At 41.2% G+C, this 144,179-nt stretch overlaps 1 protein-coding gene across 1 annotated transcript; it reads right to left on the bottom strand.

Moving 5' to 3' along the window:
* Positions 1–40,466: 40,466 nt before the first annotated feature.
* Positions 40,467–127,524, bottom strand: msna (moesin a). Its single transcript, XM_059976987.1, has 13 exons — positions 127,183–127,524; positions 90,461–90,544; positions 72,497–72,592; positions 67,524–67,798; positions 64,725–64,808; positions 61,560–61,706; positions 55,717–55,813; positions 54,652–54,815; positions 54,208–54,338; positions 52,647–52,807; positions 51,755–51,847; positions 44,189–44,413; positions 40,467–42,228 (listed from the first exon to the last, which is right to left on the bottom strand). Exons 1-13 carry the CDS (start codon positions 127,192–127,194, stop codon positions 42,064–42,066), a joined length of 1,734 nt encoding a protein of 577 aa, XP_059832970.1. The 5' UTR covers positions 127,195–127,524; the 3' UTR covers positions 40,467–42,063.
* Positions 127,525–144,179: the final 16,655 nt, after the last annotated feature.

Raw genomic sequence — 144,179 nt, 5'->3', positions numbered from 1 at the left:
ATTTTGGAAAGTCAAATCCAGGTAGACTTGCACAATAAGCTGCAGGGCCGTGGGGAGGGTAGTAGAACAGAGGACCTTGGAGTTGAAGTACATGGTTCCCTGAAAGTGGAGTCACAGATAGACATTGTAATAAAGAAGGCTATTGACATGCTGGCTGACATAAGGGCAGGCCATTGACTATAAACGTTGGGAAGCCATGGTGGTATTGTACAGGATGGTGGTGAGGCCGCACTTTGAGTAGTGCTTTATTTGGTTATCCTGCTATAGTGAAGATGTTATTAAACTGGAAAGAGTACAGGATACATTTACAAGAATGCTGTCAGGATTTGAGGGACTCTATTTCTTCAAATGTAGGAAACTGAGAGGTAATTTTACAGAGTAGTATTACATCATAGATTGCACATTTAGTCTTTTCTCCCAGTTGGGGTACAGAGAACCTGTGGGCATTGGTTTAATATGAGAGGGGGAAAATTTAGGAGGAACTCGAGGGGCAACTTTATTTGCATAGAGGTTGGAATCAGATGGAAACAGATGCTGGAGAAAGTGGTTGAGGCAAATACAATAATAACATTTAAAAGACAGTTAGACATATACATGGGTTAGGAAGGTTTAGAAGGTTATGGAATGAATGCTGGCAAATGGCACTAGCTTGAATGGGTCATCTTAGTCAGCATGGACCAGTTGAGCTGAGGGCTTTTTCCATGTTGTATGTCTGCATGACCCGAAATATTTGTGCCTTTGCTTGAGCAGAACTCTTATATTAAGTTTATGTTTAAATTTGGAATCTGGAATACAATTCAGAATGGAAGCTGGTAAAAATATTACCAAACTTTATTAAATGTTTTAGGTTCAAGATAAGCTGCAGGGAGTTGTGAAGGATCAAAGTGAGCTGTAGAGAATTGTAAACTTAGTCAGCTCTGACGTGGGCTCTGGCCTCCCTAGTATCCAGGGTGCCTTCAAGGAGTGATGCTCTGGAAAGGTGGATTTCATGATTGAGGAATTGAGGATCCCCATAACCCAGGACATGCCTTGTTCTCATTGCTATCGTCAGGAAGAAGATACAGGAGCCTGAGGGCACACCCTCAGATATTCAGGAACCGCTCCTTCCCCTCTGCCATTCAATCCAAGAGCATTACCTCACTACTTTTTTTAAATTTTTATGTTTTCACTGTTTAGTTAATTTAACTATGTGTATGTGTATATATATACTGTAATTCACAGTTTTTTGACTATTATTATGTATTGCAATGTACTGCTGCTGCAAAGACATCATATTTCATGACATATGTCAGTAATTTTAAATCTGATTCTGATTCTGAAAAGTGTGGATTGGAACTGGAATTCAGCTCTTGACCCATCAGGCCATTGATAAGTTACAAGCATAACGCCACTCAAGTTTAGAACTTACAGTCACTGCGACTGTTGAATCACTTGGACCTGTGATGCTGTGAGTTAATAAGCAACAATATTTCTTTAAGTCGCATTATGATACAGTAGTTTCAATACTAAACGTTCACCTTCTGCCTCAGGCCCAAGGCTATTTCAGTCTAACAAGTGCTTCCTTTGAAACTAGCTGTGAGATTAATTTTGATCATCTCAGCCTATGCTAACTGCACATAAATCATTACCTAGTTAGAAATCTGTTTGCCAAGGATGCAGCATAATCACTGAGGGACGTTCCACAGGAGGCAATTGTTGGGGATGGAGGCATACAATCCATGCAACTGAAAGAGAAACTAATCATGTGCAAATCAATATGTGCTCTCTGATCATTCTACCAAGTTAATTTACACAAACCCCAAAACAATTATGTCTTTACATAACTGTTCATGTGTGTATTTAACACCAGGTTGAGTAAGTACCTTTCTGTATTAATTACCAGTGAAAAACAAGAGTCCAAGGTTGAATCTTAGTATTGGTTCCTTTCCAAAATAAGACTCTGAAATAATGATAATACTGCTGTAAAGAATTTCCCCTTGGATGATAGCTGGGATACAGCAGCTTTATCTGGATCCAACTTGAACTAAATGGCTTGATGAGTGAATATTTGGGGCATAAACCTTGTGAAGGATGGAATTGAAACTTGCTGCCAAGAGTTGTAACAAGACTGTGACAGCTCCTTTTTATGACTGCCCTTTTGCATGGACAGCAGATACACAGCTTGGTATTTTCACAGTAATGCCATCCATAGATTTCTTCAGACAAATCTGGCAACCCATTCGGGACCTGGAAATGAAAATTATTCTGCTATGAGAACGTTATTTTAATTGTTGCACCCCTTTGAGGCCAAGAATTCACTGTTCAGTTATTTTTTTATCATCTGTTAAGAAATTTAAAACTGAGGGCATAGATTGGCAATTCAGCCCCTCAACTCTACACTTTAAGATTTTAACCTATGTGTTATCCTACTTCCATTTTACCAACATACAGACACTTTTGTGCCTAGTGTCACTTAACAGACATACAATCAATCTATGTATATAAGATGTCTTATGTATTTATATTTATTGTTTTACTTTTATCATTATTGTGTTTTTTTGTGATGCACCAGAACCAGAGTAACATTTAATTTATTCTCCATTACACTTGTGCTCTGGAAATGATGTTAAACTATCTTGAATCTTCGCACATTATTCCCCTTTCACTTGATTCCTTTAGTACCCAATATATTATTATTGCCTTGAACATTGTGAATAGCTGAGACTCTATGGCCCTCTGCTGGTAGAGAATTCCAAAGCGCATCTACTTACTCTGAGAATAAATTTTCCCCCTGTCAATTCCAAATGTTTATATTGTTTGAAAAGAATGATCAATTCATAGAGCACTACAACACAGAAATAGTCATAGATTCATAGAGAACCCTTCAGCCCATCTAGCCTGTGCTGAACTGTTATACTGCCTACTCCCATTGACCTGCACGTAGACCACAACAGTCCATGCCCCTCACCTTCATGGACTTTTCCAACCTTCTCTTAAATACTTCAATAGAATCTATATCTTACCCTCATTCCACACTTGCACCAACTTCTGAGTGAAGTAGTTCCCCCTCTGGTTCCCTTAAATATTTCACCTTTCACCATTAATCTATCAACACTAGTTCTAGTCTCACTCAATGTCAGTGGAAATAGCCCTCTCATATTTACCCCTCATGAATCTCCCCTCATTCTACATTCTGGGGAATAAAGTCCAAACCTATTCAACCTTTCCCAATAACTCACGTCCTCATGTCCTAACAACATGGTAATGTTGCAGCTATATAGGACCCTGGTTGGAACTCACTTGGAGTACTGTGTTCAATTCTGGTCGCCTCGCTACAGGAAGGATGTCAAAACCATAGAAAGGGTGCAAAGGAGATTTACAAGGATGTTGCCTGGATTGGGGAGCATGCCTTATGAGAATAGGTTGAGTGAACTCGGCCTTTTCTCCTTGGAGCGATGGAGGATGAGAGGTGACCTGATAGAGGTGTACAAGATAAAGGTGTTGGTACGTGGCCACCTGGTTAAGGCATTCATTTAGTGATCTGAAGGTCGCTAGTTCGAGCCTTGGCTGAGGCTGCGTGTGTGTCCTTGAGCAAGGCACTTAACCACACATTGCTCTGCGACGACACTGGTGCCAAGCTGTATCGGTCCTAATGTCCTTCCCTTGGACAAAATCGGTGGTGTGGAGGGGGGAGACTTGCAGCATGGGCAACTGCTGATCTTCCATACAAACTTTCCAAGGCACAAATCCATGGTCTATTGAGTTTAACAGAGACCTACACTACAAACAAGATAATGAGAGGCATTGATCATGTGGATAGTCAGAGGCTTTCCTCGGGCTGAAATGGCTAGCATGAGAGGGCACAGTTTTAAGGTGCTTGGAAGCAGGTACAGAGGAGATGTCAGGGATAAGTTTTTTATGCAGACTGGTGAGTGCGTGGAATGGGCTGCTGGCACTGGTAGTGGAGGCAGAAATGATGCAGAGACTCCTGGATAGGTACATGAGCTTAGAAAAATAGAGGGCTATGGGTAAGCCTAGGTAAGGACATGTGCTTTGTGGGCTGAAGGGCCTGTACTGTGCTGTAGTTTTTCTGTGTTTCTATGTAACATCCTTGTCAATTCTCTTGATTGAATAAAAATTCTTGTTGAATCATTTTAGAAACAAATCACGTAATGCAATTGGGCACCTTTTTCTGAATTAAGGGACTAAATAACCTTTCTCATCAAACATTATCTTGCTATCAAATTGTTTTCCAAATATTGTATTGAAGACAGCATCAGATTTGGCTAAAATTTCCCCATGCCTGAGTAATCTGTTAATACGTGTTCTCTGTGATCACGCTTGAAAAAGAACTATTTAAAATAACAGAGTCACAGTCAATGATATAGTCATAATACAGAATATACTTTGGTTGCAAAAATATCTCTTACGTGCTTGTCGGTTCAATGCTTGAATCTATCATGTCCAATTCTTCATCAGTAATCTTATTCAAAGTCTCATAAGTATCCTTGTCCAAGATTAAGTGGCATGTTGAACATGCCAGCACTCCTTCACATACACCTGTGAAAATAACACATGGTAACTTGCTTTCTGTATTCCAGGTAGTCCTCTAACAGAAGTGGACTTCGTTCATTCATGAAATGAAATACCACTGAATGCTGTCTATAGGCTGCTATGAAGCCAGTTTTATTACTCTGTTTCTTATGTGGACATGTTCTTTCAATCTTATTTGATTTATCACTTTACTAGTTGCCACAGGTACCAGAAAGGTTGCCAAACCATTAAGCCTAACTATAGATTTCACAAATATAGACACAAAAATCTGCACATGCTGGAAGCTGGAGCAAAATACAAACTGCAAGCGGAACTCAAACAATCTGCTACCTTTCATTGCCTCCACCTACGACCTCTCAGCTTCTGTTACTACTTCTACCCTTCCCTCATCCATATGCCACTCATCCCTCCTCAGCTGGATCCACCAATCACTTGCCAGCTCTTGCCTCATCCCTTCCTCTCCCCCACTTTACCAGCTGTCTCCCCACTACTCTTTCAGTCCAGATGAAGGGGCTCGCCCCGAAGTATTGACCGTCCATTGCGGAATGATCTGCTGTGTTCGTCCGGCAGTTTGTTATTGCTATAGATTCACTAAAGTTGGATTATACAGCTCTGCTTTGTGGAAAGTGGAGCAGGTCGCACAAAGAATGATCAGGGTGATTGGCAAAATCCTTCAGAGGCAGGAATGGCCTGCATTATGCTAAGATGCTTGCTGACAGTCACATCCAGTCCTCACCATGATGATTTTTCACTAAGCAAAGTGACAGAGTTATAGATCAGTACAGCAAGGAAGTGGCCCAGCTGGCCCAACTGGACCAAACCGAGCACCACATCCTCCCGCCTAGTACCAGTTGTTCATGTCCAGCCCAAAACCTCCAAGCCCCTACCTTTCATGTACCCCTACCCCTAAATGTGTCTTAAAATGTTAGAATTTTACATGCCTTGACCATTTCCTTTGGCAGCTCCTTCCAGGTCTTCACTACTCTCTGTGTAAAGAAGTTACATCTCAGATCTCTCTTAAACCTCTCTCCTTTTATTTGCGCCCTCTAGCTTTGGGCTCCCAAAAGACTATGACCCTCCAGCTTATGGATTCCCCTTATGGTTTAATAAACTTCTCTGAGGTCAACTCTCACTTTGTCATGATGCAGGGAATAAAGATCCAGCTCCTTTCTTTCTTTATTTAGAAATACAGTGCAGAATAGGCACTTCCAGTCCTTTGAGCCGCACCATGCCTAGCATCCTCTGAGAACCCTGATTTAACCCTAACCTAATTGTGGGACAATTTGCGATGTCTGATTAATGCACCCAGTATGTCTTTGGAATGTGGGAGAGGACTGCAGCACCCAGGGAAAGCCATGCATTCCATGCGGAAGGCGCAGAGACCCCTTAGAGGGGACGCTGGGATTGAACTCCAAACTCTGACGCCCTGAGCTGTAATGGCATCATGCTAACCGCTATGTTACTGTGGCACCCCATCATGGCTAACCTCTCCCTACAACTCGGGCCCTCTAGTCCAGGGAACATCCTCATAGCTCTCTTCTGCAATTCTTCCAGCTAGACAATGTCATTCCTTCAGCAGTATTATCAAAACTGTACACAATACTCAAAGTACGGTCTCTCCAGCAACTTGTTTAACTACAAAATAACGTCCCTTTTTCTAAATTTAATGCCCTATCGGATGAAGGTCAGCATGTTAAACACCTTCTTCACCATCCCACCTACTGTATTAGCTGCTTTCAGCAAGCTGTGCACTTGTACTCCCAGTCCCTATTTTCCACAACACTCGAGTGATTTGACATTCATTGTATAAATCCTATGCTGGTCTGACTGTACCACCTCACACTTATCAAAGTTGAAATCCATTTGCCTTTCCTCAGCCCATCTCCCTAACTGATCAAAATTACTTTGCTATTTACTGTAGTCTGCTATCAACAAGGCCCCTAATTTCGTATCATCAGCAAACTTGCTAATTGTGTCATTCATATCCAAATCATTTACATAAATAACATAGGTCCCAGCTCTGACTGAGACACTCCACTGATTACAGGCCTCCAGTCAGAAGATCGACCTTCAACCATCACCTTTCTGCTGCCTATCATTGAGTTAATTCTGAATCCATTTTGCTGGCTTACTTGACTCCCACACAACTTAACCTTCCAGGTCAGCCTGCCATGTGGGACATTGTTATGGGCCTTACAAATGTCTATATAAATACCATCCTCTGCTCTACCTTCAGTTATCACCTTAGTTACCTCTTCAAAAGCTTTAAAAGATTCATCAGATATGACTTCCCACACACAAAACCATGCTGACTATTTGTGATCAGGTCTTGACTAAGTGTTGGTAAATCCTGTCCCTCAGAATTCTGTCCAGTAACTTTGCTATAACTGAAATCATGTTCATCTGCCAGTAGTTCAATGGTCCGTCCTTGCTACCGTCTTGAACAATGTAACACCATTAGTCACCCTCCAATCTAATAGAACTTTGCTAGCAGCTAAAAATGAAGGAAATATCCCTAAAAGAGCTTCTGTGATTCTTCCTTGGCCTCCCATAAGATTTTGAGATGCATTTTGGCAGACCCTATGAATTTTGCCACAATCTACTTCAAGGGTGCGAATACCCAAGATGTCACTACTTATTACCCATCTCTTAGGCATCTATGATGTTCTCCTTAGTAAACACTGAAGAGTAATAGACAATAAAAATCTTAGCTGTCTCTTGGAACTCCACACACTGACAGCCCTGAAGGTCTTTAAAAGAATTTAGTCTCTCCCTAGCTCCCTTTTTATTGATAACATAGTTAAACAGCCTCTTCTGACTATCTTTAGCCTTGTCTACTAAATCCATTTCATACCCTCTTTTTGCTCTTCTGATTTCCCTTTTCCGCCTGGTCTTAATTTGCACCCAGTTGCCTAAATGCCTTGTACACTTCGTTCTTTTTCCTTATCAGAATCTTAATATCTCTAATTAGTCAGAGTTCCCAGAGTTTAAAACATCTACCTTCCACTAAACAGGAACATACTGCCCTGGACTCGTGAAAATTACTCTTATAAAGCATCACACTTTCCAAGTGTTACTTTGCCTTTAAATACAGTCACCCATTCAACCCAATCCAGATCCTGCCAAATGCCCTCAAAGTTGGCCCTGATCCAGTTCAGGGCTTTACTCTGTGGGCCTGTTCTAGCTTTCTCCATAACTATTTAAAAACTAATAGAACGGTGGTCTCTGGACCCAAGGGCTCCCCAATGGCCGTTTCAGTTACTTAGCCCTCACTCCCTAAAAGGTTCAGTATCACTCCTTTCCAAGTAGGTTCCTCTATATATTACATGACCAAGCTGTCCAGGATGCACTGCACATATTTCACTCCATCCAGGCCCTTTACGCTGTGTGTGGTCCAGTCAATAGAGGTGGGAAAAATGAAATCTTCACTAGCACTATCCTACCAGTCTCACAACCACACACGATTTCTCAATATATCTGGCCCTCAAAGTCCTGATGACTACTGGAGGGTCTATAATATTGCCTTACAAAGGAGACCATACCCTTCTTATTATGAAGATGGTTTCTTCTTGTTGTCTCCAATGGGATCCCATCACCAAGCACACCTTTTCCTCCCGCACCCCACCCCCAGTTTCCGCATTCTGCAGGGATCTCTTCCTACATGACTTCCTTGTCCATTTGATCCTCCCCACTGATCTCTCTCCTGGCACTTATCCTTACAAGCAGAACAAGTGCTACACCTGTCCCTACATCTCCTCCCACATTACCATTCAGGGCCCCAAACAGTCTTTCCAGGTGAGGTGACACTGAGGATCATCTTCTGTATCTGCTGCTCCCAGTGTGGCCTCCTGTCTATCAGTGAGACCTGATGCAGTCTGGGAGACCGCTTCGCTGAGCACCTTCACTCTGTCCGCCAGAAAAAGTGGGATCTCCCAGTGGCCACCCATTTTAATTCCACTTCCCATTCCCATTTCTATTTTGACATGTCAGTCCATGATGTCCCCTATTGCCGCAATGAGGCCACACTCAGCTGCAGGAGCAAAACTTCATATTCTGGCTGGGTAGCCTCTAACCTGAAGGTAAAAGACTTTGATTTCTCAAACTTCCAGTAATGATCCCTTCCCCCTTCACCATTCACCATTCCCATTTCCCTCTCTCACCTTACCTCCTTAACTGCCTCTCTCTGGTGCTCCTCGCCCTTCCCTTTCTTCCATGGCCTTCTGTCCTCTCCCATCACATTCCCCCTTCTTCAGCCCTTTATCTCTTTCTTACCTCACCCCTCCCCCTTCCTGGTTTCACCTATCACCTACTATCTTGTATTTCCTCTTCCCCACCTCCACCTTCTAATTTTCACTTCTCATCTCTTTTTTCTTCAGTCCTGATGAAGGGTCTCAGCCCAAATCTTCGACAGTACACTTCGCCATAGATGCTGCCTGGCCTGCAGAGTTCCTCCAGCATTTTGTGTGTGTCTTGCTTGGATTTCCAGCATTTGCAGATTTTCTCTTGTTTGTGATTGGAATACCCTTCTTATTTCTAAGTTCAGTCCAAATGGCCGTGTTAGATGATCCCTCACAAATATCCTCTCTATGCACTGCTGTAATGTCCTTCCTTATCAAAAGGGCAACAACCCTTCCACTTTTATTAATTCTTCTGTCAGGCCTTAAGCATCAGTATCCCAGAACACTAAGCTACCAATAGTTCCCTTCTCTCAGCCATGTTACTGTGATAAGACCATAAGAATTTGGAGCAGAATTTGGCCATTTTTCCTCTCAATCCCATTCTCCTTTCTTTGAGAACTTGTCAACCTCCACTTTAAATAAACCCAATGACTTGGTCCACACAGATTCACCACCCTGTGGTTAAACCAATTCCTCAAAATCTCTTTTTGAAAGGGACATCTTTTATTCTGAGTCTCTCTGGTCCTAGACTCTCACACTACTGGAGACAAATCCTTGCTTTTATGTACTTTTAGGTACTAACCCTTGCAAAATGAATGCTAATATTGTATTTTCTTTCCTTACTGCTGACTCAGTCTGCAAGTTAACCTTTAGCGATTCTACATTCAGACTCCCAAGTCCATTTGCATCTCCAATTTCTAAATTCCCTCTATTTAGAAATTAGTCTACCCCTTTATTCCTACTGAAGTACATCACCATAAACTTCTCTACACTGCATTCCATCTAGCACTGTTTTGCCCTTTCTCCCAACCTGACAGAGTCCTTCTGCAGTCACCCTGCTTCCTCAACACTTCCTGTTCTTCCACCTGTCTTTATATTCTTCACAAGCTTGGCCACAAAGCCATCAACCCCACTATCCAGATAGACCTAAACCAACCCTTGCAGAACATGACTAGTAAAAGCTCCCTTTATTCCCACACTTTGCATTCTGCCAGTTAGCCAATCTTCTATCCTTGTTAGTACCTCTCCTGTAATCCCATGGGCACATATCCTGATTAGCAACCTTATGTGCAGCATCTTGCCAAGGCCTTCTAAAAACTCAAGTAAGAAACATCTATCATTCTCCTTTATCTCTCCTGACTGTTACCTCCTCAAAGAATTCCGAAAGCTTTGTCAGACAATATTTCCCCTTTAAGGAAACCATGCTAAGTTCAGCCTATTTTATCAAGTACTTCCAAGTACCCCAAATATTTATCCTCAATAATGGACTCCAAAATCTTACCAACCATTGAAGTCAGATTAACTGGAATTTAATTTCCAGTCTTTTGCCCCTCTCCTTTCTTACCAGTGCTCAGCAATACCTCTACTTCTCTGGAGGCTGAAGAAATTCAGCATGTTCCCGTCGATATCAATATTTATCGATGTACCATAGCAAGCATTCTGTCAGCTTGCATTATGGCTTTGCATGGTAAGTGCTTTACACATGACCAGAAAAAAACTGCAGAGTTGTGGACACAGCTCAGCACTTCACATGAACCTGCCTCCCATCCAAGGACTCTGTCTACACTTCCCGCTGCCTCAGTAAAGCAGCCAGCGTAATCAAAGACCCACCCACCCTGGACATTCTCCCCTCTCCCATTGAGCAGAAGAAAGCACGTACCACAGGCTCATGGACATGCCTCTATCCCACGGTTATCAGACCCTTGAGTGGACTCCTTGTATGACAAGGTGGACTTTTGCCCTCACAATCTACCTCGTTATGCCCTTGCACTTTATTGTTTACCTTCACTGAACTCTTTTGATAGCTGTTACACTTTATTCTGCATTGCTATTGTTTTACCTTATTCGAGCTCAGTGCACTGTGATCTCTATAAGCAGTATGCAAGACAAGCTTTTCACTGCATCTTGTTACATATGTTGATAATAAACCAAAGTCAATACCAATTCAACAGTGGGGTGACTTGCAATTTTCCAGTCCTCTGGAACCATTCCTGACTCTAGTAATTCTTGAATGATCATTGCTAGTGCCTCCACAATCTCTTTCAGCTACCACTTTCAGAACCCTGTGTGTATTCTATCTGGTCCAGCTGCCTTACTCACATTCAGATCCTTTATCTTCCCAAGCACCTTCTCCTAGTAATAGCCACAACACTTACTTCTGCTAACTGAAGCTCTCAAGTTTCCGGTATGCTGTAGGTGTCTTCCACAGTGAAGGTTGATGCAAAATACTTATTCAGCTTGTCTACCATTTTTTTGTTCCCCATTACAGGGAAGAGCATTACAGAATAGGTACTAGCACGGATAGAAGATTGACTGACTGGCAGGAGGCAAAGAGTGAGAATAAAAAGGCCTTTTCTGTTTAGCTGCCAGAGACTGGTGGTGTACTGCGGGGAATGTTGTTGGGACCACTTCTTTTCACATTATTTGCCAATGATTTGGATGATGCAATTGATTGTTTAGTTACCAAGAATACAGATATGAAGATAGGTGGAGGGACAGGAAGTGTTGAGGAAGCAGAATGTCTGTAGAATGACACAGACAGATTAGGAGAGTGGGCAAAGAAGTGTCAGATGGAATATAGCATAGGGAAATGCATGGTCACGCACTTTGGTAGAAACAATAAAGCTGTAGACTATTTCTGAAAACTGAAGGGGTGGGAGTGTGTTTCAGAAACTAGAGGTGCAAATAGACTTGGGAGTCCTTCTTACAGGATTCCCGAAAGGCTAATTTGCAGGTTAAGTTGGTGGTAAGGAAGGTTAATGCAATATTAGCATTCATTCTGAGAGGACTAGAGTATAAAAGCAAGCAAGCAATGCTGAGGCTTTATAAGACATTGGTCAGACCGCACTTGGAGCATTGTGAACAGTTTTGACCCCCTTATCTAAGAAAGGAGAAAGGATGTACTGGCATTGGAGAGGGTCCAGAGGAAGTTTACAAGATAGAATGGGCATGGAGGGGATGTTTTTTTTCCAATAGTGGGAGAGTCTATGATCAGAGGCCATAGCCGCGGAATAGAAGACCACTCTTTTAGAACAGGGATTAAAAGAAATATCTTTAGCCAGAGGATGGGGAATCTGTGAATTCATTGCCACAGACAGCTGTGGAGGCCAGGTCATTGGGTATATTTAAAATGGAGATTGATAGTCAGGGTGTCAAAGGTTACGAGGGGAAGGTAGGAGAATGGGGTTGAGAGGGATAATAAATTAGCTATGATGGAATAGACTTGATAGGTCAAATGACCTCATTCTGCTCCGATGTCTTATTGTCTTCTGGTTCCTTTCCAATAGACTTTTGCCAGCTCCTCTGTAGTTCCTTTTATTCAGCAGTATAGTAATACACCCAAATTTAGCTTCTCCTTCTCAAACTGCAGGGTGAATTCTATCATATTATAATCACTTGCTTCTAGAGACCTCCATTTTACCTTAAAATCCCTAATCAAATCTGGTTCATTGCACAACACCAAATTGAGAATAGCTTTTTCCCTGGAGGGCTCATCAGCAAACTGCTCTAAAACTCTTCTATTCAGCATCCTACAAATTCCTTCTCCTGGGATCCATTGCTAACCTGATTTTCCAAGTCCATTGGTGTACTAAATTCCCTCCATAACCACCTTAACATTGCCTTTCTTATGTGCCTTTTCTGTCTGCTGTTGTAATTTGTACTCCTCATCCTGGCTGCTATCCCAGTCCCTAACACAATTGCCCAATCCCTAGAGGCAATCTACACCCTTAGTTCATCCATATTAGATGTTAAACTGTGTGCATTGAAACAGATGCAATTTAAAGCAGTATTTTTACTCTAAACATTGCTGTCTGATCCCCAGGCTTACTCTCTTTGGTTGCAGCATATACCCCAGTATGTTTCCCAGCTCTGAAAAGCTGAATTTAACATACTAATACCAAAACATAAGAAGAGAAAATGGCATGAACTACTGTTTTGAAAGCTAAATAAACATTAAATTTAATTCAATGATTGCATGAGATATGAAAACAAGTACTTTACATGATCAACACACACAAAACGCTGGTGGAACACAGCAGGCCAGGCAGCATCTATAGGGAGAAGCGCTGCTGACGTTTCGGGCCGAGACCCTTTGTCAGGACTAACTGAAAGGAAAGATAGTAAGAGATTTGAAAGTAGTGGGGGGAGGGGGAAATGCGAAATGATAGGAAAAGACCGGAGGGGGTGGGATGAAGCTGAGAGCTGGAAAGGTGATTGGCGAAAGTGATACAGAACTGGAGAAGGGAAAGGATCATGGGACAGGAGGCCTCGGGAGAAAGAAAGGAGGGGGGGAGCACCAGAGGGAGATGGAGAACAGGCAAACAACTAAATATGTCAGGGATGGGGTAAGAAGTGGAGGAGGGGCATTAACGGAAGTTAGAGAAGTCAATGTTCATGCCATCAGGTTGGAGGCTACCCAGCTGGTATTTAAGGTGTTGTTCCTCCAACCTGAGTTTGGATTCATTTTGACAGGGAATGGGATCTTTACATGATTGCCATTCTGCATTTTGGACACTCAGCAAATCCATCGATATTTAAGTTATTCTTTACCACCTCAAGCAGCATTTCATTCTCCTTTCCTACTGCAGTTGATTTCTGATTATTCCCATAGATAAAGTGGACTGTGATTTCATCATCTGACCTGTTGGAACGTTACAACAGGAAAGGCAGTCAAGCTCTGGTTGAGTCAAAGCTAAATGTTGTACTCATCAATAACTTAAATGTTCTAAGTGTAGGGAATGTGATACCATGTGGAATATAAAAGAAGCTGTTCTCTCCTCTAGTCCTAGTCTTCCCACATGATGGAGAAATTTGTTGTTGGAATGAAGCTCATGAGAGTATAAGATGCTGAAGAACATCTCTATATATTCATTTCCTTTAACATCAGTGTAGTCTGATGTGGTTTACATGTGGGTTTCAAACCTTATTAACACTAAGCAGTCAAGGTTCTGAGAATGCTGCAATGCCTCTTAAATCATACAGGATCCAGTCAGAACATTTGCACTCAATGAGAGAAGAATTTAAAATGTGGGGATGTCAAGACACTTACAATTTTAGGGTGAAAGGTATTTATGGCTGCAGAGGATAAGGCTGGGTTCATTGGTGATCAAAAAGAGGCCACAGATTAACAGCCTAAAGAGAGATTGCCAACACTACACTCAGATAGGTTACTTCTTAAATGTCTCATCAGCAATTACTTTCATATGGGCTGAAAAGAGGGTCAAGGAAAAAAAGGTTGACTGCAACTAGATCTCACCATGTCCCATTTCAGGTCCGTACACTGCTTCTTCTAACTACTTCGTAGAAGAGGGTTAGCTCCAATGTTTTGTTTTGAATGCTCTGTCTAATAATGAACCCTCAGCTCCTTTCACCAAACCAGACTAATCACTGTTGTAGGAGTTCAATGAGCTGATGCATTTCAGAATCTATGTTATTGATTGTCCGCTTTGGAATGACCTTAAGTTGTGAAAGATATTACCTGAATGCAAGTATTTGTTTATCTGAGTTCAGAGATTAAATAGAAAACCTTAATGTCCTTAATTACATCAAGCTCTCTCACATAATCTCCTTTGGCTTCACGTTAGCATAATACCATTAGAGCACCAGTGACACAGGCTCACTTCTGCTGCGTCAGTAAGCCTGTAAGGAGTTTGTACATTCTCCCCGTGATCGTGTGGGTTTCCTCCTAGTGCTCCGTTTCCTCCCACTTTTCAAAGACGCATGGCTTAGTATGTTAATTGTTGACATGTGAGTAATTGGGTGACATGGGCTCATTGGACCAAAAGGACCTGTTACCAGACAGTATCGTGAAATAAAATGATAAATAAATTCACAAAATTATGGCTTTGGCTTCTTTGCCAATCAGATTTACTGCTAACAAATTTGCAAGTGTCTAGAAGTCATGTCCCACTCAAGATTAACTGTATTTTCAGGATAACTATCCAAATTTGGAATATAGCATAAAAAAAATCCACTTTGGCTGCTCTAAATTGAAATGAAATCTTTTACTGTGGGTCAATGATCACCCATTCCCACTTCTACCTTAAGCATCAAATGTATTTTCTTGTATTTGTCAATGCTAATTTTCTATCCTAAGCTGCTCCATTTCAAAGTGACTCTGCATTTTCTGGAATAAAAGTTCATTCTACAACTTATTTGTGTCATAGATAGGGTGATGCAAATGAATTTACACACACACACAAAATGCTGGAAGGTCTCAGGTCAGGCAGCATCAAGGGAAGTGAATAGACAGTCAACATTTCAGGGCGAGATCCTTCTTCAGGCCTGGAAAGTAAGAAGGAAGATGTCAGAGTAAAAAGGTGGGGGGAGGGGAGGGGATGGAGGATAGCTAGAAGGTGATAGGTGAAGTCAGTTTGGTTGGAAAGTTAAAGGGCTGGAGAGAAAGGAATCTGATAGGAGAAGCCATGTGGAACAAAATGGTGGCAAAGAAAAATTCCCAGAAAGGATGTGTGGTTGTGTGTGGCGAGTCTGGCTGAGTACATGGTCGAAGAGTCGGAGGGCACTGGAGATCACAGACAGGGAGCAGTGAGAGAAGGTCTCACTGAACTCCCAGCAAATAGAAGATTTAAACTTCCTCATGGTAGGCATCCTTTGAAGAGACTTCATAGTGGATCAGCAAACCATAAACACAATAGATTTTGCAGGTGCTGGAAATCCAGAGCAATTCATACAATTTGCTGGAGGAACTCAGCAGGTCAGGCAGCGTCAGTGGAAGTGAACAAACCGTTGACATTTTGAGCCGAGACCCTTTTTTCAGGACTGGGAAGGAAGAGGGAAGACACCGGAATAAAATGGTGGAGGGAGGGGAAGGAGGATAGCTAGAAGGTGATAGGTGAAACCAGGTGGATTGGAAAGGTGAAGGGCTGGAGAGGAAGAAATCCAATAGGAGAAGCCATGTGGAACAAGATGGCGGTGGAGACATTCCAGGATAGATACATGGTGGTGGTAGCGAGACTGGTTGAGTACGCTGTTGTTTTTGTTGCCTAAGAGCTATAGGTTTTCTTGAATTCAGTCCAGCCATCTGGCACAGAATAATAGAAGTGGAAGTAATGTAGAAGTGTTCGTATACCAGTAAATATAGTCATCTGGAGATTACATGGATATGTCTGCATCAGCCACTATACATCACCAGGAAACAAGGGCAGGTAGATTTGCAAGAGGAAGACTAACAATAAGGGTAAGTATTATCAAAGTCAAAGACAAGTTTATTGTCATATTTACAAGTACATGTCTACACAAATAGCATGAAAAATTTAACTGCAACAGCATCACAGGCACATAGCATCGTATAACAACATTCACAAGAAAAACATAGATTAAGTATAAATTATACACAACTTCTACAAGAAAGGACACAAATCGAACAGAAAATAAACGAAGTCTATTGTAGTCTATTGTAGTGCAAAGTCATCAAAACGGTCATGGTGTCACCAAGCTGCAGTGATTAGGGTTTTTACCAGTTGGCTCTAAGGCTGATTGCTTGAAGGGCAGTAGATGTCTTGAACCAAGTGAGGTGCGACTTCCGGCTTCTGAACCTCCTGCCTGATGGCAGCTGTGAAAAAATGGCAAAGGCCTAGATGGAGGAGATTTTTGATGATAGGTGTTGTCCATTTAGAGACAGCACTTCCTGTAGACACTACCAACGGTGGGAGGGAATGTGCCAACAATGTATTGCAAAACTCCCTGCAAGTTCTTACATTCCTCTTCATTTGAATTGCCAGAGTGTTTGATTACACGTCAAACTTCCTTAATTTCTTCAGAGATTAAAAACGCTGTCACACTTTCCTTATGAATGCACCAAAATGCTGGGTTCTGACAGATCATCTGATATGTTAGCACCCTGGACTTTAATGACTCCCTCCACTACTGATTCCCCCAAGACATACTTACACATGTTCACCTTCCTGCAGTCAATATTCAGCTTTTAAATCTTGTTGACATTGAGCAAAAGGTTGCTGTTTTGTTCCCATTCAACCGCATTCAATTGAGCCATCAGAATAAAGACAACTTTTGGGTATTTATCAGTTTGTACCCTGATCAGCTTGATAGCAAAACCATGACTCATAGCCTTCAATGCAAAATGTTCTTTATCAGCAAGAATTATTTTGTAATTATTTTGTCAAATGTATATGAAAGCAAGACTGTCAATGAAAGATGTGAGGTCATTATGTCTTGCAAATATAAACCATCTACACCTTGAGAAAAACAGTTTGGAGAAAAATGCAAGGTTCAATAAATAAATTTCAATAATAAAGATAATTAATAATAAGTTGTGTAGTAACTTTAATCTTTTAATGATTCTGATTTCTCCATGTTGAAATAATGTCATTGGACGTATGAGACACCTCAGTACCCAAATTGTTCATGTATGGACCCATAAAATCCAAGCTGGCAAGTAGAACTTCAGAGAACAATTTAGACTATTTCTTGAGTCACCTGCATGGACGATGCCATGCTTTGACTGAGAAGTCAAAACTAAATACCATTTTGTAATATATGAGGACTTTAAAAAACTCATAGTATTGTTTGTAGATGGAAATAGTGTAACCTCTAAACCTAAGAAATGTCCAAAATCAGGGGTCTAGAGATTGATTCAATTGCTTTAGTAGTTCTAACACAGGCTGCACTGAATGAATGGTTTTTGCCATGGTGACTTCAAACTAAATAACTTAGGTACCATTAACAGCAGAAGAAATTCATAATTTCAATTTTAAAATATTATTGGGTAATAAAATTCTGACTACTTGTCAAACAGTTAGAGTAATATAGCGCAGAAACAGGCCCTTCAGCCCATCTTGTCCATGCCAATCTGGGTATACACCTAAGCTAGTCCCATTTTTTGACGAAGGGTTTCAGCCCAAAATGTCGAAAGCGCTTCTCCCTATAGATGCTGCCTGGTCTGCTGTGTTCCACCAGCATTTTGTGTGTGTTGCTTATTTGCCCAGGTTTGGTCCACATCCCTCTAAACGCTTTCTATCCATGTACTTAGTCAAATAATCCTTGGACTACTGTACCAATGTCCCAAGTTTCTCAATAATCTCCAAAGCACTAATGTTAGATTTGTGTTTCCATCCTTATTAGATTGTCTAGAATGGACGACATCACATTTATTAGAATTAACTTCCTTGCGTCCTTATTCTTTTAACCAATTAAAACCCTCCATGACTCTTGTAACATTGCCCTTTTGACATGCATTTTCTATCTTCCATTGTAACTTATAGACCAGATTCTTACTACTGTTCAGGGATCTATATATACTGTAAGTCCCATCAGGGTCTTTTTACCCTTGTCGTTCCTTAGCTCTAACAACAATGATTCACACCTACAGACCCTATGTCATCTCTTTCTAGTGATTTAAACTCATTTTTTACCAACAGAGCCTCACCACCTGATGCACCATCAATAACTCACTCTGAGACGTGAAGGCGAGATATCAGCTTTTACTGACTGGAAGAAGGAACAAGCAGTGAATGACCACCATACTACACCCTGCCCGGCCTCTCAGTCTCCAGGAACAAGCAGTGAGTGACCACCATACTACATCCTGGAGACTGAGAGGCCGGGCTCAGGCCTCAATCGCCTTTATACCGGGGTCTGTGGGAGGAGCCACAGGAGCAGTCAGCAGGGGGCGTGTCCAGACAGGTATATGTAGTTCACCACACCACCCCTTCTGCATTCCTTCCTGTCCTTTCAATACAATGTGTATCTTTGGACATAAAGACTCCAGGTATAATCTTCTTTCAGCCATGATTCAATGATGCCTACAACATCATGCATGCTAATCTGTAACTGTGCTGCAAGCTCATCAACCTTATTCTTATACATCACACATTCAAATATAACACCTTCAGTCCTGTACTCACCCTTTTAGATTTTGGCTGCCTTTTTACTTCTTAACTCAACCTGTTGACTGCAATTTTGCCCTATCATTAGCCTCTCCTTGCTAGGAGTCTCACTACAGATTGCCTTTGTTTGTAAATCTACTACCTCATCTTCAGAACTAACACCCTGGTTCCCATCCCCCTGCCAAATTAGTTTAAGCCCACTCAAACAGCTCCAGCCAGCCTGCCCGCGAGAACCTCAGGCTCAGGTGTAACCTGGAATAGATCCCAATGATCCATAGATCTGAACCCCTGACCCCTGTAGCAATTCCTCAGCCACACATTCATCTACTAAATCATACTATTCTTACCCTCACTGACACGTGGCACTGGCAGGAATCCAGAGATTACTACCCTGGAGGTCCTGTTTCTCAGCTTTCTACCCTAAAATCTCTCTTGAGGACCTCCTCACCTTGCCAGCTATGTCATTGGTGCCAATATGTACCAAGACCTGGCTCCTCACCCTTGCCCTTGAGAATGCCATGGACCTGATCCAAGACATCCCTGATCCTGGCACCAGGGAGGCAACACACCATCTGGGAATCTCTATCAGGCTCACAGAACCTTGCCTCTGTTCCTCTGACTAGGGAATCTCCTATCAACACTGCATTCCTCTTCACCTCTCTGCTCTTCTGAGCCACAGCACCAGACTCAGTGCCATATGACCTGGTCATTGTGTCTCCCCCCCCCCCCACCCCACCCCCAACTAAGTCGTCCCCCTCAATAGTATCTAAAGTTTTACAATTATTATTGAGGGAATGGCTGCATACTCTGCATTGGCTGTGCATTTCCCTCCTCCTGACAGTCACACGGTTACCTGTCTCCTGCAACCTAGGGGTAGCTACCTCCCAATAGCTCCTGTCTAGCACCTCCTTGTAATCCCATACAAGTCAAAGGTCATGGATCTCCAGTTCCTTAACGCATTTTCTCAGGAGTTGCAGCTCAGTGCATCTGGTGTCGATGTGCTTATCTGGGAGGGTAGAGGTCACATCCCACACAGAGTGCAAAACACTGCCCCTGGAGCCAATCTCACAACACTACTATGCCCTGTAGATGGGGAAGGAACAAATTAGAACAGAAAGAGAGTAACTTACAAGATACTTAATCTCACCCAAGCCTGATGTTGTAAGCCAATGCCACTCTAAAGACTGGCACACTCTAAAAGAATGGCCACTCCACTTGCACTTAAATTATTCTTACTGGCCCTTTCTCTAGCTTTTTCAGTGCACCCCTGATGTGGATTGTCCAACTCAGAGAAAACTGGCTCGAAGCTCTGCTTTTTGGAATCTCGCACGTGGCCCTGACCGAAAGGTAGCTCTTCTTACACGGTGCCTCTTGCCGATTTGTTGAAGGTAAGTTGCAAGGACACCTCAAAGAAGCTGCAGGAGCTAAAGGTGTGAGTAGATAGGAGTAGGTGGGAAATAATGTAGGCCAATGTGAGATTAGTTATTTTGTAAGAAAGAATAGCAGAATGCACTGGGCAGCACAGTGAGACAGGCGAGGCACTGTGGAGAAGCTAGTAGCGCTGATGCCTTATTTGCCAGCAACCAAGGTTCAACTTTGACCTCTTAGATCCTCTGTTTGCTCATTCTCTCTGTGTTCCCCCAGGTGTTCCTCCTGTCACATCCCAGTCATGCGCGTTGGTAAAGTGATCCTTGTGTGTGAGGGAGGGGCAGACTCTGGGAGGAGTTGATAAGAGTACAGGAAACATAAAACGGGCAGGATGAGTGGAGGTTTGATGTAAATCACTGCTACATGATCTCTAAGGACCTGATGAGCCAAAGGGCCTGTTTCCTTGTAAGGTTATGTGACAATATTTTAAAAATCAACTGCAAATGTTGTGGTCAGAGAAATGTAAAATTCCTTGTGTGCGAGTCACAAAAAGTTACAACAAAATTTATAGAAATCACTTAGCGGTAAGCATTAAGGTGAAAAAGGTTCTCATGCTTCCCTGACGTGTATGACGTGTAAACTCTTTTTGGGCTTCCAGCTGGGTATGGGTATCAGTTATAACCAACGTTTTGATGACAAGCTCTGCCACCTTCAAGATGATTGATCTTGGCTTCAAAACATTGGTTATAATCAAGACATGTACCCAGCTGGAAGCCTGAGAAGGGCTTATTTGAAACATTATAGGATAGCTCATGTTGTTTCATTGTTTAAAAAAGGCTCTGAAAGTAATCCGGGAAATTATAGGCCAGTAAGTTTGATGTCAGTAGTAGGTAAATTATTGGAAGGAGTACTAAGAGATAGGATCTACAAGTATTTGGATAGACAGGGACTTATTAGGGAGAATCAACACAGCTTTGTGCATGGTAGGTCGTGTTTAACAAATCTATTAGAGTTTTTCGAGGAGGTTACAAGGAAGGTGGATGAAGGGAAGGCAGTGTATGTTGTCTACATGGACTTCAGTAAGGCCTTTGACAAGGTCCCACATGGGAAGTTAGTTAGGAAGATTCAGTCGCTAGGTATACATGTTGAGATAGTAAATTGGGTTAGACATTGGCTCAATGGGAGAAGTCAGAGAGTGGCAGTGGAGGATTGCTTCTCTGAGTGGAGGCCTGTGACTGGTGGTGTGCCACAGGGATCAGTGCTGGGTCCATTGTTATTTGTCTTCTGTATCAATGATCTGGATGATAATGTGGTAAATTTGATCAGCAAATTTGCTGATGATACAAAGATTGGAGGTGTAGAGGAAGGTTTTCAAAGCTTGCAGAGGGATCTGGACCAGCTGGAAAAATGGGCTGAAAAGTGGCAGATGGAATTTAATACAGACAAGTGTGAGGTATTGCACTTTGGAAGGACAAACCAAGGTAGAACGTACAAGGTAAATGGTAGGGCACTGAGGAGTGCAGTAGAACAGAGGGATCTGGGAATATACAAGTAGATACATAATTCCCTAAAAGTGGTGTCACAGGGAGACAGGGTCATAAAGAGAGCTTTCGGTACATTGGCCTTTATAAATCAAAGTATTGAGAATAAGAGTTGGAATGTTATAGTGAGGCATTGGTGAGGCCGAATTTGGAGTATTGTGTGCAGTTTTGGTCACCAAATTACAGGAAGGATATTAATAAGGTTGAAAGAGTGCAGAGAAGGTTTACAAGAATGTTGCCGGGACTTGAGAAACTGAGTAACAGACAAAGGTTGAATAGGTTAGGACTTTATTCCCTGGAGCGTAGAAGAATGAGGGGAGATTTGATAGAAGTATATAAAATTATGATGGGTATGGATAGAGTGAATGCAAGCAGGCTTTTTCCACTGAGGCAAGGGAAGAAAAAAAACAGAGGACATGGGTTAAGGGTGAAGGGGGAAAAATTTAATGGGAACATTAGAGGGGGCTTCTTCACACAGAGAGTGGTGGGAGTGTGGCATGAACTGCCAGATGAAGTGGTGAATGTGGGTTCAATTTTAACATTTAAGAAAAACTTGGGCAGGTACATGGATGAGAGGTGTATGGAGGTGTATGGTCCAGGCGCAGGTCAGTGGGACTAGGCAGAAAAATAGTTTGGCACAGACAAGAAGGGCCAAAAGGCCTGTTTCTGTGCTGTAATGTTCTATGGTTCTATGATTCTATTAACATGTTTTTATTGAAAAGAAGATGGAGCTGTGGTGAACCACATATACCTGTCTGGACATGCCCCCCCCCCCCCCCCCCGCTGACTGCTCCTGTGGCTCCTCCCACAGACCCCGGTATAAAGGCAATTGGAGGCACTGCTCCTCCCTCAGTCTCCAGGATGTTGTGTGGTGGTCTCTTGCTGCTGACAGTGCTTTCTTCCAGCTAATAAAAGTCTATCTCTCGCCTCACGTCTCACAGAGTTATTGATGGTGCATCAATTTTATTAGCTGGAAGTTTAAAACATGGAAAGTATTTTACATCCGGAAAAATCAGACATTGATCCTCAAGCTCCAGAAACAGCTATTGCCTTTGAACTTTGGCTTGCATGCTTCCAATCATACTTGGAAGAGATTCCCGTGACTGAGCCTGTTATCATGCACAAAATCCTCCTCTCCAAGGTGAGTCCGATAGTATACTCCCTTATCAGGGACCTGCCGACCTACCAAGGGGCACTGGACGCCCTCAAAAGACAGTACCTACGGCCACTGAACACCGTCTACGCAAGGCATCGCTTAGCGACGCGGTGGCAGCGGGCTGGAGAGTCCAGCGCTGAGTTTGTTAGGGCCCTACAGATACTCATGCGGGCCTGCGACTGCAGGGGACTGAGGGCGGAACAGCATGCGGAGCTCCTGGTACAAGATGCCTTCGTTACGGGGATCAGGTCAGTGTAAGTGTGCCAGCGGCTGCTGGTAAACGCCGATCTTACCTTACGCTCGGCAATCGAGCTGGCCGACATGCTGGAGGCTGCTCTGCACAATGCTGTTGCTGTCCAGCCGCGCGATATCCCGCCGGCCCCGTGGACACCGCAGACCCCGCCACCCAGCCAATCGACCTCGGCTGCTGCCACTCGCGAGTCCGTGAACTCCCCGCAACCCTCCAGCGAAGCGACCACAGCTGCTGCCAGTCGCAAGTCCGCGCAGTGTTACTTCTGTGGACTCGAAAAGCACCATCGAAAATGCTGCCCGGCCCGAGAAGCTACCTGCTCCAGCTGCAGAAAGAAGGGCCATTTCACCAAGGTCTGTAAGTCTAAACCACGAGCGGGGTCAAGCAGCATGGCGTGTGAGGCATGGGGGCCGCCATCTTGCCTGCCTACCTCGTGCGAGTCATGGGGTGGCCATCTTGATCACTGCCATCTTGTCTGCCCACCTCGTGCGAGGCATGGGGTGGCCATCTTGATCACCGCCATCTTGCCTGCCTACCTCGTGCGAGTCATGGGGTGGCCATCTTGATCACCGCCATCTTGCCTGCCCACCTCGTGCGAGGCATGGGGCGGCCATCTTTGTTGGCGCCCCACCTCCAACCCACGGGTGCATACCGGGCACCAAGACGGCGATTCAACTCTGGCCTCCGTAACCCTCGACCAAAGCGCCCCACACCAGCTTGCAAGATCAATGATGGACATCCTGGTGGAGGGGCACAGGACTAGCTGCCTGTTTGACATGGGCAGCACTGAGAGTTTTATTCACCTGGACATGGTGCAACGCTGCGGACTTGTGACACAGCTGGTAAGCCAGAGGGTCACCATGGCTTCTGGGTCGCATTCCACAGACATCCGGGGGTTTGTGTAGCGACATTGTGCTACTGGTCATGCCTCAACTGTGTGCCCCTGTGCTATTGGGGCTGGAGTTCCAGAGCCACCTAAAAAGTGTGACTATGGCATATGACAGGCCCCTCCCACCACTCACTGTCAGGAATCCTCAGTTTTGTGGGACTTCGTCATATACCCCGCTACTGACCACACACACACACACACACACACACACACACACACACACACACACACACACACACACACACACACACACACACACACACACACACATACACACACACACCCCGACCTGCACATCCCACCCAACACCATGCCAACAGCCGCGCTATTGACACCACTTGCAGCCTCTCCACCCTCAAGATCCCTCCCCCATTGCTGTTTGCCAACCTGACCCCCGACTGTAAACCTGTGGCAACTAAAAGCAGGAGGTACAGCGCGGGGGACAGGGCCTTCATTCAGTCAGAGGTGCAGCGGCTGCTCAGGGAGGGGATCATTGAGCCAAGCACAAGTCCTTGGAGGGCCCAGGTGGTTGTTGTTTGGACTGGGCAGAAAAATAGGATGGTCGTGGACTATAGTCAAACCATCAATAGGTTCACGCAGCTTGACGCGTACCCCCTACCCCGCATCGCGGATATGGTCAACCAGATAGCTCAGTACAAGGTGTACTCGACAATAGATCTGAAATCCGCTTATCACCAGCTCCCCATCCGCCCAGAGGACCGCCCCTACACCGCCTTCAAGGTGGGCGGCTGGCTCTATCACTTCCTGCGCGTCCCATTCGGTGTCACGAATGGTGTCTCGGTCTTCCAGAGGGAAATGGACCGGATGGTGGACCCAGTGCCTATTGAAGGCCACATTTCCATATCTGGATAACATCACCATATGCGGTCACGACACCAACCTCCAACGATTTTTCCAAGTGGCCAAAGCTCTGAACCTTACCTATAACAGGGATAAGTGTGTGTTCGGAACCACCCGACTCGCTATCCTTGGGTATGTTGTGGAGAACGGGGTCATTGGCCCTGATCCCAACCGTATGCACCCCCTGTTAGAACTCCCTCTTCTCACCACCCTCAGAGACCTCAGACGGTGCCTGGGCTTCTTTTCCTATTAAGCCCAATGGGTCCCCCATTATGCAGACAAGGCCCGCCCCCTGGTCAAGTCCACCGCGCTTCCCCTCTCAGCCGAGGCCCGCGTGGCCTTCAGCCGCATTAAAGGGGACATTGCCAAAGTAACGATGCATGCGGTGGACGAGACCATTCCCTTCCAATTAGAGAGTGACGCCTCCGACTTCGCGCTGGCTGCTACCCTCAATCAGGCAGGCAGGCCAGTAGCATTCTTTTCTCGTACCCTTCAAGGCCCTGAAATTCGGCACTCCGCGGTGGAGAAAGAAGCCCAGGCCATAGTGGAAGCTATTAGGCACTGGAGGCACTATCTCGCCGGCAAAAGATTCACCTTGCTGACCGACCAGCTCTCAGTTGTGTTCATGTTCAGCAACCAACAGCGGGGCAAAATCAAAAATGATAAGATTTTGCGGTGGAGAATAGAACTCTCCACCTACAACTATGACATCCTGTATCAGCCTGGAAGGCTTAATGAGCCCCCTGATGCCCTATCCTGGGGAGCGTGTGCCAGCGCGCAGCTCGACCAGCTATACACCCTCCATGCAGATCTTTGCCACCCGGGGGTCACCCGATTTTACCATTTTGTGAAAGCCCGGAACCCGCCTTACTCCTTTGAGGACATCAGGACGATGACCAGGGACTGCCAAGTCTGCGCTGAGTGCAAACCGCACTTCTACCGTCCTGAAAAAGCACAACTTATTAAGGCCACCCGCCCCTTTGAGCGACTGAGTGTCAACTTTAAAGGCCCCCTTCCCTCCACCGACTGCAATGTCTACTTTCTCAACATAATCGACGAGTACTCGCGGTTCCCCTTTGCCATCCCCTGCCCTGATTCCACTGCCATGTCTGTCATAAAAGCCCTGCGCCAGCTCTTCACTCTGTTCGGATATCCCTGCTATATCCACAGTGATAGAGGATCCTCGTGTATGAGTGACGAGCTGCGCCAGTACCTGCTGGCTAGGGGTATTGCTACTAGTAGGACCACGAGCTATAATCCCCGGGGAAATGGACAGGTGGAGAGGGAGAATATCACAGTGTGGAAGGCCACACTTTTAGCCCTTAAGTCAAAGGGGTTGCTGGTCTCTTGATGGCAGGAGGTCCTCCCCGAGGCACTCCACTCTTATCTGCTCCCTGTTATGTATGTCCACCAATGCCACCCCTCACGAGCGCCTATTCTCTTTTCCCAGGAAGTCTGCCACTGGGACCACCCTACCAGCTTGGCTGACGTCCCCAGGGCCAGTGCAGCTCCGGAAACATGCGAGGAGCAATAAATACTCCGCGCTGGTCGAGAGGGTTCACCTTCTACATGCGAACCCCCAGTATGCCTACGTGGTCTTACCTGATGGGCGGGAGTTCACAGTCTCCGTCCGCGACCTGGTGCCCGCAGGAGCAGCAGACCACTACCCCGAACACTCCACGGTAACTGTGAATCCTGTACCCACCGAGGTGTATACCCACCTGACACTGCACACACCAAGCCCTACACAGACTCCTCATGACACTCCCATACCGGGCGCCTCGCACACGCATGAGGGATCACTGACGCCTAATGCGTTAACACCTCAAGTCAGGCCGGAACCAGCACAACCACTGTCACCGGTGCAATCACCACCGGCACCTGTGCAATCACAACCGGTGCTACGTAGATCACAGCGACAGATTTGACCATCTGATAGACTTAACCTGTAAATATACTTGTAAGAAACTTCGCCCCATGGGGACTCTCTTTTAAAACAAAGGCGGGGTGCATGTGGTGAACTACATATACCTGTCTGGACATGCCCACCCTGCTAACTGCTCCTGTGGCTCCTCCCACAGACCCCTGTATAAAGGTGATTGGAGGCACTGCTCCTCCCTTAGTCTCCAGGATGTTGTGTGGTGGTCTCTTGCAGCTAATAAAAGCCTATCTCTTACCTCACGTCACCGAGAGTTATTGATAGTGCATCAGGAGCACAACAGTTATAAAGTCTTGTTAAAATTGTACAGCGTTTTATTGAAACCCCAGCAGCAGATTTATTCCTGGGAAGTAAAGGCTGAAAAGATCCTCTGGAATTTAGAAGAATGTAGGGAAGAAAGCAAAGTGGAGATATTGAGGGGTTTGTCAAAATGAATGATGTAAATCGCTAGGACTGGAGGGCACCGCTTTGGGACTGAGACTAAATATAAGAGGTATCTCTGCACTAATAGTCATGAATCTTTGTAAATCTTTATTTGGTGCTGGGGATGCTGAATCATCAAGCATGCTTTAAGCAAAGATTGGTTTTAGAATTTGAGGGAATTGAGGGATTAGGTAGAAAACTAAAAGTAAAAAGAAAGATTACAACCTCTTTAAAGTGTGGAGAAAACTGAAGAGTATCTTAAAATTATAAAATTCAGTTTCATGTTACCATCTTAGATATTGTTTATTCTTTCTGAAAGAACAGTTGGAATGATGCCTCACCTATGGTTCCAAAATACAGCAGATAAGCTGACAGGTCTTTTCTGTTGGCTCACAGCAGGCTGCAATACTTCACGGCACTTAACCACTAGTGTCTTGCTGTGAAATAGTGCTCTCCCACGAAGCAATCCACGCAGGAATTGTAGTCTGAAATCACTGCGGTTCATCGTACTGACAAGCGGTGGAAAGTTTGCTGCTGGGGAGTGGATGGCTATGGATCCTTTCCCTAATGATTTGTTTTGAGTGCAAGTGGGCTTATATGACAAATAAGAAAAAGGGGGCAGGCCTATCAGATTTGTCACAAGGTTATAGGTAGTTTTGCAATTGTAGTAATTTTATTTGTTCTTTTTATCACTGTCATTCTGTGTTGCCACCAGAAACAGTTAAACGAAAAAAAATTGTGCGCTGTAAATCTGAAGAGCTGGACATGTGCACTTGATCAGTTTGAAAAGAAAACAAAATATATATTAATGCTCCAAGTAGTGCTCCAAGACGTTCATGTTGAAAAGTCTGTGGTCTGAATAGGGATCTGTATCTAAAACATTTAAATACCTTTTCCTTTCACATTTGTGGCTGATTTGCTTTCAATTCCTCAGTTCAGATTTGAACTGAATAAAAAGTGTGTGCAAAAGTCATGAAGTTATTGTACAAGTGGTTACCATGGATACTATTTTTATTGCCATTGCCCCCAGAGGTAAACCTCAGCTTTGGTAGTGAAGCAGAACTTAACATTCTGTCAAGCCAACATCATAACAAAAGTAATGATCAGGGTCAAGTTTACAGCCAAGCAAGGCCTCGGGCCAGTGCCAGCCCATCTTGCTAAATAGGCTACAAAGAAAATCTCAAGGCTTAAAGGAAGATTTGTTTAGAAATGAAAGAAAGTTTCATTTGGACTTAGTAGGGAAAACTCTAAGACACATTAAACACCAATAACTGAAATGAGAAAAATTTGCTCAATATTTCCATTGAGCCGTCCCGATTAGAACCTTTTAAGAGATCTACTTAAATAGCTTCTCTGCCTTTTCTCTTTTCATGTTCCTTTTGCCTGACTCTGTATTTCAAATGTTTTCTGTCTCTGTGTCAGACTGGTGGAAATTTTAAAGCAGTCTCCTTTGATTTTCAACCCTGAGTATCCCCTCCCTCTACCACTGAACATAGAACAGTAAATAGCGGATAGGCTCTTTAGCTCACAGTGCTGTACTGAACTTTCAACCTACTACATTCATTCTAACCCTTTGATGCAGAATGGGAGATAAAGAGAGGGAGTGGACCTGTTTTAAAGCAGTCCTCAGTAGGTGCCGGCAGTTTTAAGGGTAATTGCAGGTGTCCCAGAGAACTGCAGCACAGTTTAAAGAGGAAATACAGACCAGGAAATATACAGGATGTAACAACTGGCAGAGATATTTATTTGCAGGAAGCTTGCAGACCAGACTGATACTATTGTTTAGCACATCAATTAGCTGATCGATCAATAATTGGGAGATTTGTGTACTTTAGTGAGTTAGCTTTCACAGCATTTTTGGATGTTTGAGATTTATGTTGCCAGAAACTTTTAGACCATCTGTGTGAAAAGGTAGCTGAAAAAAAAATCACATGCTTGTGAAGTCACCAAATGGCAAGAAAAGTTGTATAAAAACAGCAGGTACAATACCTACTTGTGTTTCTTCCTACCTTCTTGGTTGGTGCGGCTGTAACAAAACCCAATTTCCCTTGGGATCAATAAAGTATGTCTGCCTGCCTGTCTGTTTTGATAGGCTAAGCACATGTCACCTTTATGTGTGTGTCAATATCCATGCAATACTGCCTTGTCCCCTGTCACCTTGAACCTCCTTGCCACTGGATTTAAAAACCCACTTTGCTAAGTTTATGTAATTGGTGTGCAATATCTATTCAATGTTGAAAGGAAAAACACAGTTTTTCAGAGACAGAGATAGATAGGTTCTTAATTAGCCAGGACATCAAAGGGAATGGGGAGAAGGCAGGAGAGTGGGGATGACTGGAAGAATTGGATCAGCCCATCATTGAATGGCAGAACAGACTCAATGTGCTACATGGCCTACTGTTCCTATATCTTATGGTCTAATATAAAGAAGGACTCTCTCAAGACAGTGCCAATAGAAACAAACCAGAACACTGCTCCACTGTCCAAGCCCAGAATAGGACATCTTGATATTGATATTATTACCGAGAATGAAACACGCTGGAAAGTGGGTGGCCAGATAAAAGAACCAGCTGGTATGTATTCCTTCTGGAAAAGCAAGCCATAAAAGAAGAAGAAGAAGAATAGCCCTTAACACTGATAATTATTGCGCCACCAAGTGGGACAAGCCATAAAAGAAATGTTACCTTAATGACCTAATGAATTAGCTAGCAGAACAATCTCTGAGATAAATGAAGGCCTCTGAGATGGAGGACAGCAGCACCCCACAGTCATCAGCACATGCAATCTAATCACAGTGGTTAAGACTTTGATCAAGGACTTCCTTGACGTTGAACCAGAATCCCTGGTCAACATCTCAAAGTTGATCCACACAGTATTGAGAAATATGCCTGACACAATCACTATATATATCTGAAATATAATCACTATGTACTAGCTATTTACTATACTATATAATCACTCAGATGTGCTGAATATTACTATGTATTATTTTACTAGACACATTTTACTATGTATTGTTTTACTAGATATCTTGTATTCTCTTAGCTACATACTATGGCAGTTAAAGAATATCTGTTTATCCTTAGCAGCACTAATTACCTGAAATGTACCCCATATATTATACAATAGAATGGCTTATGAAGAGATAACGGTGGCAGACAGGATGGTATGAACAGGAACTGTAATGTGAGGGAGGTTAAGGGAGGCTGACTGAGAAACAACCGTGGCCAGGAATGAGGCCCAAGATGTGAACTGGAAAGAAATACTGGTGGCGCACCGAGAGCTAGGCAAGAGAGTTTGATTAGTTAATGTATAGATGATATGCAACTAAAAAATTGGTTGGGAATGCTGATAAAACCGAAATGCAACTGAGATAAGAAATTACTATAAAGAATGCTGTACACCAGAGCTCGGTGGGCTTTCGGTGACAAGTTCATTGATAGCCTCAGCCTTTGTTTGCAAATAAAGGTTTAAACTTCTCGAAGAATTGTCTGCGTCTCCTGGTCATTTCAAGTAACCATGACAACAGTTAAAGTTAGGGCCAGAAATAATGTGATCCTGTGGCAATCTGTGTTTAGGATAGTGTACAGAAAGCTTGGAACATGGACTTGTCATGATCAACACTCTGCACCACCAAGAATTCAAGTGCAGCAGTTTATGGCAGTACTGTCAACCCAGGCATTGGAACCAGTTAAATTTTGTCATCACTGGTGTGAAAGATTAGTAGGATGTCCACATATCTCCCATGCTGAGACACATGCTGAGCATCACCTACTCCACACAATAATCTCCATCAAACTGGCCACTACATGACAGTGGCAGTACTCCACCCACCCAGAGGTGCAGAGTGCCCTCATTGCCTGGGCTACCCTTAAGTCCAGCATAATTAGCACCTATGAGGAGTCACTTGGCTTCTCTGCCAAAAAAAACCATCAAGACTGGTTTGACAAGGCTCAGCTGGTGACCCAGGAGCTGAATAAACTCAAACTCAAGGCATTCTTAAATTGGAAACTCCATTGTGACTCAAGGCTAAAGAATTAGCTGTACAGGCACCCAAGTCCAACAGAAGGCCTATGAACTAAATAAGGAATAGTGGGTGGGAACAGCCTAGCAGCTGCAGCACATTGTTGATAATCAATACATGTGCATATTCTTTGGTGCTGACAAGGCATCTGTGCCCCAAGCTCCCAAGGGCAAACCTATCCGAACGTTGCTTAAGTGCCAAGCAATGCTGATAGGCTAGGTGAACAAATCAAGATGGAGAGCAGCAGTCAGGCGTGACTCTGCCCTCAAAACGATCGTTCTTGATTTCATCTGTAGACACACTATCTGGTTCAGTCCCACCACTACCCCTGACAGATAAGAAGCTCAACAGGCCACATGCTTGTTGAAATAAAAATCGTTCGTAGATGGTATCCCTGCAGAATTAGTTGGAGAGGAAAGTAGTCACAAATTCACAACCTCATTTAGCATGTCTGGAAGAGCCCATCTCGTAGATGCTTTAACACATCCGTCTTCAAAAAAGGAGAAAAATGCAAATATGAAATGATTTCTTTAGGCTTCTTCTCTGTCGGCTGCCCCGTTATTATTGAGATAAGGCCAATCAATGTAGCATCATCTGCAAATTTAATTAACATATTGGAGCTGTGGGCGGTGACACAGTCACAGAGTACAGAGAGTAAAGGAGGGGGCTTAGGACACAGCCCTGCCTTCACAGCAATGTTCCTTCTAATATTTAGAATATTTAGTAGTCAGTGTGCGCAAAAATCTTATGTTGTGCAAACTTTTTTCCTGTATGAGCACACTGAATGCACACATGGCACAGTTTATGTAGGTTTACAAAATATTTGACATAAAACTGCACAGAATAACAACAAAATAACATACATATTTAAGTCACTCAGTTATTTTTTCTCTCTCCGGTCTTTGGCATTTACCCATTCTTTGTAAACACTACCTAGACTAATAGGACTTCCATCCAATTGACAGCTTGTTGACAGATATGCCTGTGGTTTCATTAACTGGTAACTAGCATTTTGTGTACACGTTAATTTCCTTTGTGCGCTGGTTGAAAAATGTGTGTGTGTGCGCTCAGGTGCACAGCTTAAAGGGAATGTAGCTTCACGGTGCCTTTTTTTGCCTGAAGAAGATTCTTCAGCCTACAGAAATCTTACGGTCTCTGAGCAGCAGGGATCTTTGCCCTGTGGTGAACTATGTGCCTGTCGGGACACGCCCCTGCTGACTGCTCCTGTGGCTCCTCCCACAGGCCCCTGTATAAAGGAGATCTGCGGCCTGACGCTCGGCCTCAGTCTCCAAGACATTGTATGATAGACACTCACTCCTGGTTCCTTCTTCCAGTCAATAAAAGCCGATATCTCGCCTTACGTCTCAGTGTGAGTTATTGACGGTGCATCATGCCCACTTATGCATTTCAGGTGCATCAGCCTTCAGCAAGCACCTCAGAACACTGATGAGATACAATCATCATCAATTTACGTCAAGTCACTTTTATTGTCATTTCGACAGTAACTGCTGGTACAGTACACAGTAAAAATGAAACAGTGTTTTTTCAGGACCATGGTGTTACATGACACAGCACGAAAACTAGATTGAACTACACAAAAAAAACAACACAGAGAAAGCTACACTAAAATTACAGACCTACACAGGACTGAGTAAAGTGCACAAAAACAGTTCAGGCATTACAATAAATAATAAACAGGACATTAGGGCAGTAAGGTGTCAGTCCAGGCTTTGGGTATTGAGGAGTCTGATAGCTTGGGGGAAGAAACTGTTACATATTCTGGTCGTGAGAACCCGAATGCTTCAGAGCCTTTTCCCAGACAGCAGCAGGGAGAAGAGATTGTATGAGGGGTGCATTGTGTCCTTCATAATGCTGTTTCCTTTGCGGATGCTGTGTGTAGTGTAAATGTCTGTGATGGCGGGAAGAGAGACCCCGATGATCTTCTCAGCTGACCTCACTATCCGCTGCAGGGTCTTGCGATCGGAGATCGTGCAATTTCCGAACCAGGCAGTGATGCAGCTGCTCAGGATGCTCTCACTACAACCCCTGTAGAATGTGATGAAGATGGGTGGTGGGAGATGGACTTTCCTCAGCCTCCGCAGGAAGTAGAGACGCTGCTGGGCTTTCTTTGCTATGGAGCTGGTGTTGAGGGATCAGGTGAGATTCTCCTCCAGGTGAACACCAAGAAATTTGGTGCTCTTTACTATCTATACCAAGGAGCAGTCAATGTTCAGCAGGGAGTGGTCGCTCCGTGCCCTCCTGAAGTCAACAACCATCTCTTTTGTTTTGTTGACATTCAGAGACTGGTTGTTGGCTCTGCACCAGTCCGTTAGTCGCTGTACCTACACTCTGTAAGCTGACTCGTCATTCTTGCTGACTAGACCCACCACAGTTGTGTCATTGGCGAATTTGATGTGGTTCGAGCTGTGTGTTGCAGTACAGTCGTGGGTCATCAGAGTGAACTGCAGTAGACTGAGCACGCAGCCCTGGGGGGCCCCCCGTGCTCAGTGTGATGGTGTTGGAGAGTCTGCTCCCGATCCGGTCTGACTGAGGTCTCCCAGTCAGGAAGTCTAGGATCCAGTTGCAGAGTGAGGTGTTCAGGGCCAGTAGGCTCAGCTTTCCAATCAGTTTTTGAGGGATGATTGTGTTGAATGCTGAACTGAAGTCTATGAACAGCATCTGAACGTACGTGTCTTTTTTATCCAGGTGGGTTAGGGCCAGGTGGAGGGTGATGGCAATGGTGTCGTCTGTTGAACGGTTGGGACAGTACGCAAACTGCAGGGGGTCCAGTGAGGGGGGCAGCAGGGTCTTGATGTGCCTCATGATGAGTCTCTGGAAACACTTCATGATGATGGATGTGAGTGCAATGGGACGGTAGTCATTGAGGCAGGTCTCCATAAAACTCTTCCTCTTTACTGAGAGTATAAAGGAGATTTATGAGGTAGTTTTTTTACAGGCAGTGTGTTAGAGGCCTGGAAATAACACTACCAGAGGAAGTGCTTGAAGCAGATGTGACAGATCTGTTTAAACTGCATTTAGACAGGCAAGTGAATTGGCAAGGACTGGAGGGACTATAGACCATGAGCAGGCAGATGAGATTATGATTGGCCTGTTGCTCTGTTGTATTGTGCTATGTTCTAAAACAAGATTCCCTAACAGGTGCTCCTATTGACAGGTAGACAGAAGGAACAACTCAACCAGGTTCTTTGGGCTTTCATGAAAAAATGTAACTTGCCCACTGACTCCCAATATTCCCTGGACCATATCCACTCATACTGGAGAAGCGATGCACTTTTGAGGATCATTGGGAGAACATTAAGGCCCAGTATAAATAGCGTAAGGAGTTTTCCACCTCCTGTTCATCTACCTATCCCATCAAGCAATTTCTGTCCCTCTTGTGGCAGAGACAGTGAATTACACATTAGCCTTGTCAGCCATTTCAGAGCCCAGATGTTGTAAATATTCTTTTCAAATTTATCACTGGAAAATCTAACCTCTAGTTTTATAGAATTTAATGATACAAGCATTTTCATGCATATTTATTTGGACAATGAAGTCAGTATTCTGATTGCTGTATTGTGACGAATGCTCGGCAACCCATTCCTGCTCCCCACAAGATGGTGATACACCACAGAAACCAAAATGTGGACATCAGGCTCCCCACATTTTTATTTATTTCTTTTTATTCAGAGGTACAGTGCAGAACAGGCCCTACCGGCTCAATGAGCCACACCACCCAGCGACCCACCAATTTATCCCCAGCTGGATCACACGGCAATTTACAATGACCAATTTGCCTGCTGGTTGGTTCATCTTTGGACTCTGGGAGGAAACTGGAGCCCCCAGATGAAACCCACATGCAGAAGAGGAATTCTGAATTCTGATACCACCAGCTGTAATACCATCATGCTAGATGCTGCACTACCGTGGTGCCTCAATTAAATGATTCCCCAGTTACCTGAAGGGAACTTGAATTAAAGGTTTAGAAATGATGATATTCAATACAGTTTACTCTGACTCTACAGTCAGTGTACCAAACTATTGAAGTCCGCAGGACTGGTTTTGCTGAGTTTGTGCCTAGCAGGAGAAGCTTTCTAAAATGTACCACTATCAAAAACATATGGATGAAAATTGATATGAGTGATGAATGTGACATGCTGAATGCAGAAAGGAGGATGGTACAGCTGGCCAGTGGCAGGAAGTGACAGGTATTTGGTAGCAAGTCCAAGATTTCCCTTTGAAATATTTAGCATGAGCTCATAGAGACTTTCAAGAAAAAAGTACAGTTAGAACAATTTTCACTACTTAAAAGAAATGGCCTGATCTGCAAAATCTTTCATCATCATTTATAACCATTTTGATATCTATGCAGTTCTGTTAAGATCTTTCTTAAAACCTCTCTGAGCAAGTTGTTAGTCACCTACCCAAATAATTTCTTGATGTGTTGAAGAGAGGGTAATTTGATGGTGGGCTGCAAGAATGTGCTAGACAAAACTTGAAAGATAAAAATATTTGTTTTATGGGCAGAGGACAGGGAAGTGGGATTCACTGAATTCCCTTGCATGGAGTTAGAAGTGGCTCACAGATTAAATAGCATCCATTCAAGCTGCACGTATGCGTGATTCTTTTTGCTGAATTCCTACTGGCTTTTATTAGCAACCAAATAATATTTATGAACAATGGTTTCAGACAATTGAAGTGCAATTAGTTTCAAAGTCATCCCTGACAAACTGGATTTCTATCTCAACTCCAATTTTCATTTCCCCGGGAGAATGTCTCTGCCTGTTCAGTCTTTCTTGATGATATGCCCTCAATAATAAAATTTTCTGTAATGTGATAATGTTCATTTTAAGCTTGAACTGTTGAAGTCGATGGTGTGGCCCAACTAAGATACTATAAGAGTTTAACGTAAATTCTCTGCTTCCTGTTTTATTTAACTAGAAATAAACCTGTTGATATTTTACAACTTTATTAAAATAAAACCTCTCTCAATGTTTGAGATTTGTGTCTCTATACCTAGATCAATGTTCTTTTGAGATTTTTGAGATAATTTTTTTTAAAATCCAAGATAATTGTGTGGAAAATTTTCAAGCAGTCCCCTTGAGATATCAAACTTAATAAAGATGCCACTTTATTTTTGTAACGTAGAACTATGCCTAGGGGAAGGTTCATTGTATCATTTCCTGTTTTGGGAGTAACCAATTTAAAATTGAATTTAAAAGAAACTTTTTTTTCAAACATTATTCATAAGAGTGGATAAATGTGAAATATAGTGTAAGAAGCAAAAGGAAACTGTTGAGAGAGACCATTCTGTCCACCACAGTAACTCTGTGCATTACTTTTGTTTTTCTTTTTCTGTACTTTCCTGAAGGCACAGATTAGTTAGGGCACTGAGATGCGGCAACCTTCCCAGTCTCGTCTGCTGTCCTCAAAGCTCTTCTCATGGTGTAGCATCCCAGCCAATCCCAGAACTCAGCTCACCTTGTCCTCACATCAAAACACAGCATTGCCACTAGGGGACAATGGTAAACTAGCAACTCATTTTCTTCTTCCTAATTCCAATGCCCATCTGATACCAGTAATGGTGCTTTTAGTCACCCCTATTGTCAATCAACTCACCAAACACATGCACAAAAGATCTCAGATACGAGAAGAAGCTTGTGTAAAAGTATGCTACTCCTCATACAATAGACACCAAAAACATGGCCAGTAATTGGTTGAGGCTCCTCTTGCCCCAATTATCCAGTTACGACTTGTCATAAGTCACCTCTTACACTTGATACTTCATTAAGCATGAAGACGAAGAAGTTGGATCTAGCCGACTTTATCAATATGCATGTGCCTTTTCACTGGATCATCTTGAGGACATAAAATTCCGTTATATAAATGTTTTGCCTAATATGGATTTTCCAGATTTTATCCAAGCTCCAATTCAACCCACAGAGGTTGTTGTAAAGTTTGAATAATGTTCTTATCTACCATCCCATGAGCCACTGCACCCAACACATCATCCTCCACAACCTCCGCCATCTCCAAAGGAAAGGGATCATAACCCTAAATGCATCTTTCTCTCTTCCCACCCCCACTGTTTTCTGCAAGGATCCCTCCCTTTACAATTCCCTTGTCTATTAGTCCCTCCCCACTAATCTCCTTCCTGGCACATCCCTGCCAGCTGCTCTAGTGCTACACCTGCCCATTCACCTCCTCCCTTATCTCCATTTAAGGCCCCAAACAGTATTTCCAGGTGTGGAAACACTTCACCTACTGGGGTCACCTGTTGCATCCTGTGCTTCCGACACAGCCTCCTCTACAATGGTGAAACCTGCCATAAACTGGGAGATAGCTTTGTCGAGTGCCTCTGCTCCATCTGCCAAAATTGGAACTTCCTGATGGCTAAACGTTATAATTCCAATTCCCATTCCAACATGTCAGTCCTTGGCTTCCTCTTGTGCCAAGGTGAGGCCACGCTCAGGGTGGAGGAGCAACACCTTATATTCCATCTGGGTAGCCTCCATGGCATATCAATTTCTCCTTCCAGTAAAAAAAATTCCCTCCCCTTCCCATCTTCATCTATTCCACACTTACAGCTCTGATCACTTCCCTCAGATCCCCTTCTCCTATAGTCCACTCTCCTAACAGATCCCTTCTTCTCCAGCCCTTTACCATTCCCACACACTTGGCTTCACCCATCACCTTTAACAAGCATCCTTCTCTTCTCCCCACCTTTTTACTCTGGTGTCTTCCTCCTTCCTTTTCAAAACATTGCTGATCTATTTATTTCCATAAATGCTGCCTGACCTGCAGAGTCCCTTCACAATATTGTGCGTGCTGCTTTGAATTAGGATGTTACATTGGTTGATAGACAGAGTATTTAGAAGTAAAGGGTTCAACAGGAATGCCACAGCTGGATTGTTTCACTCCTCTTCCCCCCAAAGCAGAAGTTTCCAATTTTCTTTTTTTAATGCCATAGACCCATATACTGTTAACTGAAGGGTTTGTGGATCCCAGGATGGGAACCTTTGAGAGAATGTGTAGAAAACAGTGTGCCTATTCATTTGCTATGGTCTCCAGTGATTATCCAAAGTGCACTGAGTAGCATACTGCTGAACCACTACAGCCCAACATTGTGAGTTGCTGCTCTATTTTGATAGCAGGGTCCTAATGCTTACTGTATGACCTCCATGTATTAAGGCAAGGCAGCTAGTGCCCATTCCAGGCAGTAATCCTGCACATGCAGGAAATGCTGTCCTCGAGCTTGAAAGCCTTTGTGACTGAGAGGAAACTGATGGGAGTGAGAGTGAGAGAGTGGGATTTTGATGGTTGCAAGCAAGAGAAAAAAAAAGCCTACCGAACAGCAGTAGCACTAGGCAAAAATTGAATATGTTTATCTTATAAATGCCTGTCCAAACTTAAAGATAAATATTTAGCCTAAATTGTAAACATGATAGCACTGAAGGAAGGTTTAACACCAAGAAAACTAATGCTTCATTAGTTATCAAAGAATGATAACTGCTTCTGAAAGTTCACTGGCTGTTAACTATTTCAAACGTTACATGTTAGAATTCTATAGTTGTTTTAACCATTGTATTCCCAACAGATAATTCAGCATCAAAATGATTATAGTAGCCATCACATTTATTCAGGACCAGTGAAAACTGATCTACAATTTCACCTTCTACCACAAGGCAGCAGTAGCAACCCAATTTTAACTCAAACTTAAGAATATCAAATTTAAAGTGCTACAGAAAAACGGGAAAGATTAGATGAAAAATAGCCAATGTATGACTGGATATTTGTCTGCCAAGTAATTACCTAATATACAACAATGGAACAAGTGCACTTTTGTTTTTGCATCAGGATTGGATGAAGGGTGTCTGTTTAGTTCCTGCCATGAGTGCTGCCTGACCAGGTGAGTCCCTCCAGCACTTTGAGCGTTACTCAAGATTGCCAGCACTTGCCAAACCACCACCACTACAACAGTCCTTTGTGCACTGCAAGTCACTGTCTGATCCACGGAGTCTGCTGCAGAAAGCACCTACCACCTGGGACTTTGTCCCAGTAAACAATTAAACGGCGAAAATGAGCTCAAATGATGATTTACCACTGTGGTAGAACCTTCACTGTGGAAGCAGCAATTCTGCAAAATTAGTCTAGGAAGCCAGTCGAGAAATATGCAAGAGGTTTTGCAACATTCTTCATAAAATATTTAATTCCATTCATGTCAGATACCCTTTTAAAACAATACCCTGGCATGCATGTCATGGGCTATTCTGCTCCATTCTACTATGAGACAAATACAGCTGAAACTTCCTCAAATACCATGAGTCCAGATCACACTCAAAAGATAACTTAAGAGGGCACTTCAGCTTAGTTTCATTCTAGGCACCCAGTGTAAAGGATTCTACAAGCCAAACCATTCAATTGAACTAGTTTAAGTGAAGCATATAACTTGTCATTCTTTGATGATATTTAGGTCTATCTTTCAAAAAGATCTTTGATACACTTCTGTGAAGGGAACTGTGCCAAACTACAAGTTGATAGGGAGGAAAATGCATGCTGGATCCTAACATGACCCCATTGATTACCCAGGCAGCAGGAAGAATGAAGTGCGGTTGCTTAACAGCAAAATGGACATTCTGTCGGCATCACTGATTACACGATATACTTTAGGAAGTTATAAACTGCCTTCCTACTTATCCAGTTTCAAATTAATTTGAATTCTCCGCAAGGCCAAATTACTCGAGGCATGCATGAACTTTGCTGTAGAAAGATCCCACTGGCTACCTGAAATGACTGTACGTTGTTAAAGGCAGTGACCATCTTAAACACAGGTGAGGGAAGGCAGAGTAAGAGTGTAAATTGTGTTCCCTACTCACCATTTACTGCACTAAAGGAATTATACCTCTCAATCAAAGGTGATTGTGGATCCAGAGTTTGGATAATGCTATTAAAAAGAAAATAACACAGTATACCTAATAGAATTTGGAAAAACTGGGGATCTCAAAGATTCCTGGGCATCCCCATGTCCCAACTCCTCTGGGTGACATTTATTTCATTTTAATATACCAAAGGTAGTATTGTTTTGCACATTGCTCCTTAAAATTATCAAAATGTGTCAATATTAGTAGAAATGTCCCCTACGCAATACAAATTCCTTTTTGGATCAATCCCGATCTCTATTAACGATATTTAAGATCAAAAGAGAAAGAAAAAGAAAAATTGTGCAGAAAATGTGAAAATTTATTAGCGCAGAAAGGACAAATTGATAAATTCCCCAAAAACCATATAGTTTGTTACCGAGATCCCTTTGATAATTGCTAAATAGGAAGCATAATTCAGAAATAAAATTTACACTGGCCAATTTTCAATGTATAGAAAATTCAAATCACTGAAGGAGATTAAGCAGCTTTTGTCAATGAGCTGAAAAGCCCTGTTAATATTTACCAAATGGCATTGCCTACTTTACAAAGTCATTGCAATATAAACCAAAACAAAAATCAACACTGGATTCTAAATGAACAGTTGGCTCCTTAACATAATACTGCATATTCTTATAATTATCCTGCAAAATACAAAGGTTACATGGTCTGCAAACCAATAAACCAGTTACAGAGTAAATTCTCTTTTCTTACTTTGCATAGTTATTCCAAAGTAACTACATCAAGTACGTAACACTATTTAGAAAAAAAGCAACCAATAAGGAATGATCTTGGCTGCAAGCACATGTATTGTAACACTGAAAAGACTTTTGGCACTTCTACATATAAAATAAAAAAAGATCAGCACCAAAATGGTAGCTCTTAGCAATAAATTTTCAATTAGAAATAGAAAGCTCAGAATTTTATGCCTTTATAATACTTCAATATACAACTTCAAAGATTTTATTTGCAGTAAATTGTATGTTAAACCCTGATACACACCTTGGAATCCATAAGTCAGTTGAGCTGTAATTTACAATCTGCTAATTTTTTCCCCAAATTAACTCTTCCTATTAACAAAGTGGCATTGCACTTGAGTGGTAGCACCTCCAGGTACCACAGCATTACAAATACATACGGACTCCTACAAATTTAGCAAATGTTTTTACAAGTTTAAAATTTTAGTACAGAACAAGTTTACACAGCTGATTTCTATACAGATTCCTTTAAAAGCCACACAGCAGTTAGCCAAAATATGTGCATGTACAATACCTCAAGGGGAATTACACAAGATAAATATTGCAAATACAGACAACCATTCATATAGTCATTAGGTGGTTTTACATGAATGGAGCTATACTTCCACTTATGAATGAGCTATGCCAGAGTATAATCTAGTTAAGGATTAGAATATTCAGACAACACAAAATAAAAATGAAAACCAGCCACAAATGTGATGACAAAAGAAAAGGTATCAATTTTAAATCCATCCTTTTCACGAGTCCCAGCTTTGTGACAGGAAATTTTTGAATCAACTTCATACCTAATTGGAACAGTTTTTATAGTTTAATTAAATATACAGTTTAGAATATGGTCACTATGGTTCAAAATATTAATTTTAGCTCAAGCACAAAATAACAGTTGGTTTACAAAAACAGATGAACAGAGCATGGCTTTTATAGAAATCTGGCCGGTGTAATCACAAATAGAATAAACAATTTTCCAAACTTCATAATCAAAGACAATTTCTTGTGCTACACAGGAACAATTTAATACATCTCTATTGCCAATTTCCATAAGCTGTATATTAAATAGAAAAGTAAGGGTTTCTCGGTAACTCCTAATGAAACCAAATTCATTCCCTTATAGTGACCTTGCAGGTCACAGGAAATGAGATTTTACATGGATTCAAATTCATCTATTCGCTGCTTGGTGTTGCCTTGTCGAATCTGCCTCAGAGTTTTGTACTTGTCTCGTCCTGCCTTCAAGTTTTCTGCATGTAACACATCATTCCGTGTCTTTTTGGTCTCATCCCGTGCCTGGGCTAGCTCAGATGTTAACGCCTTTAAGGAAAAAAAAAATTGTCAGCCATTAATAAATGCTTCCGGTTAACTTCCAAAATATACACACTCAGTAGCCACTTGGTTAGGTACACCTGCTCATTAATGCAAATGTCGAATAAGACAATCATGTTGCAGCAACTCAATGCATTAAAGCGTGCAGACAGGTTGTTAAGTGTTGTTCAGAGCAGACATCAGAATGAGGAAGAAATGTGACCCAAGCGATTTTGATCATGGAATGATTGTTAGTGCCAGATAGGGTTGTTTGAGTAGCTTAGAAACCGCTGATCTCCTGGGATTCTCATGCACAAGTCTTCAGAGTTTACACACAGAATGGTGAGAAAAACAAAAAAAAAAAAATCCAGTGAGTGACATTTTAGTGGGTGAAAATGGCTTGTTAGTGAAAGGTCACACCATGGTTAGATTGGTTCAAGCCAACAGTGAGGCGATGGCAACTCAGTTAATCATACACTACAACAGGTGTGCAGAAGAGCATCTCTGAACGCATTTCACATTGAACCTTGAAGTGGATGGGCTACAGAAGCAAAAGACTATGAACAATTGGTCACTTTATTAGGTATAGAATGTACCTAATACAGTGGCTACTGACTGTATATTCAATTTGCTTCCCGTGTTTACTAAAGCTACTCTAAGGCGCTATCAGGATAGTACAATGCCAAAGGATGTACAAATCAAGTGCACAACTCAAATCATTGACTTCAAATATCATGTCCCACATGTTAACCAGTTTTGAATGATTATTTCAATGTCTCACTTTCATTAACTATACCTTTCATTGCTCTCCCCTAACCCTTCACTTAATGGGAAGCAAGGCTAAAAGACAAATTCTGGTTTGAATAGGGTTAGTGTAGGTTGAAGTCAGTAGAGCTGATCATTAAGTGAATACGTAAAGAAAATATCCTCTCCATGCTAGACCGTACAACCTTCCCACACAACATCAAGAGTTCTGTATCTAGAAGCTCAATACCGACCCTGCAGAGCAGCGCACTATTGAAATGCCTTTTCCCCCATTTTGGAATGGAAGACAAACTCCACTTCCAGGTCATTTGCATCATCCTTTTACTGTAACACTTCCAATGACCCAAATGCCAACTGTTAACCTACCAACCACCCCTGAGATTTACAACTATTCAATCTCCAATCCTCTGCCACTGATCAGCACCTAATTCACAGCCCCATCGTCCAAGGCACTTGGCCTTTCCCTATCCCAGGGAGTAGGGAATGCTCATCCTCCTTCCCCACATCCTATCCATGCCTCACTCCACCTCCTTTGACAAGGTCCTGATTGCTCCCTCCCACTTCCCCTTCCAGACCCAAGTATGCCTCTGGTGTGCCACCACTAGAGCCCAGCCTCTCTGTCATCAGTCATTTGGCTGCAATAGAATTACCTTCTCTTAGGTAAAAAAAATCCTGACACCTCTTAAATCAGTAGTAATGGACGGTTTCACATGTGCCTGGAATTAAAAGGGATCAAAGGGATCCTACTAACAGGGCCACACCACCTTCTTTCAAGCTAATATTTGGCAGCAAGTACAGACACGTACAGTCCCATACCACCAGAACAGCTATATCAGGTTCTTGAACAGACCTTCACAACACTAATCTTACCTTAGCAATGGAACACAATCGACCACCTCTCACACTACCAGTCTGCTTGCTTTTTTTTTTTAAAAACACCACATCTTGATTTTGCCTGTACAATGTACATCTATTGCAACTTATCTGAATCTACATGCCCAGGATGCTGCTGCACGGTTTACACTTTGTACCTGTACCTCACTGCCTTGTGCATAATACACGACTTGAGAGCCAGCTGGTGGGAGACTTACAAGCTAACTTTAGGTTTGTCATTCAAATTTCCAGGCAGCCTATTGAAAAATAAGTAACGGGAGTAAAACTAACCACAGTGTATCTATCGGTCAGGCTGAGAAAACACGTTTACCTGCAGCTGCTTCTGGACACGCAGGTTCTTCTCTGCCTCGGTCAGCCGCTCCTCCTCACTGCGATCCTGAACGGTCCCCTCCGAGCTGAGCTCAGCACTCGCCTCAGCGTTATTCTCATCGTGTTCATCTGCGCGCTCATCTTCAGCTTGCAGATTGGGAGGGGTTGCTGTAGCTATTTTAAGTTCCTCTTTGGTCTTTTCCAGATCTTGCTGTGCTTGGGCCGCCTGCCAACCAACAAGTTATTATAGTTACAGCCACATAACCATAAATTTCATCTCTACTGAAATAAACATGAAAGCTTCATACACAAATTTCCTGAGAAATAGTGCACATGGCACATTGTGGCTGCATTGTAACTGTTTCAGATTCTGTATGGCAACAGAAGAGATTTTACTGAAAATCTATCCCACAGATTTAACAATACCAGTCTGGGAAGTATTACCCGATTACAAATAGTCAAGTATTCCTCCTGGTGAGCCAAATTGCTGACTACCCTATGGGAATCAAACCAAAATAACACACTTCTGACAGCCTTCAGATTAAAACAGAAACCAATTGGCTCACTTTGCCATCATTAACTAGCCTGTAGCTAGTAACAGACACAGAAGTGTCACAAGAACCAATGCCCACCACAATAATCGCCAACACAAGTTAAATTTGTTGGGAATGCATGGCAGTAAATGGAAAGAGTGGATGGTGAAAGAAGACAAATCTGTGATCCCTTGTGAAATGAAGATTGGTTTCCTTTCAGATTTCCCAGGTTTCTTAATTCCGACGTGCAAGGTAATGCACGGCAGCAACGACTTACTTGTCCATTTTTCAATTTAACTCTTGATTTCCAAACTAAGTGACCCAGATACTTTAAAAAAAACATTAAAATTAGTGTTCAAATGCTTCTTAATGTAAGATATTGAATGTGCCAATGAATGCAGTACTAAAACATTATTTTATTTGGAGATAGAGAGGAATAGGCCCTTCCTGCCTTCTGAGCCACACCATGCCGCAACTCCCAACAACCTCGACTTAACCATGGGGCAATTCACAATGACCAATTAAGCCAGAAGGTACATCTTTGGACTGTGTAAGGAACCTATGTCCCCTCACTGCAGAATGCGTGGGTTTTCTGTGGGTCCTCCAGTTTCCTCCCTGAGGAAACCGGGATTGAACTCTGAATTCCATTTCCTCCCCTCCTGTGCTGTTATAATGTTGTGCGAACTTCTATGCTACCGTGGCTCCTCAAACCACCCAGAATAGGGCCCAGCAACAGACTGCATTTATACAACCTCTGGTCCTTTGTTTGAATGCCCCTGAACTTTACAGTCAAAGAAGTAATTACTGCTGTGGTGGAGGATATTCAATAGCCAATAAGTGTTCAAAAAAATCCTACAAACAGTAATGCGATCAGATAATCAGTATGGTATAATATATTTATAAAATTATGAAAGGCATAGACAGGATAAACAGTTTAAAAAGTTTCCCCAGGGGTAGAAACACCTTATACTTGAGGGCATGCAAGAATAGGAAACTTATTCTTCACTTTTACCACACCCCTATCACTGTGACTAGTCACCTTAACGTACATAATAAACTCACAGCACAATACATAGTCTCTTGTGCCTGAACAGGATCCATATCCCTCTACTCCCTGTGTTTATTCATGTGTCTATGTGAAGAGCCTCTTAAATGTCATTATTGCATCTGCTTTCATCAGCACCCCAGCAACCTGTTCCCTTCTTGCTTATGCTCATCAAAAGATAGAGAAGGCAAACTGATGTTGTTTTTAAATATACATGTTGGTAGATGTCTGGAACAGGATGCCGGGGTGCTGATGAAAGCAGATGCAATAATGACATTTAAGAGGCTCTTCACATAGACACATGAATAAACACAGGGAGTAGAGGGATATGGATCCTGTTCAGGCACAAGAGACTATGTATTGTGCTGTGAGTTTATTATGTACGTTAAGGTGACTAGTCACAGTGATAGAGGTGTGGTAAAAGTGAAGGGAATAAGTTTCCTATTCTTGCTTATTCCATGGCAGCTTGTAGCTTGGGCCATGGTGGTCATATCTTTGCTGACTGCTTAATATCACTTCAGAATTGTATGTTTGCTAATTGTTAATAAAGGATTTGACTCTTTGGAACAGTCATTTCATTGGAGTTGAGGGCAAGTCATGCAAGAGTAACAAGTCCATTTGAGGTTGCAGGCTGGTGGTTTTGTTTTGTTTTGATTTTGCATCAACCTTCCTGCTACTACACTTAGTATAGTTTGGCATGCCGTCCATGCAGACTGGATGGGCTGAATGGCCGGTACCTGTGCTGTACTGCCACAGATGAGCAGTGGACAGTATCCTGACTGGTTGTATCATGGTCTGGCATGGAAAGGCCAATGCACAAGAACAGAAATCCCTACAAAAGGCAGTTCATCACAGGAAAACCCCCTCCCCACCACTGAGCACTTCTACGAAGAGCAATGCCACGCAAATTTTTTTTTTAAAAAAGCAGCATCCATCAGGAACCCCCACCATCCGGGCCATGCTCTCTTCCCACTGCTGCCATGAGAAAGGACATATAGGAGCCTGAGATCCCACACGTTTCAGGTCATTATTATCCTTCAGACATCAGGCTCCTGCACCAACCCTCACTCAACAATGAACTTATTCCACAACCTATGGATTAATTTTCAAGGACTCTATATTCATGTTCTCAGTACTATTTTTTTAAATTGTTTTTTATTTGCATAGTTTATCTTTTGCACTTTGATCGATTGTCAGTATTTCTGTATGTAGTTTTCATTGATTCTGTTGCATTTCCTTGTTCTACTGTGAAAGCCTACAAGAAATTTAATCTCAGGGTAGTAGATTGTGACAGAGATGCACTTTGATTATAAATACACTTTGAACTAATCTTAAATTATGTGCAAATACTGACCAGACCACTGGGAGTACATTTACTGCACATCTTGGGCAAAAAAAAACCATGCAATCTTTTATAATCCCAAGACGCAGAATGGGGTCTTGACTTAACATCTCATTTGAAAGTGAGCAACTTCATCCAGCACCAGGTTCCACTCTAAACTGGTACTGCAGTAGTTAAAATGGGACTTACAGCTGGATTCTTTGGTTCCTGTTAAGAATATGATCCTAAGAACGGTGGAGACAATGAATGGCAGAGACCCAGAGAACACCAAAGAACAGGCGTTCTTTCGCTACTTTGAAGGTGGAGAAGAATGTATACAGGATACTAGTCCGCCTCAGATGGAGCTGCATACAAAGCTCTGATGGTTGACATCTTCTGGATAGACCCTGAATTCATTTATTTCACTTCCTTTTTATGTCTTTTATGTTTGTTTTTTGTCTTGAATGTGACTCTGGAACTGTTGGATCCTGTAATTTGCAGTTCGGAGATCGTTTGGGTGTTTCAGCACTCGGCAGTCTCTGAGGGGATTCCGGGAGACAGAGGCAGTGTATGCGAACTCTATTTCGCTGATTAAAGCTTCCACTGTTCACCAATTAAAACGATAAAGGGAGATTTGAAACAGAGGCAAATGCTAAAGGTGAGCACTGGCTGCCTGACTTGATCGCTGGGGGCGAAATCACTCTGCTGCCAGGAGAGGGGAGAGTTTGCTACTACGCCCGGAGAATGTTACCCAGGTTTTCTGTATTTTGTATCTGGATTTAGAATTTAGACTCTCGTTTTTTTTAATATTTTGTCTTTTTCACCCTATCGTTCTCATTTTCTTTGTGTTCGGGGGTTGGGGGGGGGGTCAAGTGGTATTTGGGAATCGATGTGCCTGTTTGGTCTTTGTTTGTTTTTGCGTGAGGAGGGGGAGGATTTGGGGGCTGCCATTCGTTTCTTTCTTGTGTAAAGGGGGTTTCTTTTTTTTTCTTTGTTATTGTTGGGAAAGGGTTTCCTTTTGTTAACTAGCAGGAATGCTAATTTACTGATAACGAGAATGGTATTCCTTTGTAAACCAAATGGGGATTAATGTTCTTTCTTCTGAGTCTGTAAGCTTTTGTTGACGGGCTTTTGGGAGATCGGCGCGAGGGGGTCGAGAGAGAGGACGCAATGCTCTAAGCTGGGCGAGGATCGGACCCCAAAGAGGGGTCCGAGGCCGGGAGATTCTCTGAGGACGGGGGGGGGGGGGGGGGGATGAAGCTAGATGTGCTTGGTTGACCACTCGGAGGGTCCTGAGCTGTTTGGAGAGTCGAGGAGTTCGGAGGGTCCTGAGCTGCGAGTCGAGCAGTTCGGAGGGGAGCGAATGGTGGCCAGAAGACTTCAGTAATTGAGCTCCAACGGCTGTGCACGAAGTGGTTTGGACTTTGATAAGTTTGGCGCCTTTTCTTTAATTTTCTCTTCATATATACTGTATCGTTATTAATCACTTAGTTATAGTAACCTTTATAAATTGTACTCATTTAATCGCATATGGTGTACTGTCTGTTTTTGGGCGAGGCGGGGACATCACACAGCATCCACACCAGCTGATTATCCAGTTTGGCGGGGCCGAAGGCTGCTCCCCCTAGACGAGAACGAGTGTGAGTGAGCCTGAGGTGACCCGGGGGTTACACTTGGTTTCGTGGCTATCCGGAGAATAATTTCACAGTTGTATACTTTGATAATTAATGAACCTCTGAATAGAGTAGGGACGCCATGCTACAATTCCACAGAACATTGATTCGGTTACAGCTGGAGAGCAGGGGGACAGTTGAGGGGACAAAGGATGCTGATTGTGATGGAGAGTCCCACATGCAAAGAGTCAATGGCCGTCTGCACGTAGTTATACATAGAGGACAGACAGGCCGATTTACGTATTTCCTCATAACAGTAAAGTGGGAAACTAGAGGGCATAAGTTTAAAATATAGGGGTAAGAGGGGATCCTCAGAACCCCAGATACCATGGTTGACTGCAGATGCTCGTGCACTGTTTAGGGATCGGGGATAAGACAACTCAAAGGTCAGCAAGGACTGTTCTCTTTCATGCCGTCAGGAAGGCAAAGTGCAAGTATGCACAGAAAACCCACAGACACCTTTGTGACAGCAGGGACACATTGTGGATGTAGCAACGCTCACAAGCCATAATCAATTACAAGTCCAGCCTGTGTATTAACAACAGCGACACCTCCCTTCCTGATGGGCTGAATGCTTTTTAGGCACGATTTAAGCAACAGAATGACACGACATTGAGAAAAGCAGCCCCTACCATGTTCCTGAGGAACAGGCACCCTCTCTGGTTGTAGCTGAGCCAGGGTAAACCCATGCAAAGCTGAAGGGCTGGACAACATACCTGGTTAGGCGCTGAGGAACTGTACAGACCTCTAAGATCTCTCTGAAAGTCCACTGTCCCTGCAGGCTTCAAGGCAGCCACCATCATCCGATGTTCAAGAGAGCAAATGATTACTGCTAGTGGCACAGACTTCAATAATTATGAAGTGCTTTGTGCAGCTGATAATAGATTGTATAGGAATCACTCATTCCAGCTACGCTGGACCCTTTCCAGTTTGTCTAGAACTCAAACCAGTGCACTGATAATGCCATAGTCTCAGCTCACTTAGAAAATGATGCCTCGTATGGCAGGATAGTGTTCATGACTTCAGCTCAGCACTTAACACAATCATCCCTCAGAGGCTGGTGGGTAAACTGTCCTCAATGGGACTCAACACCGCTCTCTGTAACTGGATCTTGGGCTTCTTGACAGAAAGACCCCAATCAGTCCGAGTTGGCAGCAATACCTCAGGCTCCATCACACTGATGCCCCCAGGGTTGTGTACTCATTCCACTACTATTCACACTGCTGACTCACAACTGTACTGCCAGGTTCAGCTCAAACCGCTTCACCAAGTTCGCTGGTGATACCACAGTGGCTTGCCTCATCAGCAGTAATAATGAGACTGCACACAGAGAGGCTTGTCTGATGATGTGTGAACACCATCCTGAGTCTCAAAGTGGACAAGACAAAAGAGATGATTGTGGACTTCAGGAAGGCACGGGTTGACCACTCTCCTCTGCACATCAATGACTCGACTGTGGACAGAGTGAAGAGCACAAAGTTCCTTGGTGTGTACATACTGGACAATCTAACCTGGACCCACAACATCTCCTCACTAGACAAGAAGGCACAGCAGTGTCTACACTTTCTCAGGCGATTGGGGATTGCAAGATTGCCAGTCCCCATTCTAACAACTTTGTATAGGAACACCGCTGAGTGTCCTGTCTGACCACATCATTGTGTGGGACGGAAGCTGCAATTGGATCATAAAACCCTACTGAGGAGAGGATCATTGGGGTCTCTCTCAACCCTATTTATGACATTTACTGAGAGTGTTGCAGACAAAGGGCCCAGAGCATTGTTGAGGATCCCTACCACAAACTCTTTGATGTACTACCGTCAGGAAGAAGGTACAGAAGCAACAGGACGAGGACTGCCAGACTGGGTAATACTTTCTTCCCTCAGGCTGAGAGACTAATGAGCCTTCCCACCACCAACGTCTGTCTCATCACTAGGACAGCGAGCTGTTTACCTGTGCTGTGCTTTACCATGTGCATTTTGAATCATATTTTATTATTTATAGTATAATATTTTGGTTTATGTGTTGTGTGTAATACATGTTGTGTGAGTGTGCACCATGGTCAGGAGGAACATTGTTTCGCTGGGTTGTATACATGTACAGGTAGATGACAATAAACTTGGAGACTTTCTACCTAGAGGGTGATTGGAATCTGAAGTAGTCTGGTGTGGTGTAAGCAAGCATTTCACACCATTTTAGTTTTTTGACAAACACAGATTATCTGGACAAAGGCTAGTAAATGGGACTCTACTGTATGTCAAAGTGGAGTGCTCAATGCAATGGCGAAATGAACCCATTTTATCACACCTTGATAAAGGTGAATTACAAAATAAACCATTTGGGACAGTTGCCCAAAGAAGACGCCTTATAAATCTCAAAAGTATTTTCTAGTAGCAGTGCAAAATTATGAGCAGAACAGAGAATCTTTCCTCCCTTGTCCGCCCAGCCACCACTCCTTCAAACAAGGTAACACCCTGAACTGCTCTGGGCATTTTTGCCATCTGTGACAGGCAAGAGAACTGAAAAAGAAACACATACACACACACACAATGTGTTAAAAACAAAAAAAGGAAGATGATCTACATTTACGGACAGAAAGCTAAACTCCTCAAAACTGGTGTTAATTCTTAAATATTTGTTTTAAAAATTCTCATTTTAAATTTTGTTTTGTTAGCAAATTACATTTCTAGCCATGGTAAGCAATGAAGTGGCCAATAATGAAATTACCCACGTCAAAGCCTACAATGGAAAAACTAATTTTATCAAAATTCATGAGTGAGGGGGAGAAAAAACACTACCTGCTGGAAAGTAGGCAACGTGTACAGATGGCAAAAGTATTAAATTATTCAGTGATATTGTCAACAATCTGATAGCATCTGGCACCCGTATTCATGAAGAACGATAGCACATGATTTGGATGATACAGATATGAATCCATCAGGTTGTCACTTAGGAGAGGAATGCTCTATCGAATAACTGGGACGTTACAAAGTCTTACCTTCTGCTGCCACTCAGAAGCCTCGTCCTCTTTCTTTTTCTTTGTTTCCTCCAACAGATTTATTTTGGAAGTGAGCTCTGAGAGTTCAGCAGCCTAGAAGGTAATGTTGAATGTTACTTTTTTTTTCCCCCACTTGTTTCTACCCAGGAGTAAAGTCATGCAAAGGACTTAACTATTATCCCATACTTCATTAACAGAAAAGCCATAACGATGACCAACTGATAATTGGGAAACTACATAGTAATGTTAAACACAGTTTCAGCTTAGCTTGGAGTGAGCAATTCAGTGTAAAAAAAAATCACACTGGTGTTGAGCAGCAAATTTTACTTTCAAAATCCCATGCACTTTTCTCCATTTTCACACAAGAACACTGCTATAAGCCAGTAAAATAACTTCAACTTTGGTATTCAATTCTTTTCCCACTACTTGGATATGCTGCAATATAATGAAGAGGAGATATTGAGCTATGAACAAGCAAAATTGATATTCATAACAATAGTAATCTACTGGCCATGGCCAGTTAATTGAAACTGAGGAGCAAAGTAGTCAAGAACACAACATAAAACTAGTGTACCCAGTTACAAGAGACTAAAGAATGACGGATGTATGCCACATGAAAATTCAGAGGATGCACTCTTTGTTTGAAGGCTAGTGCTAAACTACACATCATAGCAATTTGGATTGTCAGACAGGGCTCCTTAAATATACTTAAAAAGAGTTATAGGCCTTTTGCTAATCTAATCCTACACTGTAGAAAAGTCTAATTTGAAATACGGCAAAGTAAATGCTACATACAACTCAAAGCCCTTCAACCATTGGGTTGAAATTCCTCAATACTATATCTAAAATAACCATAGAATGCAAAATTATTTTGATACAAAAAGCCACTTACCAGCTGTTCCTGATTTTTCAGCTGGTTTTTCGATTGCTCCAGCAAGGCCTGTTTAGTCTCCTCTGCAGTCCTGCGCTCTTGTTCCAGCCGTTCTGCCTCCTCCTGGGCAGATCTCCTCTCCTGATCAAGCTCCAGTGCTTTGCGAGTTTGTTCTTCCAGTTCTGGAAGGAAGCAAGTTACTCTTGTGTTAGAATTGCTGCATCATGCATCATAACTTATGCACAGCAGGTAGAGACTATGGAGATCATTTACTGTGCTACATTTTCTAGGCACACTAAATGATTGAAAGAAAAAAAAATGTCATTTCTAATTATTGCTCCATATATTAGATGGATTTTTATCCTTCTCAGTCTCTCAACTGGTCAGTCATGATAATGCAAACTGCAGACAAGCAAATCTTATTGTGAGGCCATTTCATGGACCTGTTTAAAAATTCAAGCTTCTCCTCTATAACCCTAAGGGCAACAGTAACCTTTCCGGCTCCTGCTCACTTAAAAATACAATAAAGGTACAAATCTACCAGTATTCCACTTAAATCATTAAAATGAAGAAGAAATTAATATAAAATAAAAACAGAAAATACTTGGATCAGGCCATATCTGTGGGGGGGGGGGGGGGGGGGAGGGGAGAAAGACCCTTTGCAGATCTGGTAGGAAAAGATACCAACCTTAAGTTGCAGGGAGGGCAATAGATTTGTCTGAGAAGGATAAAGTCTCTGATGACTTCAGCTTACCACAACTTCTGTTGGTTTCACTAATTTTTTGCTACTAAATAGCAAACAGTAGAAACCCTCATGGCCAATTACTCGCTACAAAATAAATTCAGCAGTGATTCTTCTATAACATTGTATTAGCCCATCATACTTAACTCAGACAGACAGACATACTTTATTGATCCCGAGGGAAATTGGGTTTTGTTACAGTCGCATCAATCAAAAACAGTGAAGAAATATAGCAATATAAACAATAAATAATTAAATAATAATAGGTAAATTATGCCAAGTGGAAATAAGTCCAGGACCAGCCTATTGGCTCAGGGTGTCTGACACTCCAAGGGAGGAGTTGTAAAGTGTGATGGCAACAGGTAGGAATGACTTCCTATGACACTCAGTGTTGCATCTTGGTGGAATGAGTCTCTGGCTGAATGTAACCAGTACATTATGGAGTGGATGGGAGACATTGTCCAAGATGGCATGCAACTTGTACAGCATCCCCTTTTCAGACACCACCGTCAGAGTCCAGTTCCACCCCCACAACATCACTGGCCTTACGAATGAGTTTGTTGATTCTGGTGATTAACTCAGCTGAATCAAGAATTCAATTGTGATTATTTTGTTATGTTGTTCATTACTATGTGGAAGAAATTGTTATTTTAGTTATGCTGAATCAGAGACCTAACAGTATTCATATATAGGCGTAGCGTACTAAGTTGCATTCGTCTGGACTGGTTGTAAAATACACTCTTAAGAAACCCCAGTTGTTTCACAGGAGCCTCGTACTGAAACTCCGTGAGGTCTCTAAATATGCTTTTCAAATACATCAGTCTTGCCTCCCAGAATTACCTCTTTGAGCTTTCTGTGTCTGCTCTTCAATCTGTTTCAGCCTTTCCATCAATTCCTCCTTCTCCCGTTCAATATTTTCTTTGTCCTTCTCTGCTTGCTCTCTTTTCTTTCTCTCATTTTCCAGCTGTGCCCTAGAGGTCATAAAAACACAATTGGAAATTACTTCTTCAATATTAGCATTGGTGAAAATCAAGCACTGCTGGAAGAATCTGGCTGGTCAGCGTCTGTGGAGGAAAATGAACAGGTGGCATTTTCAGTCTAGAGCCTTCACTGGGACTAGCAACAAAGATCATGCTCTGATGCATGATAAAGGATGTAGATACAAATCTGCAGGAATGCTTTAGCAGGAACAGTCCCAAGGACGTTATGGTCATTACAGATCATTTCACCAAGCCCGCAAGTCAAAAACCATAAATTTTCGTTAAATACCAAGATACTCTTTACCTTTCCAGCTGTTTCTGGTGCTTCTCTTCTCTAGCCTGGGCCTTCATCTGCTGGACTTCAATTGTATCAGGCTTACGCCTGCGCATATACAGTTCATGGTTCCCCATACACAGTGCCAAGATGCGCTTATTAATACGGAGACGAGGAGCATAGAATACAAAATCCTATGGAAATCAGAAAGAGAGCCTGGCTTGACACAGTCGATATTAAAACTGTTTCTAGTAAAGAACAGGTCCATTCTACAGGCGGCAACATGCAAAGGTAACCACATCATAACACAAACCATCAACATTTTCTCTTCTGCCACCTATCCACAAGTTTTATTTTTTACTCTTCAGCTAGCAAACTTGTATAAGGACAAGCCCAAAACTTCTGTTGAACGTAGAGCTCTGTATTCAGTACAGACTGGAGAAACTTGCACAGCTGAACAATGGATTTATGGACGCAGTCAAGCTTAAATTGCCGGAGGTTTCATGGGTGGTGAAGATTTGGAAATCAAAGATGATTGCACCAAATTCATGAAAGAGAAGGCTGGGTAAATTGTAGCACTGATTCATTTCCATTTGACAGTACAGTAATACAGTTAAATTCACATGCAGGAAAAATCCTGAAACAGGATCCAAAAAAAAAAAAATTATCAGCTTCTGAAGCAAATTATTTAAGTGCAGTTTGCATGCTTGAAGTTTGAATCCTAGTCACAACTAGATTCAAGTTCATTGTGACATGTAATCATGTTCACTGTAAAGTACACCGACACACATCACCACCATGCTGACTGATTTGGAACAAAAGTTCCCATCCATTGTTAAGAATAAGCAAGTACTGGGATTGCATTACCAAATCAAAAATGCTCATATCCTCAGCAGATACAGTAAGCCATAAAATGCTCTGGTCAGGCTGCATCTGGACTACTGGAATAGAGTGGTAGAGGCCAGGATACAGACTACATACTGTGAAGAGATGGTAGGATTGGTATTTAGGCAAAGATCAACTAAGGCAGAGGTCTTCCCCACTCAAATCCATTTTTATGGCAGAATTGTGGGACAATCTGTATAAAGTACTTACTGGTGCTTTCTTGTCAATTGGTTTGATGATAAACTTTTTGTCATTAAATGAAATGTTTCTGATTTCACTCCATGGGAACCCAATCTTGGGTGTCAACCTTGAAAGAACAAGAGAGTTTTGAGCTAAACAACTCCTTAAAAGTCCTCATTCTTCATCCAACAATTTTAAGTAGCTTATTCCATCCCTTTTCAGCTGACCCACTGAAATTAAACTGCTCCCAGGTTCAACACTAAATTCCAAGCTAGACAACTATGTGAGGCATCCCAAAATAAAGGATTAGCAAAAGATTTAGTTTCAAATCTAAAATGGAAAATAAAAAGTTTCAAGGTTCTCCCTGAACAAATGAATTTCTAGTATCCTCTTACGTGAGAGAACTTTAATCCCACTGACAAAGAGTAACTGGGAGTTTGGAACAAAGTGGAAGAATGATAAGATAGACATGTGTGGAGTAGGGTTTGATAGGTAGACGGAGGCTTACATTAGTGAAGTGAATGCAGCTGCCAGGTAAGGCCAAGAGTGGAGTTTGGTCATATATTATGCTTTGAAAGCCTAGCCAAGCACCTCTGGGCTTCCTGTCTAGTAAAAGGTACTGACTATTACATTCAGTGTCAGTCACCCTGATATTGGAAAGATGCCATTAAGCTGGAATAAGTGCAGAGGAGATTTATGAGGATGTTGCAGAGTCTTGACAGACTAAGTTATGGAGGGAGGTTGAGCAGGTGGGACTTCTTTTCCCCACTGGTGAGGAGAGGCTATTTTATAGAGGTGTGTAAAATCATGAGGGACATAGATCTGGACGATGGTAATAATCTCTGGAATGCTGCCTGTGCCAAGTGCAGTGAGGGCAAGAATAGGATGATTTGGCAGTTGAACGTCTGGCTGAGGAACTGGTGCAGGAGGCAGGAGTTTGGATTTATGGAACATTGGCATCTCTTCTGGGGGAGGTATGACCTATACAAAGGGACTGGTTACACCTGAATCTGAGGGGGTCCAATCTCCTTGTGGGCAGGTTTCCTAGAGTTGATTGGGAGGGTTTAAACTAATTTGGCAAGGGGATGGGAACCAGAGGGATAGTGCCAAGGATGAGGTAGTAGGTTTACAAACAAAGGCAATCTGTAGTGAGGCTCCTAGCAAGGAGAGGCTGATGATAGGGAAAAAAAATTGCAGTCAACAGGATGAGTTGCAATGTAAAAGGCAGACAAAAATCAAAAAGGGTGAATACAGAGCTGATGGTGTTATATCTGCATTCACGCAGTATACGAATAAGGTAGGTGTAGCACAATTAAAGATTGGCAAGTATGATGTTATAGGCAGAATTCACTCATGGCTGTAAGATTATAGCTAGATGCTTAATGTCCAAGAATACACATTGCAACATAAAAGACAGGCAGGTAGACAGAGGGGGTGGTGTGGCTCTGTTGGTAAAACAATGAAATCAAATAATTTGAAAGAGGTGACATTGGGTTGGAAGGTATTGAATTGTTATGGGTACAGCCAAGGAACTGCAAGGGTAAAAATACCCTACTTGTAGAGTTATATACAGTCCCTCAAAAAGTAGTAAGGATGTGGACTACAAATTACAATGGGAGATAGAAAATGCATGCCAAAAGGACAATGTTACTATAGTTGTGGGGGGATTTCAATATGCAGGCAGACTGGGAAAATCAGGTTTGTGCTGGATCCCAAGAGGGGGTATTTCTAGAATGCTTATGAGATGTGTTTTTTTTAGGAGATGCTCATGGTTGTACCCACTGGCAGACCAGGTATTCTGGATTGAGTGTTGTACAATGAACCAGAATTGATTCGAGAGCTTAAGGTAAAAGAACCCTTGGGGGCTAGTGATCACAATATGATCGCATTCACATTGAAAACTGAGAACGAGAAGCTGAAGTCAGATGTGTCAATATTACGGTGGAGTAAAGGGAATTACAGAGGAATGGAAAGAGTTGGCTCAAATTAATTGGAAAAGAACAATGGCTGGGATGGCAACAGAGCAGCAATGCCTGTAATTTCTGGAAGGACTTTGGAATGCACAGGATATAAACATCCCAAAAAGTAAGTAGTATTCTAAAGGCAAGATGACACAGCCATAGCTGACAAGGAAAGTCAAAGCCAACATAAAAGCCAAAGAGAGGGCATGTAATAGAGGAAAGATTAAAGGATGAGGAAGTTTGTAAATACCAACAGAAGGTAACTAAAAAAGTCATTAAGGTGGAAAAGATGGAATATGAAAGTAGGCGAACTAATAATACTAAAGAGGAAACAAAAAGTTACTTCAGATACTGTGGTGAACTACATATACCTGTCTGGACATGCCCCCCCCCCCCCCCCGCTGACTGCTCCTGTGGCTCCTCCCACAGACCGTGGCTCCTCCCACGGACCCCAGTATAAAGGCGATTGGAGACACAGCCCCGGCCTCAGTCTCCAGGATGTAGTGTGGTGGTCATTTGCTGCTTGTTCTTTCTTCCAGCCAATAAAAGCCTATATCTCGCCTCACGTCTCCAAGAGTTATTGATGGTGCATCAGATACACAAAGTGTAAAAGAGAGGCAAGAGTGGATTTGGAATGTTCGAAAACAATGCTGGAGAGATAGTACTCCATAAGGAAATGAAGGACAATGGAATAAGTATTCTGCATCAGTTTTCACTGTGTAAGACTCTAGCAGCATGGTTGGAGTTCTAGAGTGTCAGGGGTCAGAAGTGAACCTTCAAGAATCACTAGATTCTGGAACGGTTCCAGAAGACTAGAAAATTGCAAATGTCATTCCACTCTTCAAGAAGGGAGAGAGGTAGAAGAAAGCAAAATATAGGCCAGTTAGTCTGACCTCAATGGTTGGGAAGATGTTGGAATTAATTGTTAAGGATGTGGTTTAGGGGTATCTGGAGGCACGTGACAGAATAGGCCATAGTCACCATGGTTTCTTCGAGAGAGAAATCTGTTGGAATTATGTTAAGAAATAACAAGGAAGATAGACAAAGAAGTATCAGTTGATGTTATGTACTTCAATTTTCAGGCCTTTAGCAAGAAGCTACATGAGGCTGCATACAAGTATTACAGGAAAGACACTAGCATAGATAAGGTAGTGACTGATTGACTAGAGGCAAAGAGTGGCAACAAACAGAGCCTTTTCTGGCTGACTGTCAGTGACTAGTGGTGTTCCACAGGGGTCTGTTTCTTTTGTGCTATACATCAATGACTTGGATGATGGAATTGATGGCTTTGTTGCAAGGTTTGTGGATGATACAAAGATAGGTGGGGGAACATGTAGTTTTGAGGACATAGAGGGCTTAGACAGATTAGGAGAATGGGCAAAAAGGTGGCAGATGGAATACATGTTGGAAAGTGTACTTTGGTAGATGAAATAAAACCGCAGACCTTTCTCTAAATGGAGAGAAAATTCAAAATAAATCTGAGCTGCAAAAGGTCTTAGGAATTCATGTGCAGGATTCCCTGAAGGTTAATTTGCAGGTTGAGTCTGTGGCGAGGAAGGTAAATGTGATGTTAGCATTCATTTCTAAAGGGCGTAATGTTGGGGCCCACATATCTTAGAAATGATGTACTCATATTGGAGAGGGTTCAAAGGAGGCTCACAAAAATGATTCCAGGATTGAATGGCATGTTATATGAAGAGCATTTGATGGCTTTGGGCTGTATTCACTAGAATTTCTAAAAATGAGGGGTGGCCTGGTTGAAACCTATCGAACAGTGAAAGGTCTTAATAGAGTCAATATGATGTTGTTTCCTATGGTGGGTGAATCTAGAACCAGAGAACACAACCTCAGAATAGAGAGGCATCCTTTTAGAGAACGAAGAATTTCTGTAGCCGAAGACTGGTGAATCTATGGAATTTGTTGCTACAGGCAGCTGCTGAGGCCAAGTCTTTATGAATATTTAAGACAGAGGTTGATAGATTCTTGATTGGTCAAGACATGAAGGGATATGGGGAGAAGGTCAGGAGATTGGGGCTGAGGAAACAAAAACCAACATGAATCAGCCATGATGAAATGGTGGAGCAAACTCAACAAGCCAAATGCCCTAATCTTGCTCCTATGTCTTATGGCCCTATGGGTCAATCTTAGAACTGGGGAAATGAAGATCTAGTGCCTTATGATGCGAGGGGAAGAGATTTAGTAGTGTGATGAAGGTACCACAGCTCTGAGGGGCCGAAGGGGCGGGAGCAGCCCCCTCCTTCCGGAGAATCGCAAGATCGCTATTAATTCGGGTCTCGGAAGTGAGAGACAATGCAACAGTTTTGGCCATTGTTCTTAGAGGCACCTGTGTGACGTGCATGTCCCTGCTACGTGACAGCTACCATGGACATGGACACCCTCGGGCAATGTGGGGGTGGAGATTGCATCACCCTACTTTGATGGACATCTACAACTCTGCAAGTCAAGATAAAAGCGGACTGCAGGAGGCAGTACGCCAGCAACGCACCCGAAGGAGACCCTCGCTCAGTGCTCCTTGGCTGGAAGCCACTCAATGCCACGTGTGCTCCTAACTCCTTTGCCTGGGGAGAGGGTGGCTGATAATACCGAGAAGGACTTCGAACTAACAACAGGGAAACAACCCTCCCCTGATTTAACGGAGTGGCTTCATAAAGACCCGGGCAAGTTTTTCCGTTTTTCACTGATCCCTCTAAAACACGTGAAACCCAGCGATTCCCCGAAAGGCTAAAGTCTGCAGACTTCTGAGTGACTTTTATATTCCCAACGGACAATATATTATCCCCTAGACAACAGTCGAGATTACTTCTTAATGGTGAACATTACTATACCCGCGTTTTAGATTGAGTATTGACGACGTGCATTATCTGAATGTTTGTATTAACCTTACTTTTGTGCCCCTTTATAAATAAAAACGTTTGAAAATAGTGACATCAGACTTCAATGGACCTCTCTGTCTTTGCTGGTAAGTTATCCAGTTACGGGATGCGTAACAGTAGAAACTTGAGGGCAACTTCTTCCCACACACAAAGTTCAGTGTATATGGAATGAGCTGCCAGAGGTTGGTAACAACCACTTAAAAAGGAACTTGGATAAGCATGTTGAGGTTAAAGACTTAGATTAGAGAGATGCAGTCCAAACATGGGCCAACAGGACTAGCCTAAATGACCATCTTGTTGGGCCAGCTGGCTGAAAGGGCCTGGGTCAGCACTGTTTGATTCTATGACTAACCACTGTGGCAAGCAAGATTGGGGGGGGGGGGGTACCTTAGTACAGCACACTAAATATTCCATACAGGTAACATTCTCAAACATTTACCCAGCCCCTCAATACTGACATTGATTTTAAAAAAGTACATCTTCATATAATGTTTGGCCTTTTACCCCACAGTTCCAAGTGCCACAAAATCAATTTGCATTAGGCCAGTTGCTGCTTGCTCATTGCCGTGACATGATCAGTCAGGGTTGCCCTACATACTGACTGGATTTCTTATGACAGCCCTGGAATTTCTATTCCAGTCAAACTAACCACAATAAAAGTCCTGTTGCTGTCTGTTTTTCAGCAGTTAAACAACTGCATATATTATTTATTCTGGTAGAATTGTAACATTTAAGAGCTGTTTGAATAGGCACATGAATGAGAAGAGTTTGGAGGGATACACTCCGAGTACAGGCAAGTGGGACTAGACTGGAGATCAAATCAGCATGGACCCAAGTGCTGTGGTACTCTATTCTAAGTATGCAATCATATTTTGATTTTACAGTTAATCTCATATGGCCACAGTTATTCTAGAGACAAAGTAAATTATATCAATAGCAGCAGGGAAGGACAAGGTTGCAAAGGGTTCCTTCAAAATATCTTCCATACATTGCAGGAAGATTTCCTTAATGAAATTACCTGTCATCGTGTTCATATATGTTCAATCCCAGAGCATCAACTCCAAGCCAAAGCTCCGAACCTTTTTTGTTTTTGATACTGAAGTAGTTGACTCCATACATTTCAAGATCTTGAGCTATTTTCAGATATTCCATCATGGCATCCTCTCTATTAATGAAAATGTCAATTTTAAACAATATTTAAAATATCAACAAAGTGAGGGCAGAGATTAATGAACAATATCAAAAATCTTCAGATGCTGGAAATGAGAAACAAAAACCAAAAACACTAGAAATAATCATCTTAGGCAACATCTGTTGAATAAGGAACAGCTGCTGTTTCTGGTCAAAGACCCTTAATCAAAATGGGCAGAGAACAGCTTCTTTCAGATTTTCTGCTACATTGCTACAAATCTTTTTTTAAATTCTTTGAATTAGAAGTTAAAACAAATTACATAATCCATTTAAAGCAAAGTCATTTATATACTAAAAAAATTTTCCTCCCCCTTAAAAGCAAATTAGAAAATGGAAAATTATACTGTTAGCTCAAAAAACCTCTGAATTACCAGGATTATTTTCAGCTTTAAAACTGGTTGGATCCATTATCCTGGTACTTAATCTATTCATTCAGAATGTCAAAGTGCTTGGCACTTGGTTTAACTTTTCAACAGAACTCATTTGCAATAACAAATCTGGAAAAAGACTATTGTTGATACAAGTTTTAATTTGGAACTGAGTAATAAAATTGGATTTGGGCAAAAAAAAAGGGGAACCCCCCCCCCCCACATTTTCCACTAACCTTTATTCTCAATTGATTCAGAACCTGAATAAAAAACTCAAAACCATCACTTCAAACATCAGTAGAAGCAAAACACATCGTTGCAAATGAATTAAAAAAATTGTGTAGAACCAGTTTTACTTCAAGTAGAAATAGCTTTAATTACAAACTTAGGAAATATTAATTCATTAAATCCCATCACTAGAACAACAGACCTGTAGAACAGAGATGAGGAGGAAGTTCTTTACCAGAGGGTAGTGAATCTGTGGAATTTATTGCCACTTACGGCCGCGAAGGCTAAGTCATTGTCTATTTTTAAAGTGAAGGAAGATAGGTTCTCGATTCAAAGGTTCATTTTATTATCAAAGATTTGTTTTCTCCAGAGAGTCACAGAATACAGAAAACCGTAGTAGTTGAAAGAAAAATGATCTCCTCCCACACAAAAAGAATAAACAAAAACTTGCAAACCCCAAACCTCCTCAACCCTTCCTTTGCATGAAAACTAACACACCCACATGGAGAAACAGGAGACCAAACCCCAAACCTCAGCCCATCAATCAGCAACAAGAAAGAATGAGCCAGAACATGTCCAATCCAGAAATCTCAATTTTAATAACATCTCCAAGAGCATCGGGAACCAGTGGCTCCTCCGAGGGCAATATTAGTAAGGATGTCAAAGGTTACAGGGAGAAGGCAGGAGAATGGGGTTGAGGGGGATAATAAGTCAGCCATGATGAAATGGGAAAGCAGACTCAGTGGAATGAATGGCCTAATTCTGCTCCTGTCTTATGGCTTCTAACATTATCATCAATATATACTCAGTGGCCATTTATTAGGTACTTCCTGTGACGACTGAGTGTGTGCTTGTGGTCTTCTGCTGCTGTAGCCCACCCACTACAAGATTCAACACGCGAGTTCAGAGATGCTCTTCTGCACACCACTGCTGAAACGCCTGGTTATTTGAGTTACTATCGCCTTCCTGTCAGCTTCAATCAATCTGCCCATTCTCCTCAAACTCTCTCATTAACAAGATGCTTTCAACCACAGAAATGTTGCTTACTGGATTTTTTTTTTTGTTTTTCTCACTATGCTCTGTAAGCTCGAGTGAAAATGCCAGTAGATCAGCAGTTTCTGAGAAACTCAAATCACGCCGTTTGTTACCAACAATCACTCCATGGTCAAAGACAACTAGATCACATTTCTTCCTCATTCTGATGTTTGTTCTGAACCACAGCTGAACCTCTTGACCATTTCTGCATGCTTTCATGCACTGAGTTGCTACACGATTGGCTGATTGTTGCTTTCAGATAAGATGGCAGTGTGGCTGGATGCAGCGGCCTCTCCGGGGCCAATCAAAGGTGTTTTTGTCTTTTTTTTTTAACAACTGCAAGGCACTGCTGGACATCTTCAAATGCTGCAGGTCTACCCACCATCAGTGAGTTGCTCAGTGGCAGAGGAGCTGGACTTGGTGGAGACTATGTTGATGCCTGCCACAGAAAGTGTCAGGAGTCAATGCACAAACAACACACACAAAATGCTGGTGGAACACAGCAGTCTAGGCAGCATCTGTAAGGAGAAACGTCGACAGTGCTTCTCCTTATAGATGCTGCCTGGCCTGCTGTGTTCCACCAGCATTTTGTGTGTGTTGTTTGAATTTCCAGCACCTGCAGATTTCCTCGTGTTTGGTCAGTGCACAAAGGTAGCTTTCAGTCTAACAGCCAAGCAGTTGCCTTGGATGTCTTTCTTGTAATCACAAGACCCTGTTGGACTTTGTTAACATAGAATACTGCAAGTCCAGTTCACTGGTGAAACCAACGGTGGGTGAGGTGCTCGGCTTCGGTTGCAGCAAGGACTAGGCCTCATGCCGCGGTGTTGCCTGTTGCAGCTGCCAGGAGGGGACACAGGTGTGGCACAATGCTGGATTGGGGGCAGGCCCCTCCCATTGGTGCTGCCCTTCAGTGTTCATCCAGTGGAAGACAAGGTAGACAAAGGTCACTTAGGGGTTTGTGCTATATTATACTTTTTGCGTGACTATATGTTTGTGCCATCTTATATGCGTTACATGTCCCCTTACTGTGTCTGACAGTTGATACTGTGTTTTGCACCTTGGCCCCAGAGGACTGATGTCTCATTTAGCTGTATTCATGGGGATTCATGTATGGTTGAATGAGTGAAACTGGAAATTTGAATGGATTATTTGCACTAACGAGCATCTGTACAAGTGTACCTAATAAAGTGGCCACTGAGTTTACCACTTTAGAGCTGAACAAAGTGTTTCAGATAATGAAGGAAATGAAAACAACAGAAATTATGATAAAAAGATTAGAGTGAAAACTGCAGTGATCCTGACTCTACATAAAACAACTCAAATTACAACTTCAGATTCACTTAAACAGTTAAAACAAAGACCTGATCATTCCTCGGTGCTCTTCATGCCAGATTTGGATTCGATCCTCCCACTGTTCTTTGTTCAACTTGTGCTGCTCCAGGACGCTGAAGGGAGAAGCAAATGGTTCACACAACTATCAGACAAAAAAAAAAGTCCCACACAAAATGGAGAACAGCTTCCGTAGTCACTCTGCATTCGGTTTTACGTGCATAAATAGATCACATTTGAGATCAATTTTAAATCAGCAGGAGCACCATAATTTGGAAGGAGTGGGCAGTTGAAAAACCAGCTAGTAGTTTTCCTTTTCTTCCCATTGAATTCTGCAACAATGCAGCAGCTGTTGACTGACAATCGAACTACTAATTTACTCCACACAAATCCGTAATGACAATTAAAAGACAATTCTACTCAGTTCAGGATGCCAAAAATTTACCACCACCTATATTTTCAAAATTTTGTAAATGCGGGAGGAAAGACAGTTTTGCAAGAGTTCCCTAAAGGGATAGCTTTGAAAACCAGTGGGTGAGCCAGAGAAAGACTTGAAAGGCCAATTTACTCAAAGAACTCTCAATTTGCAAAACCAGATAATGTTCTAACTGGCGAGGCTACACCTTTAATGGGAAGGAGTGCTACCTGAAGTGTCTGGGCAGACACAAGGATAGGCAAAGTGATGAAAAAAAAATTAAGGTGTGGTACAGCCCATAATTACTCCTAATTAATTAATTACAATAAATTAGAACTCAAAAGTTATCTGGATTATTACCAAGAGGAGGCAATCAGTATCTTCAACACACTGCATTAGGGAAAGTGCAAAAAATGTTCAAATTGTACAAGAACATTTATTCACTCTGCTCAAAACAGAATATCCTGATCACTGATTAAAAGAGCCTCAGGAAAACAAGGCTTGTGAAACCCTAACTCCTAACAGTCATTAAGTTGAACTTAATTTGATTGTTCATTCCCTAGGCACTCTAGTTCTCCTCTAGGAACTGTGAAACAAATCAGGTTATTTGCAACCTGTGTTATTTGACTCTGTTTCACTTTGGGTCATTATCACAGCACACCAGCTATTCCCATTTCCTTGGTGAACAACTTTTGCCCAATTAACTTCTAAAAAGTCTCTCCTTGATAAGTTGATACCTACAGGGTCCACGTTCCAACAAAAGTATGTCAAGTTTCCTTCATTCCATCTCAATTTGAGATGACCCAAATCTGTTGCTCGTGGTCACAACTCAAACCAAATCCATTTAGTCCATCCATCATTTTGCCATTTTAAAATCTGTTTTACTTGAACTAACACATTTTCCCTGAATTTTGTTCCACCTCCGGCCTACTGACCACCAGATATTAATTTCTCCAATCCTGGCATCTGCAGTGTCCAAAATTTCATCATTTATGGTGTCATCTACCAAATTTAGCAACTTAAACTCTTCAAGTTTCTCTCAACCTCCAAATGTACTACATTAAACCAGCTAATTTATTTTTTTTTATATAAGAGAATCAACTTTTGCTTTGAGGGAATAGGTTACAAAGAATTCTATTCCAGTTTTTAGCAACTCAGAGTTCACATCACTGAAATATTAAATTCCACAACTCCTTACATGGATTCTATAGAATAGTGTAGCACTGAGCACCAAAATTAGGAGAGAAGACTCCTTATTTTGTACAGAATGTACAAATCAGAGCTTTAGGGTACCAGTATCTGGGTTTTCTAGACTACAAAGGATCCTTCTCTACTGTAATAGAAAATAAAATTTATTTAATATAAAATCACCTGTTTGTCTTGACACTGAAAAAGAGTTAAGCCATAACTTACATTAAATTTCTAAATACCAATCCAGGTTTATAAAAAATAACTTGTTCAACAATTAATGTACTAATCAAAATACAAAGGTAATAGATTTAATTGCTACAAGCAGCTAGACCACAAGGCAGAGAACATTTTCCAACATAAAGACAAGCTAAAGAATTTATTAACCAACACAAAATCAAGACATGGATGATTAAGCTTGGGCACAGGTAGCAGGTAGTAATGATATACTATTATTTAAAACTAGCCAACATTATTATATGAAAATAATTCATTTTAGAACAACCCATAATGCACTTCAATGCAATGTACAAAAGTTTTCAAAAGATGGTCATTTGTGTATTTACATTGATTTTCTCAACTCTTCTATAGAATAAACTGGATACCATCTGCACAAATGATACCAGCATTTCTTGCTATGGGTAGCAAGTTATCTTCCTGCATTAAAAAAACAATCACACCAAGATCAAATCATGTGCCCAACTAACACCTGGACAAGGATATATTGGTATCCAGGTAGTGGCTAGGAGCAAAAAAAACCATTTCTGATCCTCTTACTAGATCTTGAAATGGTTGCCCCAATGGAAGTTTTTAATTTTACACAGCCTCCAAATTTAAAATGTTACTCTTAGCCTACTCGAGGTTATATAGTTCACCTCTGTAGTAAGATTGATCTTAAGGTAGAAATCTCATTTAGTCAGATTACCAACCATTTTGTCATATCGACAACTAAGCAAATACCCAGTTTTAAAAAACCCTGAGAAATGTTTTTATCTTTTGCCTCGCCAATGAAACCCTGAAAAATGGCTTCCATTCTGCATTCGAATTATTTTGGAACTAGAAAAAGTTGTGCCTACAAGTGATCAAATATTTCCTCTGAAAAAAAATTATTCTATGTTTTAAAAAACTTATAACACAACCTTACTATTTTGACAGAAGTGAACTAGATGGTGCATACTGAAGATGAACAAGTTCAAAATATGGTCACTTTTGAAACAAAGATACTCACCGCTGAGGAAGGAGGCGATCATTTGACAGGTAACCAGTTTTATGGGTCTCTTTATTGAAATCCCCATATTTGACTTGTACAGCATAAGAAGCCACCAGCACTGCAGTTTCTGGGGGACAGTAAATGTCATCATTCAGAATACCCTCTTTCACTTGTAGAAAGAAGAGGCGCTGGGTGATGTCCTGAATTAGTTCTTCAGATACATCTTCTGGAAAGAATTTTCCTCTGAACTTGAAAAGAAGTGGGCTTTCCTTACGGACATCCTGCTGAGTTACCTAAAAACAGAAAAAAGGAAATTTAAAAGTATATCACAAATATTATATCCCTACTTGAGAACTTTCTCAGTCATAACTTAAGTGCAATAGTTTGAGGATCATAATGACTTCAGTTCAGTTTTCTGACTCTACAGAATTCGTTGTACTTATGTAAAATGCAAATCCTGCAGCTAGCCATTCCACCAGGAGCAGTAACATGCCTAAGTACAGACAGGTATAAGCAGTAGCTGCAACAACTCTAGAAGAGCGCAAATGCTATCATTTTAGCCTGTTAGAATAGATAGATACAACTGTGTTTAAGATTGAGCACTATTATCTAGAATATATCAAAGTCCCTTTTATGACAAAGTAACCAGGCGATGCTCAGTTGAAAAAAATAACTCCAGTGCTTTTCATAGAATTATATCTTAGGACATGACCACTCAGTTTTTGCAGATCACTTCACTGAGTCACTCTCTTAAATTTCTCTTACCCCACCCCTGCTGCCCAAAGCAATTCTGCATTTGTTTCCCCCACAACCTCAAATGTTTACTTTTTCCCTCTGAAGGCTCCAACCATTTTCCATTACCTGATCATGAAGTGCACTCAATAATCTTGTCTATTATTATTCAAAACAATTTTCTCATGTTGCACCCACTTTCATTTGCCTATCAAATGTGCATATTTTGGATTTTGATCAGATACTGGAAACGAGTTTTGTTGTCCAAGGTAAAGCCTTTATAGATTGTAAATCAGTTCGACTTTCCGTGCACCAAGGATCACCCCAGTTTCAACAGTGTATTCACACAAGTATTTCAGGAGCTCTCTGTGCCCTCTTAAAGTCCCTAGAACAGCAAAAGAGAACAAACTAGTTTGTCTATTTATCCTACAGCATTTAACAGCAATACAAAAATCACAGCACATACTCAGCACAATTCCTCCTTATTCTTCCCAAAGTATCACTTTAATTTTTTCCCCCAATTTCATTTGGCCCACTCCACCATAAAGATATTGGAACAGAATTCAGCCATATGGCCCATTGTGTCTGCTCTGCCATTCAATCATGGCTGATCTTTTTTAGCTTCAGACTCATGCCTTCTTCCTACAACCCTTTACCAATCAAGAACCTATTGATCACTGCCTTAAATACACAGTGACTTGACATCCATAGTCCTCCACGGCAACAAATTCCAGAGATTCACCACCCTCTGGCTGAAGAAATCCCTCTACATTTCAGAGCCGCTTCTTCATTTAGGGGCAGGGCCCTCTGATTTTACACTCTCTCTTAATGGAAATATCTTCTCCATTGTCACTCCAACCAGGCCTTTCAGCATCCAGTAGAGATCCCCACTCCCTTCCGTGCCCCCATCCTAAACTCCACTGAGCACAGGTCAGAGATATGAAGCACATTAAGCAATTCAATAGGCTATTCTTTCACAATGGTGTTTGAACATCATTTCATTGCCAGGGCCCTGGCGTTCAGCTGCCTACACACCCAGACAAATGACCTAAGTACATGACCATATTTCAAAAAGTGCAAGAATGAAACTCTCAATGCATATGAATTGTTTCTACAAATATAGCCATTGCTCTATGTGAGTAATATACCAAAAATAACAACAGGGCAACCGAATGTTGGCCAAGATAAAGGGCATATTTCCTGTTTTTCTTTAAAGACATCATGGAATCTTAACATCCACCCTTAATATACATGCCAGACCTTGGGCATCTCACCTAAAGGACACTACTTAGAAAATATTATTCAAGTATTATTTTGTCCATTTCAATACCCAATTCTGAGCACTATATAAAATTCAAGAGCACAAGAGAGAACAAGTACAAAAAGGGGATTTCCACATACTTTAAAAACAAAAGAATATTCTGTTAAGCGATTACTTTATTTGCTCAAAATAGTCATTACTAATTCCGGTTATGATTAAAATGAAACACCTTTCTGAATGTCTGCCAGGGCATTATGTCATTTCCAGTTTATTGAAGTATGGACATTTATTAGGTCATACCAAACTGCAGTAGATCTGACATTTACTCAAGGCAGAGAAAGTCACAGAAGAAATACTTCCAGATTGGCTCACAGCTCAAAGGAATGACCTGCTTGGCAGTGAAGAAATCTTGTCACTGTCAGCCCAGTGTACAATTTAACCTCTTAATAAACAAAAAGCGAAAGGGCATTCTGCCATCTATATTTGCCCCTCAGGCAATCTGAGTGGAAAAATTCATTTATTAATGTGATACATATCATTCAAGGGGGAAAGTTTTATCAGGTCTTTGTTCAAAGTCGACATCTTATTTTGCTAGTGGCGGATTTTCAGAAAAAAAGAAATTAACTAACCAATCAGACAGGCATAAACAGAGCAGGCCTCATGCTCAGGAGACCATAGTGAAGACACTCGGAGGAGTTGCCAATATCAATGGGACACAATGACACAATGCCTGAAGAGCATTAGCAACAGGGCAAATTTAAATCAAAACTGATTGGATAATTCAAGCTTTGGGATTTCTCCACTTCTAAACCACTATCCAGCCCCCCTAAATGCATACAGTACAACATTAGCTCAGTCTCAGTACAACTCCAGGGACAAGCTGTAGTTCTTCAATGCACTAAAGATAATGAATGAAAGCCCCCAGAGCTTTTCATAGAGTGAACTCAAATTCATATTATTGCAACGACAAACCTGGTGGTGCATCTAGTCTGTCGGACTTTTAGCACAGAATGTCCTGAGGACACTGAGAAGTGCAGTAGAACAAAGGGTTCTGGGAGTACAGATCCACAATTCCTTGCAAATGGTGTCACAGATAGAGAGGGTTGTAAAGAGACCCTCTTTTGGCATGTTGGCTTTCATAAATCAAAGTACTGGATACAGGAGTTAAAATGTCATGTTGAAGATGGTGATGCAAAAATTTGTATTGTGTACAGTTTTGGTCACCTATCTACAAGATAGATACAAGATTGATAGAGTACATAGAAAATTTAAAGATGTTTCCAGGACTTCAGGACCTGAGTTATAGGGAAAAGTTGAATTGATTAGGACTTTATTCCCTGGAGTAGAAGAGAGTAAGGGGAGATTTGATAGAGGTATACAAAATTGAAGGGTATAGAGGGTATGTGCAGGCTTTTTCCACTGCGATTGGATGGGACTAGAACTGGAGGTTAAAGGTGAAGAGTGAAAGGTAAAATATTTAATGGAAACCAGAGGGGAACTTCTTCATTCAGAGGGTGGCAAGAGTGTGGGTGAGCTGTCAGCAGAAATGGTGGATGTAGATTTGATTAAGACAATGGCATCTAATGGCGACTCCTTTGCGTACATCTTCAGAAATAGCTCTATTCCCATCTTTAATATCTCTACTTTTCCCTTTCAGGGTTCTAATGAAGACCCTGACCTGGAGTTACACGTTGACTTTGGCTCTTTGCAGGAGTGTGACCCACTCTAGGGGCTTCACATCTGGCTGTTATTCGACATGCTAAGGGCATGGCCTACTAGTATTGTGAGCTTGCCTTCAGAGGGCTGAGACTTCATGGCTCTGCAGACGGGCAGATTGAAGGTCGCTGTCCCGGCAGATCTGTGTGTCGTGGAAGTCAGAAGATCAGGCCCAGAGACTCAGGGCACAGAGCTCAGAAAAAGTGACACAATAGACTTTTAACATCATAAAACTAGCAAGCTGTTTGTTATGTCTCCCCTCCCGCTGTGAAGCGGAGACACCTCTTTCTCCCTTATTAGGGAAAGAAACAGCCTGTGGTATGTCGAATACCGGGTGAACGAGAAATCTCTGGGGTACTGCCAGTCTGTGCTTTTGCTGCATGCTTGAGTGCTCGGTGGCGGGTGCCGATGCTTTTATTTTGCCGGTGGGGGGAGGGGGGAATCGTTGCTTGTTGCTGCTTATGCGCGGGGAGGGAGGGGAGCTGGGGGGGGGGGGAAAGAGACTTTGGGGTTCTAACATTTAACTGTCATTCATTCTTTGGGGGCACTCTGTTTTTGTGGATGGTTGCAAAGAAAAATCATTTCAGGATGTATATTGTATACATTTCTGACTTTAAATGTACCTTTGAAACATTAAGAGAAGTCTGGGTAAGTAAATGATAAATATGGTTCAGTATGGGTCATTGGAATTAACAGTTTGGTATGAACTAGATGGGCCCCGTTTCACTCTATGACTGCTGGATTACTGCTGAAAAGAGAGGGCCGACTTTTAGCATACACCACTGCAAGTACATTTCAGAAAGTATAATGTAACTAGAAGGCCTTTCAAAACTTGTACTTAGAATGTCCTTGCTGAAACCACCGAGTCAGGATAGGTCGGATAAAGTTTACACCAAGCCCACCCCACAAGCTTTCCAAACATGTGTTTTGTGATGCTCAACTTCAAAACATTCATGTTAGTTATAAATTTGATACAGCCCAAGTATGCAGTATCCTCAGGTACATGGGGGAAGGGGTGGGGGGGTTCTGGGACCAGAAGGCACCTATAGGGGATCAAATACCTCGTGGATGGAGAGTACTTAATTTGAAGCCACTGACTGTAAACAGTGTGAATCAATAAATATTGTAGCATCGTGATAATGTGATTCTGTAGTCATTGAGCAAACCTCCTCTGGAAAAAGGAAATCCAATTGATAAAGATGAGAGGCAGTGCAGACTTCTTCCCTCATGTTATCACAATAACGGCAAAACAACAACCCATTAGTATGTCATTCCCACATACCTTTTTATTGAGTTTCAGCCAGGTGGAGAAACCTTTCGTATCTTGGTACTGGAGCCCAAAAAACCAAACTTCACGCAACCCAATGGTCTTCACAACCTGTGCAAATAAAAGATTATATTTTGTGATAAACAGCAAGAACAAATGTTTCAAACAAGCTGGAAAGAATGCAGCAAATAAATCCTCAGGCAGCATCCAAATTTACATTTCAGCTAACTGCCTAAAGGAGAGAAAGAAAATTCTTTCCACAGGTGCTATTGGATTTGGGCATTTACAGCATTTATACCTGGTTGGTTATCTCTGGGTGAAGGTAGCTCTTAGGAACTAAATTTACCACTACATCTGGTGCACTATCAGTGTATGAACTCTCAATCAAATGCATAAATCTCATATTAAATCCAGTAAACAGAATGATTCCAATTTGCCTAGAAAATTTAAAACAAAGCTGCAGAGGAAATAAGACCATAAGAGACAGGAGCAGAATTAGGCCACCTGGCCCATCGAGTCTGCTCCACCATTTTATCATGGCTGATCCATTGTCCCTCTTAATCACATTCTTCTGCTTTCTCTCCATATTCTTGCATGCACTGACTAATCAAGAACACATCAACCTCCGGCCAATGGCACAGCCTCCACAGCTGCCTGTGGCAACAAGTTCCACAGATTTACCACACTCTGGTGAAAGTAGTCCCTCATCTGCATTCTAAATGAACATGCCTCTATTTTGAGGCTGTGCCCTCTATTGCAAGACTCCCCCACTATAGGAAACATCCTCTCCACATCCATTTTACCTAGGCCTTTCAACATCAGATAGGTTTCAATGGAATCGTATATCATTCTTCCAAATTCCAGAGAGTACATGCCCACTATTCAGGCTACTCTAAGTGAGGCCTCACCAGTGCCTTATAAAGCCTCAGCACTACATCCTTGTATTTACATTCTAGTCCTCTCAAAAGGAACACCAATATTGCATTCATCTTCCTCACCACCGAATCAACGTGCAAGTTAATCTTTAGGGAATCCTGCACGAAGACTCAAGTCCTGTTGCATCTCTGATTTTTGAAATATCTGCCCATTCAGAAAATAGTCTACACTTTTATTCCTTCTACCAAAGAACATGACCATACAATTCCCAACACTGTATTCCATCTGCCACTTCTTTGCCCAATCACTTAATCTGTCCAAATCCTTCTGCAGCCTCCATTTCCTCAACACCATCTGCCCACCATCTACCTTTGTATCGCCTGCCAACTTTGTCACAAAGCTATCAATTCCTTTATCCAAACTATTAGCATGTAATGTAAAAAACAGTAGCCCCATCACCTACCCTGTGGAAAACCACTAGAGCCCAACTAGAAAAGGCTCCCTTTATTCCCATTCTTTGCCTCCTGCCAATCACCAAATCCTTTATCCATACTAGTATATTTCTCGTAATACCATGGGCTCTTATCTTGTTAAGCAGCTTCATGTGCAGCACCTTGTCAAAGGCCTTCTGAAAATCCAAGTACAGAAGGACCGATTCTCCACTGTCTACCCTGCTTGTTATTTCCACAAAGAATTCCAACAGATTAGTCGAGCAAGGTTTTCCCTTAAGGAAATTATGCCGATTTAGGTTTATTTTATTATGTGCCTCCAAGTACCCTGAGACCTCATTCTTAAAAAAAAATCTACTCCAACATCTTCCCAACCATTGAGGTTAGGATAAGTGGCATACAATTTCCTCTCTCCTGCCTCCTTCCCTTCTTGAAGAGTGGAGTGACATTTGCAATTTCCCGGTCCTCTGGAACCATTCCAGAATCTAGTGATTCTTGAAAGATTATTACTAATACCTTCACAATCTCTTCAGCTATCTCTTTCAGAACCCTGGGGTGTACTCCATCTGGTCCAGGTGACTTATCTACCTTCAGACCTTTCAGCTTCCCAAGCATCTTCTCACTTCTAACCCCCACTCTTGAAATGGCAGATGAACTAAGTATTTTGCATTCATCTTCACTGTGCTAGATTTACCCAATGAAGATGGATGCCGAATACTTATTTTAGTTCATCCGCCATTACTCCAGCGTCATTTTCCACCTGTCTGATGTGTACTCTCACTCTTATTCTTTATACAGCTGAAAAGAAACATTCAGTATCCTCTGATATTATTGGGTAGCTTACCTTTATGTCATCTTTTCCCTCCGTATGGCTTTTTTAGTTGCCTTGTGTTTCCCCCTCCATCCCCCCAAAGTTTCCCAATCCTCTATCTTTCTACTAATTTTTGCTCTATTATTTAGTTTTTAATGTTGTTTTTGACTTCCCTCATCAGCCACGATTGCATCATCCTGTCTTTAGAATATTTTTTTGGAATGTCTCTATCCTGTGCCTTCTGTATTTCTCCTAAAATCTCCAACCATTGCTGTTCTGCCATCATCCCTTCTAATGTCCTCATCCAATCAACTTCGGTCAGTTCCTTTCTCATGCCTCAGTAATTCCCTTTACTCCACTGTAATACTGATACAAGTGGCACCCATTTTTTGAATGCTTGCTTCACAACAGCTCGCTGTTATGAAAGACCAACATTACCTGTTCTCGCTAACCAAAGAGAATTTTCACTTTTATGAAAAAAAGACGCCCGCTTTATACATGTGTCTACCCTGAGAAAGACTTCCATGACCGGGAAGCCTTGTGTGGGCAGTTGTGTGCGCATGCGTGTACGTGTGTATGCGCCGATTTTTTTCTATACATCGATTTCAGCTACCTGTTTTTCCGATTCTGATAAGTGAAACTACACCATACATACAATATTTCTACTTTATATAGGCTGTATTTAGAATATCATTCCTGCTTTTACTATATGTTCATGTTATTTTAGGTTTTATGTGTTATTTGGTATGATTTGGTAGGTTAATTTTTTGGGTCTGGGAATGAATGGTAATCGCTTCTTCACTTTAAGACATTTCAGCTTACAAATGGTTTCATAGGAACGCTCTACCTTCAGATGGTGGGGGAAACCTGTACTTCCAGTTTTAGTTTCTCCATCTCAAATGGCAGGGTGAATTTTATCATATTATGATCACTGCCTCTTTAAGCACTCTTTTACCTTAAAGTTCCTTAATCAAATCTGGTTCATGACAACATACAATCCAGAACAGACTTTCCCCAAGCAGGCTCAACCACAAGCTTATCTAAAAAGTCACCTTGAAGGAATTCTCCAATTCTCTCTCTCAGGATCCAATACCAACCTGATTCCTCCAATCCCCCATGATTATCCCAACATTGCCCTGTTGACATGTGTTTCCTACCTTCCATTGTAATTTGTATCCCAAGTTCTGGCTACTGTTTAGAGGTCTGTATATAGCTCCATCAGGGTCTTTTTGCCCTTTAAATTATCAAGAACTTTGCTGGCAAAGGATGGTTAACATTCCACATCAGGACCCTACATCAGGACAGATGCTGCTCAAGCTATTCCAGCAGTTTGATTTGTCTAGAATCTAAACAACTTCACCTGCAACCTCTTGGGTCCTCATCCGCCTGTATGCTTCAGAGACAATCTGTAGCTGACACCTCAAAGCATTAGAAAATTAGCATCTTAATCCTCCAAATCCAACAGGTGGATAGATGAAACAAAGAAAATTTCCTTTCTCAGGAAAACTAACAGTTGTGGCCATGCTCAAATAGTTCTGATAGTCAGGTTGCATTGTTCACCATCTGAAAGCTGCTCTGGCAAGATGCAGACTAAAAAAAACAATACCCTTACACCTCCTCTCTTACCACCATTCAGTGCCCCAAACAGTCCTTCCAGGTGTGGCAACACTTCACTTGTGAGTCTGTTGGGGTCATCTATTGCATCCGGTGCTCCCGTGCGGCCTCCTCTACATCGGCGAGATTCGATGCAGATCGGGGGACCGCTTCATCGAGCACCTCCACTCTGTCTGCCACAACAGACAGGATCTCCCGGTTGCCACCCACTTCAACTCTGCTTCACATTCCCATTTGGATATGTTCATACATGGTCTCCTCTACTGCCATGATGAGGTCAAACTCAGGTTGGAGGAGCAACACCTCGCATACCGTCTGGGTAGTCTCCAGCCCCTTGGTGTGAACACTGAATTCTCCAGCTTCCGGTAATTCCTTCCCCCTTCCCAGTTTCATTCTGCCTCCTCCTCCAGCTGCCTATCACCTCTCTCATGATTCTGCCACCTTCTACTACACAGTGCTTTCCCCTTACATTCCTTCTTCACCTTTCCTACTTATCCCCTCCCTGCTTCCCCTTCCCCACCTTTTGATCTTTCCTCTGATTGGTTTTTCACCTGGCACCTACCAGACTTCTCCTTCCCATCCTCCCCCCACCTTCTTTAAAGGGCCCCTGCCCCCTCCCTCTTCAGTCCTGACGAAGGGTCTCGGCCTGAAACACTGACTGCTCATTTCCACGGATGCTGCCCAACCTGCAGAGTTCCTTCAGCGTGTTGTTCATGTTGCTTTGACCCCAGCATCTGCAGTGTACTTTGTGTTGGAGAATACCCTTCAAAAGATGCAACACCTTCACCGACCCATGGAATTTCTGACCAGCAGCTGCTCATACTTGAATTGCAACAACAAGAGACGGCACCAAGCTCAAGGTCTCTGATAGGAATATGCACCAACATTAGAAATTTGCAGTGGAATCCGGTTAATTAGGACACATCATGACTTGTACATTTTGGCCCAGTTAGGCAGCTGCCCCAATTAGACAAAGTTTCATGGAAATAGTTTAAACGGTGTATATATAAAAAGGATGAACTACCATAAAACTATATTTACAGAACAAATTAGAACACTGCTAACATCACTACAGTACTATAAAACTAGCAGTTCATAATGAGGTGGCGTGGTTGTGTAGTGGCTAGCACAACCACGTTAAAGTACAGGTGACTTGGGGTCAATTCCCACCGCTGCCATTGTTGAACCCAGAAACATCTTCAAAAATCTTTGCACTTATTCTATAGGCACAATACACTCTCTCTTTAAGTGCTCATCATATCAATCTCTTATCTACTTGTATACCACCCATACACCCATTGATCTTCTATTTTCCCATCCCATGTTATTTGCCACCTACTACAATCCTACCCTTTAAGATTATAATTTTCCTAAAGTCTCTCTGCATCCTCCTTCCAGCCTACACTACTATTCAGCTTTGTATCAAAGCACCAAAACAGATGTTTGGTAGTATAGATTAATATTAAACATCCCAGCAGGAATCCCTGCAGTACCCACTAATCATAGCCTTCATAACTAAAAACGATCCATTTATTCCTTCTGTCCTGCATAGTAGCCAAACGTCAACACATGATATATTATGCCCAATTCCATGTGCTCTAATTTCACTTTGAGACCTCACCACCTTAAAGGCCTTCTGAAAGTTAAAATTACTATAACCATTGGATCTCCCTTACTCATTTTGCTAATTACACCCTTAAAAACTTTATTCGTCAAACATAATTTGGTTTCATAGAGCCATGTTAACTCTAGCCAACTCCAAGTGTCTGTCGAATTGCTGGTACAGAAGCCTGAAGACCTTCAATGATTCAAAAACAGCTTCTTCCCCTCCATCAGATTTCTGAACTGTCATTCATCTGATGACTCCTTCTCTTGTCTTCAGTACTCCTCTTCCTCTTGGCCTTCTACCTGCTCTGGATCTTTTCATCTCTAACTGCTGACAGGGCATTCTCCTTAACCCACTGAATGCACTGGTCTCTCCGTCTCCCTCTCTGCACTAATCCCAACTTTACATCAAACCTGCAGACAAGTGTGGTGTGAATGTAGTCTGGCAGACTGACCACATGGAGAAGCTTCAGGCCACTATCTCCTGCACTTTCACTGATATCATCTCTCAAGTCCTCTCTCTACAGCCTCCAACCTCAGTTCCCCTTCCCCACACTGTCTGTTTCTACTTCCTACCCATGATCCAAAACCCAAGTGCCCTGGTTTCTGCTTGCTCCTGCCCAACTGAACTTGCGTCCTTGCTTTTCAACTCCCTTGGTTCAGTCCCCTCCCATCTACATCCATGACACATCACATGCTTTCTGCCACTTCAACAACTTTCAGTTCCCTGGCTTTGACTGCCTTAGTTCCACCATGTCCAGACTCTTGTACGGCTCCATACCCCATCAGGAAGTCCTTAAGATTTTTTGATTCTTTCTTGATAAACAACCTAATCTCTTCTCCCCCTCCATCTGGCAGCAATAGTGTTGCCTTTAACATTTCTTTTAGCTTCTTCCACATTCTCCAAAACAGAGGTGTGACTGTGGGCTGGGACAATCCATGTTCCAAACCTACAGTATTAATGCTCCCAAACTCTTCCTCCATGACACTTATGACTACAGTGGTGCTGCTTACTACACCAATGTGGAGCTCAATTTTATCAGCTTTGTCACCAACTTCCAACTTGCCCTCAAATTGACTTAGTCCATCTCTGACCTGTCTCTCCCTTTAAATGAAGTCTCCATTACGACATCTGGAAATAGGCTGTCTACTACCACCTTTTTACAAATCCACTAATACCCACAGTTACCTTGACCTACAACCTCTTCCCATCCCTGTCACTTGCAAGAATGCTTTTCCTTTCTCCAAGTTCCTTTGTCTCTGCTGCACCTATTCTCATGAGGATTTCTATTCCCGGATTCAGAAATATCCTTCTTATTTCTTCAGAAAGGGTTTCCCCTCCACTATTATAAATGCAGCCCACACCCACATCTCTTCCAATTCCCACATTTGTCCTCACCTCACCTTCCCAACTTAACAGGGAAAGGGTTCCCTTTGTCCTAACTTACCACCCCACAAGCCTTTGCATTCAACACATCATTCCCTGCAACTATGCTGCACATTCTCTATGACTCTACAACTTCTACTGTCTCCATTATCGCAGGGAGATACACAGGAATCACATGGAGAGATTTCTCATGACTCACTCCTCGCCGATGATTCCCTCCAAGCACTTATTCCTGAAACTCTTCAAAGTGTTATACTTATTCCTATTATATTCTCTCACCTCAGGACCTTAAACAATCCTTCCAGGTGAGGCAGTGCTTCACTTGCGAGTCCATTGGGGTCACTTATTGCAACTGGCGTGACCACCTCTACAACAGTGAACCTGAAGTGGGGGGGGGGGGGGGGAGAGAGAGAGAAAGAGCAGGACAGTTTGCCAAGCACCCTTGCTCCATCTGCAGCAGCACCACAATCTTCTAGTAGCCAATTTTAATTCCACTTCCCATTCCCACACTGACATGTTTGTGCATGGCTTCCTCTGTTACACTGACATCAGACACAGCTTGGAGGAGCAACTTGGTATTCATATTCTTTATCAACATTACATATTGTCTTCCTTTATTCTAGTCTTTGACTTCTCATTTGCCACAGATAGACCACTGTTCTTCTTGGGGTTTTGTGTCACATTTGTACAAGATGTGGTATTAACTCTTCAAATGACAGCAATTGGGCAAGTGAGCAATCTGCCACAGCTAACATGCAAAATCATAGGAGAATAGAGAAGGAGGACACTTAAACCTGCTCAGCAACTCCGTGTCATGGTTGATCTGCACCAGGCCTCATCTCCACTTCTGTGCCAATTCCTCGTAATCCTCAATTCTCCGACCTTTCAAAAAATAATCTACTTCCTCTTTCAGTACCCTCATTGAGTCTTCACAACCCGCTAAGACAGAATTCCACAGATTCACCATCTTCTGAGAATTACCTGTACACCTTGCTTTTAAATAACTGCACTTCATTCTCTCATATTTGGAAACACCTTAACGTCTATCCTCTTGTGCTTGCTTGGAATCACCTATCTTATTAAGAGCACCCTTCACTCTTCCAAAATCCCAAGATTATGGATCTGCTTTTTGCTGTTTCTGATAGAACAATCTCTCATCCCAGGAAGTAATCTCTTGAATCTCCATTGGACTACATCCAACAGTATTATAGTCTTAGAGGACCAAAACCGTCTCATGTGTTCTTTATACCATAACACTTCATCTGAACAGCTGATTTTTCAAAAATATAAAACTGATGAGTAAACTAAAAATCAGAAAGATACTGAAACACAATGCACCTTAGAGTGTCTACAGGCATATTAATGTTAAAAAACAGAACAGCTCTGATGAAAAAGCCATGTTCCAAACTCTTCCTCTCTACAACTGCCAACTGATATGCAGAATATTTGCAGCATCGTCTTTATCTTGAATATTGTACCTACTTCATGATGCTCCTCTTGCACTGTACCCTTCAGCACATTCACTGGCTAAGCTCATAAAAGAGCATAGTTGGGTAGGGTCTATTATCTACAGAAAATACATCCAAATGCCTCCAAAAAACATTAAAAGTTAACCAGCTACTGAACATAGGTTTTGTGCTATACAGTTTTCACAGTAAGGGTTAAATGCACTATTGTTTTGAATGATCTCCAATTTGTCATTCATACTGTTTCATTGCAATCAAAGTCCAATGATCTGCACAAGACTTTCATTCAGACATAACATAAGAGACTGGAATGTCTGTGGTCACTTTGGCACAACGTTAATATTCTTGGCTGAGGCAGTCAACAAGTACAAGGCCATATATAGTCAGAGATTGATCTTGCAAGGCACACCAAAGCACAAAGGCAGGAAATGCTTACTGCTTTGCAAAAAGAACACTTAATGGATGTTAGCTAGCTGGTAGCTTGCACAAGGTAGATAATGCAGAATGCTTGAGTAAATACATCAGCTTAAGATGCTTAGTTAGAGATATCACACGTGCAATGATCTAGAAACTTGTAAACTCAAAGCAATGCCCAGGTAACAATGCAGTAAAGCTGTCCCTGTCAACAGGCGCTTGCCAACTGTACAAAACACAGCATGCCTAGACTTGAGTAAAATACTAATACAAGAGGTAAGAAATTGATGAGGGTAGGGCAGTGGATGTGGTCTACATGGACTTTAGCAAAGCATTTGACAAGGTCCCTCATGAGAGACTCATCCAGAAAGAAATGAGTCATGGGAACAGTGGAACCGTGGCTGTTTGGATAAAAAAATTGGCTTAAAGAAAGAAAGCAGAGGGTAGTGGAAGGAAAGTATTCTGCCTGGAGATCGGTGACTAGTGGAGTGCCGCAGGGATCTGTCCTGGGACCCCCCGCGATTTGTGATTTTTATAAATGACAAGGATGGAGCTGTAGGTGGTCGAATGTTACAAGGATATAGACAGGCTGCAAAGTTGGGCAGAAAAATGGCAGATGGAGTTCAATCCAGACAAGTGTGAGGTGATGCATTTTGGAAGGACAAACCAGAAGACTGAGTACAGGATTAATGGTCAGTTACTTAAGAGTGTGGATGAACAAAGGGACCTTGGGGTTCAAATCCATACATCCCTCAAGGTCGCTGCACAGGTTGATAGGGTAGTTAAGGCTGCCTATGGGAAACTAGGGTTCATTAACAGGGGGATTGAGTTCAAGAGTAGAGGGTCATGTTGCAATTCTACAAATCTCTGGTGAGACCATACGTAGAGTATTGTGTTCAATTCTGGTTACCTCATTATAGGAAGGATGTGGAAGCTATGGAGAGGGTGCAGAGGAGATTTACCAGGATGTTGCCTGGTTTGGAGAACAAGTCATATGAAGCAAGGTTAACAGAGCTGGGTTAGCAGTCCTGATGAAGGGTCTCGGCCCGAAACTTCGACTGTGCTTCTTCCTATAGATGCTGCCTGGCCTGCTGCGTTCCAACAGCATTTTGAGTGTGTTGCTTGAATTTCCAGCATCTGCAGATTTCCTTGTGGTCACTCATCAAGCTGTCTTCACAACTTGTTTCCTTATAAAATTTATATCTATAGAATCCTGAGTAACTTCCTCTAAGCCTTATTACATCCTAATAAAAATGCACAATTTTGCTGTTAGATTTTTTTATGGCTCCTAAACATTTTATGCTAAAAAGGCTTGCATGTAGAGAGAAAATAAAACATTCTACTTATGACAAGCCTCAATAATACAACACACAGTGCTTAGATGGTTATGTTATTGAATTTTTGGCACTGAAATTTTAATATACTCATAGTAAGCTCTCCAAGTTTCATCCCACATTCACACTAAGATTTTAACGTGTAATAAAGACACACACACAGCACAAGTTATACTCAACTGATATAAAGAAAAGGAAAATGGAGAATTCCAACACAGTTCTAATTACAATTCTGATTTTATGATAAAGTGTAAATTCAGGTGAGAATCTAAGTCGAGGTGAGACACTAGTTACACTAAACAGTCCTTCAGGATTACGACTTGCTTCTGCAATGTGGAATGAGGTGTTGATGAGGCCGATATGTGAGCCACAAACTCTTTCTCAGATGGTGGAGCTCCTTCTGCTGTTGGGAAGGGACTGTGTGCTCCTGAGGCATGGACGAGAAATGGTCTGTACCAAGACTGAGGTTTTGAGCTTCAAATACTTCCCTCCACCCACCCTCCCCAAACAAGCTGCTAGCAAGTTTAATCTGCATTTACTGACAGAGAGCTCCCAAGATATGGGAATGGTCCATTTTTCAAAGGCCTTGCTACAAACCTTCTCCAACCTGCTCTCCCACAAAATATTAAACTGCAGGGTCCATTCTCTCACTTCTCAATGAATGAATCAATAATTGCTTGGAACTTGATCTTGAAACACAGGCAGATGTAGATATCATTTACATACTGCAGTTCTGTTACTGAAATTGTGGTGATCTCACCATTATACAGTCATTGCAAGCTAACCAGTTTCCCATTAATTCAAAATATTAGCCTTACTTCTAAGGGACGTTTATTTGAACTTTGAGGAGTAATTTGTAGTATTGTGTCATTCTGGTCACCTACCTACAGGAAGGGTATCAACAAGATTGAAAGAGTGCAGAGAAAATTACAAGGATGTTGACGTGTCTTGAGGACCTGAGTTACAGGGACAGGTTGAATGGGTTGGGACTTTATTCACTAGAGCACAGAAGGAGGGGGATTTCATAGAAGTCTATAAAACTATGAGGGACATAAATAGGGCAAATGCAAGCAGACTTTTCCCCACTGAAGTTGGGTGAGACTAGAACTAGAAGTCATGGGTTTAGAGTAAAAAAGGTGAACTGTTTAAGATGGGGGTTCACAAACTTTTTTTTAATGCCAAGGATCCTTGCCTTTAAACCAAGGGGTCTGTGTAGCCCAAGTTGGAAATGCCTGGTTTAAGGGGAACACAAGGGGGAACTTCTTCACTCAAAGGGTGGTGAATGTTGCCAATGCAAGTGGTGAATGTGGGTTTGATTTCAATAAATACTTGGGGCAGATATTTGAATGGGAGGGCTATGGTCTGGGTTCAGGTCAAAGGTACTTGGCAGATTAATAGATCGGCACAGACTAGAAGGCTCAAAAGGCCTATTCCTGTGCTGTACTGTTCTACGGATTCCGTGAGAAGAGAAGGTGCAGCATTTCAACAAGATAAGCAACTATCTGAGCAATCTTGCTGACTTTAGCACTCACCAAGATTGGCTCTGACATAAACTCCATTATTAGCAGCATGGCTTGTATGCAATCATGAGGTAAACATAAATTGGTGATTAATTTCTCTGGCCAGTTGGAATTCAGAAATGCTTCACTGCCCCTTCTGGTTTACAGAATCAAAGAGCTTTAGTAAGGTTGAGGAAGTCCATATACTGCAATAAATGCAGTAAGAGTCACTCAATTACTCCAGTATATTGGCTAGAAACAAAATGGAACCCCTCAGCTTTTCCCATGATTCAATGCTACAAAAATGGTTTTATTTCAAACTTCTTTGAGAACATTTGTAAAGCTACTCCACATTGCGATAAAATTTCACAATAGCGTGATTAACACTTATTCAACCTAGTATAACACTCAAGGGAGGAAATCGCAATCCATGCACACAACAGATTCCACCTACATTAAAATGTTCTCATTGCTACTCAAAAAGCCAATCAGGATCATTATCACTGATACATGTTGTGAAATTTGTTGTTTTGTGGCAGCAGCACAGTGCAATACAAAATACTATAAATTACAATAGGAAATGCTCAGTTTATATATATTTGTATACAAGTACTGCAAAAATAATAAGGTAGTATTCATAATCCATTCAGAAATCTGATGGCAGAGGGGAGGTGGTGTTTATGAAACATCGAGTATGCATCTTTGGGCTCCAGTACCACCTCTCTGAAGGTAGTAATAAGAGGAGAGCATATCCTGGGTGATGGCCAGAACCTCAGCATTCAGCAACAGGATGGTCCTAAACTGTACACTTTCCAAATGAGCCTTTGTGGCAGTGTGCTACGGTTCAATTTGTTTTTTTTTAAATCCATGGTTATGTACTTCGAGCACCCATAAACAATCTTTTAAACTGAAAGAAAAAGTTTTGGCCATATCAAAAGGTAAATTCCACAGATGTTTCCCGTAGTATGTTTCTGGGAACAGCGGAGCCCAGTATTGTTTTAGATGGTCTAGACTTGCCTTTAGCTTTTTTAGGACAGATAGGCATCACCCCTGCTCCGGGAAAGAATTTTAATTAAATAAAAATGTGTAAAACAACTTTTCTGAATACACTTGGAAATTACATGGATGTTAATCAAGCTGTTCAGAATGATTAACTAGCTACCGAGTAATTAAACTGCCAAATACGACAAAAATTATTAACAATGATCAGATAGATTTGCATCTTCAGTGAATTGGACATACCATGTACCGGACACAGTGAAAGTAGCTTGGCTGAATAAGTGGGGCAAAGATTAGGCACATGATTTATTTGAGAATTATTTTCTTCCATTCCCCACCCTCAAAAGGAAGATATTGTGGCATGATAAATTGTATAAGAGACATTACTGCAGATAAGATATTTATAAAAGAGAAGCAACAAACAGCCAGGTTTGCTTTGATCTGGAATTTTTTTTTTAAAAAAGTGTAACACACACACCAATTCTCCCCCCGCCCCCCAAGCCAACTTTTGTAACATATCCCCATCTTCCATAAAGCAATGAAAAGCAAGAGCTCTGTAACAGAACAGGACATTAACTTACTCACAGAAGATAAAAAAGATTACTATTAACACTGCCTCACTCAGCACCAAATACACCGGAAATTCTCATATCCTGCCCTCAACTGAAAGGCAAGAGGGAAACCCCACGGCAAACTTACAACTACCACATACACTCAGTTTATTAGGTACAGGAGGTACCAAACAAAGTGGCCACTGAGTGCACGTTCACGGTCTTCAGCTGCTGAAGCCCATACACTTCAATGTTTGAAGTGTCGTGCGCTCAGAGATCCTTTTCTGCACAACGCTGTTGTAATGAATGAATGGTTACTTTCATTACTATCCACCTTCCTGTCAACTTGAACCAGTCTGGCCATTCTCCTCTAAACTCTGTTATTAACAAAGCACTGCTCCTCACCGGATGCCTTATTCTCTGCAAATTCTAGAGATTGTTGTGCGTGAAAATACTAGGAGGTCAACAGTTTCTGAGATACTCCATCAACCTCATCTGGCATCAAAAAGCATTCCATTGTCTTTTCACTTAGATTACATTTCTTCCCTGTTTGATGTCTGGTCTGGAACTATAATTTAAGCTCTTAACCATATCTATATGCGTCTATGTATTGAGTTGCTATCACATAACATGCATAAGAGAGCTAGTGCATGGGTGTACCTAATAAAGTGGCTATTGACACACTTAATATCCAATCATTCCAAATCCAACTTAGGAAAGGCAAGAGCAAAATAACCTGAAGTCTGGAAGCAACACACACTCTTGTGTTTCTGAAGTTTGGTAGAAGAGGCAATTAAAACGTATCTTTGCCATGATCCAGGCTTTCACTTCTTGCACAGTGTAGCCCTTTGCAAATTAAAGTAAAAGCTTTTAATGAAACTCATGCAATTTTGAAATAGAATATAGATCTGTGTAGTGGGCCGGAGGATGTACAGGCAAATGATAAGGAAAAATTGCAGTCAGTGAGACGAGTTGAGATGTAACAGGGAGCCAAAATCGGAAAGAGTGATAAATACAGGAGTGAAGATGCTATATTTGAATTCACCCAGCATTGGGAATAAGACACTTGATCTTATCGTGGAGTCCAAGAATGACAGGTATGATGTTGTGAGCATTGATGAGTCATGGCTGAAAGCAGATCAGAATTCAGAAGTTAACATCCAAGGATACACATTGTATCAGAAGGACCAGCAGGTAGGCAGAGAGGGTGGGGTGGCTATTTTTGTAAAAAAAAATTAAATCAAATCCTTAGAAAGAGGTGACATGGGATTGGAAGATATAGAATTCTTGTAGAGTTAAGAAATTACAAGGGTGAAAAAAAGACCCTGATGGGAGTTGTATACAGGTCTCTGAGCAGTAGCTAGCATGTTATCTACAAACTACAATGAGAGATAGAATAGGCATGTAAAAAGGGCAATCTTCGATAGTCATGAGGGATTTCAATATGCAAGCAGATTAGTAAAATATATCAGGTTAGTGTTGGATCCCAAAGGAGGGAAGCTGTAGAAAGACTACGAGATGCCTATTTAAAGCAGCTTGTGGAAAGGTAATTCTGGATTGTGTATCAAGTAATGATCTAGATTTGATTATGGAGATCAAGTTAAAGGAACCCCAAGGAGACAGTGATCATAATATGATAGAATTCATCCTGTAGTTTAAGAAGCTAAAATCAATATTACAGTAGAATAAAGGGAATTACAGAGGCATGAGAGAGGATCTGGTCAAAGTTGATTGGAAAGGAACACTAGCAGGGATGATGGCTGGAAATTCTAGAAGCAACTCACACAAAAAAAAATGGATATGTATATGGACAGGAAAGGAATAGAGGGTTATGGGCTGAGAGCAGGTCAGTGGGACTAGGTGAGAGTAAGTGTTCGGCACAGACTAGAAGGGCCGAGATGGCCTGTTTCCGTGCTGTAATTGTTGTATGGTTATATGGTTACATAGGTGCAGGAAAATACATCCCAAAGATGAAGTATTCCGAAGGCAGGATGAGGCAACCAAGGCTGACAAGGGAAGTCAAAGACAGAATAAAAGCAAAAGAGAGGGCATATAATATAGCAGAAATTAGTGGGAAGTTAAAAGGCTTGGGAAGCTTTTAAAGGCCAACAGAAGGCAATAAAAAGCCATTGTGGAAAAAAATGAAAAAGGAGGATACGCTAGCTAATAATTTATGAGGATACGAAACAATTTTTTCAGATATATAAAGAAAAAAGAGACAAGAGCGGATATTGTACTGCTGGAAAAGTGTTGATGGGTGGGGGGGGGGGGGGAGGAAATGGACAAACTAAATAAACATTTTGCATTCATCTTCAATGTGGAAGACATTAGCAGAATGCCAGAAATTTGTGAGTGTTTGAGGGGGCAGATGTGAGCACCTTTGCTATTACTAAAGAGAACAAGCTTGGGAAGCTGAAAAGCTGAAGGTAGATCAGTCATGTGGAACAGATGAACTACATTCCAGGGTTCTTAAAGAGGTGGCTGAAGAGATTGTGGAAGCATTAGTAATGATCTTTCAAGAATCTCTGGATTCTAGAATGGTTCCAGAGGACTGGAAAACGGCAAATGTCCCTCCACTCTTCAAGGAGGGAGGCAGTTTAAAAAAAAGAAAGAAAGAAATTACAGGCCAGTTATCCTGCTCACAGTTGTTGGGAAGATGTTGGAGTCCATCATCAAGGATGAGCTTTTGGGTTACTTGGAAAATAATGATAAAGTAGGCTAAAATCAGCATTTTTTCTTAAGTGGAAAATCTTGCCTGACAAATCTGCTGGAATTATTTGAGAAAATAACAAACAGGATAGACAAAGGAAAGTCAATGGATGTTGTTTAATTGGACTTTTCCACAAGACCTTTGACAAGGTGACACTCATGAGGCTGCTTAACAAGATTAGAGTCAATGGTATTATACTGCAGAAAAGATACTCACATGGAAAGAAATTTGGCCGATGGGCACGAGACAAGGAGTGGGAATAAAGGGGACCTTTTCAGATTGGCTGCCAGTGACAAATGGTGTGCTGCAGGGGTCAGTTTTGCGAATGCTTCTTTTTATGTTATACATCAATGGTTTGGCTGAAGGAATTCATGGTTTTGTGGCCAAGTTTGCAGATGATACGAAGATAGGTGGAGGGGCAGGTAGTGTTGAGGAAGCAGAGTATCTGCAGAAGGACATTGAAAGATGAGGAGAATGGATAAAGAAGTGGCAGATGGAATACAGTGCAGGGAAGTAAATGGTCATGTAATTCAGTGTGAATTCAATTCAATGCAATTATGCAGAATTCAGGAATAAACGTGTGGATTGTTTTCTAAATGGGAAGAAAATTCAAAATAAAAATCAGAGGTGCAAAGCAATTTGAGAGTCCTTGTGTAGGATTCCCTAAAGGTTAATTTGCAGATTGAGTTTGTGGTAAGGAAGACTAATGTAATGTTAGCATTGATTTTGAGAGGACTAGAACATAAAAAGCAAAGGTTTAATGTTGAGACTTTATAAGGCATTGGTCCGACAACACTTGGAGTATTGTGAGCAATTTTGGGCCCCTTATCCAAGATATGCTGGCATTGGAGAGATCCAGGAGGTTCGTGAGAATGATCCCAACAATGAAAGGATTAACATATGAGCAGCATTTGAAGGCTCTGAGCCTGTACTTGGTGGGGGGAGGGGTTCTCATCGAAACAGATCAAATATTGAAAGGCCTAGATAGAGTGGATGTGGAGAGGACATTTCCTATAGTGGGCGCGGGGGGGGGGGAGGGGGAATTAATGCTCTGTTTTGTTACTTCAAAACATTAAACTAATTCAAAGAAAGATAGGGAAGTCCAAAGTAGAGTCAAATTTTGCATTTACTTTAAGTGCGGCACACATATATCAATTAATTATTTAAATAAATTTAATCAAACTATATCTTAATCAATACACAACAGGAGAGTCTAGGAATAAAAGGCCCAGTCTCAGAATAGAGGGACATACACTTAGAGCCGAGATGAGAAAAAAATTTCTTTAGCCAGTGGATGGTAGATTCACTGCCACAGATAGTTGTGCAGGTCAAATCATTGGGTGTATTTAAGGCAGGAGTTGATGGGTTCTTTATTAAAAAGAATGTCAAAGATTATGGGGAGAAGGCAGCAGAATGAGATTGAGAGGAATAATACATCAGCCGGGATGGAATAGCGAAGCAGACTCGATGGGAGCCAAATTAGGCCATTTGGCCCATGACTTAAGGTCTTATAATATGCCATAAAAAGAGCATGGAGAATAGCAGTCCAGAAGGAAAGTTCCAATAGGTTATATAACCAATAAATTAACTTTATCCATAAATCACAAAATTGTTCATGGACAAAATTACATACTTGGCCATTAGTAACATTGGAAATTAAGATTAAAAAAAATTAAATGCATTATTCACCACTTTAAAACTCCCCATCTCTTAAACATGACAACTAAGAATTGACAAAATCTTAAGACTGGAGGACAAAGAGGCAGGATTGCCTCACTTTGGAATCCTGGCTGAATACATAAAATTACTTTACATTCTCTCCCAAAAGTAAAAAAAAATTAATTATGCAGAAGTAATTTTGCTGGCAAGAATGTTCAGGTATGATTTTGCAACAAGGCAATACTTGTTTACCAAGCATACTGATTTGAAAAGGAAAATAGCTTTTCTGCCACAAAACAGTAGAAAGTAGCACCAAAAAAAAACTAATAACAGTCAAAGTTTGGAAAACCAAATCAATTCAACATAACCCAGCCACTTCTAGCTATTGAATACATCAAGCATTGCATGCTCAGGGGTTTGCTGAATCCGAGGTGGAACATCAAGGGTGATTTGAATTCAGATGAATTTGGAATGATAAAAGTTTATTTCGTTATAGTTTATTCATTATATCATGAATGCAAACACTGAAATCCATCATCCTAACAATGTTCTAGGATAAAAGTTAACCATGTTTTAAGCAGAACAAGATGCAAAGTTCAACATACCTGATCAAATAGCTGCTTGCCAGTGGTGTTGGGCTGAATAGCAAACTCCAGCTCTGCATCCATAGTGGTAACCCGAACATTGATCTGTGGAAATGATAGAAATTTGCATGAGCCCCATAAAAACAAAGCAAAATCAATTTCATATTAACAGACCCAACTAATTAATTTATGTCTAAATTCCAGAAATGGAACAGATTCAATTGGGGAAATCACCAAGGACCCAAGCAAAAGCCATCTTTCTAGCGGATGTGTCCAGTTACAGAAATCAGGAAATTGCTCATGCTGCAAACCAGTGGAAAATTGCTGGAAATACTTCACTTGGCTTTTGTAGACTCAAATGCCAGAGGTACCGTTCTTGGTACATGAAAAATAGTTACTTCAGCAATGCCAAGATAATTTTTCAAACATTGCACATCAGATGACAGCATGCTTGCTATACTTCTGCATTTTATCAGTCAGCTTTCTAAACAACAGTCTTTAGAAAGTGAGATCCTTCACATGGGTTCAAGATTTAAAACCTAGGGAGAGTAATATATTAACCGTCTAAACAACAGTGCCAATAGGAAATCAGTAGAAATATCTATCCTGTGGAGTATAGGGATAAGCCAGATGTAACTATTTAACCTGCAGAATGTAAATGAGTTGAATAGGCCAGAGTAGTAGAAGAAGCAGGTACAATCATGATGTTTAAAAAGGGATTTGGATAGTTACGTGAACAAGGAAGATTGGACATGAACCACATGTATGCAAATGGAACTAGCTCAGATTGGTAATTTTGATGGCAGAGGTTAAGGGACTTATTTCTGTGCTGTCTAACTATGACTTTATAACTTGAGTGCATTTTAAAAATGCTTAAAAATGGTGTTTGCAACTTGCAGTAAAGTAGTGCTGTTTACATTTTAAAAATATTCTTAATAAAATTTCCTCTTCTTTATCCAGTGAATGCCAATTTCAAACTAAAATCATTGCCCATTAGCAAGAGAGTATAGTCATAAATCAGTGCTATAAAGTTTGTGAATCCCATAGAATATTTTTTCTGCATAAACATAATCCAAAATGTGATAAATCTTCACACAAGTCCAAAAATTAGATAGTGGACCCAATTAAACAAATAACACAAAAACATTATACTTGTTCATTTATTTATTAAGAAAGATGATGCAATATTACATGGATTTGTTGGAAAAAATTATGTGAACCTCTGGGGTAAAGCTATTTGGATTCAGGTGTTCCAATCTACGGGAAGTGATTGGAGATGCCCGTCCTATAAAAAAGATGCAAAGTCAGGTTACTGACAGAGCCTATTCTTGAGAAAGATTTGTTTATGTGCACCATGCCCCATAAACAAGTTTCATAGGACCTTAGAAGAATTGCAGAGATGCATGAAGCTGGAAAAGGCTACAAATGCTTTTCTAAAGACCCAAGTATTCATCAGTCCACAGCAAGAGAAATTGTCTACAAATGGTGGAAACTCACTGTTGCTACTCTCCCAAGGAATGGATATTGTGTAAAGATCACACCAAGTGCACAATGTGCAATGCTGAAGGAGGTGAAAAACAGCCCAAGGGCAACAGCAAAAAGCCTACAGAAATCTCTAGAACTTGCTTATGTCTCTGTAAATCTGTCTACTACAAAAAAAACCCTGAACAAGAATGGTGTTCATGGAAGGACACGATGGAGAAAACCACTGCTCGAATCAAAAAAAACATTGCTGCACATCTCAAGTTTGCAAAAGAACACCAGGATGTTCCACAACACTTCTGGAACAAACCTCACGCCAACTATGAAGCACGGTGGAAGCACGGTTTGGGGCAGCCTTGCTACGTCAGAGCCTGGACCGCTTGCAATCATCAAGACATTTTACAGTAGTGTCAGGGTAGCAGTCTGATACCTGCAGCTTAAGAGAAGTTGGATAATGCAAGAAGACAATGATCCAAAAGATAGGAGTAGTAAATCAAAAACAGAATGGTTTAAAAAAAAGAAAATTCATGTTTTAGAATGGCCGAGTCCAAGACCTAACCTTAATCCTACAGAAATGATGTGGAAGGACCTGAAGCAAGCAGCTCATGCAAGGAAGCCCACCAACCTCCCAGAGTTGAGGCAGTTTATAAGGAAGAATAGCTTAAGATTCCTCCAAACTGATGTGCAGAACTGATCAACAGTTACCAGAAACATTTAGTTGAAGTACTTGCTGTACTGGGGGGGGGGGGGGGGGGTCACACCAGTTAGTGAAAGCAAAGGTTCACATACCTTTCCCAACAAATACATGTAATATTGGATAATTTTCTCAATAAATAAAGTATAATATTTTGGGTTATTTATTTAATTCGGTTTTCCTTTATCTAGTTTTAGGACTTACATAGATCTTATCACATTTTAGGTCATATTTATGCAGAAATAAGAAAAATTCTACATAGTTCACAGTATTTCTAGCACCACTATAGGTCCCTAGTAGGCGTCCACAATCAGCTACTCTTTCCCCAGGTGTACAACTGTTCCATCGCGCTGAAGTCAATCAGGTTCATTTATTTGTCACAATACACTGAAACAAAGTGAAATGGGTCATTTCCAACAACCAACACAACCCAGTGATGGGCTGGGGCACTTGCCGCCACACATTCAAGTACCAACTTAGCATGCCCACAGAACACCACATGCAACTAAACAACCACAGCAAAATGAGCCCCTTTCCTCCCTCCCACATGGACAGTCCTCCAACCCGGACCAGCCCTCGTCTACTGGGTTCTGAATTCTAACTGACCTTCGGTAACAACCACTGGACAAGCTGACGATGGGACTCTTGAGCTCCAGGCTTGCCACTCCTTGTGCCTCCTGCTCACATGGACATCATGCCCTGGGATTCACTAACCTGGGAAAGCCCTTCATATACATGTCCATCTCCATGTCCACATTGCTGGCCTTTAAATGCAGAGCAGAGGCTTAAACTCTGATCACCTCTAAAACCTCTACATCTATCCCTAAACCCTAATCTGATCACCAACTCTCTTCTGGCCCACTAATCATCCTTACAAACTTGAAAAAATAACTAAGTGTGAGCCATGATCCTGACTGAGACTGCATCTTGACCAAATTGACGCCATTCTTCTTTATAGCAGATTTGGTTTTCCATTACTGTCATACGTGATATAATTTACATGTGATATTACTGAACTATCATGTAAATTGCATCTTGCCCTCAATGTTTTGTAAATGATTTGCTATTAAGATCCAATGAAAGCGCTCAAGGCAAAATCTTTAGTAGGCCTTCAGCAATTTTCTGTGCTAATGTGCAAAGTTAAGAGCTTATGCTTTGTACAAATCTCCACAAGAATGTGAAATCTGTTCACTTCAATTAATTTGGAATTTCAGCTTCCTAGGAGTTTGTTCAAAGACAAAATAAAATGTAGGAAAATCCAATGCACTGGTTAACACTGCCATAGTTACTAAAGAAATCAGAGGCAAAAACAGAGTAAACACCTTTGTTCTTTGTTACATAGTGATTGTTCAAAACTGTTGGACTGGCACACTAAAAGGTTAGCATTCAGTTGTACACACAGAATCAATGCCAATGTTCCCCGTGCTCTCCCACCACCACAGGATTGAGGTGTGCAGCAGGTCGGGGTGGGATAAGAGAGAACATGCAGAGGCCCAAAACAGAACACTGGACATCTGAGTGAATAAAGAGGGAGAGCAAAGATACATCATCTGCCATCATTCAGGATGTGACGCAGTGGTAGAGATTAATCACAACGGAAAACTTTTTAAAGAAAAACAAAGCCACTTAGCAGGCTTCACACTCTACCTGACCTAATGAGTGAAGGTATCAAACAGATGTGCACTATTTAAAGCCACTGCACATGTCCAGTGACCTCTACGTTACCGTGCACAGAGAAGTGCCATCAACATTAGCCAAGTTTTCTGTTCCAACATGTAACTAGTTTCCCACCCCCTTGTAATAACCTCCTGCCAAGTCCCAAATATTAGAGCAGCTCTGCTCTAAAGCAGTGGGTGAACTATGTTGAAGTACAAGTGAAGCCTCTACACATTTTCATGATTCAGTACTACAAAGCTATCTTACAAGTTGTTGGTACCCAGACGATTGTCTATTAGAAGCAATGCACAAAAGTTATCTTGGGGAAAACTATATTTACATTCAATCATGCTTTGAAGAGCTTATGTAAATTTTTGAATGACAACTTTAGCAATTAAACAGCTCACAAACATTTACAGGTTATGAATGGTCAGTTTGAAACAGTTGTTAGCTAGGACATTAGGTAACACAGTGTCTTCAAATTAAGCAAAAACATTCACAACTTAGTGAAGCGATGTAATACTTGGCCACCTAAAAACCTTAAAAAAAAATCAAATGATGTGATTAATGCATTAAAACTGCCTTCATGTTAATCATACCTTTTAACAGATAACAGACCCAATTTTAAAATTAAAATTACCTAATACATTCCAGAACTACAAAATACCCAAGCATTTTTGGTCATTGGAATGCTCTCAACGATGCCCCATTCCCAGTTTGATTATAATTGGTCCAAACTTAACTTATTTTGAAGCATTTTTCTCCTCAATTATCTTATGGGTTTAAAGCAACAGTTCCTACAAGCCATACTGAATTACAGGCTGGTGTGCATAAATTACAGTGGAACTTCAAGTAGCAACATCAATGGAGTATTGATTAGCGAAACTCCAATAAGAGTTTTTAAAAAAACCTGATTGGCAAGAACAAATTTCATCACACACCAAATAAGAAGCACTTTCAAATCAGATAGAAAAGTGAATTCAATTTGAAAAAAAAAACCAATAGCCATATAGTTCACAGATAATTGGTCTCTGAAGTTGTAATAAGAATATGTAGAAAAGGAGAATACAAGGGATAACTGAGACTACCAAATTTCACATCGTGACCTAGCAGGTGTCTGCAGAGGGACTTTGCCTCCACCCCTCCCCCCCAAAAGCTGCCATTTCTTTTCACATTCTCAGCTTGTCAACTTCCTTTCTGTTTTCAAGATTAGCAGGCTGAGGAAATCATTTGTAGCCATCATATTCAAACAGGAAGTAAAAACAGCCAGGAGCTTTTTTTTGCTGCTAGTCATCAAACGGCAGAGAACTGACAAAAAACCTTCCAGTGCAGGCCTCCTCGAAACACAATGTGTATTTTTTAAAGTAACACCAACAGTGGAACAAAACAGCTGCATCTATCTACAGTGGAAATATGATGATTAATTTATACACTGGAATTATAAAACATATTTCTTACATTTAATGTTAATTAGTGAAGCAATTTTTTAAACCCTCCCACACTCTTCTGATGGGCAAATATCCAAGATGATTATCAGTGTGTCTGTGCACAACTACATATATATTAAATAAAACCACAAATGCAGGAGATGGCAGTACCTGGCATTTGGAGGGGGGAGGGGGGGAGGGGGGGAGGGGGGAGGGGGGAGGGGGGAGGGGGAGGGGGAGGGGGAGGGGGAGGGGGAGGGGGAGGGGGAGGGGGAGAGGGAGGGGGAGAGGGAGAGGGAGAGGGAGAGGGAGGGGGAGAGGACAGCATTGCAGATGTTTGATTTGAGCTCCGATACACAAAAAGGAAGTTGTCCACCTTGTGCTGTAGAGAAATATCCTCCTGGTCCATCACTTAATGGACTTCTTGAAGATCTGGATGAACTCAGCTAACCCATTCATTGCTGGGTGGTGAGGAATTGACTTGAAATGTCTGATGCCATTTTTTTTTCATGACCAGTCTAAATTCTTCTGATGTGTTCTGTAGTCTGTTGCCACTCACAATTTGTTTCAGTAAGCAGTTTCTGGTGAAGCTAGTCCTCAGAGCGGAGACAGTCTTTGCTGAGATGGTTGACTTCATTGGCATAACCTCTGGCCACTTCAAATGAGCATCCACAGCAATCAGAAATGTGAGACCATGAATGGCCTGGCAAAATCAATATGTACTCTTCGCCACGATGATGACGGCCACCCCCACAGCTGGTGCATTTTGAACTTTTTGGCATCCCGAACAGCTTTTGGTCAAGTCTTCGATCTGTTTATCTATTCCTTTATCAAATACCTTCCCATTAGCATTAAACAGCTGTGACAGCCTCTGATTAGTGCTAACTTCTGGGGTGCAGTTGCCTGTTGATGCCACACTGAGAGCTTTGAGTGCCAGTCTAGTTGGATTTTTTCAAACATTCATGTCTGAAAAGTGCTGACCCTCCACTTTTCAATACATAAAACTTTAACCTTTGTGTTTAGCTTCCATACATCACATTTACTTTCAGTTTGCATTGCACACTTTTTCACCTGTGTAAGTCTTTAACATCACTCTAGTCTTCTCTAATGGTATCTCAGAAAGCAGTCTGCTACAGTCAGCCTATGGGCAAAGCTGACCCTGTATCCAGCTCCATTTTCAGTTTTACACAAGACATGTCTATGGTGATCCATATTATATTGCGATCTGCTTCAGTAATACTCCACAGTTCTAGGAATGACAGTTCACGCTTGTTAGACTCTGTTGTCTGATTCTGTTTTACATTCGGTAACTTTATGCATTTGCTTAGTTTTGAGTTTGAGACTTTTCTCCTGGTTGTATTTTTTGTCTGCCTTGCACACTCTTTGTGACCTTGTCTGTGACACTATCTACAGACTTCCTCTTTGAACCAACAGTCATTTGCATCATGGGAGGATTTGCCAATCAATAAGATCTTCGGCTTTTTGCACCATTCAGGGACTTCCTGTGCATTTCCAACATCCGTTTCTGTAGTTCTGTTGCATCCTTTGCTGTGGTCTCTAATGATACTGCAATGCCCATTCTATGGTTAGGTCTCTTTCTGCCAGTAGCCTCATTTGAGTGCTTTGACTATGCATAACCCTATCCTTGTCATATGTGGGGGATATGTTCCTCGCAGTTGACGCACAGTATGAAAAACACTTAATGTGAATAATTATTTAAATAGAAAAATAGGGATGCATTCTGGAGGGCTTCCTAAATGTATTTTATCTGTAATTTATTCACATTTTCATACCAATACAACACAAAAGCAGTACCACAAGGCAACATTCGTATTATATTTCATCAATTTAAGGTAATATTCAAAGTAATAAATCATAGAAAGTTTGCCTGGAAACATGATACAATCTTTTCATCCTTACTTATGTAAGTGTGTTTTGGCATATACTTCCAAAAAAGCCTGGCCTCGTCTGCATTGGGTTGATGCCTAACTCAGCTATCATAGCCCACTACTGCAAAGGGTAGCGTTCAGCAGCTTCGTGGTCAGCACTAACTTGCTCACTGTGCACAGCTAAGTTGCGAAGCCTGTGACGATTAACAAACTTAGAAAACCATCCCTTACTTGTATTAAAGCTAACAATATCACTTGACACTTCCTCACTAGCCTCTGAACAAAGGCTGCCATAAATTTCCAAAGCTTTCACACAAAGATGATCGGAACTAATTGTTGTTTTTTTCTTTGTTTCACGCTCAATGTACAAACTCAACATTTTCTCCATTTTTGTCATAATCGGGTTGCGCACTTTGGTAACAATCTTTGAAGACACCTGTGATGAATGAATCACTGCACTTTCTATTTTCTCAGCATTTTTCATTATGTTTCTGATTGTGGACTCCCTCAGGCCAAAGTAGCGTCCCAGAGTTGTGTTACCTTCACCTGACACCGTCCTGTTTATAATTTCCAACTCCCCCCCCCCCCCCCCAAGTGTTAAAGCGGTTCTCTGCCGCTTGGCTGATGGCCCAGGACTTGACATAGGATGCTTAGGAGGCATAGTTAAATATTTCAAGCACAAAATCAGTGCACCGTAGGTAATAACAACAAAAGTTTAAGAGTGCAAGATTGCACATCCACACGCTGCCAAAACCAATGCAAGACTGGCGGGACTAAGACTGTGAGGCATGCGCACGTGACTTGTACTGGCGGGAAAGCGGTGCTTCTCATCCCAACAGCATCGCATAACTGAGTTTTGGACGCATACAAGAAGAAATTGGTAGAAATAGGTTCGATGCATAACTGTTAATCCACATTGTCTGAAGGCGCATATAACGAGGATAGGGTGTACCACATAGAAACCAGTACCTAAAGCATCAGAAAGACCTTCTCTAAAGTCACAGTACTAAGAGTGTTTGTGCAGTTCTGCAATGCATTCAGGAAGGCTTTCATCTTTTGACAGATTCCCTTTATCAAATCTAAGCTACTGCCAGCGGTTTAGGCCTCATGTGACTTTGTAAGATTGTAACAACTTCGTCAAATGTTTTGCTTGCTGGCTTTGTAGGAGTTATTAGGTTGTGCAGGAGACAGTATGTTCTTGGGGCCCATTAAGCTATGAAGTGTAGGGGCTTTCTTTTGCTCCTTCACATTACAATACAGTTCATCCCTCACGATATACAACTCCCAGCCTTCACTAGCGCTATCAAATTCATCAACCTTTCCGACTGAAGCCATCGCCACATTACTTTCACTTTAAATTCAGCATGCCTTTCACTGTTACTCCTGCATGTTAGCGTCTGTGATGCTTTCTCATACTATTTAACTCTCTGTTTCATCTTGTAACTGTTAGTGCAGTTTGAGATACTTTCTGATATTCAGGTTTGTTGTTGTGTCTGTGCAGAACTACATGTATATTAAAATATAAGCTCACACACAAAATGGCTTTAACTGTGACAACAACGCACATGCATAGACAACAGATTAATACGCAAGTGCTAAGGGGGGAGGGGTTCTTTGTTCTAAAAAATAGATCCATACATTACAATTATAAAGTGCTCTGTGGTAAAGTACTTCATTGGCCTAGGACAGGGGTCGGCACCGTTTACCACTGAAAGAGCCAATATGGACCCATTTCCCACAGAAAAGAAAACACTGGGAGCCACAAAACCCGTTTGACATTTAAAATGAAATAACACTGCATACAACGTTTTTTTTTTGCCTTTATGCTATGTATAAACAAACTATAATGTGTTGCATTTATGAAATTGATGAACTCCTGCAGAGAAAACGAAATTACATTTCTGCATGCAACAAAAACATTTTGAACTCCGAAAAAAAGACGTTGGGTTGAAGGTTACTCCATAGTTAGCCTACCTTGGATCGAAGAATTAAAAGAAAGCACGCACTGGCGGGTGTCAGGCATTGGCAGTGGTGATGTATATTAATAGCGATAAAAAACACGTTGTAGTGGTGTAGCGCTACACGCAGCGCTAAAATAAAGACTCTGCAGTCAAAGGTAACTTTATTCGAACTAAACAGTCTTGATTTAAAGCCTCCCTCAACCCATCCCCATGGGCGCGTATGCTCCAAAAGACACGTACTCACAAACCCCCGTAGGCTATCTCCCTTAGCCGGAACGGTGGCTAATTGTGAGCCGGTTCTGATGTGCCAGGAAATGGGGTCTCCACAACGTTTTTAGATTGTACAAGATCACCATAATCTTCAAATATCAAATTACATTTCAAAAACTAACAAACCTCGGGGAGCCGCAGCACAGAGATGAAAGAGTCGCATGCGGCTCCGGAGCCGCGGGTTGCCGACCCCTGGCCTAGGACAAGTTACTGATGAAGGCCATCTGTGTCAATGTAAGCAAGAGAGGAAAAAGCAAACCTACTTTTCACCAATCACACTTTCCTCAATCCAAAAGTCAAATCTTTCTGGAGTGAAAAACTACTCCTCTATATCAAATGTTAGCTGATAATCTAACAAAACTAAATGTAGCTTCTTGGTTTTAATGAGCTATGAAAAAAAAATTCTGATGTGAAATGTAGATCAGAAATTAATTGCAATAATTGTTCAAATAGCTTTCAGAGAACTGCAGCCAAACTCATTTGCATTTCTCCTGCCATGCCGAGGGAAGTTCTCATAATTTATTACAGTTTCACTTTATTTCATTAAGGAGTGGCCTTTTGATGTATTATTTTTCAGTCACTGAACAAACTACCTTCACTCAATGCAATAGTCTGCAAAGAATGACCAACTTCTACCTTAAAGCCACTGAACGCCACATATTAAAAATAACATCACCCAACTATAGAATCCAGTACAGTAACAGGCCCTTCCCCCCACATGGTGCCAAATTAAACTATTCACTTCTGCCTGTACGTGTCCCATATCCCTCCATTCCTCACATTCATGCGTCTAACAGCTTCTCAAACCCATTACATCTGCTTCCACCTGCCCAATACCGCTACCCTCACCCCAGCAGCCTGTTCCAAGCACCAACCAATGTGTAAAGAAAAACTTGCAAAACATCCCCTCTCTCATCTCATACGCATGTCCTCTAGGCCTTGCATTACTGGGAAAAATATTTTGACAGTCTATCCTGTCCATGTCTCTGATAATCTTAAAAATACAAGACGGGACAGATGCTGGAAAATGTGGAGCAACATGTACAATAAAAGTGGGGCTTCCGCCATTCCTCGTGCGCTGCACTCATCCTTAAACTGCTATCCGATCTCCCGTAAGCTTCTGCCACTCAACCAGTTTCCCCAACTTCTCCTTACAGCTCATACCCTCTTATCCACCATCCTCATACCCTCTTATCCAGGCAGCATTTTGGAAATCCCTTTGTCCAGGAATTTAAAAATCAACTCAGTTTCACATGCAAGAATAAGGTAACTGAAGTGTTAATATTAATGAGTTTAAAGAAAGACAAGAATAGTCCACAAAAATAAATTAGCACATGAAGAGCTCATCCTCATAGACAAGGTCAGATTTCACACTACTACTCAGAATGTTTCATAAACCTCTTTAAAGTCTGTATTTTAGTTAAGAGCTATTCTGCCTCACAGCCTTGTCCCTTCATGCTAAAACACAGTGTAGGAGCTGAAGAATCAGATTTAATATCACTGGCGTATGTTGTGAAATTTTTTAAACTTAGTGCCAGTAGTACCAAACATGATAATATATATTTTTAAAAAAGTATATGTATTTTAATTAGTTAAATTAAGAAGTGTAAAAAAACGAAAAGGATAGAAAAGTGAGGTAGAGTTCATGGCCGCCACAGCTGCAAGTAACAAACCTCTGATCTGTTAATCCAAAAGTGGCATTCATCACAGATCATTTAATGACAATCTTCACTGCATTGGGGGAAAAAATGGACATTAGAAGCACTTGTGGAAAAAAAGCTTTTGGATGATGAATAGTTATAATGAAGATCTTGTACCATAGAGTACCATATTTCATCCCTTAGATACAAATGCAAATATTGTGCATGTTCAATAAAACAACTACAGATGAGAACAGAGTTGGCTGGATTGGCAGCTAAACAAAGTGCCAGGTGTTTTATTTTTTTGCTCCTTTTTATCAGTGACTAATTCCAGAAATCTCAGGTAACTGCTCAATGAGGTATGAAAAAAAAAACACCCATGTATACAGGATCCACTAGTATCAATGGAACATGAGAAAGTCATTTGCGCTTGCAGCACCAGCAAGTGGGTTAAACAAAATGCTTTTCATACTGACCATTAGACATACTGAAGCTTGCAGGAAAGTATATATGTCCTGTTTAAAGGATTGGACAGCAGTGTGACCCAAGTGTGAGTGCCAGAAACTAAACACAAGAGATCGTGCAGATGTTAGAAACCCAAAGCAACACACAAAGCACTGGAGGAACTCAGCAAGTCCGGCAGCATCTATAAAAAGATATACAGCTGACCCTCTGGGCTGAGACCCTCCAGGACTGGAGGGGGAAAAATGCCAGAATAAGGTTGGGGAAGGGCAAGGAGCACAAGCTAGAAGGTGATAGGTGAAGCCAGGTTTGGGGGGGGGGGGGGGGCTGGGGGGAGGGGTGTGGTAAATGAAGGGGAACCAGGGAACCTGAGGGAGATGATAGGCAGGTTAGGAGGGGGCAAGAAGCCAGAGTGGGGAAGATGAAGAGGGAAGGAGGAGGGAATAAAAAATGAACAGATTTTGGATAAATCTACATTCATGCCATCAGGTTGAGGCTACCTGGACGGAATATGAAGTGTTGCTCCTCCACCCAAGGGTGGCCTGATGGTGGTAGAAGAGGAGGCCATAGACTGGGAGTGGGGATGGGAATGAAGTGGTTGGCCACTGAGAAATTCCACTTTTTTTTCCCCCGGATACTGTTGTGGTGCTAAACAAAGCCGATCTACGCTGGGTACAAATGCAATGAAACTTTGCAGAGCTGATGGTAAGCTGGGCAAATAAAATAGGATGGTGAAATGAGTGCTCAGATATTGAGCAGAGTCAGTGGGGCAGTCTCTTGCTCTATGATTGGCTTTGCCAAGCTTGAGATAACCATGCCAATGAAAAAATCTTCCTCTGTAAAACAACACACAAATTATTAAATCAGTACTGAAGCCTTTAAAGGCTCAAATAGGAGAGTACATTATTAACAGAGCATAGTTTACAAATACATACTGTATATTTTAATTGTGCAACTGTGCCCCATCTTTCAGTATTTAACTTGCTTTAATAAGCATCAGATCTGTAATCACTATTCTATTAAAAGTTTAGGGAACAGGGTTCCCAGGCATCTTCTTTCAAAAAGACACAATTGAAATTTGTTACTTTGTTTTTACAGAAGTATGGTCCCAGTTCACCAAAATTCCAGCAAGCCTTTTCTTTTAAACAATACAATGGCCAGCAGGGTTTAAGATCTGCAAAGTGAAAGCAAAATGTTGTCCCTGTTGGCTGGATTCCACATAGAGTTAGTTATTCAATGCTTTACTGACAGTCATAACGTCTGGTTAGGATCCTGCAGAGACACAGCGTTGATGGCATATTTGTTCTGAGGTGCCTCCTAAATATTACCATCGCTGCTTCATAGTAAACAGAGTAATTTTTGCTTATTAGATCAAAACTAGGAAAGCTTGTGATTTTCAGACATAAAAGATGGCCACAGAGAACGTTGGCGCATTGATTAAATCAGCTTTAAATGTTTGCCCTAACTGACTGATTAGTGATACTTAATCCAAAATCTCAATCATCTTAATAGTTAAAGGATGATGTGGTAGGATTTTGTTCATGTACAATATGTCTGTGGGGAAGACAAATCTCAGGGCTGTATACTACATACACACACTTTGATAATAAATGTACTTTGAATTAGATGTTGATAAAGTAACATCAGCAAATTTATTCCAAAGACATTTTCATGTTTGCCAACACTAAATGCTCTCTACTTTACTTTCCTTGCCTTATCAAAAGACCTTAGTATATTGCTTTATCTTCAAGTTTGCAACCTGTTTTGTATGAGCAAATTTCAGAACTATATATAACAAATACATGTAAAGCTGTATCTGCTAAGTGTGGCTCTCAAACTGAACCCCAAGAAGAACATAATCAATAGCACTGCATTGAAAAATACTTCACCTCCCAACGATTCCTCAATGCAGTTTGCCATCTTAATTCAACTCCATGAATTTCAAAACCCACTGCACTTCTATCTACATAAACGAGCTTTATATTATTTGAGATAAGCACTATCTTTGCTTTTCAAAATCATCTTTATTCATTTCTGATCATTTTGTTCATCATTCCCTGCAAGTACACAGAAGCTAAAAGTTGGATCAACACAAACATCAAGAGGCAGGCTATGTAGCACAACTACGTGCCAGATGTTTATTTGAGTATTCTTGGGATGTGGATTCTTATTATCCATCCCCATTTGCCCCAGACTGAGGAAGCAATTAAGAATCAACCCCATGGTGGGCTGTGCGCTTAGCCCCTGCTCTACTCACTTTACACCAATGACTGTGTGGCTAAGCACAGCTCCAAAGCCATATTCAAGGTTGCTGATGACCCCACTGTTGTGGGCCAAATCAAAGGTGGTGATGGATCAGCATACCGGAGGGAGATTCAAAATTTGGCTGAGTGGTGTCATAACAACTTCTAACTCAATGTCAGCAAGAGCAAGGAACCAATTGTAGACTTGATGAGGAGGGAAACCAGAGGTCCATGAGCCAATCCTCAGAGGTGGCGAGGGTCAGTAACTTTAAATTCTTAGGTGTTCTTATCTCAGAGGAACTGTGTTAGACGTATCATATAAATATAATTGCAAAGAAAGCATGACCGCACCTATGCAGAGATTCCACATGACATCAAAAACTTTGTACAGACGTGTAGAGGAGAGCGTGCTGTCTGGTTGCATCACAGCCTGGCATGGAAACACCAATGCCTTTGAACAGAAAATTCTACAAAAATAGAGGATTCAGCCCAGTACATCACGGGAAAAGCCCTCCCAACCATTGAGCGCATCTACATGAAACGCTGTCACAGGAAAGCAGCATCTATCAAAGATTCTCACCACCTAGGCCATGCTCTTTTCTCACTGCTACCACGAGGTAGAAGGTACAAGAGCCTCGGGACTTGCACCACCAGGTTCAAGAACCGTTACTACTCCTCAACCCTCAGGCTGTTGAACTGCACTCATCTACTGAGAAGTTCCCACAACCAATGATCTCAATTTAAGGTCTCTATATTATTAGTATTTCATGCTTTCATTATTTGTTTATATTTGCATAGTTTGTTGACTTCTATTCTCTACTTGAATCTTCATTGATTGTATTATAGTTACTGTTATATAGATTTGCTGTGTACGTCCACAGGGGGGTTAAAAAAGATTCCCAGGTTTGTATGTGGTGACATATATGCACTCTGATAATAAAAATTTACTTTGAACTTTGAAATCATATACAGGTTAGACAATGGCACTCACATCTACTGTGATGAGGTGCTTTCAGATGTTGGTCATGGCCAGAATCAACTCCTACTCAAGCAAGGTCCTGGATCTGCTGCAATTTGCCTATTGCCACAATAGGTCTATAATGGATTAAATCTCACCAGCTCTTCACTTGGGCTTGGATCACCTGGACAATAGTAATACCCATATCAGGCTGTTGTTTATTGACTATAGTTCAACATTCAATACAATCATACCCTCAATTGTAACCAAAAGGCACCAAAACCTGGTCCTTTGTACCTCTCTCTGCAACTGGATCCTTGACTTCCTAGCTGGGTGACCAGTTTGTGTAGATCAGAAGTAACATCTCCTCCTTGCTAACAATCAACACTGGTGCACCTCAAGGATGCAAGGTTAACCCACTGCTCTCTCCAGATCCATGACTGCACGACTAGGCACTGCTCAAATATCATCTATAAATTTACTGATGACAAATATTGTTGGCAGAATTTCAGATGGTGATGAGTAGTAGTAACAGGAGTGGGATAGATCAGCAGGTTGAGTGGTGATAACCTTTCACTCAATGCAAGGCCAGGTAATCGATTGTGGACTTCAGGAAGCGGAAGCATTTTAAGAATAGCTACTTCCCTTCTGCCATCAAATTTCTGAATGGATAATGAGACCATGAACACCATCAAGTTTAGCAGAACTTAATTATTTTTATACTGTACATGTACTTGTAGTAATTTGTGTTTTTATTTAAATCATATTTTGTAATGTAGTGCTGCTGCAAAACAACAAATTTCAGACCCTACGCCAGTGACAATAAACTAGATTCTGATTCTTTCTGCCCTCATCGTTAACTGACCTCTTCTAGGTCTTTATTCAATTCCTGATGTTGAGTGGAGAGTATTTTCCCAACTGTCTTCCAACCATTGTTTATCATTTTCATAAATTTTATAGAGAAGTTCTATTCTCAGCACCATAAAAGGAACAGCATTTCTTCAGTCCATTTCCTGGGTCTATTAAACTGTGTTCTACTGAAGTTATAGATGTTTTGATGTTCTACTTTTTAAAAAAAACTGTCAGTAGCTTTAGTTCTTTTACCATCAAGACTTCTGGTTGAGCTTCTTATCGACTTCAGTTGAAAGAAATTCTGTTCCTTTATTTTAGTTGCTCTTCTGGCCAAAATTAAAATATGCAGCAGCCAAAGCCATTCACAACTTAGTCCCTAATTTGCATTTCTGCAGATAATCCACATTAGTATAACTACTCTACACCCACTAATTTTCATCTCATTGTTAGTGTTACATTTTTTAATACTGAGCCACACACTCACATCTAATGGGAGTTCTGAAAATAAAAACAATGGGTCTAGCAATTCACTCCCTCAGAATGCTTCCAAGGTTTCAGAGCCATCTTTCATTTAACTTCCCAAGAGTTGTGTTTTTTTTAAAAAATAAGGATTTCAGAACATACCTTGCTCCATCTTTCTTGGAAATATTAATGCCAATTATCTGCTTCTCCTTTTAGATAAATTAAGTTCTGACCTCTCAAAAGATCACAACTTACCTTAGCATTCTTTTACGGGGGGGGGGGGGGGGGAGATTTTACAGAGAAATTCTATTAGTTTCTACAAAAGTGTCAGAAAGTACTAAGCTGCCTTGCAAGCCTGTAGAGCAGTTGAGATGCTTGCCAATAAGGCCACTTAATGTGTAGTTTTTATCTCCCAGCTGAGGAATTTAGCCACAAATCCAGTGCTGGTTAAACTTCACTATTGAGAAAATAGCTGAGTGAAATAGGTAAATATCAGGTAATTTAATGTGCATTCTCTTTAACTACAGTTTGTGATTCACTTTCAAAATGTGCTTATTGTATTGCTTGAAAACCAAGCTTGGAAGCAGCAAAATTTCACTCAGCATTTGTGACTGGAGCTTGTAAAGGGACCATCCGAATTATGAGCGGAAATCTCTGCTCCTTTTACAGGGCCTAAATGACAAGTTTGACCCAGCTTTGTGGAATTTCCCAATTAAAAACAAATGCTGATTTAGCACCTAGGTAAGCTGGGAGACTGAGTAGCTTGATTCTGTAAAGAAATGCCAAGCTACTATATACAACATTCGACTCTTCCCTGTGTCGACAGCCCATCCTGCCTTCCCCCATTCAATCAGTGCTGTGTTTGATCACCAAAGATGGCAGTACTGAAAGCCAGGGTATACTCACTTCTTTGCTGCAAGTGTGTTCCAAGACAAGAAAAAACAAAATTATACTTTGCCAAACGTTAGGTTTGCTTGCTCTTTTATTCCAAGAAAAACACAAGCTTATGGAGCAGCTGTGATCTCAAAGTAAGTCACATGCAAAAGCTTTCAATTTTTGTAAGGATTACATACAATTAAAACCATGCCTATTTTGGCTTGATTTAAAAACTATTCATTCCTACAAATCCAAACCAACAGAAGGATTCTGCCAGACACAACCCTCTTTGGATAAAATATACAGCTTCCAGCAGCACTTCTGAATGCCTGTCCATACAGAACCATACTTTGACAAGTCTTCATTGCCCTTTGTTGCAATTGAAAGAAGTCTTAATAATAATGGAAGTCCAGATAAAGAGCTCATGGGCCACTAAAGAATCATAAAGCAATTCAGGGAGGCAATAACAAGATAGGAGGAGGAAAAAGCAGTAGAGCTCAAACAAAACTAATTCCATTTAAACTAGTAGAGATGAAAGCTTACTAAACTTTATCTATAATAATTTTATGCATTGCATCCCAAAATGAAAGCACCTTGCTACAAGGCAAGAGGTGCACAGGCACAGGCCTAAACTGTAGAATTTACTAACTGATCAGGTTAAAAGCTGAACATTGATAGGGGGTAAAACTACTAAGGCAACATTCTGATTTTCAAGCACCACCCAGATTGATGAAAGTAGCAACTTTTAAATTTTTCTTTAAAAAAAAGCACACTCCTCACTATTCTGTCTATAATTCAAGTCCCTTCAGTTTTTAAACAACAATCTTTGTTGGCTGACACCTTGATACACTGTCTGGTTGCATCATCATATTGTATGGAGATGGTAATGCACAGGATCGGAAAAAGCTGCAGAGGGCTGTAAACTCAGCCTGTTCCATCACAGGCACTAGCAGCCTCACCACTGAGAAAAGTTTCAAAAGGTTTCAAAAAGTTTCAAAAGGCCTCAAAAAGGGCCCTCACCACCTAGCACATGCCCTCTTTTTATTATCACCATTAGGGAGGAGGAACAGCAGCCTGAAGACACACACTCAATGTTTAAGGAACTGCTTTCACCATCCCCCAAGTCAGATCTCTAAATGGTCCATGAACACTTCCTCAATATTTTGATCTTTTTACATAACTCATTTCTTTGTTAGATTATTGTAATTAGTAAATTTATGTATTGCACTGTACAAATTTCACAACATAAATCAGCAATGATAAACCTGATTCTGATCAGATTCAAAGTTTAATATTAAAGCTTTTATTTAAGTGCATCCCAATGGAACAGTGACTATATGAAAAACGTATTTGAAAACTGATTGTGGTCTATACAAGTCTAATCAATTAATACAAATCAGTGATCCATATAAGCTCAGATGGCAATGAGCTCTGCAATAAGGAGTCTATTCTATTTTTACTTATCATTAGACCAATATTACTTCATACACTGCACCTCTTAGGATTGAAGAATTATTCATCTTGTTCAAATGGAAGGCATGGCAGCATAGTGGTTAGTGCAATCACCTTACAGAACCAGTGATTACTGATTGGGGTTCGATTCCTGCCACTGTCTGTAAAGGGTTTGCATGCTCTCCCTGTGACCACGTGGGTTTCCTCTGGGTGTTCTGGTTTCCTCATTAATTTCAAGAGCATATGGTCAGGGTTAGTGAATTGCGTGCATGCTATATTGGTGCCAGAAGTGTGGTGAAGCTTGTGGAGTAGGTTGCCCCCACAGAAACCTCAGACCATGATGGTTGTTGACACTGTATATTTTGATGGACATGTTACAAATAAAGCTATTAAAGCTATTTATTGTCACCTCGCTACAAAGGGCATCCAATTTTCAAGGTACAAGATCCCTTGGGGTGTTTTTGAGAACATATTTCTTTGAAATTAAAGATCAGCCTGTTTCTCATTGCACTTGTCAAACTTTCCAATGGTTTGTGACCTGCAGCAAAAACTTGGTGACAGAAGTGTGGTGCACCTGCCCTGGACAAGGACATTAACATAGTAGGTTATACTGTTGATGCACATTACCAGGGCTGACTTTTGATATTGGCAGTCAAGTGAAGTTTGCAGCTTTTTCCTTGTAGTCTAGTGGGTCCCCCCCCCACCTCCCCACAAGAGCTCTAGCGTCCCCTCGCATCTGACAGAGGTGTTGGCAGGTTAACTAGCTTGTGCAAATTGCTTCTCACATGGGTGAGTGGTAGGAAAGTCACACCATGTGACACAAATAAGCAGGAGAATGAGTTAGGAAGGCTCTGGCAGCATGAATAAATGATCCAGTGGAATAAAAATTAGTAAGATATGACAACTGCACTTTTTGGGCATAGCTTCATCACAGCCAATGTACCATTTTTGTTGTGTTATTTGCTATTCTTGTGACTGCAACAGATTTTGCTCTACTTTAGTCAGCACCCCGACTTTAGGGGAAGACTCCTGGGAAGGAGTGATGGGGTGGCTTCTACACCATCCCCTTGCTTCTGTTGCATGTGTAATAGACAATAGGTGCAGAAGTAGACCATTCCGCCTTTCGAGCCTGCACCACCATTCTGAGATCATGGCTGATCAACTACTATCAATACCCAGTTCCTGCCTTGTCCCCATATCCCTTGATTCCCCTATCCATAAGATACCTATCTAGCTCCTTCTTGAAAGCATCCAGAGAATTGGCCTCCACTACCTTCTGAGGCAGTGCATTCCAGACCCCCACAACTCTCTGGGAGAAGAAGTTTTTCCTTAACTCTGTCCTAAATGACCTACCCCTTATTCTCAAACCATGCCCTCTGGTACTGGACTCTCCCAGCATCTGGAACATATTTCCTGCCTCTATCTTGTCCAATCCCTTAATAATCTTGTATGTTCCAATCAGATCCCCTCTCAATCTCCTTAATTCCAGCGTGTACAAGCCCAGTCTCTCTAACCTCTCTGCGTAAGACAGTCCAGATATCCCAGGAATTAACCTCGTGAATCTACGCTGCACTTCCTCTACAGCCAGGATGTCCTTCCTTAACCCTGGAGACCAAAACTGTACACTATACTCCAGATGTGGTCTCACCAGGGCTCTGTACAAATGCAAGAGGATTTCCTTGCTCTTGTACTCAATTCCCTTTGTAATAAAGGCCAACATTCCATTAGCCTTCTTCACTGCCTGCTGCACTTGCTCATTCACCTTCAGTGACTGATGAACAAGGACTCCTAGATCTCTTTGTATTTTTCCCTTACCTAACTCTACACCGTTCAGATAATAATCTGCCTTCCTGTTCTTACCCCCAAAGTTGATAACCTCACACTTATTCACATTAAACGTCATCTGCCAAATATCTGCCCACTCACCCAACCTATCCAAGTCACCCTGAATTCTCCTAACGTCCTCATCACATGTCACACTGCCACCCAGCTTAGTATCATCAGCAAATTTGCTGATGTTATTTTCAATGCCTTCATCTAAATCGTTGACGTAAATCGTAAACAGCTGTGGTCCCAATACCGAGCCCTGTGGCACCCCACTAGTTACCACATGCCATTCCGAGAAACACCCATTCACCGCAACCCTTTGCTTTCTATCTGCCAACCAGTTTTCTATCCATGTCAATGTCTTCCCCCCGATGCCCTGAGCTTTGATTTTACCCACCAATCTCCTATGTGGGACCTTATCAGATGCCTTCCGAAAATCGAAGTACACTACATCCACTGGATCTCCCCTGTCTAACTTCCTGGTTACATCCTCGAAAAACTCCAACAGATTAGTCAAGTATGATTTACCCTTGGTAAATCCATGCTGGCTCGGCCCATTCCTATCACTGCTATCTAGATATGCCACTATTTCATCCTTAATAATGGACTCTAGCATCTTGCCCACCACCGATGTCAGGCTGACAGGTCGATAGTTCTCTGTTTTCTCCCTCCCTCCTTTCTTAAAAAGTGGGATAACATTAGCCATTCTCCAATCCTCAGGAACTGATCCTGAATCTAAGGAACATTGGAAAATGATTACCAACGCATCCGCAATTTCCAGGGCCACCTCCTTTAGTACCCTAGGATGCAGACCATCTGGACCTGGGGATTTGTCAGCCTTCAGTCCCATCAGTCTTCTCATCACCGTTTCCTTCCTAATGTCAATCTGTTTCATTCCCTCTGTCCCTATGTCCTTGGCTATCCATACATCTGGGAGTTTCCTTGTGTCTTCCTTAGTGAAAACAGTTCTAAAGTACTGTAAAAAGTTGTATAATCTCTTTAAATATGGTACCACACAGTTATCCTACAAACCAGTTGCCGCCTCCGACCTTTTTGTTTGTTAAGATACAAAATGAGGTTCCATTTGCATTATTCAAGTGGCAATATAGTTATATTATACTTACGGTAGCTGAATGCAGAATACATAATACAAATTAACAATGCAAACATGTCTCCCAGACCCTTTTCCCCCTCCCAGCACTCAAATGAAGATGACCTCACAGACCCTTTGTGTACTAGTGACAATAAATGCTTTATGTCATTCTACGATTAGAATTTAGCGATGTTAGTATTCATGAATTTAAAATAATTCTGAAAGGTCTTCAACCTAAAACATTAACTGTTTCTCTTCCCACAGATGAAGCCTGATCTGCTGAGTATTTCCAGCATTTCACATTTCTGATTGTGTTCATGCAAACTATGACTTAACAAAGCAGCCTTTAAAAAGAAAACAAAGAAACCAAAAGATAGTAATGTAGAAGTGACAATAGAAGCCATACTTTTCTTGGGGGGGGGGGAGGAAGAGAGAGAAGAGGGAGGAGGGAGAAACTAAAAATCAGACCCTTTGCCCAAATCCCATCCTACAAAAAGTGACAGATCGTTTTAAAAACAAAATCCAAACATGGAGCATTAAATGTTGGATTCAGGATTCTATTATTGAAAGTGGCACCCAATGGCCAGCATGAACATTGTGGGCTAAAGTTTCCATTTTGTATGCCTTATTAATGTCTGCTATAGAAAAGCAGATCTGTGCAGCACAATGCAGTGTTCAATATTACACAACATCAGGATGAGCCTTGCAGTACATGTCAGTCAACAGGCTGGACTGGGGAAAAAAATAAGTCATTTTAAAGTGTTAAACTTGACAGCAGCAGGCTAGACAAAATGATTTTATGATATTGATTCAAAACCCAACATCCTAATAAATGCGCCCAGAAACAAACTGATTAACTAATCATTTATCTTGGTTAGAGGATCAGAATTTACTTTAAAAGAGAAATTTACTGACTGAAATGGAGTGAGGTTTTCATTGAAACCATACAAATTTGTAATACAAAGCAGGGCCAAATGCATGACCTCATTAGTCTCAAAGTTTGGCCTTAAAAATGGAATGTGTGTATAATACTTTATATATATATCTCACAAGGTGAGAAAATAGTCTGCTATAGAGAGACAGAGAAAAAAAACTATGTTAGGTCAATGAACCAAAGCTGTTCAACAAAGGTCCTAGGAAAGATCACTGACCCACAGTGGTTTGCTCTCCACAAATAGTGCTTGACCGGAGTGTATACAGTATACTATTTGAAACCCTGCCAATTCTCTCTTTTACCCTTCTCTAAAGTGCAGATTTGTAAAACTCAGATCGGTTCAAAATTAAATCCAGCACACAGGTTAATCCTTTATGTAATACTGTGTGGTCTGTTCAATAGTCAAACCACAAGTCCATTAAATGCTTGAAAACAGCAGCAGTCCATTATGCTATCCAGAATGTATGCAAATATTGTGCAAAACGCTACTGCATTTAACATTTAAACTTCTTATAGCAACTTTATTCATAGAAATAACTCAATAGGAAGTTGTAGTGGGGTCCATTTTTGCTTCAGCATACAACTACCATCTTAGTGTAAAACACCTGGGGGGGGGGGGGGGGAGAGAAACATTAAAAAGCTGGAATTGTCAAAGGTAATTTATAGCCCAGACTGAATAGTAACTCTGTATACAAGCTTTCAAACAAAATGCTTTAATTTTTAACTGGAAGTACCTCATGAAATTTAAAGTCAGACTTTCAAATACTTTGTTGTATACAGAGTACCAGTCAATAGCACTGTGTATCATTTCACTTAAAAAGTGAATACAGGGCAAGGTCACAAATACCAGACTGTACAGAGAACTCCAGCACTGTAGGCTCTGGGTGTGCAGTTGGCAAATATTTTGAGCTCCTAGAGTTAAGCTCTTCTAATTTCTTTAGATACGCCAAGTAACAGTTTATTGCAAGCAGCAGTCCTCTTTTGCCAAAATCTCCAAATAGCACAGAATAGTACTGTTACTGCTTACTCAATGTAAACCACCACTGTGGCACTGTTTAATATTACTTCATGGCTGGTCTAGCCAATTAGAACTGCTGCAAATCCCCAAAAATACTTCACTTGCTGCTCCTTGCATTAATTTAAACCCTTGCACAGGACCAAACAATGCAGACAAAGTGCTAACATTAGTAAATTCAAGATGCAAATGTAATCAAGTAAAATTTTTCAAACTACCTATCCAACAAAATAATTTGCAGGAAAAATCTAAATGGAGGTTCAATGTCACTGTTCACAATGTGTTGCTGGATGGCAGAACAGCTGCTCCAGTCAGATGGTAAATTCATTACAACATATGCGGATCTAACAATTGACTCCCTTGTAAGAACATGTGTGATGGTTGAGGAATGTTGGACACATGGTTTCAGTAGTTTAGTAGAATCCTTTCCCTGCTTCTATTTATTCAAGTGGTAGTTCTTAGAGCAAAGATTCTGTTCCATTGTACAAACAAAGGCATCAACAGAAGTAAAAGGAGTCTGCAACATGTAGACTCCTATTCCCTACAGACTATTTCAAAGATCAGGCTTGGTGCTTTAGCTAAATCTGATGCAACAGAAACAGGCTGCACATTAATCCGTCTCTGTATCAAAAGGACAAATAAAATTTATTGCTGCACTTTAACATTTATATACTATTGAGCAATAAAATAGTAAAGACCAGGGTTTCGCGAGAGATTGTGCTTAAACAAAAACACTGCTTTTTGAAATTCGCGCAACGTGCGTTGGCAGTGATGGGCAGTGACTGAGCAGCCCCATTCACAATCTCCTTACAGGCCTCTCAGCCAGGGACGGCAGTGCGCAGTAGGACTGTTTATTCTCAGCTTCTGACGCGAGATAGGGGACGCCATTGACAATTGGTGAGCGCTGTATATCGCACGGAGGGGAGGGCGGTAGAGGCTGATGAGCAGTATAAAGTGCATTTTTCAAGCAATGAATAGACTTGCTCAACTTGGGCTGTGATGTCAGCCTCTCCCGCCAGAACCACCTCTCCCCCCCCACCCCCCAACATTCCCTTACATGCCACTAACTAACTTGTGGAAGCAAGCAAACTCTTCTGGTGGATTAGAAGCTGGTGGGAAATTTTCATTCTAGAGAAGGAATTTTTACATGCCGCAGCTTAGTTGCTGGCTTGCCGCTTTGCTTTTATAAACGTTACAAAAAAAAAGGTGGATTGTGTAGGCTAGAAGTGAATTGTATTGTGAAGCATTTATTTTTTTTGCAGTTTTCTCATTTAGTTATTTATTATGCCATTCTTTTTTAATATTTTATGAACCCCTATTCCATTGAGCCTAGTCTGTAGCAACAACTTACAAATGCACTAATGGCTCCAGTGAAACTGAAAAGACACTTAACTACAAAAAATAAATCACACCCATACAACACGTAAAAGAGCTGATTATTTTAAATGGCTGTTGGAATCTCAAAACAGTGTAGCTTTTAATTAAAAATCAATTTACAACCTTTGTTCAAATTAAATCTACCTAGCCTACTTTTAGAAAAATTAAATCCCACTTTGGGTTGAGCGGTTTATTTAACAGAAATTTATTATGTTTGCCTTATGAGTTTTTGTAATTTATGAGAAGGGAAAGATTTATTCCAGAAAAGCTAAGCTAAACTACCTGCTCTCGCCCCCCCCCCAAAGAAACATTGACTAAGGCTTTCAAGAAAGGTTCTCTACTCAAAAGAGCTTTGATAATTATTTTTAGATTATTACATCTGGAACTTACTGATCATGCTAATGTACTGAGCTGTAGATACAGTAATTTTTATGCAAGGGTTCCCCCAGACATGAAAATTATTTCAACGGTTCCTGCAGGGCAAAAAGTTTGAGAAAGACTGGTATAGAATAACAATATTTCACTAACTAGCCCTGCCTTTGAAAAATCACATTTATGAAACACCATCTTGTCAACTGTTTGAAATATAGCTTTAATTGTACTGATAACTTGTTTATCTTGTTAGCTTAATGTGTAGTGGACAAGAGCCAAATGATACCAATAAACTCAATGGGGATCTTAGAAACATATCAAGAGCAGGAAGCCTGATGAATGCACATCCAGTATTTTAAATTGCCAGAACCTGCAAATCAGTATTACTTTATCCCATTTTCCATCCAATACTCATGATTCGGAAGTGAAGACTTCTGCTCATCAGATCTTGAAAGGAAATTAAAGTGTACATTAGCAAGTCAAGATTTAGAAACATAGAAAATAGGTGCAGGAATAGGCCATTCGGCCCTTCGAGCCTGCACCGCCATTCAGTATGATCATGGCTGATCATCCAACTCAGAACCCTGTATCTGCTTTCTCTCCATACCCCCGATCCCTTTAGCCACAAGGGCCATATCTAACTTCCTCTTAAATATAGCCAATGAACCGGCCTCAACTGTTTCCTGTGGTAGAGAATTCCAGATTCACCACTCTCTGTGTGAAGAAGTTTTTCCTCATCTCGGTCCTAAAAGGCTTCCCCATTATCCTTAAACTGTGACCCCTCGTTCTGGACTTACCCAACATCGGAAACAATCTTCCTGCACCTAGCCTGTCCAATCCCTTTAATTTTATAGGTTTCAATAAGATCCCCCCTCAATCTTCTAAATTCCAGTGAGTACAAGCCTAGTCGATCCAGTCTTTCTTCATATGAAAGTCCTGCCATCCCAGGAATCAATCTGGTGAACCTTCTCTGTACTCCCTCTATGGCAAGAATGTCTTTCCTCAGATTAGGGGACCAAAACTGCACACAATAGTCTAGGTGCGGTCTCACCAAGGCCTTATACAACTGCAGTAGAACCTCCCTGCTCCTGTACTCAAATCCTTTTGCTATGAATGCCATAGCAATTTAAGTAATACGTACAAAGTTTAATATAGAAATAGAACAATACCTTGTCAAACATGTTTGTGTCAGAAACAAAATGTTTCCCACTCATTTCAAACCTTTAAAAATATTTTGCATCATAGTACATTTAATGCATGATCACAAGCTCAAGCAACTTCACAGAGAGTAAAAAAACATTATTTTACTTTAAAAGGAAAGCAATATGAAAATCCTTGGCAAGAAGGACATGAAGAGGGATGATTGCTGAGGTTATACGCAAGGCAAATCAATCAGAGAAAAGATTATGTTCCAGGTTGCTCGAGGAGGTTAGGAATGGAGAACCAGAAATTGCAGGGTCAACAAGGGACTACAGAAAAGGATCATGCCGAGATTTTGAAAACAAGAATTAACATTTTACAAACCTAACTTTGCTGGACCTGAGGCTGTACTTTCAGACAAAAATCTTTTATTGCAGCAATGAATATGGACATAGTTTTGTAAAGTTCATTTTGTTACAACACGAGATGTTGAACCAAAGACCCTAATAATAAAATTGATAATAAAATGGCCACTTTTATCCACTTCAATGTTCAACATGTTGTGCATTCAGTGATGCACTTTGGGGCACTGTTATAACATGTAGTTATTTGAGTTACTGTTGTCTTCCTGTCAACTTGAGGCCAGTCTTGTCATTCTCCCCTTACATCTCTCATTTACAAGGTGTTTCTGGCAACAGAACTGTCGCAGATTAGATTTGTTTTTGCAGCATTCTCCCTAAATTCTAGAGACTGGCATGAAAATCCCAGATCATCAGCAGCTTGAGATACTCAAACCACCCTGTCTGGCACCAACAATCATTCCACAGTCAAAGTCACTTAAAAATCATATTTCTTTCCCATTCTGATGATTGGTCTGAACAGCACTGAGCCTCTTGACTGTGTCTAAATGTTTCTTATGCATTTGAATTGCTGTCACATGATTGGCACAGGTGTGTACCTAATAAAGTGGCCACTGAGTGTATCATATATTAGTCAGATATCAGCAAGATTCATGTGGAAGAATATGAAGCTTGATATGTATGGAAAATAACAGTGAGTGACATATGAACAGGAAGCCAGCAAGGAGGAGCCAGGGATCAACTCCACAAAATGACACTGCAAATTGAAGGTAATTCTCCAGCTACAATCTGACTGAGGAAAAAAAAAATCAGATCATGCTCAAAGATTGGGAATTGATATGAAGTCAGCTGTTCACCAAGATGTTACATTGTGACAACTGTATTTGGAAAGCGCACTACAAAGCTTCTTAGTTCTCGAAGTTACCTGCTCAAATTCTGTTTTTGAGTTTGCTACCATTAAAACTCAGGAGGAAATGGAGTCCCTACTAATATTAACAAATGCTAAAGCCACTGAATCCAAAGGTTCCATCACAGAAATGACAACTTTCGCATTTAGTCAGATTCAAAAAGATAGTCCAAGTTTGAAACAAGAGAATTAAGATGGTATCAGGTCATGGCAGCACAAAGAAATCACGCTCGACATTCCTCTGCTGTTGTTACAGTATAGAATAACTATGATTTCATGTTATATAGTTGCACACATCCTCCTGACAAAATTATGGTACAAGATATCTGGTATTATTTTGGTAGACAGTGAGATTCTGATGCCGTGTTCACCCACCTAGCAGGTACAAAAGCGTGTGGCTGAAAAATAAAGTATGAGAGTAACTGGATAAGAAACCTTGCCAAAAAAAGGGTAATCGAAAGAATGGCTGCCTACCCTGGTGCAACAGCACTCATCTTGGGCAGGAGTCCATCTTTACAATAATACAGGAGGTTCACAACTCTGGGAGATGTCATTTACAATTCAAACTACTTCTAGGGGCACGTGATTGACCTGATGTGCAGGCCAGCCAATAAAAGCTGCACCTCATTTGAGCTGGTTTAAAAGATCCAAGAGAAAGTCACGTTGCACATTATTCATCCTTTAATGAGTACTATGACAGCTACAGCAAGAAAAATCTGCTCCCCGAAACATTGTCTGTTGCAGCCAAGCTCTGATACCAAAATTTCAGCTGCAATGGCAGCTTGGTTTCATCTCTCGAAAATCAAAATCTTAGCGAAATACAGTTATTCCAAATCAAGTTATAAAACAAAATAGAAGTGTGATTGGGAGGAACAGGTGATAACATTCAGAAGCATACTGCAATCCTGGTCACGTTCAGAAATATCAGCAGTAACGTGATTACCCAAGGAAGAGAGGGGGCACTGTCTTCTGCCTTCAGTTCTTAATTGGATGAAATTTCTGTTCAGTTGTTAATATTAGATAGCAAATCAAATTCCACCACCTCTGCTCAAACCTATACCCTCTAAGCCTAAAGACTTGGCAAGTCAGAAATTAGATGGTGCAGCTGCAAATCAAGATAGCTTGTTATTACACTGTACAAAGATGAAACTAGGGTTAGGAAGTGATCACAGATGGCCATAGGACTCAATGGTTTACAGTCAGCAAGATTAAGAGGAGGAAGCAGAATAATTATGTTGGGGGCTTACAGCAGGGGTCCCCAACCTCTGGGCCACGAAGCATGCAGCGGTGCAGTGGTAGGCGGAACACCAGCACATCCTTAAGAGAAAAGCCAAAATAAACAAGCTAATTAATTAGGTGCCGCCCCGCACGTAAATGTTGGCCCAGATCAGAGGTGATTGCTGATTTCACTTGCTGCAATTGGCAATCGCCTCTGATGTGGGCTGACATTTACGTGCCACGTGGCACCTGATTAATTAGCTTGTTTATTTCAGCTTTTTCCTTAAAGATGTGCTGGGTGCATTCCGGCTACTGCTGAACCTCTGCATGCTTCGTGGCCCGGAGGTTGGGGACCACTGACTTACAGGGAGGGGGAAATTGGAGAGGGCAAAGAAAGCAAAATGCAAGGCTAAAATAAGAATGAAAAGACATTTGGTATTATGGCAAAAAAAAACAGAAAAATATTTCTAAACCCATGAATCAGGAGCAGAATTAAGCTTCTCACTCATTTGAGCAAGTGCTGTCATTTAATAGGATCATGATTAATCCAGTCATAAAGCTTTAGCTCCATATTCCCACAGCAGCTTCTCACCACCCCCACCTATCAGGAATCCATTCAATTCTGCCTTAAACATTCATTATGGACTAGGATGCATGACCAAGATTACTGAGAGGCAAGGATATGTGATAAGGAATTGCTCAGAGTGGGAACTACAAGGGGCAGGGAGGATGGACTAATGTGCAGATTACTGATAGCACTCACAGTATATCACAGCTCTAGGGGAGAGGAAGCAGATGTATGTACAAACATGGGCAGAGAGACTCGCATGGGAGGAAGCTGGAGGGTGGGCCCACAAGATTCAAAGTTTCAAAGCTGTACGTGTCTCTATTAAACGATCCATCTCAACCTCAATGCAGCCCCACCCAGTGAGCAGGCTGTGGGTGATGCACAGAAGACAAGAGGAGGCTGGTCCTTTGGTAAGGTCACAGTGTCACCACTAGCAGTGGTGATTTGCACAGGAAGGAAAGATCAGAACCATCAGACTCCAGCAACTGCAAACAGGAAGGTGTTGTGGTTACTGCTCAAAGAACCTTTCAGATATTGTCAAATGGTAGAGGGAGGAAATTCTGGGCCTATTTTAGTTACTCACGATGCAGTGAAAGAAGGGCGGCAAAGTACTTAGGAAAGGAAATGAAAAGACATGGGAACTGAAGAAGCAGGTATGATAACAAGGGCAGTGAAGATAGTGAGCATAGTTAAACTTAACTCTCAAAGAGAATCACAGGAGATGACAATCCCAGAGCTTTTTTAAAAAAAAGTTTCCTCCAAGCTTGCCGTCCCACTTTATGGGCTTCACATCTGAATGTCTGGGTGAAAATAAAGAGCTTATATGTCCCAGCATTATCTATCTACACTGTAGGCAAGTCTTTGGAATCAAGCAAACACTTGGGTGAGACAAAGAGCACTTATTCTACTTCAAAAATAGTTTCTTTGCATGCACCACAAAATAGAAGGGCAGCAAAGCTGATGTCAGAGAAAAGTAACTTTATTCCAATCAAGCACAGATTTAAATCAAACACAAAAATTGTACGACAGTAATCACTACAGCTAGTGAAAAAAAAGTGACCACTTAAGAGTTGAAAGATAAAGATTCACACAATTCCTGATGTGGGCTATACAGATAACATTAAAACAGATTCATCAGGAATTACCTTGCAATAATTTAGGAAGATATCTACCTACAAAATTTGAATAGGCAAATTCTTTGGTTCAATGTGGATAAAAATATAAATGAACAATATTTCCCAAACGTGAAGTTGTAAATAAAATTCTTATTGCTGATAGTTCTCCCTCATTATTCAGCCCTACACTAAGTTCAGACTTGTGCTCTTCAGATCCACTCTTTACCTCCTGCTCCATAAGAGTTTTGAAAGCATTCCTCTTTACAAGTTCAAATTTATTTTGTGTTAAATAAATGGAGAATTTCTGGAATGTATTTCCTGAGGCATGGCTGCTCACATTGTTTCACTCTTGTGGCTGGTGCTTTATGTGCAAATAGTCAGAAGATGGGTGAATGTCAAGGTTCTGCCATTTGTTCTTCCACCTTCTGATGTGAGTTTCTACCCTGCAATCAAGCAATTACATTAGGCATTCTGAGGCAAGGGTGGAGATACATCTTTAATAAAGGAAATGCAAGGTGCTCCTTCCCTCCACTAGTCAGCAGTTCACCCTTGGGCAAGGTGTAGCCCCCACTTAGCTCCCTTCCCCACTCCCAATCAGCATCAAGTGAAGCCATGATGGTGGATAAATGCATAAGCAGCTAGTGCACATCACAAGTTCTGGTTATGCGACCACTGATCTCAGGCAGACAATCTCTGAAGAGTATTGATAATGGCTGGGGTCACCTGTCTTGTAAAAACACTACCCAGAAGCTGGCAATGGCAAACCACTTCCATAGAATTTGCTAAAGATTTTCCATGTCAAGAAGACACAGCACATGATGATGATTCTGAATAGTACATGGAAGGAAAACAAAAGTATTTAGTTCTTTCTTTCAAAATATGACCATGTTTATAGTCAAACACAGTCAATTAAAATAACTCAATTATAGGCCCATGATTAAAAACATACAATAAATCAATAGGAATAGTTTAATTTTTACTTCAATACCACAAGGTATCAATGTTTTAAAAAAATAATTCTCTCTCTTCTCCATCTTCATCATCCCAAAATTTAAGGATAATATACCTAATTTTACCTGGTTTCATAGACTTAATACTGTTGACGACAGGACTAAAATCTGCCCATGATGTATCCAGGGCTCCAAAGCTCCAAAACTTAAAGTATACTCAGACCTTTACCACAACCCCAAATTTATTTATTTATTTTTTAAAATAGAATTTAATGAAATGGAATCATGCATTCCTGAAAAGCTTCGGACTCAATACCAGCAGGTTATATGGTGGAAAATTGATGCACAGCAAGTGCTTCCTGGATGCCTTCAGGTTCTTGTCTGGAGTTGAACTGTGCTGACTAGGAACATCTCATCATTACTTAATTTCAAATGTGCTGGTCTCAGATAAGATAGTTTTAACTCTGATGTTTGTGGTCATTCTAGGATGTTATTCTTTAATGAAAAAAGCAAAACAAAGTCAATCTTTAATTGGAATATCACAAAGAATAGTGGCTCCTGACATGCAGGTCTCAGTGTCTGCAACTTTCAAGATTAAGATCATTTACCACCACACTGGTAAAGAAACATTATATAACAAATTATCTCCACAATGTCTTGCAAATCTGGTTTGGTTAAGAGCAGATACACAGGATGCTCAGGATGTTGGTGACACAGCTACAGAGCTGCTCACACCTCCAATGGCTTTGGGTTTATTCTGATCTGTGGACTCCATGAAAATTCTCCTCATGACTTAAGGGATCTTCTCCCACATCCCAGATCTGGATGTTAATTGACCACCGCAAAATTCATGATATAGATGGGATGGAAATAGATTATAGGAAATTTAATGGAGGCAACTGGCATTTTCCTCTAGTGTAGATTTACTGAGTTGAATGCCACTTTTCAAGAGGCAAAGAAATAAATAACACGCACAAGCCAGTTGCCTTGCACTCTACAAAATAATAGCTTATACATCTGCAGACAAATTAGTACAAGACATGAAATTGAATTGTTAATGAGTACGTTTATGAATTGTTTAGTTAGTTTCATATTGTTACTTAATTAGTTAACTATTTAAGCATATACAACTGAACATGGAAATATCTACAGGAAGGAGACAGCAATAAAAAGCTACAACTTAATTAACCGTAGAATAAAGAATGATTTTAGGTGAATATATAAAACTTTTAACCCTATCATATCCCAATGTTAACCATGTTGTTGTAATCACAACTTTTGATATGTTTGTACTATTAATTATAAAAGTATTGGTTTTTATTGAACCACTATATTACATCTAAATTTTAATTGAAGGTCTTTAGTATATTGCACAAAAGATGGGATAGATACCCCCTTTTTGAGGCATAGCCTTCTGAAGGTGTCCTCTGTACTGGGGAGGACAGTACCCATGATGGAGCTGGCTGAGTTCACAACTTTCTGTAGCTTTTTTCTAATCCTGTGCAATGGCCCCTCTGTGCCAGAGCTGATGCAACTAGTTAGAATGCTCTCCATGTTAGAAGTTTGCCAGAGACTTGTGACATACCAAATCTCCTTAAATTCCGACTGAAATATAGCCTCTGTCATGTCTTCTTTGTAAAGGCAACAATATATTGGGCCCAGGATAGATCTTCAGAGAGGTTGATACCCAAGAACTTGAAACTGCTCACCCTTTCCACTGCTGTCCATTCAATGAAAACCAGTGTCAGTTCCCTTGGCTTCTTCCTGAAGTCTACAATTTCTTGTTCTTACTGACAAGGTGGTTGTTGTGATACAACTCAAACAGCTGCTGATCTATCTTGCTCACTATGTCTCCTTGTTATCATCTGAAATTCCGCCAACAATAGTTGTGTCGTCAACAGATATGTGTGTCGATGTCATTTGAGCTGTGCCTAACCATGCAGTCATGGGTGCAGAGTAGAGTAGTGGGCTAAGCATGCATCTTTGTGGTGAGCCAATGCTGACTGTCCGTGAGGAGATGTTCTTCCTGATCCACACAGACCATGACCTTCCAGTGAGGGAACCAAGGATCTACTTGCAGGAAGTACACAGGCCCAGTTTTTTGAGCTTGTTGATTAGAAACAAGGGTATGATGGTACAAAACTAAGGACACCAAATCGCAAAATTACTGTAAAGGATTATAAATTTCATTATAAGACCACAGACTCTTCAGCTTGTGGATGCCATGTAATGCTGGTAGCAAATTATTACCTATTTTGTATCAAATGAGGGATACCAAGTACATCAGAGTGCTACTTCAGCAACTCTAAACCCTGCTTCCAAACTGCCCCACTTTATCAAGCAAGGTCACAGGAATTACACTGACCTTTTGTCTGTTTATGTGATAAATTATACAGGGTATTCACATTCCATCAGATCCCCAGGACCACTGAACTGGACAGCTTCAGGATTCTGGTTATGTATTTCACTGATGACAGCCAAAAGAGCAGTTAAGGCCAAGATTGAAAACAGTTCTGAACTGTGCCAGGAACGTACAGTGTTGCTGCTCTAAATTATAACTTCTGGTCTGGCATGGATAACACCTTTAGTTAATGATTAGGGGGCTACAGCAAATTGATACTTATTTTTGACTAGCAGGATGCTGGAGAAAGGAATAGAGGAACAAAAGCAAGTAGCATCCTATATTTGCTGTGTATCCTATAAATATTAAATAAGGCTTGATGGCAAAATATACCACATGGCCATTACTACTTGCATATTGACAAGTTAAAATAAATTAAGACAAATTTACTAATCAACACTTTTAGAGAGATGGTAAATTCTGGTACGCTGCCTGACCTGACAAGTATTTCTAGCTTTTCCAATAGCTTCTAAAGGACAATACTTTAAAAACACTACTCCAAGACACTGACCAATTTTAAGGCCACTTGGGAATAGGGAAAATTACCACTTGATTGCAACTACCACAACTGAATCTTGTGCCAAAATTCCAATGGGATGATTTCATACTACATTTCAGGTGCAAAGTTAAAGGCTCTTGTTGAACTTGGATGTTAGAATCCCATGGATTCTCAGCAAAAGTGTTGACAATTTAATAGTTTGGCTTGTCTGTTTGGAATACTGATTGAACATTACTGGTCTATGTAGAAAGCACACTAACTAGCTTGTGCTGAGGGTGATCAGAGACTCTAGTATAAAAGAAGAATTTGCTGCAGGTTTGAAAAGTGTTAGATAAAGCCTCATAACTAACACCTTCTCCCAAAAAAGCTAACATGCATATCTGAAGTATTTTGTAAATGGTTCATGGAGTAACTCAGACGTGACCCTTTTGGATTGAGATCAGCAAAAGCAAGGAGCACCAAAGTGACTTAAGCAGTCAGGAATTAGGAGAAAAGATAACAGTATCATCCCTCAAAAGTAAACTTTGCTGGTACATCCATGGATCAAACCACTCCTGTATTTAATTTTTAATTACACATCTCATGGTTAAAAAGCCTGGAAGAAAATGGTGGAATCTTACTCCAGTGCCACAAATGAGCAGCATTACACGGTTTTCTGCAGTGTCTGATATTCAATTCCATTGACTGCAATTAGGCAGTGTGTAAAATGGGTGGCAGATTTAACATTGACTCATTTTTGTGCTACCACCAGAAACATTTGTTACTTGCAAGAGTTTCAACTGAAAATTTGGAACAAAGTAACTGGGTCTTCTGGACAAGCAATTTAAAAGACACCAGCAGTTTTTGGAGTTGTGGAAGAACTGAAAAACTAAAAAGGCCACTGATGTTAACATTTCTAAACTATCAGAAGTCAGCAGCTTTCAATTTGTACATTTGGGTGTGTCACCAAAGACTTCACCATTCAGTGTTAAATATGGAATCCATTCAAAAGGTTATTGTGAGGATTCCGCAAGCTGGAGGGAGAAATAGGTTAAGTAATGAACAACTCCTGAATCAACAACTCACCATTTGCACCACAAGTTCAAAAATACCCGATGTGCGATAAAAAGGATTAAAAACTTCAGGGCTGGATAGATCAACCTGTGACCTAACAACCACTCTTAAACCAAGGGCAATTTTGAAGATCAACTAGATTAAAATAGAACACTTGAGATAAAAATATGAAAACGCACAAAAAAAGTGTTCAACTGGCCCACTAGCAAACCACTTTTGATGCTGTTTTTGCTATCAACTAACTTCAGCTATTAAGCAAAAAAAGGAATTTACATTTGGGCGGAGGCAGTCATCATCTTCTATGGTACTGCTTCCACCGTGAATCAGCACCTTTGGAAAACGTATTGAAGAAGCCCATCAATAGGCCCATCAGGCGGTGATGGAAATACTAGAAAAAAAACTCTGGTGCGTAGGACAGCACGATAGTCAATGGTAACCACAACCACAAACTCACGACAGCAAATATGACCCATCACCCCGCCATCTGAATAAAAATCGTGGGTATAAAAGACTGGCAAGTCAACTAAAAAAAATTACAGGAAGCCTCTGTTAAAAATGTCTGCTTTTGAATTTCCTTTTGATAAGTCCCTGATTTTCATTGGTACTTCAATGAAAGCATAATTAAAAAGGACCCGAGATCAGTAGGTTGTATCACTTAAAATTAACTTTCCGAAGTTAACCTTATTTAGTCGGAAATACTTCATAAAGCCGCGCACGTTGCCAATATTAACCAAAACCAAAAAAAAAACTGAAGTGAGAGTGGGTGGTTCATGAGAAACTGCCCTGTTGCAATGCAGCCTGGCTTGAGTAAACTGACTTGCCGAGGGTGGGGAAGCAAGACGGAGAGAATGATTAAATCAAGCTCGACTCAGATAAAACAGAACCATTGTCCCAAGACTGTGACCCTACAGCGCAAGAACAGACAGAATGCCAAATAAGGCTTCCATCACCCACCAGACTACTGTTAGGAAAGAATCCCATATATGACGCAGTTCAGGAAGCCTTGAGTCATTTGAGTTCCGTTACAAGTTGGACAACGGCCAATGATAGAATTAAGAGCTTTGTTGAAATATTAATACACTTCCCAAAAGCGGGAAATTTCCAAGCAAAGGGAAATGCATGTAGTAAAACTCTGCACTAATTACTAAAGATTTAAAATTAGATTGACCCCAAGACAGGGTCGTTAGGAATTAACCGGTGCACTTTTGTGAAACTGTCAAGCCGCAGAGGGAGCGCTGAACCACGTTACAGCAGTAACAGTGTACTCTACTGTTGCCCCTCCACTAGCAACCGGAACTGGCATTCAGTGGGAGCTGCACCGAGCGCAGGGCGGCCCGGACCTACGCTGGCAGGCGGGCGGGCGGGCGGCATCACTCCCAACTGAATAGCAACGGCGGAAACTGAAGTTTCAAAAAGGTCTATGCAAGTGAGGGGGGGGGGGGAGAAGAAAAGAAACTTACAATAAAAACGACGAATAAAGCTCAGAAAAGCATAAGAAAACATATTCCGGCAATACTGACTGGAGTAAAACTAACATTCAAACACACACGGCACAGTAAGCACCGATGTCACATTTGTACAGATTGCTTACCGTTTTCGGCATTTTGCTTTGTTGTACTCTCAGGCCACTTCCAACAGAGACTCAGTTTTCTTTTGTACAAATTGCCGCTTTTTGCTTAAAGGCAGATATTCGCTCCGCCCATCGGCTGCTCGCCGCTCCGCTGCGATTCAGAAATGGCAACGCCAGCACAAACCGGTCAGTTAGGCGCCCTCGGAAGCAAGCAGTTAGAAAAGGAGATCTTGAGCTACGTTAACTGCACTCTGAGAGCGGTCACTACTTTAACTTTGCATGAAGCACAACTCCAACTTCCTACTAACGGAACTTGACACCACACCCAGGAAAATGTTCACATTTCAAGCAATGAAGAAACAGACCACGCCTCACAGTGTTGCAACGGGCACAGCTACTGGCGATATTAAGTAGTCCAGATCACTTTTTTTTGTGCACGTGAACAATCTAAGAATATCTAAGGTATATATGAGCACGAAAAATTATATGAGTAAGCAGGCTTTAAGGAGAATAAGAAAGTATAATTGATCCAGGCCCATCAATACGTTTAAATAAAACTGAAGTCCTTTTAAAAATAATACAACATCTTAGAAGTACTAATAATAGTTTTGGGGAGGTAAGAGAAGAAATTTAATGTTTCCCAATGTCCAGTCAGATCAGGCCCAATTGGAACAAGGAACTCCTAGTTTAGCCTCCTTGGATCCAACCATGAATTAATATTATTCTAAAAACAACGGAAAGAAATCCCTCATTCAGGAAGGAATATATAAACTGCTAGAAATTAAACAAACTTAACAAAAGCGCGTCTCCACGTTTTTGACGCTCAACCTACCATTAATATTAAAAAGGAAACTACTAAACCGTCTGTCTAAACTCAGAGCCAAAATATTTAGTAATATTAAACGGATAGATCTACACAAACTCGCAGAAATTTAGGATTTATTAAGGAATGTAAGATGATCATTTACATCTACACTCAGAAAGAACAGGCAGTAAGATTAAACTTTCTCTGCTATGGTATCAAAGAGAAATAGAACACTACAGCACAGAAACAAGCCCTTTGACCCATTACTTAAACCAAACTATTAATTTGCATAATCCCATTGGCCTACACCTGGACCATAACCGTCCATATCTCTCTCATACTTGTACCTATCCAAATTTCTCATAAACGTTGAAATCAACCCCACATCCACCACCTGCACTGACAGCTCATTCCACACTCTTACCTCCACCTTTAGAGTGAAAAAGTTCCCCCTCAAGTTCTCCGTACACATTTCACCTTTCACTCTTAACCCATGACCTCTAGTTGTACTCTCATTCACCTTCAGTGGAAAAAGCCTACCTGCATTTACCCTATTAATAACCCTCATAATTTTGTATACCTCATCAATCTCCCCTCAATCTCTCTTTACATTCTAGGGAATAAAGCTCTAACCTATTCAAAATTTCCCTATAACTCAGGTCTCAAGTCCCAGCAACATCCTTGTACATTTTCTCCACAGTCTTTAATCTTATTTACATTTTTCCTGTAGGTAGGTGACCAGCACTGCACAAAATACTCCAAATTAAGCACTACCAATGTCTTAAACAATATCAATATAACATCCCAACTCCTGTACTTAGTACATTGATTTATGAAGGCCAATGTGCTAAAAACTCTCTTTACAACCCTATCTACCTGTGACACCATTTTCAAGGAATTATGGATCTGTATTCCCAGATCTCATTGTTTTATTGCGCTCCTCAGTACCCTATCACTTACCATGTAAGACCTACCCTGATTTTTCCTCCCAAACTGCAACACCTCACACATGTCTGCATTAAACTCCATCTGCCATTTTTCCAACTGGTGCAGATTCCACTGCAAACTTCGATAATCTTCCTTGCTGTTCACTACACCCCCAATCTTGGTGTTGTCCACAAATTTGCTGAACCAGTTTACAGATTATCATCCAGATCAGTGATGTAGATGGCAAACAACAATGGACCCAGCACTGATCCCTGAGGCACTCTACAAGTCACTGGCTTCCAGTCAGAGAGACAACCATCTACAGCCACTCTCTGGCTTCCGTGAAGCCAATGTTTAATCCAATTTCAAGCAAAACAAAATCTACAGATGCTGGAAATCAAAACAATTTTTACATGTTGCTTGATTAATCCAATTTACTACCTCATCTTGCATGCCAAGCAAATGAACTCTTGACCAAGTTCCCATGCAAGACTTTGTCAAAGGCCTTGCTAAAGTCCACATAGACAACATCAACTTTCCTAGTAACTTACTTGAAAAACTCCGTAAGATTGGCTAGATATGAATTACCACATACAAAGCCATGTTGACTATTGCTCATCAGTCCCTGTCTATCCCAATATTTATATATCTGGTCCTTTAGAATACCTTTGAATAACTTTCCCACTACTGTTGACAGACTCATTGGCCTATAATTTCCAGGGTTATTCTTAGACCCTTTCTTAAACAATGTAGCAGCACTAGCTATTCTTCAATTCCCCGGCATCTCACCCATGGCTAAGGATGTTTTGAATATTTCTGCTAGGGCCCCTGCATTCTCTGTACTAACCTCCCACAGAGTCTGAACGAACTCATTGTCAGGCCATGGTGATTTATCCACCCTAATTTGCCTCAAGACAGCAAACAGCTACGCCTCAGTAATCTGTACAGAGCCCATGAACTTGCTACTGCATTGCCTCACGTTTATAGATTCTGCGTCCATCTCCCAAGTAAATACAGTTGCCAAGAATGTATTTAAGATAGCTCCCATCTCATTTTTAAAACTTTTTATTAATTATTATTGACAATTAACAAAAAAACATTAAGTCAATATGTCATTATGTACAATAGGGAATTAAATGAGCAAATAACTGATTAACAAAGCTAAGTGATATATTAATAATAAGAAAAAATAAAGTGTTGAGAATTTTTTTAAGAAAAAAAAGGAAAAAAAAAGAACCCCTATTAACTGAAAAAACCCATTGGGAGTACAACCCCAGAGCTATACTTCATACAAGCCTCCATTAAAAAAAAAATCAATCCGCTGACTCAAATCCGCTTAAAGAAAAATCGGAAGGAAACCATATTAATTAACTCAAATCAGATGATAGTAGTGGGCAGATGAACCCTACCTTTTCTCAAAATCAAATCGAGGATCAAAAGTTCAACTTCTGATTTTCTCTAAACTCAGACATAATATCACCTGAGAAAACCACTGTATCAAATTAGGAGCAGAAGCATCTTTCCATTTCAACAAAATAGCCCTTCTGGCCAATTTTGTAACAAATGCAATTACATGTTGGTCTGATGAAGAAATACCATGAATATATTGAGGGATTATACTAAATAAAACTGTTAATTTATTAGGTTGTAAATTAATTTTTAAAACTTTAGAAGTTGTAGGGAAAATAGACTTCCAGAAATGTTTCAGTACAGAAACGGCACGACCAAAACATACGTGTCAATGTGGCTGTCTCAGTTTTACATCTGTCACAGTGATTATCAACATTAGGAAATATTTTAGACAGTCTCTCCTTTGTCAAATAATAATGATGTACAATTTTACATTGAATTAAAGAGTGATTGGCACAAATCGAAGAAGAGTTAACCAACTTCAAAATCTGCGACTAAACTTCTGTTATCAGGGTCATGTTAAGCTCGCTCTCCCAGTTTTGCTTAATCTAAGTGAAGGGTAATTGTGCTGTTGTAACAATAAATTATGTTTTCCCAATAAAACCCTTTACTAAAGGATTCAGAATCTTGTATATATGGAAAATTACTTAAGTATTTCTGTAAGAAGTGTCTGACCTGAAGATATTGCAGGAAATGTGAATGAGAGAGTATTTAGTTACTAATTTCTCAAAAGACATCAATCAGCCATCTTGGAACAGATCCGTGAAGGAATTCCTCCAAAGAAGAAAGGTAGGATCACTTAATGAAGGTTTAAATAAATAATTTCGATAAATTAAACTAAAAAGTTTAAATATTTTGAGATTTAAAAAATGACGAAACTGGAACCAAATTCATAATGACTGCTTAATCACAGGATATAAACTTAAATTAGTAATTTTAGCCAGTTGTACAGCTAGAGAAGCTCCTAATAATGAGGTTGAGTGAAAATGTTTTACAGCATTCAATTCCATATCAGCCCAAGGTGGTCGTTCATTTATATCAGCCCAATATAACCAAAAACACATATAACGTATATTAACAGCCCAATAATACATTCTTAAATTAGGCAAAGCAAGACCTCCATTTTTTTTAGTTTTGATATTTGCCAATTCTTGGTCTTTTATTATTCCAAACAAAAGATGAAATAATAGAGTCAACCTGAACGAAAAACTTCTTAAGATCTCTTCCATCTCTTTCATCTCCACACATAGATTACAACTCTGATCTTTCAGAGGACAAATATTATCCCTTGCTATCTTTTTGCACTTAATATATCCTAGAAACCCTTAGGATTTTCCTTCACCTTGTCTGCTGAAGCAACCTGATGTTGTCTTCTAGCTCTCCTGATTTCCTTCTTAAGTGCTCTCTTGTATTTCTTATACTCCTCAAGTACCTCATTTATTCCTACCTGCTATGAACCTCTTTCTTTTTCTTAAACAGGGCAATTTCTCTTGAAAACCAAGATTTCCTAAACCTAACCTTGCCTTTTATTTTGACAGGAACATACAAACTCTGTATCTCTAAATTTCACTTTTGAATGCCTCCCCCTTAGCAAGTATACCTTTGCCAGAAAACAACCCGTCCCAATACACATTTGCCAGAACCTTTCTGATACCATCAAAATTAGCCTTTCTCCAAATTAGATTCTCAAACCAGACCTATCCTTTTTCATAATTATCTTGAAACTAATGGCATTATGATTACTAGATGCAAAGAGTTCCCCTATGAACTTCTGTCACCTGCCCGGCCTCATTCACTAAGAGATCTAGTATTGCACTCTTTCTAGCTGAGACTGCTATGGAAGCTTTCCCGAACATATTTGACAAACTCTTTCTCATCCAGCCCTTTTACAATATGGCAGTCCCAGTCAATATGTGGAAAGTTCAGATAATCTGCTATCACAAATTTATGTTTCTTGCTACAGTCTGCAATCTCTCTACAAATTTGCTCCTCTAAATCCCATGGATTATTGAGTGGTCTATAATATAATCCCCTTAACATGGTCATACCTTTCTTATTCCTCAGTTCCATTCATAAAACTCACTAGACAAGTTTTTCATTCTGTTCTGACTGAGCACTGCCGTGACATTTTCCCTGGCCAGTAATGCCACCCTTCCCCTTTAATCCCTCCTGCTCCATCACATCCAAAACAACAGAACCCCAGAACATAAGACTGCCAGTCCTACCCCTCCTGCAAACAAATCTCCCAAATGGCTACAATGTCATAATTTCACATGCTGATCCATGCCCTAAGCTCATCCACCTTTCCCATAATACTCCTTGCACTGAATTACATGCAGCCCAGAACATTAGTCCCACCATGTTTGACGTTTTGATTCATAACTTCGTATGTAGGTTTAACACATTTTTCTTCACAACCACTTCACAATCTGTTCTGACACTCTGGTTCCCAACCCTCTGCAACTCTAATTTACCGCCCCCCCCCCCATGCATCAACATTGTTATTATTGGGTAATTAAGGGTAATGGAGAACATGATGGAAAGAGGAACTGATTCCAAGATCAAACCAGCCATATTATCAAGCGGTGGAGCAGACTGAAGGGGGTCAAATAATTTTTTTCTGTGTAAGGTCAAGGCAATCTGAGCTAAGTATGATTTGTGGATGTTAAAACACAGCTCCTCTAATTGAGTATACATGAAAAATAATGCTGGCCAGATAGTTCAGCCCAAAAATAATTCTACCCAGAAAAAAATGAAGCTAGCAACCAGAAGATAATTTTTCATTTCAAAACCTGACTTAAATGAGGTAGTGAAATGACAATGCCATTTATATTTAAACACACTGAGAGTTTGTGGCACATTTTACAGAAATGTGCATTTGCAGTATTGAAAAGGGGATTCATTAGCTGTTCATTTTATTCTATCACTGTTCTTATGAGTAGCACTTTTACTCACACCCTAGCAAAGATATGGTTGACAGAAATATTTGAAGTGTGAATTCATTCAACTTGTATTTAACTGCATAATTATTGGTTTGCTTAGTGTTAGTCCCCATTAGCTAGATTGAGTCTATCAACACACGGGAATTCTTGGTGATTTATTCAGGTATTTTACCTTTAAGGACAGCTAAAGGCAAAATTCCTAAATCATGTGTCCTTTGTAATCCTTGAAAGAAACTAGGGAATCCAGTTCTCCTCTCGTTTGCAGAAGTGATCACAAAATGTATCTACCATTGATGAGGTCACTTGCACATTTTGCAAAATTCCTTCTGGAGATGGGTTCATTATAATTAGTTTGATTGGTCGTACTCAAGGAGGTAAAAATGAGCCAGTGTTTCTGTTTCCTGGTTCTTATTCAGAGATATTTCGAGGAAAGCTCTCCAGTGAAGAAGATACATTTTGTAGTGATATTTTCCACAGATGTTCCTCAGCACACTCCTCTGGGTTCTTAGATGAAGAACAGGCAGTCCAATGAACTAATGGAAACCATGCAACATATCACAAAGTATATCTTAGTAAAGTAGAAGTTCTGGATAACACAAACAAAATGCCAAAACTCAGCAAGTCAGACAGCATCTGTGGAAGGGAATATTGTCAATGTCTCAGGCTAAGATGCTTCATCAGGACTGGAAAGAATGGAGGAAAAAACCAGAATATGCTGGCAGATGGTAGCTAAGACTGGGTGAGGGGGAAGGTTTGTGGGTTGGGAAGGAGGGATGTAGTCAGAAGCTGGGAATGATAGATAGACACTAGAGGGAAGTGATGGGCAGGTAAAGAGAAGTGATGAGAAGGTAACCAGAATGGGGAATGGAAAAAGGGGGAGTTTTGAACTTTTCATTTTGACTCAGATAGCATTCCCCAGTCAGTAACAAAAGGAAGTGATTTTAAGTCCCATTACAAAGACACGCAATAGGCAGTGATCACTCTAATTATTAAATGCACTGCTTTTCACAAAAGATATCAAACCTAGACCATGTTTGCTCACTCAGCAGAACAAAGATAATCCTCTAGCGCTGTTGAAATAAGCAGCTTTGTTTCTCCCTATAACCTGGCTAACTTTTGACACTGACTGAAAAAATTGCAAAGCTGAATACTTATCCAATTATATCACTTCTATTGTTGGTAATTTATTTTATAGACTGCCAGCTTCGACCATGCTTCAAAATGGTCATTTAAATAAAAAGTTTTTAATTGGCTAAAAAGTGCTTCAACTTTATCCTGAGGACCTAGAAGTCTGTAAAAGTCTTCATTTTTTTACAAATAGTGTTAAGAGATGGAAATTAGGATTTTCACATGTGTTGCTAAAAATGTACTCATTTACTCAAATTCATGATGGTCCCCACCTTTAAAAGCAGTATTACTTAAAATGCAAAATACATGTTATGCTGGTACGAAGTCTTTTTATACAGATCGCTCTTGCTGGTTTCTGTCAGAAGTGAAGACCCAGAGTCTGTGTCAGATTGCTGACTTAATTCTGCCCGTTAGGTGAACTGACTCAAAGCAAACTTTTCACATAAAATGTGTATTCGGATGAGTTCTTGAGATCTGAACAGTATGTAGTTACCATAGTATCAAGAATATAAACCAAGCTGTACTTTTGGAATTACAAACGGATTTCCGTAAAAAACTAAGACAAGGACTCTTTGTTTTCTAGTTTTGGAGAGGGCGCAAATAAATTATTTTCATTTGATATATTAACCCTCATTCAGGTATGGGAAACTTCCAGAATGCTTTTCTTTGGCTGTGGTATCTTCTGGTGCCTAACTGGAGCTATACCTCTCTTTGCAAATTGGAATCGTTTAAGTATCTGTGCTTCATGCAGTCCTCAATTTGCATCATTCCATTCTTGGTTTAGGGCTTAATTTCTAGAATTCTCATTCCAAACACCATCATCTGCTTTTTTCTTTGATTATTCTTTTTTAAGAAGGATTTTAAAACTTCCTTCTTGGATAAAGCTTTGCTCATAATTCTGTACCATCTCTGCCCAATTACAATGGTGGCAAAAAGGAGAAAGAAAGATAATGGAAACAATATTTTCCTGTGTTAGCAGCGGAACTTCTTCCAGCATTTAATGATGTGTCCAATAATAAAATGGACCTTCATAGCCCCAACTTCCTAATTTTCTGTAGTTGCCCTCTCAGACTTACATATTACTGGCTGTATTGACTTCTGAGCCACTATGTATTATACTAATCAAGGGTTGACAAACTATAGTGGGCAGACATTCAGGACTTTGAATCTCATTGGCATTATAGAAAAGTGACCTTATTTAAAAATGGCCTAATGTGGAATTTCAGTAATATAAATCAGTAACCCTCAAAAGAAAACATTTGCAATTAACAAGCCTTCATCATCCTCTCTGAGCTGATACTATGTCTATTGATGACATTCATTCTCCCTCGTTCTCCAGCATTTCACAGGCATTTTCCCTTGTTCTGCCAACTCTTCCCATTCTCTGCAGCTTTAAACATTGAAGTATTAACACAGTTTATTTGCCCCTCCAAATGTTGCCTAATCTGCTGAGTATTTCCAGATTTTATGTTTTTAATTAAAATGTAAAGCATCAACACACCTTTGCTTATTTTGTTATACTTTGAGGATTGGCAGCTCAACTGAACATTTTGCCAAGAATGCAGCCAGATGTTAAAATCTACTCTTTAGTCTGTAATCTTCTTTTCATGTGTCAACATTGATTTACGTTCCTTTTAGCATAGTGTTTCATTAACACATATATAGTAAATTCCTACTCGTACTGTTTCAAATTTCGTATGACATCAAACTGTTTAAAATAGCACATTAACTAGTTTGCTGAGAAAAATGCAAATGAAATCAAATTGCTTCCTTCCATTTTATTATCCATATCATATATAGTACTGTACTCCGCTGAACTTTCCTGTCCCCCCCCCCCCCTATAAATTACAATTAGTTTTGCTGCTTCCTGCACCCTCATTGCATTGCAGAGCAACAGATTCTTAACCAGTTTGCCCAAAACTGAGCACTTCTTTACTCTGGATTTTCCTTCCTCCCACAAGAAGTAATTTTGGTCCCAAAATTGGTACCATTGAATTTGATGAATCATGGCAACTTTTAATAGGGTTTGTTCTGTGTAATTTCATACAAACGGTTTAGCACTACCTTTTGACTTACTTTGCCAACATTATAGATTCTGAATTTCTTTAAAGAAAGGATTTATCATTAGCCTTACAGACCCTCATTGCCATACATCCTGCTTCAGCCAGGAAGGCAGAGATGCCTTAACAACAGTTACCCCTATATCCTTGCAAATGCACCTCTGTTGTCCAAAAGGCACTGCCATTTTTAAACAGAACATTTCCTGTTATTGTCATTTCAAAAGGTGCCAATGTATGATTTCCAGCTTTTAAACTACAAATCCAGACTTGGATCTTATCACAAACAAAACATTTCCTTTTTAAATTAGAAGAGTTGTGCTGCATTTGAAGCACAATTTATGCATCTACTGCAAGTTCCAGCAGGAAACATGATATTTTTTATATTTTAAATCACTGTTTGAAGCACATGTTCTTCGATTAAATTCATTTTTGAAGTGGTATTCTAATTAATTTTGTATGTAGAATTAGGAGTTTGTGTATTTAAATTGTTAAATTTAGTTTTCATTCTGTGGAAATCTTTAATTAGAAGGCTTTCATCTGGTTAATTTTGACATCCATGCTATCTAATTTGAGAAATTTCTTACTTTTAATAGTACTAATATTTTATGCAAAGTTATGTTTTTCTATGTTCTATACTGATGCAGTAACTCCTCTCTAATTTGTACTTGTAGATACAACCAATCCCTTTAAAGTTAATCCAAAATGAATTAAAGATATGATGCTATTGTAATTTAAAATGTTCTGTAAATATTTTTCAGATGGTTCCTCCAGAGGAATTTCTAATGCATTCTTCCTGCATCTTCACATATCAAACATTTTCTTGCAATAATTTGGCCCAGACAATCATGTTCCTTCCTAAATTTTTTTGTCCTAAAATCTAAAATATTTTATTAATCTGGATTTTGGCATAGGAGGGGAATTTTTTGCATGTTGGTGGAATTAAGGGTTATGATGGAGATGAGTCCATGGCCAGATCAGCCATGATCTTATTGAATGGTGGAGCAGGTTCGACAGGCCAGATGGCCTACTCCTGCTCCTAGTTCATATGTTCTTATGTTTGATATCCAGAGCATAAACTACTCTATCTAATTTAGGTGCCGACATTAGTAAGCAATAGAGCCATAGAACTTAGAACATTCCAGCACAGTATAGATTCTTTGGCCCAGATGTTGAGCCAACTTTTTAACCTATCCCACAATCAACCTTTCCTTCCTACAGAGCCTTCCATTTTTCTATCATCCAAGTGCTTATATAGGAGTTTCTTAAATGTCCCTACAGTGTCCGCCTGTCCATCACACCTGACAGGGCATTCCACTCACCCATCACTCTCGGTGTAAAACCTTACCTCTGACATCCTCCTTATACTTTCTTCCAATCACCTTAAATTTATGCACCCTCCATAAGATATAGGAGCAGAATTAGGCCATTTAGCCCATCGAGTCTGCTCCACCATTCCATCATGGCTGTTTCCAGATCCCACTCAACCCCACACACCTGCCTTCTCGCCATATCCTTTGATGCCCTGACCTATCAGGAAACTTTGGCTTTAAGTATATCCACTGACTTGGCCTCCACCACAGTCTGTGGCAGAGCATTTCGCAGATTCACTGCTCTCTAGCTAAAAGAAAATCCTCCTTACCTCTGTTCTAAAAGGTCACCCTCAATTCTACTTCCAGATACCTCCACCATAGGAAACATCTTCTCCACATCCACCTTATTTAGTCTTTTCAGCGTTTGGTAGGTTTCAGTGAGATTCCCCTGCATTGTTCTAAATTCCAGGGAGTACAGGCCCAAAACTGCCAAATGCTCCTGATATGTTAACTCCTTAATTCCCAGAATCACCTCATGAATTTCCTCTGGACTCTCTCCAACAACAAGCCATCCTTTCTGGGATATGGGGCCCAGAACTGTTGACAATACTCCAAGTGCAGCTTGACTAGTGTCTCATAATCCTTCAGTATTATCCCCTTGCTTTTATATTCTGTTCCCCTTGAAATAAATGCCAACATTGCATTTGCCTTCTTTACCACAGACTCAATCTGTAAATTAAACTTTTGGGAGTCCTGCTTCAATTGCATTGCTTTTACAGAAACCGTGCTGACTTTGACTTATTTTATCATTAGTTTCCAAGTATCTCGAAACCTCATCCTCAATAATAGACTCCAACACTTTCCCAATCAATGAGGTTAGGCTAACTGGCCTATAATTTCCTTTCTTTTGCCTTTCTTCCTTATTAAAGAGTGGAGTGATATTTGCAATCTTCCAGTCCACCGGGACCATGCCAGAATCAAGTGATTCTTAAAAGATTGTGACCAATACATCCATTATTTCTTCAGCAGATTCTCTCAGGACTCTGGGATGTAGTTCATCTGGTCTAGGTGACTTATCCACCCTAAGACCTTTTGAATTTGCCTAGCATTTTTTCCTTTGTAATAACAGTGGCAGTTACTCCTGCTCCCTGACACTCACGGACCTCTGGCACACTGCTAGTGTCTTCCACAGTGCTGAATGATGTAAAGTACCCATTAAGTTCATCTGCCATTTCTTTGCCCCCCATCATTACCTCAACAGCATCATTTTCCAGTGATCAAATGTCAACTCTCACCTCCCTTTTACTCTTTATATAACTGGAATGTCTTTTTGTATTGTGCTTTATATTATTGGCTAGTTTATCCTCATATTTAATCTTTTCCCAAGCTTTTTTAGACGCCTTTTGTTGGATTTTAAAAGCTTCCCAATCATCCAACTTCTCACTCAGTTTTGCTACCTTATATGCCCTTTCCTTGGCTTTTATGCAATCCTTAACTTCCCTTGTCAGCCACGGTTGCCTAACCTTGCCATTTGAGAACTTCTTCTGTGAGATCTACAGTATCTATTCTGTACCTTGTGAACTACATCCAGAAACTTTAGCAACCTCTGCTCTGCCATCATTCCCACCAGTGTCCTCCTCCAATCCATCTGGGCAAGTTTCTCTCTCAAGCATTTGTAATCCCCTTTATTCCATTGTGATACTGATACATGTGAGTTGTGCTTCTCCTTCTCAAGTTGCATTATGAATTCAATCATATTATGATTACTGCCTCCGAAGAATTCATTTACGTTAAGCTCCCTAATAAGATCTGGGTTGTTACACAACACCAGTCTAAGATGGCCTTTCCCCAAGTAGGATCAAGCACAATCTGCTCTAAAACGCCACCGCATAGGTATTCACCAAATTCCCTCTCTTGTGACCCGACACCAACCCGATTTTCCCAATCTCCTTGCATATTGAAGTCCCTCATTTAGTATTAGTCATTTCCTGGGAGAAAGTGTCTGGTTATCCACCCAATCTATGCCTCTTATCATCTCTGTCAAGTCACCCCTCATCTTCCTTCACTCCAAAAAGAAAACTCTAGCTCTCTCAACCCATCTTCATAAACATGCTCTCTAATCCAAGTAGCATCGTGGTCTAAGGAGTGGCATGGTAGCATAGTGGTTAGCACAACACTTCACAGTACCAATAGCCTGGGTTCAAGTCCTGCCACTGTCTGTGAGGAGTTTGTTCGTTCTCCCCATGAAGACATGGGTTGCCTCTGGGTGCTCTGGTTTCCTCCCAAAGTTGTACTGGTTGGTAGGTTAATTGTCCCGTGATTAGGCTAGGGTTATATGGGCAGGGGGGCGGGGTTACTGAGTAGTGCAGCTTGAAGGGTTGGAGGGCCTACTCCGCACTGTATCTCAGTAACTAACTAAATTAATTAATTAAATTGAAAATCTCCTCTGCACCCTCTATAAAGGTTCCCCATCATTATAGACAATAGACAATAGGTGCAGAAGTAGACCATTCGGCCCTTCGAGCCTGCACCGCCATTTTGAGATCTTGGCTGATCATCTACTATCAATACCCGGTTCCTGCTTTGTCCCCATATCCCTTGATTCCCCTATCCATAAGATAACTATCTAGCTCCTTCTTGAAAGCATCCAGAGAATTGGCCTCCACTGCCTTCCGAGGCAGTGCATTCCAGACCCCCACAACTCTCTGGGAGAAGAAGTTTTTCCTTAACTCTGTCCTAAATGACCTACCCCTTATTCTCAAACCATGCCCTCTGGTACTGGACTCTCCCAGCATCAGGAACATATTTCCTGCCTTTATCTTGTCCAATCCCTTAATAATCTTATATGTTTCAATCAGATCCCCTCTCAATCTCCTTAATTCCAGCGTGTACAAGCCCAGTCTCTCTAACCTCTCTGCGTAAGACAGTCCAGATATCCCAGGAATTAACCTCGTGAATCTACGCTGCACTTCCTCTACAGCCAGGATGTCCTTCCTTAACCCCGGAGACCAAAACTGTACACAATACTCCAGGTGTGGTCTCACCAGGGCCCTGTACAAATGCAAGAGGATTTCCTTGCTCTTGTACTCAATTCCCTTTGTAATAAAGGCCAACATTCCATTAGCCTTCTTCACTGCCTGCTGCACTTGCTCATTCACCTTCAGTGACTGATGAACAAGGACTCCTAGATCTCTTTATATTTCTGCCTTACCTAACTCTACACTGTTCAGATAATAATCTGCCTTCCTGTTCTAACCCCCAAAATGGATAACCTCACACTTATTCATATTAAACGTCATCTGCCATGTATCTGCCCACTCACCCAGCCTATCCAAGTCACCCTGAATTCTCCTAACATCCTCATCACACGTCACACTGCCACCCAACTTAGTATCATCAGCAAATTTGCTGATGTTATTCTCAATGCCTTCATCTAAATCGTTGATGTAAATCGTAAACAGCTGTGGTCCCAATACCGAGCCCTGTGGCACCCCACTAGTCACCACCTGCCATTCCGAGAAACACCCATTCACCACTACCCTTTGCTTTCTATCTGCCAACCAGTTTTCTATCCATGTCAATATCTTCCCCCCCCGATGCCTTGAGCTTTGATTTTACCCACCAATCTTCTATGTGGGACCTTATCAAATGCCTTCTGAAAATCGAGGTACACTACATCCACTGGATCTCCCCCATCTAACTTCCTGGTTACATCCTCGAAAAACTCCAACAGATTCGTCAAGCATGATTTACCCTTGGTAAATCCATGCTGGCTCGGCCCAATCCCATCACTGCTATCTAGAGATGCCACTATTTCATCCTTAATAATGGACTCTAGCATCTTCCCTACCACCGATGTCAGGCTGATAGGTCGATAGTTCTGTGTTTTCTCCCTCCCGCCTTTCTTAAAAAGTGGGATAACATTAACTATTTTCCAATCCTCAGGAACTGATCCTGAATCTAAGGAACATTGGAAAATGATTACTAACGCATCCGCAATTTCCAGGGCCACCTCCTTTAGTACCTTAGGATACTGACCATCTAGACCTGGGGATTTGTCAGCCTTCAGTCCCATCAGTCTACTCATCACTGTTTCCTTCCTAATGTCAATCTGTTTCATTTCCTCTGTTACCCTATGTCCTTGGCCCATCCATACATCTGGGAGATTGCTTGTGTCTTCCTTAATGAAAACAGATCTAAAGTACTCATTAAATTCTGCTGCCATTTCTCTGTTTCCCAATACAATTTCACCCAATTCATTCTTCAAGGGCCCAACATTGTTCCTAACTATCTTCTTTCTCTTCACATACCTAAAAAAGCTTTTGCGATCTTCCTTTATATTCCTGGCTAGCTTGAGTTCGTACCTCATTTTTTCTCCCCGTATTGCCTTTTTAGTTAAGTTCTGTTGTTCCTTAAAAACTTCCCAATCATCTGTCCTCCCACTCACCTTAGCTCTGTCATACTTCCTTTTTTTTAATGCTATGCAATCTCTGACTTCCTTTGTCAACCACTGTGGCCCCTTTCCTCCCTTTGAATCCTTTCTTCTCTGGGGGATGAACTGATTTTGCACCTTGTGCATTATTCCCAAGAATACCTGCCATTGCTGTTCCACTGTCTTTTCTGCTAGGCTATCTGTCCAGACAACTTTGGCCAGCTCCTCCCTCATGGCTCCATAGTTCCCCTGTTCAACTGCAACACTGACACCTCCGAGCTGCCCTTATCCTTCTCAAATTGCAGATAAAAACTTATCATATTATGATCACTACCTTCTAATGGCTCCTTTACTGCAAATCCTGTTCATTACATAACACTAAATCCAGAATAGCCTTGTCCCTGGTAGGCTCTCGTACAAGCTGTTCCAAGAATGCATCCCGTAGGCACTCTACAAACTCCTTATCCTGTGGTCCAGCACCAACCTGATTCTCCCAGTTCACCTGCATGTTGAAATCCCCCATAACTACTGTGACATTACCTTTGCCACATGCCAATGTTAACTCCCTATTCAACTTGCACCCTATATCCATGCTACTGTTTGGTGGCCTGTAGACAACACCCATTTGGATCCTTCTGCCCTTACTGTTACTCAGTTCCATCCACACAGACTCTACTTCTCCTGACCCTATGTCCCCCCTTGCAAAGGACTGAATCTCATTCCTCACCAACAGGGCCACCCCACCCCCTCTGCCCACATTTCTGTCCCTACGATCGCATGTATACCCTTGTACATTCATTTCCCAGGTCTGATCTCCCTGCAGCCATGTCTCTGTTATCCCAATAACATCATAGTTACCCATTCGCACCTGAGCTTCAAGCTCATCCGCCTTATTTCTGACACCGTGCATTCAGATATAGAATTTTTAGCCCATTTCTCCTCTCTCTGTTTGAATCGCTGCCTATTGTGCTTAACCCAGCTCCCCAAACTCCCATCGGGCTATATGCCCCTAGAATTTTGTTGTCCTTCCTAAATTTACTTATTCTTTCAACACATTTAACTCCAAGTTCCATCAGACCATCCCTCTGTACATATGTCCTCCTTATCACTCGTTCCGCCTCACCTTTCTCTACTAGACACTTAATATTCCAGAACCATGTAGTCCCCACCTGTCCTTTATTCTTCCTCTCGCTATCCTCTCTCACATTCTGGATCCCCGCCCCCTGCAAATTTAGTTTAAACTCCCCCAAGAAGCACTAGCAAACTTCCCTGCAAGAATGTTAGTACCGCTGCAGTTCAGGTGTAACCTGTCCCTTCGGAACAGATCCCACCTTCCCTGGAACAAAGCCCAATTATCTACAAACCTGAAGCCCTCCCTCCTACACCATCCTCTCAGCCACATATTAATCTTTATAATCTTTCTGTTCCTTGCCTCACTCGCACGTGGCACAGGTAGCAATCCTGAGATTGTTACCCTGGAGGTCCTGCTCTTCAGCTTCGCACCTAACTCCTTGAACTCCCTACACAGGACCCCCTCACTCATCCTACCCATGTCATTGGTCCCTAAATGGACCACAACATCTGGCATCTCTGGGAAAAAGTATGGTCAATGTTTCAGGCCTAGGTCCTTCGGCAGGACTCCTGCCGATGTGTCTCAGCCCAAAATGTTGACTGTACTTTTTTCCATAGATGCTACCTGGCCTGCTGAGTTCCTCCAGCATTTTGTGTGTGTTGCTTGGATTTCCGGCACCTGCAAACTTCCTCTTCCAAGTGTGATCTAAACTGTTTTTTATAGAGCTCTAACATTACCTCATTGCTCTTGAACTCAATCCTTTGACTAATGAAGGCCAATACATTTTCTTAACAATGCAATCAACTTACAAGGCAACTTTGAGGGACCTATAGACATGGACTCCAAGGTCCTTCTGAAGCTCCACACTGCTATAATTCTGCTATTAATTATGCATTCTGTCTTAAATTTAATCATCCAAAGTGAATTAAAGT

This window comes from Hypanus sabinus, chromosome 8 (assembly GCF_030144855.1).
Source record: "Hypanus sabinus isolate sHypSab1 chromosome 8, sHypSab1.hap1, whole genome shotgun sequence".
NCBI lineage: Eukaryota > Metazoa > Chordata > Chondrichthyes > Myliobatiformes > Dasyatidae > Hypanus > Hypanus sabinus.
Note: the sequence above shows the minus strand (reverse complement) of the source record. Positions and strands in the feature narration are given on the sequence as shown.

Bases quoted from the DNA above. Each gene is read 5' to 3' on its own strand.
- msna (XM_059976987.1), bottom strand. The intron at 61,707-64,724 runs GTCTTTGTTTTA...TTTCATTAATAG, and splicing joins GAGCACCGAGGAATGATCAG to AGAGGATGCCATGATGGAAT. The intron at 42,229-44,188 runs GTAAACGTGTTT...TTTTCCTTAAAG, and splicing joins GTGTCCAGAAGCAGCTGCAG to GCGTTAACATCTGAGCTAGC.